At 46.2% G+C, this 141613-nt stretch overlaps 5 protein-coding genes across 13 annotated transcripts; 2 read left to right on the plus strand and 3 right to left on the minus strand.

Moving 5' to 3' along the window:
• Window positions 1–1300: 1300 nt before the first annotated feature.
• Window positions 1301–73455, minus strand: CEP350 (centrosomal protein 350). Of its 8 annotated transcripts, XM_063165380.1 has the most exons (40): window positions 71180–71266; window positions 60550–60635; window positions 58892–58935; window positions 57863–57977; window positions 57124–57256; window positions 55948–56118; window positions 55529–55758; window positions 54935–55045; window positions 52391–52504; window positions 49026–49169; window positions 47591–48246; window positions 47121–47242; window positions 44841–45892; window positions 44076–44229; window positions 42751–42905; window positions 41675–41864; window positions 40085–40305; window positions 39750–39913; window positions 38966–39076; window positions 38591–38722; window positions 37044–37168; window positions 36527–36646; window positions 35916–36082; window positions 35239–35435; window positions 34533–34717; window positions 33515–33602; window positions 33016–33162; window positions 32030–32187; window positions 28404–28526; window positions 24656–24855; window positions 22341–22552; window positions 21011–21155; window positions 18218–18378; window positions 17502–17641; window positions 16582–16664; window positions 13940–15957; window positions 13245–13646; window positions 13011–13157; window positions 11801–11923; window positions 1301–5351 (listed from the first exon to the last, which is right to left on the minus strand). In XM_063165380.1, exons 2-40 carry the CDS (start codon window positions 60620–60622, stop codon window positions 5187–5189), a joined length of 9198 nt encoding a protein of 3065 aa, XP_063021450.1. In that variant the 5' UTR covers window positions 60623–60635; window positions 71180–71266; the 3' UTR covers window positions 1301–5186. The 8 variants fall into 8 exon arrangements, with proteins under 8 accessions (XP_063021450.1, XP_063021445.1, XP_063021446.1 ...); XM_063165375.1 differs by lacking the exon at window positions 71180–71266 and adding an exon at window positions 73336–73455 and having other exon boundaries at window positions 55529–56118; XM_063165376.1 differs by having other exon boundaries at window positions 47591–48243; window positions 55529–56118.
• A 3602-nt stretch (window positions 73456–77057) lies between these two features.
• Window positions 77058–86640, minus strand: LOC134422824 (torsin-1A-interacting protein 1-like). The gene is made up of 6 exons (XM_063165199.1): window positions 86250–86640; window positions 85960–86028; window positions 83007–83108; window positions 82111–82170; window positions 79568–79627; window positions 77058–78319 (listed from the first exon to the last, which is right to left on the minus strand). Exons 1-6 carry the CDS (start codon window positions 86638–86640, stop codon window positions 77526–77528), a joined length of 1476 nt encoding a protein of 491 aa, XP_063021269.1. The 3' UTR covers window positions 77058–77525.
• Window positions 86641–89437: 2797 nt separating this feature from the next.
• LOC134422913 (torsin-1A-interacting protein 2-like) lies at window positions 89438–97204 on the plus strand. Of its 2 annotated transcripts, none has more exons than XM_063165381.1 (6): window positions 89438–89665; window positions 90398–90598; window positions 92204–92503; window positions 92634–92948; window positions 93302–93466; window positions 94236–97204. In XM_063165381.1, the coding sequence occupies exons 2-6, from the start codon at window positions 90565–90567 to the stop codon at window positions 94994–94996; spliced, it is 1575 nt and encodes a 524-aa protein (XP_063021451.1). In that variant the 5' UTR covers window positions 89438–89665; window positions 90398–90564; the 3' UTR covers window positions 94997–97204. The 2 variants fall into 2 exon arrangements, with proteins under 2 accessions (XP_063021451.1, XP_063021453.1); XM_063165383.1 differs by having other exon boundaries at window positions 89451–89665; window positions 93302–93400.
• A 4540-nt stretch (window positions 97205–101744) lies between these two features.
• Window positions 101745–121650, plus strand: LOC134422825 (ADAMTS-like protein 2). The gene is made up of 18 exons (XM_063165200.1): window positions 101745–101823; window positions 107835–108099; window positions 110152–110227; window positions 110739–110841; window positions 111483–111628; window positions 111837–111960; window positions 113215–113295; window positions 113607–113782; window positions 114036–114468; window positions 115128–115536; window positions 116251–116357; window positions 116534–116660; window positions 116978–117191; window positions 117730–117885; window positions 118265–118435; window positions 120017–120193; window positions 120904–121048; window positions 121161–121650. Exons 1-18 carry the CDS (start codon window positions 101745–101747, stop codon window positions 121277–121279), a joined length of 3108 nt encoding a protein of 1035 aa, XP_063021270.1. The 3' UTR covers window positions 121280–121650.
• A 2736-nt stretch (window positions 121651–124386) lies between these two features.
• Window positions 124387–125844, minus strand: LOC134422762 (protein FAM163A-like). The gene is made up of 2 exons (XM_063165151.1): window positions 125637–125844; window positions 124387–124791 (listed from the first exon to the last, which is right to left on the minus strand). Exons 1-2 carry the CDS (start codon window positions 125727–125729, stop codon window positions 124387–124389), a joined length of 498 nt encoding a protein of 165 aa, XP_063021221.1. The 5' UTR covers window positions 125730–125844.
• Between the last annotated feature and the right edge of the window lie 15769 nt (window positions 125845–141613).

Raw genomic sequence — 141613 nt, forward strand, 5'->3', positions numbered from 1 at the left:
TGTGGGGCAAGGAAAGGCACAGCACGAATGCTCTCCTGCTGCTCACTAATGAGGACACAGAGGCTGCAGCACCACTTAGCCTCAGCCCTTTGGACATCCCAGGATCCAGCACTGCATTTGGCTGGTTCAGTCACTGAGCTCAGAGGGCTGTGACGTCCTCCTGTCTGTCTGAGGGCTGTGATGGTGTCTGAGAGCTGTGAAGTTCTCCTGTCTTGAGGGCTGTGGTGATGACTGAGGGCTGTGATGGTGTCCCCAGCACACTCCACTGAGGACCAGCCCTGCAGCTCACTGGCACTGCGAGCCTGCAGCAAAGCTGCTTCCATAATAGAGGCCTGAATGCAGCAAGTCCTCCTCCAGGATGAGGTACCTCTGCTAAAGAAAAGCAAAGAAGAAATAACTGCAACGGTTTAGCTCATACAGGTCTCCTCCATTTAATGCAAACAGCCCCCCCAGGCAGGTGAGGAGTTGATGGTCACGGTGTCCTCCAAGCTGGAAAGACCAATGGTGGGTTTTGTACAGGGTCTGCAGTAAATGGAAAGCAAAGCCTTTTCTGCTGGGCTGTACATTAATAAAAGGCACCAAAACACAGCAGAGGTACCAGAGCAGAGGTGGCCACAGGCACCAAGGAGGCTCAATAAACACCTGTGCTCCCTGGCTCACACCTTCATGCTGCCACTCCATCACCACGTGCCCACACCTGTGGTTTGGCACTGCAAGTGTTTGGCTGTCCTCTTACAGAGCTCCTTCTACACCTTTCAGGCGTTAAAGTAATTTGTTTTTCTCTTGTCCTGGAAAGAAAACAGCAAAGATTTAGAAAAGTTCCACCAACACATAGTTTCCAGGGAGCAATATTTGCCCCTTGGTGAGGAAGGGATTGGTGCTGCTAACAGCAGCTCTACAGAGATGTACCAATTTAGGAATACAAAACAAGACTGAGGTTCTGAATTTAATTTCAAAACTGTTTTTAACATAAAAATGTTTTAAACCATATGTTTCTAAAACATATTTTAAATAAATATGTGCGAGGAGTAGTTTTTCCCCCACTGCGAACTCCTGCAATGATTGTTCAGTGTTATTTTCTGGTGTTATCAACACTCAGCTTTAACAATAAAGAAATTCTAAAGAAGTTATGATTATAATTAGGGCAACTCTAATGGGATTTTGTAGACTGATTGGCATCCCAAGCACAGCATCAGACAGAAAGTGGAACGTACAAGGGACAAATCTCCAGGACACCGTCAGAATTAGCAACTGCTTGGATAATTGGAAAGCTCAATTTTATAAAATCCAGGAAACAAGATTAATTTATAAATCAGTTTATTTACAGAATTTGTTCTCTTAAAGTACATTTCAGTTACCAAAGATATTTACACTGGTGTACACAGGGACTATCCTGGTTATTTTACAGTTCTTAATTACAAAAAAAACTCCCCATCCCCCTCCACATCCTTGGATCTGTCTACTGTGCAAAGCTGCTGTGGATGTGAACATGAGCTGAAACTGGCCCAAACCCCAAGTTACCAGGTTATTTACACATACACAGTAAATGGGTTTCTTTTCAGCATCTCCACAACACAGTACATGGGGAGACCGAGCCTCCCAAAAGGTGGCTTTGCAAATGTGTATCAAAAGGCTCTGCAAAATCAAGGAATAAAACCCCCTAGTAAATGCAGGTTAATTACAGTATTCCTTTTTCATCTGTATATAATTTTGCATTTAACACTTAAATTACAAATAAGTTCAATAGTTTGCTTTTCTCCATTTTAGTTGGTTTGTAAACACTTCAGATGCACTAAATACCTTGTAAGATTCAACTGTTTGTCTGCTGAAAAGTACTTTGTTTTCCTAATATTCTTAAGGTAGCAAAGAGATATGAAAGTTGGAACTGCACACAGTTCCTCGCAGAATAGTCACTTAAAAGGTCTCTGTCACTGTGCTACTTCTGCAGGTACACACTTATTCAAGTATTGCAGAAAGCTAAGGCCACTTTTTCAAGAAAGGAAAAGGAACAAGATGGGATTTTTCAATCCCTCATTCCACCTTGTGAGCAACAAGCCTTCTCTGAAAGGCAGAAGCACTGATATTCCAGGGCTCGGCTCACAGAGCATCCTGCTGTTACAGAGGTACTCACACTCTGTGTTCCCACAAGCCTGGGCTTTCCCACCTGGCTCTGAGACCCTTCCAAAGAAGGAGCAGCATGTCCCCAGTGGTGACAGCTGCTGCTGCCCCAAGCAGCTCAGGAGTCTCAGCAAAGTGTCCAGCCTTGAATCTTCTTATGTGGTTACACCGAGATAACCAGGATGCAGAAATATCATCTTTTTGCTTACAAAGGGAAGGTTGGGGAGAGAAGCAGAGAATTCAGCCTGTTTGTGGGACCCCAGGCTTCCCCATATCTCCTCACTAGCAGCCTGACCCTTGCTTCATTGCAGTAATCATCAGTCCACAAGTACTCAACCCACTTGAGGTTTTGAACATACACTCAACTCAAAGCAACTCAACACACGTGAGGTATTGAGAAGGGAATTCACGTACGTTCAAGTCATTCTGGGGTTGCTCCTAGCAAGGATTGCTACCAAAATAAATCAGTGATGTCTGCAAAGGAACAAAGCCATTACTTAGACACAGCTTGCTTCTGTCCAAACACCTGTTAAAAACAGTTAGTGCTTCTGTGGAGGGTACTACAGCCAAAAGACAGCTGGCATATGATCTCCGATGGGACCCCATGCCCTGACTGCACAACCTCCCCCCTCCTGCTGGACACACCAGAAACACCCCATGAGCCCCTCAGAGGAGCAAAAAGCCCTGGGGATGCAGGACAACCTTCTCAACACTGGCCACAGAATCTACAGAACAGAACCTGACCTGATGCTCCAGGTACAACTGACTCTGCAAGTCTGTGTCCTCTTTCCATAATTGCTACCTATAAAAATAGCAATCCTTGCTATTGAAAGAGATACACCCAGGAAAGGGAATCTGAGGTGGTGACCCAATCAGTGACACCATGCTGGTTAAATCTAGCAGCTTTAGTTTGCTTCTGTCTTAAGCATCCAAGGGTTTCCTGGTTCAGCATCATGACATTTTACATGAACAAATGAATCACTTGAGAAAAAAAGCTGAGCAATGCTCCACCAAGACTATTTGACTTCCAGCCAGCCAAAAGGCCCACTACTGAGGGACAGACATGCATATTCTGTGGAGGTGTCCCTACCCACCATTACCTCTCCTTGTTCTTCCACTCACAGAGCTCCCAGGGATATGGCTCATCACTAACTCATAATGAGGTGCTGGCAACACTACATCTGAGAATCTGTATGGACCTCTGGCAGATCCAACATTTCCCAGTGCTGTCCCTGAAGAATTACCAGCCGTGTGTCATTGTGCAAAATGCAAATATTCCAATGATAGCTTTCAAAAAATCCCAAACAATAAACAACCCAACCAAAAAAAAAAAAAAAAAGGTGGAAAAGAGAAACCAAACTGGGGCATAGCAGAGGTATGCACAGCAGGAAGCCCAAGAACCAAGCAGATGAATGAAGCAGTTGAGATGCCTGTTGTGGGCTGCAGCATCTTTGGGGCACCTCTGAGGGCTTCAAAGTGTCTGTCTGCACTCCAGTGCCTGGAGAATCTGACTTCCCTCTGGGCCTTGTCCCAGGTTAGTAAACAGGGACATCCACTATTAAGGCATCAACGTTTGACCCCAGATTGTCCATGTTCCTCCAAGAAAAACACAACAACAAGAAGAACAGGTCAGGAACCAGCACTCAGCAGAATGACACTGCAGATGAATCCAGCCAAATCAACCAAAATCAACCACATAGTATGGTGCAGAAGTTCTGGGAAAAGAAGGGAATAGAAAGAGCTGGGAATTTTCACACAATTTTTCAGCTCAGCCCCCTCAACTCTCCATTGTCTCTGAACCAGGTGTTTTGGTTTTCCAGCTCCACTCCTAGACCTGTCTTTGCATCCCACCCTTGGTCACTGAGGTTTGGTTGTTCCTACCTTCACCCCCTGCATCTGCCTCATGAAGCTGGAGGTTTTGTGTGAAGAATATGGGGCTCTGGAACTTTCTAAACCAGATGCTCTCTCAAGTTTGTCTGTCTCAAAACACAAGACAGTGTAGCCAACTGCACAGGACACTCTCCTGTAATCCACTTAATAAATTATCTGAAAATAAATAAAAAAACCACAAGCACAAAACATGCAGACAGTCAAGCACCAGACACTGCTTTCTTTGGTGAATACACTCTGTTCTCTAAATTGTTCAAGTAACAGCTTCTCCAATTTCATTAGGTGACAGTAAGGGAGAAAGCTGAGGGATTGAAGGCCAAATTTTTGTGAGGAAATATTTTCCACTCCTGCATGTCTCGTGCCTGAGAAAATCCTGAGTATCCATTATCTGGGAGCAGCTGGTGCTCCAGGAAGAGAAGTGCTACACAGTAGGAGGAAAGTTGTCCATGGGCTCATCTTTCACACTTGACATTAGGCAGGCTTTATCTTGCTCTGCCTCAGAGCAAAGCAGCAAGAATTCTTTACTTGTAGGCAAGAAGAAACATCATCTAATTTCCCTGGACTGGGCTGGCACCATGCTTGGTACCACATCACAGAAGAAAGATGAAAACCAGCTTCACAGAGAAGTGAATTAAATAGACTCTGAAGCAGAAGGAACTGATGCACATTGTTAGGACTGCAGGAGAAGATGTGTTAAGATTATAACACTGCTCAGTATGGTAAGTCTCTGTTTATGACCAAAACCTGACCAAACTGTTGCTTCTCCAAATTACTCACATTTCTAAAGACAAGTTGAGTACTGATGGGTGACCACCATTCCAGCAAAACAGCCAACACCCCAACTTAACCCAACCCTTTCAGGGAACAAGCCAAACATATCAAAGCCCCAGGCCAGGGCCCCGGGCAGCCTCTGACAGTTATGTGACATAACTGCACTGGCACATGAACAGTCTTGAGCACTCCTCAAAGCAGCCTCAAGTGAGGGATCAGCTTGTTCCAAACAATAAATCTGGTGCAAGGTCTTGGCAGCCAGTTCAGGTTCTATTCATCCCATCTGAACTGCCTGGGAACGCCACGCGTGGAAGTCCAGCTGCAGCACGTGCAGGGAGGAGAGCAGGTCAGGAGTCAGGGAGGCCTGTGACTCCATGGTTGGCAGCTCTGAGCTCGCTCCAGCACTGTCAGACAAGCAGCAGCCTCCTCTGTTTCTCGTTTATCTGGTTCAGTACATCAACAGTGTCTCTGATTAAGGCCTCGAAGATCCCATCTGCCAACTGCATCTTGACACACAGCTCATCCTCGTCGTAGTTCACCCACTGCGCTTCTTCCTCGTGCAGTTCCTGCACCTTGGAGGGGAGAAAAGCAATAGAAACATTACAATTCTGTTGCTTTAAAATAATATTGCCTGCAAAGTTCCAGAAAGAGTCCAAAGCAGAGTCTGTCTGTCAACAACATATCTGTCTTTGTGAGAGATTACAGGAAACGCTTGGAATAGCAAAACGAACACAGATCTGTTTGAACCAGGCTATTTCACTCTATGAATGTTTTCTACTTTTCACTCTAGCATCCATTTTAAAGGCTTTCATATTCCTGCACAAGTTTTTCACTTGAAAGGACTCAGCTAATGGGAAAGTCTTGGCCAACAGTAGAAGGTCTATTAATTAATTAGTCCCTAATTATGTTTTTGCAAGAAGCTGATTCCTTGTAGCTTAAAATGGTAAGAAGTAATGGAAAGGCCTTGAACAGGGCAAGGGTGAAAAGAAGAGATTTCACTGCAGTTCAGTTTATAAAGTAATAAGAAAACTTTAGGGAAACAACTAAATTCCAGTGATTCTGCATAGGAAGAATGCTTACATGTGTTATAAGACAGCATTACAACTCATTTGCACAGAACACTCCATGCTTCATTGCATTTGACAGCATTACTACAAATGGAATTTTACACCAGTACATTCAAAGAGTACTTACTTCCTTCTATTACTAAATTGTTGACAAAGAAAATCCCCTTTTACTCCTCACTGACAAATAGGTGGTTTAGTATCAGAATGAAATATATAATTTCATTCAGCAAGTCAAATCTTATTGAGAGTCTCTCCAAACTGAACATCTTCAATTAAACTTATTAAAATTTTGTCTTACTGGCCATTTCAGTATTACAGACAAACCTAAACACACTCCAACATTTTAGAAAAGAAGGACTGAATGCAAACATCCCTTGTATTTAAAGTGACAACAAAAACCTGTTAAAATCTCTGTCTCTGCTCATCTTCAGCAGAAACCTCTTTTGACCATAAATCTTACACTCTGAACTCAAAATACATTTACAGTGTAGAAATGGGGCAGACACCTACACATTGCCAAATTAAGGTTTGTGTTTGTTAAGGTTAAACATACTGAAAAACCCACTAACCCAGGATATGTATGTAGTAGTGCTGTTTTCTGAGACAGAACATGAACTATAGCCCCAAGACACTCTCTTCCTTTTGCCTGAAGCTAAACCTCCCACAAACTGCTCTGTGTTGAAGCTGACAGCTGCTGTGGCACAATGCTGATTCAGTAACCCCAGCAGAGTGTGAAGGCCAAGAAAAGCCTGCTATGGGAAGCCCAGGGGACTGGCACTGCTGCAGGGTTTGCAGCCATTCATGAGGTCCTGGTTAGACACAGGGCTCCAGGCTGACAGCTCCTTTCTCCCTCTTTTAAGAGAGCTTGGGGAGAGGGGCAGGGATCTCATCCTGCAAACAGCTTTGGAAAAGTCACACTGCCTGCTTACAAATCTGTGCTACCACAGCAAGTGTAGCACAGTGTGCCTCTTTCCCACACAGCTGCCAAGGAAGAGGCATTAATGGCTTCATTAGGCTTGTTACTAATAAGGAAGAAGCAACAATCTTTGCAATCAAACTTTGAAGGAGTGCTGTAGGTGAAATATAATTTAAATGGAAGGCTAACAAGTGGTGGATAATTTGGTGTGGGTTTCTGTGGGGGTGAATGTCTGAAAGAGACTCCTGAACTCTCACAGAGAAAAGTGCTGCTTGTAATTTATGTATGTGCTGGTTGAAAATTCTGATAAACAGCAGCATGTCCCAAGTCCTGCTATCAATAAAGAGGCAAAAGACAGAAGCAGCAATTTGCAGACTGATCATGTGTTCTGTGTCTGCTTCATAGATTATTTAGATAAGGAAGAGACAGGGGTCATGAAAAAAGAGGTGATACTGAAAAAGGATTCCCTAAAAGCAGAAGTGATTTGGGAAAAAACAACAGGGGGCTCAAAGGGAGGGGGTGAAAATGGCTGCTGCAGGAAAGATCCTGGAAATGGGGGAAGATTGTGAAGATGAAGGAGGTGGGTGGAGACAAATGCCAGGGGATGCCCAGGGACCCTGACTGATGACATCCAAGGCTGGTAACCTGGAGCAGCTGCATGACAGTGACTGATGGGATTTTTTGCCCAGGCCTCCCAGGCCAGCAGCCACTCCACTGCTGAAAAGTGAAGTCAAGACTTAGTGAAGGTAATGCTGAGGGTGGGCAAAGCCAGTGAGAAAAATAATCAAGCAGGTTAAAAGCTCTGATCTCACTGGCCTTGAACAAACCCCAATGTCCAGATCCACACTAAGGTGCTGTTTATTCTGTCTCCCTGACAACTGTGTGATGAGACAATTTCTTTACTGTGCTCAAGCAGTGAAAAGGGATACATGGAATAAAGAAGTAAAAGTAAACGAGAGAGGAGAAGGTACTTGATCCAGGCAGAGAAAGGCTGGATGTTTAACAGCATCAGAAGGAAAAACAGTATCAATGATTAATTTTCTCTTGCCTGTATCATTCCTCCCTCTCTCAGAGGCAGAGTGCACAATTTCCTTTGGCATTAGCAGGACTTCCTCGAGCATACTTTTGGAAAACTGTGAGAATGTGCAATCTGCAGCTGCAGGCAAGTCCTGTTTATAGTGCATTCAGAACACGTGTGGCAACTGCTGTGCTGCTTTGCAGCCCTGGCTGCAACATCTGAGCCAAGGCAGCTGTGACTCCTTTGTCTGGGAAAGGTTTGATCCATTTGTTGTGTTACCACAAACTGCTCCTAAGTAATTGAGACAGTTTCTTTAATAATTGACAACTATCATGGCTTGCATGGAAATGGACTTTGCCTCTTCTTCAGTACTTTGCACTTTTTTATGACAAAAGTAAAACTTCACATGTTTGATACCAGGAAGCAAGATCTCTATACCAGAAAGAAACTGCATTTGGGTGAAGTCAGGAAAACTACAGTTTTAACTAATTCAATCTTCATGAAAACATAAAGAGCAATGAAATGCAGAAGGCTGTGTGGTATTTTTTTCTCTGTGTCCTTTTTTTTTTTATATGTACACTTTTTATGTTAAAAAAAAAAACATTTAAAGAAAGGGGGCATGCACACAAAAGAAAAACTAGAAGATAACGTGGTCACATGATCCTGCTGGCAATGTCACAGCACCTAAAAAACCCCACATGAAGTAATATAATCAGAAGGAAATGTAAAGAGTGACTTAGCATGTTTTGATTTCTCAAGATTCCTGTTCAAAAGCAAGACTACCTCTAAAATAAACTACATTTAAGGAGTAAGTAGACTATTAGGGAGACTGAAAAGAATAAGCATCAGATATAAAGTAGCATCCTGGCTGAAGGCCAGCAGGAGGAAGGCAGGCAGGTGCATTCTCAGAGCCCTTTGCTCTCAGAGTGCCTGGAAACCTTCAGACACAGCAGACAAACAACCTTTCACTCCCTTCTTACTGTGCACTCCCTTGGGTTTAGATCTGGGGTGCTGCAGCAGTGGCACCTCCAGCTTTCCAATTAAGCCAGCTTGGTAGGAACAGTCCTGCTTTGTTGCAGAGCTTCTGCACAGAGAGAAACATTTTGGCTGTTAAATCAACAGGTCAGAAGATCAAGCACTGTGCAGCACTCTGCTGGCAGGTTCCTCAGGTGTGAAAACCAAACACATAGGTTTGGCAGTATCATGTGAGCTCTGCTTTCTCAAGCTCCACAAAAAAGAGAAAGGGGCTGGCAGGGAAAGCAATGGCAGAGTTTGTTCTAGCCCCATGCAAACAGATCAGCACAGGGAGTTTTGGCTGAACACCCAAGTGGAAAAAAAAGGAGTGGAAACAACCTATTGTCAGCACCTGAACTTAAATAAGGAGATATGAGGGCTCTTGCTGTAGTTTAAAAACAGGTTTTGAAAGATTCTGGCAGCCCTGATGTACCAAAATGTACATTTGACATTCTCCACAAATCACAGACAGCACACATGTGATAAAGGAACAACATGAAGGGACAAAAAGGGAAGAAAGCAAATACTTAGACCTTTAATTTGATTTTAAACAAAGTGGCTTTTCATAAATGTGAACTCCTTTACTTGTTTATTGAAAGCCAACATTTGCTGTAAATGTTAGTAACTGGAGCAAATATCCAGCATATCAGAGGGATCCCTGAAGAATCCCAATATAAATTCTTTTCTGAGGACAGAGATGCCTGATTGAAGACAAAAAGAATGCTGCAAAAAGGAGAAGAGGAAGATGTTCTTTTGTCACTGGCACTAAAACATGACTCACCACATCAGTGTCAATGCTGGGAAAACACAGACCAAAGTGAAAATGCAACTAAAAGTGCAGCAACTGGAGGAAGCTGCAAAGCTCAAGGCAGAGCAAGGAGGAAAAGGATGAATCCATCTTGTTCTCCCTTTTGTTCTCAGGAGTGTGATGGCCAACCTAGAGGTCCCAGTGTCACAGACATCACCAGTGCAGCTTCTCCTGCTGTGTCCCTTCCCACAGGGATGAACCTTCCACTGGGAATTAAGTTTAATATGAAAAACCCAGAACAGAGTATCCAGGCATAATCAGGAGAGAAGAAGTTCAGTCAAACAGCCTGGCATTTGTTTCTGTGTCTGCTGAAGAAATAAAAGTCATGCCCAGCTCCTGGGTCAGACAGAACTGGACAGTCAGGCGTGGTCAGTCTTCTCAGTATCACTAAAATACACAGTTGTCTCAACAGAAAACTGTGAAGGCATGTTTTCATTTTAAGGTTAATTTGACTTAAAATGGAAACAAAGAAACTGGGAAGAAACTGTGCTCTAAGTTTAAATGCAAGTAACAGAAGCATAGGAATATTAATCTCTGCTTTAAAGAGATCATATCTTATTTTAGCAGTCATTGTCTTTACAAGCATCAAAAGAATGTGGGAAATCAATGAGCTCATGTGTGTATTCACACTGCAGTGGTGTATACTGGCTACACCTTCACAAAAACTGGAACTAAGTATTTTGAATTGTGATTTTGTAGATTTAGCACCTAAACCTACAAAAGCAACCTCACTTTCTCTTTCAGGAAATTTCTCTCTTGTACTACTTGAATACAATTTCAACAAAATGTGAAGAATCCTAAACCTGGCCTCTCAGTTTTAGGGCTACCCCATGAGCTGCTGGGAATAGGCAGCAGGTCTTGCACCTGTATTTCCTCTTCTGGCCTTGGATCTGTGTCACCACAGAACTCATGACCTTAAGCTGAGGTTGACTAGGAGACAGAGAAAGCTGTCCAATGCTTTATATGTCACGGAGATTTTAATAAAATAGAGTTCAGTTTCTCTTGCCTTATCTCCTTAGGTTTTCAGTTAAAAGTTCCTCTCATAGTGGCTCACATTGGCTCACATCAAAGTATAAATTTGTAAGAAATGCCCCTGGGACTGCCTTATTCCTAAAGCACGGCATGCTGCAACCTTCACAGTGTTATTCCCAGTGTTCAGCTGAAGTTTTATTACCATATTCTTGTGAGAACAAAATAAAATTAAACACATTATTTATTAGGCCAAACTTGTCAAAGCACCATTAATCTTTGATGCCTGGCTCTGCATGTAAATCACAGACTGGATTGTCTGAACTTCAAACATCACCTGAAGCACTCTGCATGCCTTCAATTAGAAGGAATCTTTCTTTCTAGCTATGCTGCAAAAACATTAGGAAGTTGGTACACATGCACAATAGCTGTAATATTAATTCCCTTGGAGATCTAAACAGAACTTTTTTGTGCATGCTTTAACAACCTCTATATCCCAGAATCAAGAGTATCAGGATGTATTGGGATCTATAAATATATATTCTATTTACATACAATTAAACCCCTGTGTTGGAAACCCTCCAGTGATGGGCAATTAAAGACCACACGACCCACAACTCCCAATTACTCATATGTGCTCGTTGTGTGGAATCAATTCCAGGTGTAATTAAGTGAAGCAGTGTTAATGACGACTCATATTCCCAAGCAGAACCTTCACTATCATTATAGCCAATAAAGATGTTAACCAGGCAATACAAGACAACAAAATAACTTTCAAAAACTGTACACAGCCAGACATGCTCCATCTCAGGCAGCTTTAACACTGAACTGTCTCTGCCCCAGTGGTAGTTGCATTCACTAGTTTAATTACATTCTCTCTATTACTGTCTCAAATTAAATAATATTACTTCAAAATAAAAACATTTTAAGTAAGAGGAAAAACATATTCACATCTCAAAGAAAAAGTTTATTCTCAGTCAAATATTTCATTGTTTCCCTCTGGAAATTCATGCTTTAAACTTTTTGGGAGTGAGTGAATTTATACTGCAGTCAAACGAGTAGGCAGAATTAACTCAAGTCATCTTCCCTCACTGGCACTGGACTTCTGACAGCTCATGTACACTTTGTATTTTTTAAACAGCATGACTGAATACTGAAAATACATTCATGTGCCACACTTCAGTCTGGTGGACAGTACCTGACAAGATTGTTTGTGTTCATCCACTTACCAGTATGTGATCCACCCGGTCTCGTTTCTTCCGCCCAAATTTCATCATCTTCTGCCAGTCTGTTTTGTGGTTAGGCTCTTTCCTCAGGCTGAACAGCTTCAGTACTTCAGCTGCAATGAAGTTCTACAGAACAGTAAAGGTGAGATTTATCACACTTGAGCTATGAAATTAAAGTTATGCACAAAGCAGCTCCCATAAAAAAGTTACATTATAGAATTCACATCAGCTTGCCAGGACAATTATTTAACCCAGAATTAGGGGGGAAAACAAGACACCCACTGCTGCTTCAATCTTGAGAACAGACACTTTCAACACTACACAAACAGAGGATTCTGACAATTTATTTTATGGGAAATATTAAAGAAAAGCAGGGTGGGAATTTGGTGTCCTTGTCCTGTGTCCCTGCTGTCCCCAGCCACATGCTTTGGAGTCTTCTCAACTAACAGAGTCATTTAGATACCATTTCTTTCTTTTCTTTGCTTTCCTAGACAGTTAACATGCTGTATCTTCAGCAGGTTAATCAAAATTTACTCAACTGCCTCAATTTCAGAAGAAACAGTGCAGGTGGAAGCTTTCATTTGTGTCCTGATGAGCCATATGGAAGGTTCTTTGTGGAGGGAGACAGGATTTTTCCCAATGTCAGCCCTGCAAGTTTAACCTAGGTCCAGTCAGATTCTCATTTGTCCCCAAGGCTCAGCGAATTTGACATTCCTTGAGCACTACCACCAACACATAGAGGCCTCCTCTGGCTTGCCAAATATGACAATGCCCTCATCAGTCAAAGTCTGGCTTCCTCTGAGCAACTCCTGCTTTCCTCAGAGAGGTTGGTATAGGTGTGTGTGTTTGAGTGAAAAATCTAACTCATCCCATTTGGCCCAACCCTACCGTTGGATCCATTCCAATTTAGCCATGCAGAAATCTGCTACAGCAGCAGGTTGTCAGGATACCAATTTTATAAGATCAAGGTCATCCTGGCAGTTCTGCACAGAGGACTGAGGTTTAAAAACAACCAGCAGCAGTCATAAGGACAGGGAGGCCAATCTGTTGCGTAGAAAAGGACCATTCTGACAAATTTTCTTTCAAGTTGGTCATTTTCTTTTCTCAACTCATCTCTTGCTGGATACACCTCTTATGATCTTCTAACACTCAGGTAAATGCCAGTTCAGTGCTTTTCATCTTACTTCCCTGCTCAACAAAGACTTTGTCCTACCTTGATTTCATCCAGATCATTTGGATCTTTGACTCGGCGAAAATAAGCAGATGCGATCCTACACGGTTTCATCCAAATGGGCTGATTCAGATTAGGATCCTCAGCGAAGATTTCCCCAAAGATCTCTCTTGTTAAATCAAATACCACCTGAACAAAGGAAAAAGTAAAGGTTATGGCTTTTTTTGTCCATGGTAAAATTTTGGAGGGCAAGACCAAAACACCTGAAGACCGTACCTTTCTATAAACCTGCTTGTTTATGGTGTCTGTGTCCTGCTCTTGAAGGGTACCACTGAGATCTGTTTTAAGGCTGCAGCTTTGAAGATCATGACCCAGCTCTTTCAGTTTCCAGAGCTCCTCAGCTGCTGCATGCACCATCCCTTCCACCTCCACTGCAGTGTGAGGGACCGCCAGGGCCTCCTCGCTCGGCTTGGTCGGCACTTTCTGCGGCTCTGCCTGGGGCAGCACTGCTGGTTCCTCAGCTTGCTTCTGCTGCAGCTTACCAGAACTCAGGCCATAGTCCTCATCAAACCAGTCCTGATCATCTCCCAGCACACTCAGGAACTCCCTGTTGAGCTCCAGCTCTGCCAGTCTCTTGGCAAGCTCCTCCTGGCCACTGGCACCAAACACGGGACTCTCCTGCGAATCAAGAGCCGCAGAGTAAATGTCAAAGTGGTGTCACACCCTTGTGTCCTTCAGCTTACATTTTTAAATGCTTTACTAATGTAGTTGGCAAGAAATGGCTACCAAAACAAGCCATGCACTGGGATACACAAAAACATATGAGACACCTACAGAACATACACGTAATCTCCACATCATCCAACAGAACCTGGGAGAACAACTGGTGCCACACCACATTCCTGATTCAATCATCCCCAGCCAAAGGCACAATCAACTCTTAACACCAGTGCAAGATGTCTGCTACTCACCGGTCTGGGGCACATGTCTGGAGAGGAAAGCTCTTCTCTGTCATCTTCCAAATCAGAACTTAGGAAGAAGTTATTCAGTCCATCTGGAATCTGCTTTTCCACCTGCTGAGGTGGAGTAGTGGCTTCCTCCTTCACATCACAGAGCTCCTGGTTGCTCAGCTGGATTTTCTCATTTTTGATCTTCTTTATTTGCTGTAACTGATTGACTGTGTCTTTCACAAAATCTCTTAGCAGACTGTCTGTCAGCAAACTGACCTTTTCCAGTTGGTCTTTTGACTTTTCTTCCTCTCTAAGAGGCAGGCTGAGCTGCGCTTCTAACTGGTTCTTTTCTTTTGTCAGCAAATCCAGCAGTGGGGTTGCAGGCTTCTCCACAACACCAGGAGAGAGATCATCTAACTTTTCAGCACATTCCTCCCCCAGAGTCTTCTGCCTCTCCAGTTTTTCAGAAAGGAAATCTGATACATCATCCACCTGAGCAGTGGAAATCTCATCCACAACACTAGAAGTGAGAGGAGTGTGGCCAGCCTCCTCTTTTACAGCATCCTTCAGGTAATTCACCACTGACTGTTCTTGGGCAAATGAACCAGTAGCTACAGAAATCTCTTTTATGCTGTTTGCTTTAGATGACAACTCCTCTTCAACCCTTTCCTCAGCTGAGGCTTCTGAAACAGCTGTGTCCACAGGAGCTTTATCCTGGGAATAGTTCTCTGTTGCATTTCTGCTCTGGCTTTCAGCTTCTTTGCCAAGTTTAGAACTTTCTCTATCTTTCTGCTCAGCTTTGTGTTGTTTCTCCAGTCTATCATCAAAGAATGAATCTTCATCATCCTTATTTGTGTCTAAGTGGCTATCAATACTTTCTGTAATGTGAGAGATTTTCTGAGGAGGAGCAAAAATACCATGCTTTTCTCTGCAATCAAAATATTTAATATCATCATAAGTTCCATTGTTGTTCCCTTCAGGTTTATCCAACTCCACACCAGCCCAAAACCCTTTGGCAAATTTAGTGAGCCCTTTGAACCGCAGCGTTCCAGGCTGGACTTTACTCACAAGTACTCTGTCTCCAATGTTGAAATTGGACAAGCTATCTGCTTCTTCTGTGACTGAAGCTGAGGCCCACAGAGGTGAACAAGCAGGAGCCTGTTCTTGCTGCACATCTCTGCGTTCAGCATTTTTCAGAAGCTCTGTTGGGGACTTCAGTTCCAGCAGCCTCTCTGAGTGCGTGCTGCCAGAGACAGACCTGTCACTGAGGCACTCGCTGATCTCGCCATCGCTGCCCAGGCTGGCCTGGGTGTGCTGGGACTGCTCCCTCAGGGACTTCCCATCAGCAGAGAGCAGGGATCCCTCAAAGTCATCTCTGTAGCGGTCCCCAGGCAGTGTTTGTTCAGATGAGGCTTGTTTTCTGGAAGAGGATCCTTCAAAGTCATCGGGGTATGATGGCTCTTTTTGACTCAAGAGCTGCTCAGAAAGCAGATTACCTTTTTCCTCTGCAGATTTGCTGAGTTTGTGAGAAGTCTCCTCTATGCTTGGGCCACTTAAAGCATCTTTATTGGACTGTCTCTGTTTTAAGATTTCTTCTGTGTCACAAAGACCTTCCACAGCTACATCTAACAGTTCCTTCTGAGAGAGTTTGTTTTCAGAGCAGTGATCCAGTGAACTCTCCTGTCCTTCATCTAACGTCAGCAAGATGTCAGAACTGTCCACAGGCTTAACATCAGAACCTCCATTCTCATATTCCTCTGACTTTATGTATTCCAGATCTTCTGTAATCTCAGATTCATGGCTAATGGTAGGACCAACACTGGATGCATTTACCACTTTGTTCACTGACTCAAGACTCCTGCTAATATCTTTCATTTCTTTGAGACGATCTGACGAATCACCAGATCCTGCTCTGGAACTCTTTGGTAACACTGAAGCCAAGGAAGCTGTTTCAGAAGGTTCTCCTGTATGGATAGCTGTCACAGCCACCTTCTTGGTGTGTACAGACACAGATCTCTCAGTTCTTGATGACACAGCATCTTGAAGGAAAATAAAAAGTGAATTTCAGCAGATTGCATAACCCACATTGTTTTATTGTAAGCTGCAATCACAGGGAACTAAATTAATATCAAGGTTTCTGTGTTAAAAGAAGATACAAACTGGTGCCTTGGAAATATATACTTCTGGCTGTTCTAAGAACATGAGCAACTTCCATTCAGTTCCAGGGTTATAAAGCTTGCTTTCTACTTCTGTTCCTTTAACCAGCATCCCAAGGTAAGGACTCAGTTATTTGTTTGCAAGCCACAAATACAATGAAGATTAGAACGGGAGATAATGAGATAATCATCAACTGCAAAATAGTGAAAAGTGTCTGAACTCAAGTGGTAAAGGAACAACAAACAAACTAAAAAGGCTGTCACTTAATTATGGTTTCATATACACCTCAGAAAGAGTAAACTAAATACTGAATACACAAGGTATTCTGCAAAAGCAGAATCCTGCTGCATAAAACTGCAAAAAATACAGCTCCATCACTATCGTTTTATGAAGTCTCCATCCTCTCTTAAAACCTCCTTGTGAATCAAGAAGGAAAAGGTTAAAGAATTTTAGAACAGTCAGTCTTCAAGATCTTAATCTGTAGTATGGATTCTTCCATTACTCACCTGCATGTTCTGAAACGGATTCCAAAGATGCTCTGGATCTCTCTGACTCAGTCAGTGATTTCCAGTTTTTAGCTGTTTCAGGCCTAAATTGGAAAAATCAAATTGCATGAATTACAGTTACACCAGAGGGTGATGTTTGGTTGGTTTTTTCAATAGATAAAAATAGAAATACAGGCATGTATAATTGTAACACCACACCAAAGTGGCATTATAATTATAACATAAGTAGTTTGCTTTGTCAACATACTATGACCTTAGAAAATGGGAATGGGGACAGAGGGGAGGCTGGAGAGTCCTGGAAACTATTTTTTTTTTAAAAAGACTAATCAAACTTTATCTCTTCCCAGAAAAAGAAAAAAAAAGGAGAGAAAAAAGTTGGGTTGTTTCTATTATTTTTTTTCATTTGAATGCACTAAAATTGCACCATCTGCTGGAGAAAATGAACACTTAAAATACAATAGGAAGTGCAAAAGATCAGTTGAATTCTCTACCCTTTAAAACCTAAGATCTAAACCAGATTTAAGTTGCAAAGATGAACAGTTTGCCTCACACACTGCAGTGGACATAATGAGTGGCCAAAATGGAAAAAATAAAGCATTCAGGCAAATGATTCACATACAGTATCTGGCAGAATTCTTGCACAACAGAAAATAATTATTTTTTAAAAAAATGAAAATAGAGCCTGAAAGGCTGGGCAGGAGAACAGTGAGGTGCATAAGATTACAGACATGGTAAATCTTATCTGTTTTGGGTCTGGTGACAGCAGCAAATAGGTCTATTGGATACTGCCAATGTCCAGTGCTTTAAAGCACAGCAGTTAGCAGCTTTTCTTGCATCCATGGTTTTGGCTAAAACAGCAATCAGTTCCAAAATAATCTCAAAAAGAAGAAAAAAAAAAAGGACGGAGAAATCCCAGCTACCTCTGGAGTGGTGGTGCCTTGATCTTAGGTTTTTCAGCAGTAGCTGAGGATGGAGTTTTGATCTGAGGTTTGGCTGTTGGTGATGCCTCCAGATCTTGGCTCAGCTCTGCTTCAGTCTTCTTGATAAACTCATCATAGGACTGCACATGGAAAACAATTCCAGCTGTTAATACACTACACCACAACTACAATTCAACAATCAAAACCTAGTAAGTGAATATAAAATACACTCAGCTTCTCTATAAACCAATCTACTTAACTTTCCCAAAATCTACAGCTGCAATCCTAGAGATTTCAATATTTTACTTCCAAAACCAAATTCCATGAGCACTAATCTTTAATTCCAGCTAGGACAGTAATGTGCATAAGCACACATAACCCCCAGAATGCTGCTAGCAATCCATTACAGATAGACATTTTAAAAGGGAATGGGATTTTTTCCTCAAGGCTCATGATTGGAAATGGTTAAATAGCCAGGTTGGATGGGGTTTTGAACAGCCTGGTCTAGTGGAAGGTGTCCCTGCTCATGGCAGGGAGACTGGAATGAAAGGATTTTCAAGGTCCTTTCCAACCCAAACTGTTCTGTGATTCTGTGTAATAGTCACATTTCTATCACAACAAGGTGTCTTTCACAGCTGTTGATACAATATTTTGCCATCAAGATTTATCTAAGTCTAACAATCTGTTACTTTGCCCTTGTTTCTTCTATTGCTGACCTCCAGTTGTTTGATCAAACTGGCTTCCTGGGCCTTCAGTCTCTCCTTTTGTCTCTTTTTCTGCTCCTTTTTCAGCTGGTAAACCACAGATTTCCTTTTCCGTAGCTCATCCTTCAGGGCCCTGATGCGTCCTTCGATGTCACTTTGATCAGAGGTGGTTTCTGAAAAAGTTATTTTTAGTCTTTACAAACTTGCACCTCACAAAACAATTCTGAGCAAAGCAATAAACAGTCATTCAGTAATTACAAAATACAGTCCAAGAAAAATGTCAAAGAATGTAATGTCAACATATTATTTAACATCTTCAGGTGGGATTTCAGGTTCTAAACACTACTATGTGTGAAAGATACAAAAAGGTGTTGCATGTTGCTTAGTTTAAAACACATAGTTAGGCTGTGATACAATAACTTGTTACCAGGTTTATTCACAACAACCACACATTTATGCTCTTCAACATTAGCTGCTTGTCATGTTGGGTATTGCAGAAATTCATTTTTATATTTAAAAATACAACTTGGAGCTGCACACCAAAAGTTTGAAAACACCAAATATCTGAAACACAGGCTCACAATTATAATACAGAGTTTCAAGTGGCAGAGTGCACTTCATTGATGAGAAGGTCACTTGGGACAGTGTACTTCAAACCAAGTATAAGTTTCTGGGCCATTCAGATTTTCTATCACCTAGACTAAATACATCCATGAATACAGAGCTGACTGGCCAACAGCTGGAAGGGAAGTCAACTTGAACAATGCAGAGATTGTCACTGTCCCCAGATACTCAGATCTAGTCTCTGCATAGTAACCCAATTCTACCAATAACTCTGCTGACTTTCTTATTTCTGCTGTAACAGCTTTCCTTATTTCCTCTTAGTCTCTCAGACTCTATAGACAGACTGCCTCAGCCTCTCATTAGTTGTTCTTTTCCATCCACCTGACCATGTCCACTTGTTTCTTGCTTTAAATGTATACCAACATAGTGCAAAACAAGATCCTTGTCCCAGACTGCTGCTACCACAATTAACTATCAAAAACTCTTCAAAGTATTACCTGACATAGCCTTACTGGAGCTCCTCCCTGAGCTCATGTGCCCCTTCCTCTTTTGTAGCTGCAGCTCCCAAGAGGAGGATTTTGGCTGTTTTGTCTTTCTAATGCTCAGTATCACCTGTCCTGTTTTCTGGATGCTTATAAATGCTGATTACTTTACTTGGTAGTTTAGAAAGTCAGTTACCAATATGCTTTGGTCATCTAGCAGGAACAGCTGACATTTCCCTAATCCATCTCCTTTCTGAACATGAAATGAAGGATTCCATTCTTAATAACAGCCAGTAAATGCAATCAAACTACTGTATTCTTTTTGCATTAACAACTGTTGTTAACTATTTAAAATTTTTTTAAAACCCAAACAAAAAGAATGGAATCTCACTTGCTAATCAGGAGCACTTTGTGATGCCTCTGTAATTAACAGCTCCTCCCTAACAGTAAGTGACCACTATGTAATTACAGCATTTCTTGATCAACTCATAAGGGAAAGATCTGCACATGCTTTCATCTTTGACAGCCTTGTCTACGCGTGCATCAGACTGACAGGGCCATGACTTCACTGTTAGTCAGCAGGCCAGAACATTTGTCTCTTTACAATGGAATGATTTATTGTGAAACCAGCACCATCCCAATCAGCTTCCCACCTCTTATACCTTTCTTTAGAATGTGAAGTCAAAGACTGTCAATATTTTGTTTTATACACGCTTATTTTTGTGATCACTGTTGACTGCTCTACATTTCATAATGGCTTCCTTATATGACTGCTGAGTCAGAGCTTTAAAATAACTTTTATCAAGGTGCTGAAAGCTTCACTGTGTTGGAAACTGCTCTCCAAACAGAATCCCAACACAGATTACTCAGTGCAAATACGTAGGTGTTTCCCACAGTAAGTTACCAACCACCACAAACAACAGACACTACACACAAGAGAACCTGCTAATTCTTTTTCCACAGAAGACTTACTATTAAAAATCCCAAGAAGGAAAATGCTATCTCATTTGCTAAGAAGTATTTTGTGGTGCTCTATCAATTGCACTGTGGAAAACAAGATGTTCTAGAGACTAAAAGTGTGGAAAGAGTCAAAACTGACTTCCCAGGTGAACAGAGTGGATGATGGTGACCCACTGGAGGGAGCTCAGGATCCCCTGCACTCCACATGACTGAGACAGCAGGGAAAGGGCTGCTCTGAACCACTTCACTTCCAGCATTCCTCCCTTCAACATATACTGGCAGGCAGCTTGGGAACTGGATAAAGGGTATATTGAGTCCATGCAGGAGATTTTATAGCTCTAAATGCCTCCTTAGGCTCTATTTTACTGCACACAGACCAAACCCTTCTCCACAAATAAACCCCTATGTCCTGAAGCATCCATTGATTCTGCACATGGCAGACCTAAAGTCTCTCCCATACTGCCATGTAACAGAGCTGTTCTGCTTCTGGAGCTGGGTGTAGAAGGAAGAATTTTTAAATCCTAGGACCACCTTAACTATTGACTCTTATCTTCTTCACATGTGTTTGCAGAACCTGTACTGCTTTCTACAAGAGGATATAAAGTATAAACCTTCTTACATTAAGATCTTATTCATCTGGAGAGATCAAATTACATAATGGGAAAATACACCCACCAACCCCAAGCTTTGGCAACTTCCAGGAATTTGTCTGCCTCCCCACACCTATGTCTGCATTTCAAGTTTGTTAAAAGAGAAACTTTGAAAAAGCAACATAAACCCAAGTGAGTATTACACTTACCTGACTGTGTCATAGATAAAGATTCATCAGACCAGTTGTGAGATGTCTGGTAGGACTTCACAGGTGAATGTAGCTGTCCTCCAGTTCTGTGGCTGCCTTTGCTGGAGTCTTGCTTTGATACAGATATGCTGCTTTTGGGAGGAGACTGAGAGAAGAACAGGATAAATAAGTAATTGCAGTTTGAAAGTAAAAGATCACTGTCATCAGGAGCCACTTAAAAGGAAAGAACAGCAGGACAAGAGGACATGTCAGACAGTGGTACCTATACAAAATCTTAAGAATTCAAGCTTGCTAGAGAATAAAGCAGTAATACCAAGAGCAGCAACAGCTGACTGCTTACTTTGAGCCCTGATTTCAATAAACCTGCTTAGACTACTCCACTACCACCTAAGTGAACTGACATGGCTCTGACTCACATGTGTTCAATACATTTGTGTCATCTGCAACAATAGGAACTCCCAGTAAATAAACTAATAAAATTCACCACTTCATGGAGAGGGTGCAAGACAACATTCTGAATCAGTGAAACAACAGAGCACTATTCTTTCTGAGGCCAGGCAAAAACTCAAGGAGCAAATTTCTCCTAAAATGCTGCTTAATGCTTCAACATTATCCTACAAACCTTGAACACACCTTGGACATAACCTTTGGCACACATTAGACATTTTATTATTATCTCCTCAGCAAATTTGCCAAGAAAGTATTTGTAATAAGTCTAGATAAGCAGTTCTTTTACCCCACAGACACTGAATTTTCTGTCTTATTGAACACAGGGCAAAGTTATCAGGATGAAACTCATTAAAATTATCATCCAACTAGAAATAACAATTGGAATAGAACAATAGGGCAGAATTAAGCAGCAAGCAGACACAATCTGAAACCCAAAGGACTGTGCATGAGGTTACAGGTCTGCTTCTTCATACTATAGCTACACTTTGGGATACATTACTTGCAAATAAGGCAAAGTGGAAAAACAGAGCATAGCTTCCATGGCCTCAAAGAATTTATACAATGGCAACAAGCTAGCCCACAGCTAATTCACACTCTAAACTGGGTCAGTATTCCACCACTTAGCACTGCATACCTACGTGACATACGTAAAATGTTTTGCAAGACTCCCCACAATTTTAAAAATATCTAAACTCTGTGTGGAAACAATATTTCCTCAAGACTTCAAAGAACATGTCTGATCACAATGATTACTCACAGTAATGTGAAATGGTATCATAAACACAGAAAACAGATTTAGTGAATCTCTACAACCGGGATGGCTGTACTTGCCACTTCTCTGATAGTGTGTAGAGTACATAAGGCAGAACAGCTCACTCACCAGTTTGCCAGGTGATGTAGAGGACTTGAAATCTTCAGAATAAACAATTTCTTCATTAATTGTACTCTGATCTGGGCTTTCTGGCTGTCCATGGCCCATAGGCTCTGAAGGGACAGACTCAGCCACCAGACTGCCAAGATCTTCTGGGATAGAGCTTTCACTATTCAGATGAGAGCAAGAAGGCACTGGAGACTCTTCCTCACTAGCTGTTTCTGAGATTCAATGAGAGAAAAAACAAAGCACATCAGAACCATCTTATGCAGAAGCTGAAGGCATATAAGGCTGAAGGCATAAGGCTGAAAGGCAAAATTTCTATGCTGTCTGCAGATGGAGTAGTAACTACTAGCAATACATGTCAAACAAGCATTATTTCCCTCACCTACAACTGCTGGTGGAATATTTAGCAAGAACAAGCCTGTTTACCAGAGAAGTATGATTTAAAGCATGATTTGTGTTCAAGAAACAACTGGATGTGGCACTTAGTGCCCTGGTCTAGTTGACAGGTGGTATTAGTAACAGGTTGGACATTATGATCTCATGAGGCCTTTTCCAATCCAAATGATTCTGTGCATCTGTGAGACCTGCACAACAATCTTAGTGATTGCTGAATATCTAAAATAAAGAGGTTTTCAGGATATTCTAACATTTTCCAGACAACACACCCTGAAAAGATTATTAGGGAAACCTGTCCTTCCAGTTGACCATACAGAAGCAAGAGTCACTATTAGTCTGAAGAAGTCATGGAGGAGCATATAATCTGCAGGCCAGATCTTGAATTTGGAATTGATTGCTTCCTTTACAGTAGTTGCAGAAAACATTTTAATGTTATGATTTCATCATGAGTCTCTCAAATGGCAACAAACAAAATAATAATTTGGGGTTTCAATATTCCTGTTTACTAAATTCTGCAGGAGTCATGGCATTACTGAGGCAGCCATGGAGAACTCTTCAGTGTTTGAGTAAAGGCTGGGGAGAAGGACTTTTCCTTCTGAAGCAGGGCTGTGCTCCAGTGTTTACTGGTAGATACAACTGGTACAAAGCAATTTTCTCACTTTTTGATAAGAATTCAGCATTTGTGCTGAATTTTTGTTCATTGGAACTTACTGATCCATACACATATCATCTTGAAAATGTCTTACAATGCCTAAAATCCACAAGTCTGCTTTCAGTAACAAATGTAATAGGGCATTACTCTAAATTCCCTTTGCACAACCAAAGGATGTGCTGCCTACTTTCAGTAAAGTGGGGAAAAAAAGAAAAATAGATATGTTTTCAGAACAATCCCTGAAATCACTTTCTCTCACTGCAATTCTGTTCCCTGTGGTTCCGCATGATCCACTTAGAACTGTAAAGTTGTATCTTCCAACATCTGGGAATTCAATTTTTCCTCACAATAGCATCATTTATACTAATTACATCTTAGCATACTTTACCACAGCTACACATTTCAAACAAGTGGCATTAACAAAGGAGGGGAGAAAAAAATTCTTTTAATTTTTTGAAAACATAGACAATGGTAAAGCAACCAGGAGTCATCCTCACCAACAGTACTAAAGCTAACAAGCAGAGACACAAGCTCACCACTGGGGAAAATGGTTTTAACAGAGTAAGTTCAGATGACTACTAGCAAAAGATCATGTGTGGGAAATTCAGGACTCCTGGACAACTAACTAATATGATTAAGTAGAATCTGTTTATTGTTTACATTATTCACTTATTTATACATTCTAACTCTACTGCACAGGGTAATCATGTATTTCTGATTGGTGCCTTTGCTTGTTCACGTGTTTTGCATGCACTTCTCAAAATATGTAACTGGTTACAGTCCAGGTGCTTTGCTGCCCCCCATTATCAAGTTCTTGTGGTTTTGGAATTTGGTTTCTGAGCTTCTTCTTTCTTATTTCAGCACAGTTTATGTCTTAGTAACCTTAATGAATTCCAGAGGGCCTTGAGAAAATCCTGGTTAAGAACAGTAACAAGTGAAATGGCTGGTGCACCTTGTAGTCCAAGTTGTTCAGACACATTGCTACAATCATGGCATACTGCAATATTTCTGCTTTGAAAGACAGAAATACAGTTTAAAAATTGTATATAGAAGTGACTGATGGGCTTATGCTGCACTATTCATTTGGGAGGATACATAGCAAAGGAGAAATACACATTTATGTATATGGTGTGAAACAGGCAACAGAGTGCAGAAACTGAGATTCCAAGAGTGTCCAGAAAGCAACCAAAATATCAGAAGAGGAAACAACTGCAAAGCTAAGCAATCCTTCACTCTTATCATATGTGTCACTTCCCCCAGCCCCCACTACCTTTGGGCTCAGCCCTCTGATCCCCCAGCTCTTTCTTGGCCATCTTGGTTTTGAGCAGTTCTTTGTCCCAGGCAGCCAGAGCCTGCTTCTCCATCCTGCGGATCTCGGCCTCCTCGGCATCCAGGCGCCGCTTCCACTCCAGCAGCTCCTCCGCGTGCTGCCGGCGCTGCATCAGCTTCTGCTCCCTCTTGGTCAGGAACCTGCCAGGCACAGCACAGGACAATGCCAAACCAGCCAGCAAATCTGAGCTCCCAACACCCAGATGCTCCACTGCCATCATTCCCACAACTGCAGTTGTTCAGTTCATTTTTTAGGATCATATCCACAATAACAGATCTCCCAGATTTCTGATGTGCTGCTGCAAAAACCCCGCAAGTAGACAAGGGTTCTTTTCTCTGCAGGAAGTAATCTCTACATCATACCATAAAGAGGGTGTTTATATTTTAAAAAATCTTCAAAATCATTAAAATCATATGCACTAAACTAAACAGAAAAAAGCTCCCACTTTCAGGACACGAAATGTACCTGTGGTATTAAACTGGAACCTTCTAGAAAGCTGCAACAATTTGAAAAATGAATTTTTTTTTCTGCCAATCTCAGTGACAGAAAAATTGTAACCTCAGTTGCCCCACGGTTTTTTCCAAATATGTTATTATAAGAGAAGATGATTCTATATGAAGACTCCTCCTGGAGATTTAATCTTTCTTCCTTTAAGCATCACCTCTATGGACTGGTGCACTTGGAAGGTAAATTGTGAGCTGACAGCATCAAGAAAATAACCATGCCAGACTGTTCCTTCCCAGCTTCTAACATATCTAGCTGGTAGATTAAGAAAAAAATAAAAATTAAAGCTCATGCTGAAAATTCATAGATATTTTCTTTCTCACAAAGAGCTCTTAAGTGATCCATGAAACCTTAGAATTGACAAAACTCTCACAGGATTTGGTAGGTATGAATAGGTTTGTGTGCACACCTTTGTTCTCTTTGCCAGCTCCTGTCTCATTTCTGAGCACTGAAGTAACCATAGCACTTCACCTTTCAGACAGTAAATTGGAAGCAAGTTCAGCATCAATTGCACACACTTCCTCTGGCATGCCAAGTCTAGAGGAAAGTGTCTATCAATCTATTAATCTCCTCCACTGAAAGCTTTAAGATGCCACAGAATCACTCTGTAGAAAGTCCATAGTTTGCCATTGGTACAGAAGTTGTGGTGCTATAGAAGGCAGACTTCAAAGACTTGTGATACTTTGTTTTTGCAAATGTCCTCATAATTTTCAAGCCATCCCAAGCACTTAGCATCAAAGTTTTTAAGCTGCAAAGCAGATAATAATCTCATTTGTGCTTTTTAATCTCTCATGTTTCATAAAACCCTTTTATTTACAGAGTCTGGAATGGCCAAGTGACTAATGTGCAGGTCTTGCCTGCTAAGGGACACTTCTCATTTGCTCACTCAGTGTTTGTTCTGTTCCCTGGAAAAGTGAGCTGGCAGTTGATCAGAAAGGTTGAGATTCAGATAAGTCCTCCTCTAAGACAGATTTAGACAAAGGGAGCAAGTTATGACATGAAGAGAAAAGTTTCAGAAGCCAGTTAGAGACGCTCACAATCTTCTTTCTGATGGTCAAAACAAGAGGAGGTGAGAAACAGAAGCACCTCAGAATCTCTGGAACATCTGCCACCTTGAAGCTAACAGATTCCATGGTTTTGTGCATAATTTTATTCTTTCTATAGACAAACATCAAACATCATCTACACTTATGCCAAACTGACAGGCTGGTGTCATTAACAGAGCAAACTACCAACAGCAATTGCATTACAAACATGACAGGACAGTCATGATAATGTTGTGTCTTTCACCAGCACTATCAGATCTATCCACTCTTACTCTCACACACACATCAGTTCCAATTAGTCCAGCAGATCATGCATGTGGAACTTGTTTTAGAGGTCATTATTACAATGACCTCAATGCAAAAAGCAACTTTTTCTTCTTTCTTCGCCTACTGTTTGATTTCATCAGGAACTTTTGCAGTTTATTGGGTCCTGAGAGAGGCACTTCAAGTTGAATTAAAATGCAGAGAAAGGCTGAAATAAATGGATTCAAAAGAGCAAGACTCCTTAAAAGCAGATGTCAAATGAATTAACCCAAAAGACCACAAACAGGAGGAGAATTAATGAAATTGCCATGAAAATAATTACCACAGAAGAACTACTTAATAAGAAAGATAAGTCAACAGAAGTGATGGGAGAGAAAGAAGATTCTAACAAAAACCCACAAGAAGAGGAGGATCAAAGCAGCATGGCCAAAGATGCAGACCCTTTCATAACCCTGGGTTTTAAAGGCCAGAGCCACAAAAGAGCAGATGCATTGCCTTAATATTTACTGCAGTCTAGAGGGTTCCAGTTGCAACACCAAGCATACACATTTATCCTCAAAAGCAGAAAAAAAAAAAATTGCAAAAGCACATCTGGCATCTATGCAGCTGGAAATGTGGGGGAGCAATGAGGAAGCAGCAGCACTCAGATTACAGCAGCATGACTTCAAAGTCTGTTTCTCTGATGCTAATATCACACATTTTATCAGTGCATTTCAAATATTAGTGTTAACCTGCTGTTCTAAACTGTACTTGCACATTTTAAGGGATATTGACTTAAGCCCAAACTATGAGGTTTCAGCAGCTATTCTGAAGTACCAACCAGACAGTGGGAGCAGAGTGAACTGTCTGTTTGCCACTCAGAACATAATAGGAATAAGAGAATTGAATCCTGGAATGGTTTGGGTTGGAAGAAACAATAAAGACCATCTAGTTTCACTCCTCTACCATAGGCAGGGACTCCTTTTGCTAGACCAGGTTGCTCAAAGTTCCTGCTGACCTGAACACTTTCAGGGATGGGACAGATTGTTGTGCCAGTGCTTCACCAACCTCACAGCAAAGAACTTCTTCCTTAGATTTAATCTAGATCTACCTTCTCTCATCCTAAAAACATTACCCTTGCCCTATCACTACAGGCCCTGGTAAGTCTCTCTCAATTTTTCCTATAACCTCACTATATATGCTGAAAAGGCACAGTAAGGTCTCCCTGGAGCCTTCTCTTCCCCAGACTGAACAGCCCAACTTTCTCAGCCTTTCTGCACAGGAAAGGTGTTCCCTCTCTTTCATTATTTTGTGGATTCCTCTGGATCTGAAGGAAAAATTCGTGTCCTTCTCACAGTGCAGACCCAAGACCTGGACACTGCACTGCAGGTTGGGTCTCACCAGAGTGGAGTACAGGGGCAGAACCACCTCCCTTGAGCTGCTGTTTTTCCATGCAGCCCAAAATAGAGTTGTTTTACTGGGCTGCAAGTGCACACTGCAGAGTCAAACCCCATTTTTTGGTCCATCAGCATCTCCAGGTCCTTCTCTGAAGAATTGCTCTCAATTCATTCCCTCCCCAGGCTGAACTGATAGTGGGGATTGTCCTGACCCAGCTGCAGGGCCTTGCACCTTGTGGACCTCCATGAGGGTCACGCTGGCCCACTCCTCAAGCTTGTCCAGGTCCCTCTGGATGGCATCCTTCCCTCCAGCAAATCCCTGCACTGCTCAGCCTGGTGCTGAGGGTGGAGTGATCCCCCTGCCTATGTCAGTGAAAAGATCTGCAAACTGTGAGGCAAGTGCCAACCATGTCCCCTGCTGAAGAACCTCTGGACTTTCTAGGACTGAACAGAGCATGCTCTATCAAAGAGTCTATCACTGGAGAAATATACAGTTACCTGACCAATTGGTTGTAGATATACAGCTGGAATTTGGGGTGGAGGTTGGGAAAACAGACACTGAGAGAGGCCCAGTGGTGAGACGTAAAGACAGAGAAGAAGTAGTGAACAGGAGAGCAGTGTCTACAAAATAAGGAGGAAGAGTTTAAAACTAAGATAGCAATTAAGGCAGAAAGAATGAGAAAAGGATAGCATCTGGCAAAGAACTTGAAAATTAATTGCATTTAACATTGTATAGTTAATACCCAACATCTGCAGTACAAAAACTATACACTGTTATGCAGAAGGTTATAGAACATACACTTGCAACACTTGGTTTTCTGTTAAATGAAAGACAAGCTATTTTCACACTGCTGTATTTTTCTTTAAATTTGGGAGATTTTATTATTTTGATGCAGATTTGCACAGGCACCAGTTAACTTATCTCAGCCTGACCCCTCTCATGCTATTCTCTCAAAAGAGCGTGTTATTGGTATTAAAGAGCATGCTGGTCTTGCAATATCAACAATTTCCTGGTCTGAAACTATAAACACATTTTCTTCACCTGGCGAAACCTCAGTAAAATTATTTCTACAGTGAGGTAAGCACCAGTGAAAGAGCAAAGAAAAAAGAGATTAAATAGTTTACTTTTAAAACACAGACAGTTCCAGATACACCTGCCATTCACATTATAGCTGCTAATTGGGATTTTTTGCAACAAACTTGATCTCAGAATACCCATATATTTCATTTGAAGTATTAACTGCAGAAAGATAATATCTATTGTTTAAAAAAAACCTACATAATTGACAGCTCTGCTTAAAATGGTATTTCATAAAACGATTACCATTTTAAGCTAATTCCTAATGAATTATTAAATTTATAGAAAAATACCATGCTCCATTTAGCTCTATCAACTACAATGCAAGCTAAGAAGCACACTAAGGAAAAGCAAATGAAAATAAGCATTTAATTTGCTATTGCAAAAAATTATCATTAATGCTGCATATGCAAGGAAAGCCAGGGGAAAGTGGTTAATTCTCTTTGACAGAGCATGCTCCTGTTCACATGCAGGCTACACAGACTCATCAGTTAAAGTGAAAACAAAACTATCCATTCATTCCCCTTTTAGCACAAGACAAATATTAAAGCTGCCTCCTAAGTAAGGAAGCCAAAGGATTTCCACCTTGCTGTGGAGTACAGCAAATCCAGCATAGCAGGCTTTCCAAGTTCCTTCCTCAAGTTCCTTTTATTTATCATCCAGCTTCTTCCCTTGAGCCCCATTTCCCACCCTGATTCCCCTCAAATGGCAGCTTGCTACCATTAAACCCCAAGCCAAACATCTTAATGCTATTTTTACGTGCTTTACAAATCAAGACATTAAAAAAGATGCCAAGTCAGCAGTTTTTCAATCAATAAGCACTGCTATCACTACCAAAACACCTGCCAAAGGTGTGCACAAACTGTACAAGAGGGAAATCAAGTTTTAGAGAATCATTTATGCTCACACAAAATACTTCCTCCTTTGAACATATACAACAATCCAAGTCTTAAAACCAAAACCACATGACCATACAGATCACACACAATTTCCACTTGTTCTGCCTAAAAGTAATTGTTCCATCTCAAATCTTGGTATCCAGCTTTTGAAAAGTATTCTCCAGGTGAGAAATATTTCCAACTACATCAAATAATAATCAAATCATGACTAAAATACTTTTAAAGGTAGAACATACTTGATATCTGCTGCTATCCCTCGTAATATATAAGTCTTTATGCAATTTTAAGTGTGGCTTAGGAATGAATGTACTTTGAAAAAATAAGATTTCAAGAACAATATTGACAAAGCCACTAGCTGATAAAAAAGCAAAGGAAGCCTTAAATATACAAGTATATTTGTCATCTCTTTTAGTATATATACTGTATCTCAAAAATCATAACCTACAGATTGTTTTGTATCGCCATTTGAAATTTGTTAAACTTGTTTGTGGGGAAAAAATAGGATAAAGACCCTCTTTTAACAAAAAAATAAGATCAGAAGAAAAACATTTCTTGCTTGAAAACCTAGAAGCCAGCATGGCCTGCAACACACATGCTTTTCAAGTCTCTATCTTAAGTCATTTACCAGTCTCAAAATATACTTTGAGAATTTGCCACTATGATGATGGGGTGGTTTTCATACAATTTGGAATGTCATGAGTTTAGTTTTAGAAATATGACACCTCAAAAACATTTAATCATCATTGATTTCGGCTGTTTAGTTTATCAGATGCCTCCAGAGGAGTCAGAATAAAACAGCAATCAACTCAGGCTAGACACAAAGGCCATGAAACTACAACAGGTTTTGAGTTTTCCCTGCTCACACCAAAGCCTCCCTTAGTGCTGTTGGGTTTTATTTTCATCATACTCAAATACATGCATGGGTGGGAAATGTGCTTCTCAAATGATTGCAAGCAAACTGGCTGCTAAATGTGACAAGGACAGCTGGCCTTTACATGGCACTGCTTGCTCTGGGATGTTTTATCCAGCTGTGTTTGGAATCTCAGAGAAAACACATTCCAAAGAGCACCCACAGGGACTGAAGTGCAGTGACTGCCTTGGTTCGAAGCTCAAAAGAATTGTTTAAGCAAAGACTGTTTCTTGTGGCAACTGGCAGAAGCCAGACTTTCAATGATTAGTCTCAAATAAGAATTTAGGACTCCAAACTAATGAGCACAAGCAGGTATAAAGTGTTTGGGATGTTTCATGCACACAAATAATTCCTACACTGAAAGGATGCAGAAACAATTATCTAAAACAATTTCATAAGCAAAATCAGGAGATTCATTTTAGGTTTTCAAACACAGGAACTGCAAACAAATTTTGTTATTTACTCTGGAGCCTAACAAACATTTTCAACGTTCTTCCAACCTGTAAACCAAATATATTCTCAGTCACATACATATCATCTCCATTAATAAAAAAATATTTAAAGAGTTCATCCTAGTTGATTTTAATGCAACCAGAATTAAAATTCAGCAGCTGGATAATTAGATAGAAATCACATACCTGACAACCTCAGTGTCTTTCTGTGAGCCAGATCTGAAACTCAGTTACTAGTTTTTGCATAAGATAATTGCTGTTATAAATTACATTTCAACTCAAAAATTTGCACTGTAATTCCAGAGTCTCACTCCCTATATTTTTTCACTCTTTAAGGTTAAAGAGGAGATACAAAATACAGGCACCATTTTGACCATTTGACTTCAGGTCTCTCATTTCAAGAGAAACTCTGACAGGATGTGCTGTGAAGCCACAACCTGTCCTTATTTCTTGTACCTACAAACATCAACATCTCTTAACCTGATGTGCTTTTACCAACTCTATCAAGTACAAAGAATATTAAACCAAATCTTCTTCAATAAAATCTTGACCACATGGTCTGCCATAATGTTTGAATCATGCAAGAACTTTAAATTATTATGTTCAAAGATTAATATAGTTTTCTTCATGCTTCCAATCAGTTGTTTTTCAGGCAATTCAGACCAAGGTGTGATATTAACACCACCAATATTTCTGGTGGCTGTCTTTAGTGCAGATTTGGGCCAAACCAACTTGTTCCATTAAAATAGCAGTATTTTTTAAAAGAAAAAAAATTATATAGTTACTTTTCATCCATTCTGCTGCGCATTTTTTTAAGCTTCTGCATAATGCTGCTGGTCTCACTGCTGGAGATGGAGATTGGGGAAGGGCTGCGTGTTTCTGCATCAGTTGGAAGTGGGCTGGAACCATTGCTCTGCTTGATGTCATCCTCACTGGGAAGCTCCTACAATTGAAGGGTTAAAATAAAGAAGAAGTATTACAAGACTATTCCAAAATCCTTAATGAATTGTGTTAGTGTTAATTTAACTTGTAATCTCTAGATTACATGAAATACTGCTTCTGTCCACTTACAGATTCAACTTCATAACCTCGTTTTTATTTGACACACAGCTTTTAGCACCCTCTTTCTCTCCATAATTTAAGTTTTCCCCTAACTCTATCCAGAACAACGACAACAACAACAAAAAACCAAAACAAACAAAAAAACCCCAAAAACAACCCAAGAAAAACAAACAAAAAAACCCACAAAAGATCAAAGAAACACCAAACCCCAAAACAAAAAAAACCCCACCAAAACAAAAAGCCCCCCAAAGTAACAAACCAGAATTCAGCTACTCAAACAGGAAATCAACCTTTTCTACAGTACTACTATTAAACTTGTGTCTTCTCAAAATTTTGTGAGGAGGCAAGTAGAGGCAAGAAACTTAGCATAATTACATTAGCACACAGCAGGAAATGTTTGGGTTAGTGCTTATATACAAAAATCAAAGCCTCAGAGACCTAAACATCAAAAATCTCACATTCCCAAAGTCATTAGTTCAGCTTGAGAAAGAACAAACACATCTACTGTGCATTTAAAACATTTTATAACTTCTCCAAAGGCATTTCCTTAAATGATGTTCTAAAGAAATTAAGCATAAATTGCTGAGATAAACCGGTGAGATCACTTCAGGCAGAGAAAACTTCCAAGTGATAGGTCCAAACTGGTATCCCTCCATTCCTATAAACATGGTGAAGAGGGAAGACTCCAGTTTCTGTGCTCAACACTCACCAGCTTGTTTTCTCCTGCAGACTTCAGTTTTTCCTGCAGCTTCATCGTAGTCTGGCGGATTCGCTCGATTTCCGCCTGCTGTTTCAGGATGAGCTGCCTCTCCTTGCGAGCAGCCTTGTTTGCCTCCTGGAGACGTTTAATTTCTGCCTGTTAGGTGTAAAAATTCAGCATGAGAACACTGACAGACCTCTCTCAAGAACACACTCAAAGATGCCACAGTGCCCTTGCTATGGGTTTGACATGACTGCAGTTACACGAGGAAGGAACCAGGCTGAACTTCAGTAGCAAAGAACTGGAGATCAATTAATCAGAGTCTCAATTATGAGATTAAGGATAGAGGAGGACCCTTGAGAGCAACATGCTGAATATGATTGAAATGCAAATTAAAACTAACAGGTAAGAAATACTGCTGGTTCTCCATTCCTATATTTACAGTGTCTGAAACCTTTAATGGGTACACATGGCTTTCAACAGGACTTTCCTAAAGGGCATCCCTTACCTTTTCCTGCTGTAATCTCAGCAGCAGTCCACGCTGCCTCTTTCGAATAGGAGGCATCTTATCATCCTCTCCCTTGTCTCTCAAATGCCTGCAAACAGATTGAAAGAAAGAAGTATAAATAAAGTAATAAGATTGCTTTATAACAATAAATAATTGCTTTATAATAAATAGAATAAAGCAATATTTTAAAAAAGGACAACAAGCCTTTTACTCTTTAAAGTGAAAAAAAAAAAGTTTACTTTTCTTATTCTGGAGAGAGTATATACCTTAATCCTTGGCATGCTCTATGGTGGAATATTTTGCATCATTTGGTCAGACAGGCACAGTAAAAAAGCCAGTGCAGGTAATAGGAGATCACAAAAGAATGGGCAGAAGCTCTGCAGAGGTAGCACACTCACCATTTCAGAAACACAGAAGGAAGGGCACTTGGCTCACTACCTAATACTCCTTTGTCAAATCCACAATAACACAAAATTGTAAGAAAGTGTCTGCTGAACAATGGTACTGCCATGCAGAGAAAATTATTGATTAAATCTGGCCACTGCTGTTTACTAGTATCAGTGGGTACTTCAAGTGGCCTTCAGGACAAAGCACATCTTAGATTGGAAACAAAGCACTAAGTACAACATGTATCCAGATACACAAAATGTGCCTGAGTCAACTAAAATGACTTCAGATACACATCAAGCAAAGAAAGGTCAAGCTGTTTGACAGTGTTATATCTTCCTGAATTAAGATGTGTAGAGGAATGGTTGGCAACTACCTCCTCCAACTGACAACAAACATCTGCTCTTCTACTGTTTCAGTGAAATTCTTAATCAAACTCCATTCAATGTAAATATCAAAGCACATTTATAAACTGGGTCCCAAGTCCCAGTAACAACTGCACAGAATACTGATGTCAGAAGATTAGTTCAACCATTAATACTTAATAAGGGAGCAGTAAGGTGGAAACAAAGCCTTGGAAAATAGAAGGAAATGGTCAGTCAGCAGTTATGTACATTCAGAGCTGCCTTACTTTTTCTGGTGTTCCAGCCACGCCAGCTCAGCCTTGGTCTTCTCTTTGAGAGCCTTCTCCCGGAGCCGGAGCAGTGAGGACTGATGAGCTGCTCTCATTTCCTCCTCTTTCATGTACTGCCTTACCATCTCCATGGTAAACTTAGAGAAACTGTCTTGCCCCCCTGAGAATGGCATGCTTAGCTCCTAGAAGGAAAGATAAAGTTGGCACAAAACCACAGAAATGCCATGGCTTTTTTACAATTACAAAGTGCATATCTGTGTGTGCATATACACAGATAAACAAAAATAGATGTAGGAAGGGAAGCTGTTTTTAATCTGAGCTTTGTGCAGAGCAGCTATTTTTGCCCTATGTGACAGTTTTGGGAGGTCCTCACTTTGGCCAGAGAGATGAAGCATCCTCTTGTATTTCCTAGCTGTGTGCTAGCATAGTTGGAGGACTTAATCCACTTTTAAAACCTACCTCAAAAAGTCACTCCTCCTAAGCCACAAGGCAGAGGCCTGGATGGATTGTTTCATAAATCATCACACTTGTACAACAGTGACATACAGCATGATTCACACATCTCTCTGTTTTGAGATGCTCAGAGAATCACAGGGAGGAAAAGAACCTTCAACTCAGCAAACACAGCTAAGAACAGCTCACTTGAAGCTTATCAGCTTGACCATGTCAGCTGAGTTAAATTAAATTAACTTAAAACATCTACCTTGATAGATGACAGAGCTGTTTTGTCTGGGGACACTTCCTCATCAGAATCATCACGAGTGCCTCGCTTCTTCTCCAGATTATTTCTGCGATGACTCTCAGAGGGCAGCAAAGACCGAAAAGATTTTTCTTCAATCTCATCCTCTGTCATGGACTCATCAAATTTCAGGGAATACTCTGTTGCAACAGAAGCAGAATCTGAGGGAGAAATCAGGGAAGCTGTTTTCCACTCAGTTTTGCACCACAAATGCAATTTTAGTCTGTCTCATCTCACTGATGTTAGGGGGGTCAGAAAGATAGGGAGACAACTGATGCAGAAAAATGGGTGTTTAGGAAAGAGTGATTTTGAGTTAGAAAACATCTATTACCCAGCTTTGAGAGACCTAACAGATTTGTGTGCACAGGCATAAACACATCTGGAGTTGTTGAAACATTTGGTGTTGTGCCTGCAGGTTCAGCACATGAGCATGTGGCTAAGCCAACACAGCAAAATCTCAAAGGTTCCCATCTCACTGTGCCATTCTGTTACCTCTTCAGAGACTACAATTCACCTGGGGCTCAGCTTTCTTCACACACTTCCCCTCATTTATTTCAGAAATTCATTCTGAAACAGCACCACCCTCTCTCCCTCCACCCTCCCCACCTTCAGAGCCATCACACACCAGCAGCAGAGCCAACCTTTTTCATCTGGCAGGGACAAAACACTGTCACTGGGCAAGGAATCATCTGCAGCAGTGTGAGCCTGCTCTTCAATACTGCTGGCTGTCTTCTCACGACGGGAAAGCTTCTTCTCATTCTCCTTAGAAGATGGAACTGAAGGGCTCTCCTGGCGGCTGCTGGTACTACTGTGTTATCCAGAGAACATGTTTTAAAAAATACTTTGCACATTTTAAAATGCTTATGTTACATTACTGCTGTACACACCACAATTAACATCACAGCAATAAACAACATGCAGAGGGTTTGGTTTTGGTTTTAAAATGCAGTTTGGCTATTTTAAAATTCCAAGTTTCATCAAACTACTGATTGTTGGTTTTATTCTAGCTTAAAATCCATGTGGTCAGACAGTATGCACATCCTTTACCTGGCAGTGAGTAGTGATGATAAACAAATGCAAAGAAATCTTCTTCCAGATTTTAGAAGAATGGTAAGTTAGAAATTCTGTTTTAGAATTTAGGAAAACTACAGAGGACAACATTTTTCCAGTTCAAGATCAGAGAAAGGCTGTGAGAAACTTCAGGACACCTAACTATATCAGGTAAGTGAACAGGACACAAAAAGCTTCTTACCTCTGATCGTGAACCTTTGATCTTGAGGACTCAGAGTAACTATCAAACATTGGTGAGTATGTCTGTTTTGAATCACCAGTCTCCTCTTTACCTTGTGATATGGCAGTAGATTCACATTTCCTGGAAACGAGAAGCATTTGGGGTCAATCTGCATTGTCTTAAATATAGGAATTTTCATGAGTTTTTATCAGTTTACTAGAAGTAGTAGCAGCTAAAATTTCCCAAAGATTTCCTAAAGCGTAAGATTTGCTTAAGATTTCCTAAAGCTTAAACTAGGTTATATCATCCCACAAAACATCAAGATAATCTTTCTTCTACTCTTTTTATGTACAGTTTCACAGAAATAGTTAATGTCACCTTTGGTGTGTGTACGCTATTAAGGGCATAAAGATGGAATCCAAATTCATCTGAAATGCTCACTCATTATGACATCTTAACATTTTCTGCAAAAATAGGTGAAGCAAAACCTAACAAATGCCACTTCTCCACTCCCAAGATGTGGAACATGAAGCCAAACCTGTTTGAATCAGCTCGGGCCCTCAGCTGCTTCATGAACTCCGAGTGGTGCTGCCGCTGGTGGTCAAACAAGGCGGGGCCAGGAGCAGCCGGGGCACTGACAGTGTCCCGTGCTGACTCTGTCACCTGAGCACAGCAAAAACATGGCAACACAGTCAGCTTATCAGCATCAAAATGCTTCTGGAAGAGAGAATGATCATTCTGGCAGGCAATTCAGTGATTTGTAACAACGGTGTAAGCCGTGAGGTTACAATGGTTTGTAACAACACATGTCACTTCTGGTGGTAAAGGTGCATACTGCTCTGTGAATGCATATTCCTCCATACTCCATTCCTTTACACATACTAAATGACAGTGTACATTCAAAAATATTCCCAGCACACTGGTTAAAGATGCTTCCACTGCTGCACTCCAGTTAAAACAAATGGCTGTTCAACTGAGTACCTGGAGTCATTTGTGAACAGAGATGGAAAAGCTACTCTGCTGACCCACCCCTTCAGCCTCTTCAGCACCTCTTAGACTACAAACTCCAGTCAAAACTTGATGAGGTTAAAACCCTACACCAAATAAAAGCTGTCTTTTCTGCTTCTTCTCTGTTGTTTCTTAACTGGTTTCTACCCACTTTAGCTCTGAAAACTACAAATGTTTCCTTGTCTTTATCCAAGACTTCAGTACCTACTCTCAATGACCAATACACTGCATCTATTTGAGGTGTCTGAGCTTTTCTGCTCCTTTAACCTATTCTTGTCTACTCAAATATTATTGAAACTTCACATATTTGACAGAACCCAGAATAACTACATCAGTATTATTCTACAATCCCATTACTCATCATAAAACCAGCCCTGGTGAGCACCAACATGTGCACGAGCTGTGAAGAAACAGTTCTATTCACACTCATCAGCCTTTTGCACTCCATCCCATAATACTGACCCACAGTCACAGTGATTTCTAAACTGTGATGGACTAAGAGCATGTCTTGGTTACTGTGTTCCTTATCCATGTTTGAAGCAGCTGCTACATACTGGAAACAAGAAGTATAAAAACTGATAAACTGATACAAAAACCTGAAAACTAAGAGATTCAAAACGAGGAAACTTCAAACTCTGTACCAAGTCAAGAGCTTTGCTAAAGATTGTCCCTTCTCCTTCTTTTAAATTTTATTTGTTGTTGTTCTACCTTCAGCAGTAAGCAAAACTGCAATTCTCTGCTTTTCTAATTTAATTTGCACACAAAACAGATATAGGATCAAATTCTTGATGGAGAGCAACTCTTACAGACTGAAGATGCTGTGTTCACTGTCATCAATCTGTCCTGAAGAACAAACTTCTTAACAGCTCATTAACTGGAAGATCATAAGAATATGGAATAGGGATTTAAAGCTGCTGATTGACTTCCAAGTAACAATGCCAGAGAAGCTCCTTTGAAGTCCTATCATTTGTCATGCTATGAAAGTGAAGAAGTTGTACCAAGAATGACACCAAACAGAAAATAACTTAAAAGGCAAAAAAGTAATAAAACAGCTTTTCTCTCTCCCTGGGGCCTCACCTCACGGAGCTGGTGAGCTGCATCTGCAGAGAGCAGTGCAGGTTCTGCCTGTTTGGCTGCAGCCTTGCATGGGGGCTCCTGCCCAGCCTCCTGCCGTGACTGCACCAGCTGCTGCAGGGACTCTGCATGGACCTAGGCAGAACACACAGACAGGTCAGCTCTTCAAAATGGTCTGGCCATGGGAACTACAGATGTATTTCTCAAAATCTGGCAGAAAAAAGTTTGAAGTAGGCCCTTGAGAGTTTCTTTTAGTGTATTAAACCCTTTTAGTACTTTCATATGTTCACAGCTTCAGATTAAGAATACCTGTAGGCATGGATTTACTTACAACATTTTGCCTCTTACACACTCCGTATTTTTGAAGGACAGCCTTACCTGGGCTGCCTTCTGCCTTGCCTCTTCCATTTGTCTCTGACTTTCTAGAGCTTCTTGTTCAGCCTTGATTTTCCAAAGAGCCAAGTCCCGTTCATGGCGCTGCTGTTGTGCCTACAGATCAGGAAAACAAGTTTTAACCATACAAGTTAAACACAAAGATGTGACTTGCTTCAGCCACTGGTTGCAGCTACCTTCTTAAAGATCTGGATCTACTCTGCTGGGAGTGTCTCTTCTGCTTGAAATAGAATTTTTAACCCACTGACCCTCCTCCTTTTTGAGGCAATGCACATTCCCCATAGTCTTCCACCACAGTGCAGCAAGGAGTTTAGGAGATCAATTAATTCAACAAACGAGAATAAACAATCTTGTCAACATAAGGAAACATCTGCCAAAAAATATTGCTTTTGTGGAATAAAACAAATCATCCAGCCCAAACAACTACACTGCATGGCACTGGAACTCAACATCAAACCCAGTAAACAATCATGCTTTTATCTGAGGGATATAACCAAAATAAGAAACACAACTAAAACAGTGATTCCAGCAAAGAGTATATTAATGACATGTATTCCAGAGTAGCTACTTCCTTGGTGTCAACTTAAGAAAGATAACAGATGTTCATCCTAAAAAATGGCCACTAGCAGAGATGCCCCATCATGCCCATTATGATTTCTCTGCACTGCTAACAAAAACTTAACTTGCCCTAACTTGATAAATTTTTTTGCAAACAAACAATAAAAGAAAAGAAGAGAAAGGTTAAGACAAAGAAGTATTCCCCCATTACCTTGAGAATCTGAGCCAAGGAAACACTCTCCTGCTGGGCGAGGGAGATGCCCCGCACGCGCTCCAGGTCCGAGAGCTGCCGCACGGACTCCTCGATAGCGCTCAGGTAGTTCAGCTCTGCCGACAGCCGGTGCTGCAGCCCCGCGGGGGAGAAGCGCATGCACCCTGCAGGGCGACAAACACTGCTCACCCTCACACACCCCAGGCTCCCACCACCCTGCAGGGCAACAAACACTGCTCACCCTCACACACCCCAGGCTCCCACGCCAAACATTCAAGGAAAAATGCTCCAGCTGCTCTGGCATCATCACGGTGCAGTATTTTACAAACACTCACCGCTCGCTGAGGCTGCTCCTGCTGCAGACCTGCTGGTTCCCAGGCCACCGTCAGGGAAGGCCACGTTCGGCTTCAGCCCTGGGGCTGAACCTCCAGAAAAGCCAGCAGGTGACTTGACTCTTTCTGCTGTATTGCCTGCAGAATCCAACTGCAACATTTTCTGGGAGCCAGAAGATGGGGAAGAAGTTGGTGTCTTCTGGGGTCTTCCCTTGTCTGAGAAACTGACAGTGAAACAAAAACCAAAAGGAGTTAATAATTCTCCTAATGCAGCCATTTGATAAAATAAAGGAATAACCTTGTTCTTTCATTCCTACACACAAACAGACCCATGCAAAGGGCACAGTCTGTTCAGTTTGCACAGGTCCAGCCCATTTTCAGGAAATGCCTCATGAGAGGGGTTTTGTCCCTAAATCCCAGTTCAGAGTTATGTTTCTAGAGCACCCTATTTTTCCCCAATTATTAAGCCTAGTTAGCACATACAAAAACATTAAATTTTTTTTTAAAAATTAACATAGCACCTTCATGTTCTACATGACCAGACAAGCAGTTTCAGTGCTTCATGTCAGGAATCTGGCATGAGAAAGTCAGGACACAATCATCTGCACCTGCAGTTTAAAAAGTGAACAGTTTACTATCAGCAACTGTTTGTTGCTGATAGTAAACTGCTGCAGAACAGTTTACATGGATGCAACTGATTGTGACAAGCCACTGCCCTGAGTCTTAATCTCTCTCCTAAAATGCAATAGAGACCAAAACTTAACTTGAACAATTCTTAAGATACTATGGTAACACTTTTTGAGAAACGACATTTCTTTTTTAAACAGAGAAAATGATACAGATTCTTCTTAAATTTACTATTTCAATTTTATTAGCCTGAAGAGGGTTAACAGTGGCTGTTTAAATCCTTTGGGAAGACATTCTGCTTTACTTGGCTCATCTCAGGAGGCCAAAGGACCTTTCAAACCCAATCCTGGATGCCAGTAACAGTCACCATAGAAGCCAATATCTCAGAACTGCTCTAAACCAACACAGAATGAGAGATCACTGATCTTGTTTGATGCTTTTTAGAAAAAAAAGTGTAGTGAAAACCAAGTGTTTCATAACCATCTTCACTGAACAGTTAGCAGAAAAACTGCATTTTCAGCTAGACAAAAAGAGGTTGCAACAGAAAACGCTTCCTTCTTTTTTTAATACATTCTTTTCCAAAGATGGGTTAATATCTGAAAAGGCATCGACTTACAGAGCTGGATAGGCTTTGTGAGCATTAGCTGAACACAAGTACAGCCAAAACTGTCTGTGTATCTACTGAAAAAATAAAGGTGACTGCACAGGTTAAATAAACCTTGACACATTCCTGACTGACCTTTTCTGGAAGAGGGAAACAAAAACTCTATTTCAATGCTTAAGGTACTGAACATGACAGGACATCAGGTTTCATATTTAAAATACAGGGAAGAAATGTTTTCTGCATGCACATCCTACTAACATTTGGCCATTTCTGTTACTTCCCTTTTGCATATCCAAAGACTCAGCCAGTAACATTACCAAGCATGATTATATTTGCATAAAGTCTCATAACAATTCTGTTACCTCATCAGGGAGTGTCCAGACAAGTTTTCCAGTGTGCTGTCTGTATCTGGGTTCTGCTCATGCTCTTTATTAGAAATTCTGCTGCTCAGTAAGGATTTCTTAGCTTGTTGGGATCCCCTCTCTAATTCAGACAGTATTTTATCTTCTTCCACAGAAAAGTGGTGAGAGCTTCCATTGAAAGCATCCAACCCTACGAAGCAACAACAGTGTCAAAAGTTTGTTTGGTTCTACATGTGAATACCTTACCATCACAAGCCCCAAAACAATGAATTTGGAAGTTTTTCCCCAACTAAAGAAGCCTTTGAGATACAAGTCTATATATCCAACAAGCAAGAAATGTAGAATTGGCAATTAATTCTCTTCTGTATATTGTGTTCACTGCCAAAACTCTCACTCAGCTTTCATTTCAGCACGCTATCAGTTTAAATAAGGAAAACACATATTTGATCCTTTACTACTAATAATCAGAATACAGCCTAGTTTTTGGGAGGAAAGGCAAAGAATTTTGAAAAAATAGGAAGACAGTTAATTTAGAATGCCTAATTCTATTTTGTCATGTTTCTATTGGCTTAAAATCTAGCTTTTTACCCATTGCTTATATACTACAGGTTCACCAAGCCTCAAGTTTCTTCATGCTTTTGTAATGTACAGGTTAGCACAGAAACCAATGTATTTACTAATTTGTGCACTGGTGAAAACTAAGGCATTCAGGCAAATTTGTTGTCACCTTCACAAACACAGCCATAACTCAGAAGCCTATATGCATTTTCTCAGCACAGAATCTAAGGATAGTTCCCACACAATATTAAAATTAACTTATTTATTAAAAGGCTGGTTTAGGAAAGGAAGCTTTTCAATGCTGTTAACAATCTCTTGCTTATTCAACTTTAAATTACTGTATTTTAAGGTCAGAGAATAACCAGAGTAAAAAAGAACCTAAGAAGGAATCACTGGAGGAATTAATAAATCATTCTATCAGTATTAGATTACAATTTCCAGATATGTAGTACTGCAATTTTCCTAACAAGAAAAGCCTTAATAAAAAAGGATCCTCCACAGCCAAGTGTTGCACTTACTTTCCTTTTTCCCCCTCTTTCTGGAGGAAGCAGAGGAGCGAGAGGACGCTGCAGACCGGGGTCCAGATGAGTGCTGAGAGCCAAGGGGAGGCTCAAGGGGAGACTTCCTGCTGGGAATTTCTTCCTGAATGCTTGAATTACTGCTGCCACCAACACTAGAAAGAAGCATATTGATGGTGATTAAGGACTCAGAGCTCCCATGTTACACAAGGAAACTACCACACTTTGAATTAGAGACAGGTGACTAAACTGCACTACTCAGCCCATCTAGAAAAGCCTTGGTTTTGAGATTAAAAGCTATGACAGCTAAGGCATTGGGAAGTTTGATATGATATTTGACATACTGAAACATGCTTCCAATAATATGAAACACTAGAAGATGGATAACAAGTGTCCTGTCCAATTTTAACTCTTAAGAGCTATTTGACTGCAAACCTGAACAACATAAGAATGACTCAAAATGTGACTCCATGTCAGATTATCTCTGGGCATACAGATATCAGCTGCCAGAAATAAGAGGAAGTTTCAATAAAGGATTAAAAAAGACTTGCAAAAAAGAGATGCCAATGCATCATACACAAATAATACCAGCAGAAGAAAGAAGATTTAATCAGAAAGAATCATTTTCAATGTGCAAAGTGCCTTTTAACTTCTTTTCTTCTGAAGTATCACTGGCACAAACACACTTGTAGCCTCCTCCAAGGTGCCCAAAAGATATAAATATAGCTCATTACAAAAAGGAGGCTCTTGGAAAATTCAGGAAGCCATGTAGTAGACATGGAGAGTCTAGGATCTACAGTCTTCAAATTTTAATCTTAACAAAAGCTTTTCAAAATTCTTACAGACAGTTTATATATCCATTACTAAGTAACCACTGACAAATGCTTACTGAAAGCAATTACAGATTTTCCACAAAGTTTTGAAGAACTGAAGGCATTTTCAGACTTAAAATAGCTTTTCTATTTTTTCTGAATTACAAGACTACCCAACTGAGCATTGTTGCAGCCACACAAGTCAGAGAACTAATTTTCACCAGACTACAAAGGAAAATAATCTTGTCTAAAGCTATCTGTCTAGGCTAAAGAACAGCAAAAATTAGACAGGGAACAGGAATACCAGACTCTGGAACAGGAATACTGGACTCCATCTTAACTATGTTGGCTGCTCTATTAACTGCAAGGTCCTAAGAAAGACCTTTAACACTTCAACTAGTACAGTACAGCACAGCAGAAAAGATACCCAGCACATTATGAACCAAATCTTGTGTTAACTATTTTCTCTTGAATTCTGCATTTTAATTTTTCTAGGAAGTCTAACACAGTTACCTGAGGTCACGTGAAATCTTTTTGTCTGTTAAAGTGCTGCTGCCCTGAGAGGAGGCAAAGTCATCCTCGTAAGAAGCCACGCTCTCGGGAGGGCTCATGGCAGGGAGCAGAGGGCGCAGGAGGGCAGAGCCCCTGTTCAGCCTTTCTTCAAACACTGAGGTGTGCAGAGACAGGGGAGGGGACAAGGATTACAACAAATACAAACATACATCAAGCAGGTAATAGGAATTTAAATGCTCTCAACTGTGAGTTACAATGTTTTCCTTTCTCATCAGGAGAACAGCAGTTCAGCTGTTGTAACACAAAGGCTGTTTTAACACAACATAACAAGCACAGTCTTCCTCTTTTTGTAAATTATCAAATTCTTTACTTCATTCACCTACTCCAACCAAAACATTCTTGAAGAGCACTGCTTTAGAGTAGAGCCATCTGCAGAAAAATTTCATGCAATCATCTTTAAAGAAAATAATATGAAGGTAAAAAAGAATTGAGAAAAACCACAGGAAAAAATCAACTTCTTAGGAAACATTCCTCCTCAGAATGAGGAGTTCCAGGGTAGAGACAAAGTACTCAAAAAGAGGAAAAAAACTGTACAAAAAATGAAAATAAAAGAGCATGCTACATGAGACAGTTGTAAATCATGTCCTACACAGATTCATGTTTGAGACCTCTGAATGCATATTCCTTAACTGTAAAGTATCAAGTGCATGGAGCAGTAGGACTGGGAAAATTCACAAGAGCTTTGAGAAATGCTTCCATTTTTACCTTTTCCATGAAGTTGGTAATTCTTTGCAAAGATGTTGATGACACTGTGAGGACTTCCCTTTGCCAGTTCCTCCCAGGGCCCCTTGCTGTGTGTGTCACTTGTCTGAGTGAAAAGTGGGGAGTATCTCTCAGCTGCTTTCTGAAACTCCTTGATGGGCTCAAAAGCATTTCTCTCCCGAATGCAAAAATCCTTCTCTTTTAATGTCTCCAGCATCTTCAGTGGCAACTGCTTTTGCTGGCCTCCTTCCTCTTCTGAGAGGTTTTCATCACTCAGGAGAGGCCCTTCACTGATGGAGTCAATGCTGGACTCGTGAGGAGTAACAGCTTTGCCCAGAGGATATGCCTGGCTCTCACGCCCTGGGGAATCCATCTGCCTCTTGGATAAATGTCCCAGGATCCCTTCATGCCTGTTAGCAGCAGGAGACCTCAATCCAAGGCTGATTACATCAGTAAGAGGTCTGATGGTCTCAGGCAGCTTTTTGAACTCACTAAGGTTGCCTACCCCAGGAAGGCTGTCATCAAAGGCTGTATGAGACACGCAGGCACCCAACATCCTTTGAATTCTGGCTGAAAAAGTATTTTCATTTTCCTCCCTCACAGGAGGACTCACAGCCTTTGCCCACCGCCCCTCATCCTGGTTTTCTTGCATAAATTCTGAGTTCCACGTGGTACCATAGTTGATACCAGCACCAGCCAACTTTTTGGCTTCAGTTTCAATCCTGCTAGAAAGGGAAGCAGCTGTAGCTTTCAAAGCTTCGAGGCGATCTAATTTGCTCTTATACTGGCTGGCAGAAGGTTTTACCAAGAGGTTTTCCTGTGCAGCAGATGAATTCATGTACAACTGAGGCACCAGGGTCCCCACAGGGGCAGAATGGCTCCTCCTGCCTGCCAACATTGCATCACACTCCTTTGACAGAAGGTCCATCTGCTCCAGACTCCAGTGCTGGGAACAAGGGCCTCCACTTGAGCCCAAGAGAGTTTGTGGGTGGGGGAGCTGCACTCTTGGGCTCAACCTGTCTGGCTGTACCCATGGAGGCTCCATCAGATCACTCCTGAAATGAAAAGTCAACATTTAGTTGATGATTTACAAGAGTATTGATGTCTTAGATTAAAGCATCATTGCCACAGATTTAATTTCAGGACAAAATACTTTTTGATGGAATCAGAGAAGGGGGGAATGGGACAGTAAACACAATGCTATTTAGTAAAAAAACCAACAAACCAAACAACACAGCACCTCCCAAATCTGAAATGCCATGGATGGTGTACTCTTTGTTTCAGGGTTTTAACAAGCTGGGGTTTTTCACTGTCAGCAGTCTTTTTCAAAAACTTCCTGGCTCCAAAAGGAAGGATTTTTTTTTCCGTATCACCTGCCCATGTCCAGAACACATAATAAGTCCCCCAAAAAAACTTCTTCTCTGATGACTATGAGGGTCTCTGAATACCTTAAGCAGTCCTGTGAGCCTCATCTCTCCTCTACTACTAGTAATTATATCTTTTCTTTATGATGTTACACTAACAGTATTTACCATATTGTTTATTTTATTCTACACATGGTAGTACATGGCATTCCTTGAACTGTTCCAGAAGGGAAACAGGTGCCATTGCACTTATTAAGTCAGAGTACAGATTCTGAAGCAAGTATACATTTAAGAAGCAGACATGATGTAGTTAAAAATGAAGACACTTGCACAACAGGGATATTAAGGATAACCAAGAAACTTCGGGATTTTTAGTTCCTTACATCTAAGTGGTTGGTAAGGCACCTTGACTTGCAGTAAGAAAATTTTGATAATACACTGAACAATTCCAAATGGGGAAAGCTGCATGAAAAGAAGTAGGGAAAGGCTACTTTCAAGGAGCAGAGGTGTTTGGTACTTCATAGAGAATAACTAATGGCTGAATCCGAGACAATAGATCAAACAGCAACACTGAGCAAATCAAGTAAGAAAAACCAACAAATACATTCATATGATCTTGCACAATGGCAGAGGAAATAAGAGTGTCCCAATATGAAATACATATTCCACTGATGTCAACAAAACATTATCAGCAACCCACTATTCACTTTATCTATTTACACACTGGCAAATCAGCCATAGCCAAAATTTTCATATGGTTTCCTGCATCAGCTTCCTCTTTACTGCCAGGAAAATGGTGTAGTTGATACAAAGACAATTACTCTCACTGGAACAGGAACTCAGAGCCAAGGCTATTTTCCCCTCCCAGAGATGAAAGCAGGAGCACTTTGCTCTCTCCCCCAAGGCCCCATTTGCTCACCTCAGAAGTGGCAGCTGTGGTTCTGAAAGGGACATGTCACTGCTGGAAGATGCACTTGGAGGACGCTCCTGAGCCTTGTTTTCTTTGTCAGATTCCCCAGATGGCTGATAACCAGGTCTGGGCTAGAGATGAAGACAATCAGAAAAATGCATTTTCAAAAGTGTGTCAGAGTTTAGGAGTTCTTGCCTCATTACAATTGAAAAGGCTAATATCCAGAATTCAGCTTCTCTTTAAAATAGAAAGATGATTTCCAGTCAACTTTCTAGTAGGCCTTGCTGGGCCAAAAAAGAGCCACTAGCAAAGAGGCTGTACATTGAAATCACTCTGTTTAAGCAAAGCTACACATTTTGATTTGCTCTTTTTTCTTAACTGATAACCACCAGAACAGCACAAGTCCCAGCCTCCCTAAACATCCGAGCTCCTATTCCTGCAAACAACTGCAAGACCTTAAGTCAGTGAATCAGCTGTACCTGTGTCTCCTGCACTGTAGGCTGCTGAGGTGGCTCTTCTAAAAGTGTTCGTTCCAGCAGGAGTTTGGAATAGGTTTCCTGTAACCGTTTGGCTGCTGAAGGCTCAGGAGGAGGCACATTCTTCACTTTAGTGACAGCCTCCTTCTGCTTTCTGTAGAGCTCTTGGAGCCTTTTGTTCTTTTGTTCTGTTGCCTCCTTTTGTGCTTTCTTCTCTTCATTCTGCTTCTTCTTCCTCTCCTCCTGCTGCCTGATGATGTACTGCCGAACCTCATCGCTGTCGTAGTGGCGTTTCTTGGAGATCACCTGAGGCTCCTCACTGGCTGCTACCTTGTCTGGTTTCCTTTTGGTTGGACTGTGGCTCCTCAGAGTTTGAGTGGGCAAAACAGGTTTTTGATTCTGCTTTTCCACATCTGTCTCTTGCTTTGTACCCATGGAATCCAACTGCAGGTCATCAAGAATCCCACGTATCTCCACGGGCAGGAAGTCCTTGTTTACAGAGGCATGATCTTCTTGGTTATCACCTGGAAGAGCAGCTTCCAGTTTTCTCAGATTGGTCTCAGACCGCACTTTACTTCTTGACCTTTCAGAACTTCTTGAAGAGCTTTTACGGGTAACATCCAATCTAGAATCAGAACCTGTCCTTCCAATGCAGCCTGCTAAAGAATGAGATGTCAAATATGTCAGGTAGCAATCAAATCTGGGAAATAGCTGCAAAAAGAAGAATGAGGGAGGAGTGCAGATCTCACTGTAAACAGGTCTTTGCTTCATCTGGTGTCCCAGTCTGAATGTGGCAGACTGAGCCCACACCCTTTCTACTCTCACCAGCCTCACCACCTCACAGGCATAAGAAGCACAGCAGTTCCCAACATGCCTTATTTGTCCTGCCTGAGATTCTGGATAAACTCTGAAAAAGGCTGGTGGAGGAATTAATGAATATTTATGATGCACATGGATGACATTATACTGCATCTGGAAGAACCACAATCCCTGTTAAACTGGGATGCTCAACCACAGCTTTTGGATTATGCACAGCACACTTTCAAAATTCATCTGGCCATCTACCCATTCCTTTCCCTACTGGTTTCAAGAACCAAAGACAGATTGCAGGTGGTCCATGTTTTTAGTTGCAGCTTATATCTCATCTTCTCCAGATACCCCAAGCACCCCTGCAGCACATATCACCCCTCAAGTCCCATGTGCAGGGACCATAACACCAAAAAAGTCCATAATGCACACAGGAACAGAGTTTATGCATGGTTGTGAGCAAAATTTTCCCCCCACCTCCCTCAAATTCCAGGTTAAAAATAGGAGCAATTTTGATAAGAAACTCCTATCTCAGAACATTCTATCTCAGAAGTCTGCTCTAGTCTGCAGACGCGCAGTGTTATATAATAAAGAAACATGAAGTAAGTCCAGTGATAAAAGAACAACTCACCAGACTTGGCAGCTCTCTCTCGGCCTGTTCTGTCACTGGATACAGCTCTTCTGTCCTGTTCTATTCTGGGAGCTGGACCCAGGATCTTTTTTACCAGCTTTTGTCCCTCCCGCCAGGAGGATGCACTTATCACGTAGTTTCCACCTTCAAAACAAAGAATAAATAAAAGCCAAGCTCTAGAGGATTTGCCATGGTATCAGAAAGAAGCATCATTGCAGCCATTCATCATTTCTGTACCATTTAATTCTGCATTAGTGGTACAGCTGCAGTTACACAAACAGCCAGAACACTGATGCCCCAGTGTAACACCCAAAACACACTGCAGCACATTAAAGCCCTACAAAAACTGATTTAAAAAAGAAGAATGGGTTATGCAGGTCTAAAATCTACAAACAAGCCTTATAAGGACAGGGGGAATATTTCTAGAGCTGTTCACCACCACTGAAATATGGAAAATAAGAAATAAAAATATAAAAGCAACTAAATTGTTGTAATGAGTGGAACAAAAATAGAGGTGAGTTATAAAAACCCCTTAAGCTTCCTATCAAAATAATATTAGCTAAAACTCTAGGGAAAAAAACCTCAAAAGTACTTTAAAGGCTTTTACAGGTAATTAATTGGTGAGATACAGGTCTTGTGAGGAGGTTAAAAAATATCAAGCAGCAGATATTTTATACCAATGCTAACTCACTGTCCCTTAGCTGGGACTTCTGTTCCAGCACTGAAAACAGTTAAGAATAAACCCTATTGGTTGATACTTAATTCAAGGACAAAATACCTTGCAGGTGACAGAAACCCAATCAAAATGTTCTAGGATTATTTTATCATCCTACGTATAATTAAATGATAACAACTGGTTATGGTGGCATCTTTACCTCATATTGGGTAGATTAAATGATAGATTTTTCAACACACTAACTTCCAATACTAATTTTTTTTTTAATTTTTAATAATGACCTGAAAATGGCTTTGGAGAAAAACACAGTATAAAAAAGAAAATGTAATTAGGTAATTCACATAATTAATGATCTGTAAATTAATCAGACCTTTCAGGGGTATTAATTGCCAGAAAAGCACCTAACTTGAATATATAATTTGCAGTTGATTTTTAACAATTCCATTTCAGGCTCTACCTCCAAGCGCTCTGCCTAAAGAAACCCAGCCACTGCAGCATGAGATCACCACAGCCAAACAAAAAAGGCACTGTACTGGACCCAAGAGCACTTTGAGACACCATACCAACAATGTCAAGTGAAATCCAGCACAGCAGAATAATTGTTTTGGCAATCCCAGTCCTCAGTTTCCAACTCCTTTTCTTGTTGTTATTTTAACCTAGAAGTCTGCAGCCCACTACTCAACCCTCTGGTAGCAGAACTCCTTGCCTGCATTGTAAATTATCCAAGTATTTTATAAAAGAGCTGTCACTTGAAACATGTCACTACAAGCCTCTCTGAAACAGAGGCATCAGCCAAAGGGGTTCTCTGCAGAATTCACTGTTCTCACTTAGTTCTGCGTGTGTTTAAAGGGCCAGTGTGCAGTGTCACCTTCCATCTCCAGTCAGCTGTTTAAGTCAAACATGCCAAGGGGGCAGAACATGAGCCATGGCTATTCATAGCCCAGGCCATGGTAAGCACTTTCCTACTGCAGTGACTGGAGGAGGATGGACCAGCACGGACATGACACTTGGAGCTGGCTCTTGTCTTCCAGGGATTTCAGGCCATCATCTTCCATGGATTTAATCCATGATAACAGGGGGTGGCTTTGCATATAATGGAGGGGCTGGAGGTTACAGCTGTTGCCTCCCTTGAAGGCAGAGAGGATTTCCTCACAAGGGAAAGCAGAGGGGTGGGCACTGATCTCCTCTCCATGGAAACCAGTGACAGGACCTGAGGGAATGGCCTGAAGTTGGGTCAGGAGAGGGTTAGGTTGGATATTAGGAAAGGATTCTTCATTCAGAGGGGGTTTGGGCACTGAACAGGCTCCCCAGGGAACTGGTCACAGCACCAAGACTGATGGAGCTCAAGAAAGGTCTGGACAACACTCTCAGGCACAGGGTGGCATTGTTGGGGTTGCCCTGTGCTCCTTCCTCACTTGGAACTATCATAAAGATATAAGACAGCTGAGTGTGATTCCTTAGGCAGGGATTGATCAGCATAGGAGGGAGTAAATCCATGCTTGTCCCTTGAAGTATTAGTATTCCTTATCACAAAATATTCACAAGCAGGATTTACAGCATGAAGCACATATTCACACTCTAAAAATCCTTTGTAATAATTTTTAAAGCTGCTTTTTATTTCTACAAAATGTTTACAGATTATGGGTCACTGTACATAAGGAAAAACAGAATACCTTAAGAGGGGTTCAAAAGGTGCCTAAACTTGAATATATTTAAAGAGAAGAAATTGCTCTGTGTGTGATTGCAACCATAGCTACTCACTTTGTATGAAAACTAAAACCAAATACAAAGCACATCTGGAAGTCTTCCTAATTATTTTGCTGCCAATATCAAAGATCCACACTACTGGGAAACTAAGAAGCACTGTCAGAATTCCACATGTGTTTAATTTTATTTTCTTCTATAAGGCACTGCTCTAGAGAAACCTGCTTGCATCATCTTCTCTAAATAAATTTAAATTGTATTTAACAATCAGTGGAATTGTCAGACAACAGTGGGGAAAAAAGTTATCAGTTGGGAAAAGAAATAAACATTTATTTTAAAATACCAAGATTTGGAAGACTACTGAGGGAATGTGTGTTTATATTCTTTTTCTATATGAAAAAGCCAGGAGTGGGTTAAGCCAGAACTGAAGGTGCAGAATAGCAACAACTTGAAACATGGAAGAACAATAACCAGAGAAAAACCAGGAGCATCCTGTTCTCTGCTTCCCCACTGAGAAATCATCCCAGAGAACACCTTTGACAGCAGCCCCTCCTCACCTGACAGGAAAGCAACTCAGCAAGTCCCACTGGCACTGATTTTAGCCATGAGCCATGGGTCAGGCTTTAACCAGCTTCATCACAGCCCAAACAGAGACAGGATCCAGAGCAGAGCTACTGCTTCTTTTTGTCTACATAACCCTGACAGATACCTGAGGATACCTCTCCCCATAAGAACTCACACTCTGCAGCAGTTTCCTCAAGGTGCACACAGCAAGTGGAAAGGCAAAAAATTAAAATAAACCACAAAAAAAGTGCCAACAACAAACCCACACACAACCCCCAATGCAGCACAGTGTACAAAATCACTACAACAGCACTGTTGCACATCTAAGAAGGCTTTTATAGGAATACACTTTTTTTTCTTGAGACAAAACTTATCTCTGAAGGACATGTAACAATCCTCCCTCAGCAGCAGAAATAGTCACCTTGTTTGGACTCTGGACTTGACAATCGTGTCAGTTTTTGCACTTTCCGCACTGGTCTTGTAGATTTCTTCTCTTTGTTTCGCTCACTAGATTTTCCTTTCACTGTTGCATCCTCTAAAAACAAACAAAAGCTGTTAAGTGATATCCCACAGGGGAGAACATAGAATAACAAGCTTGCTTCAGCATTTGAAAAACCAGAACTCAGAGAAACACAAAAGAATTCACTGACTTTCCCAGATTATACACCCAGATTGATGACTTCCAGTCCAGCACTTTAAAATCCTCACAGAATTTTGAATCAAGGTCTGTTTACCTATGCCCTGGAAGGCAGTGAAGCCACAGCAAGGCCATAGAGATATTTACAAAGTTAGTTTTCAGTTCTAAAAGAAATGTTGTCAGTTTACATTAAACAGTTGTTGGTTCTCTTCTGCTACAGATACCACATTTTACTGCTCTAATATTCCACAAGGACATGTGTAGTTCCTGAACTCAAGGGCTGCTGCTCCCACATTAATGCATGACAGCACATTCAGCACATCAGGAACTCTGGGGCCACTGTTCCCACTGTTTTTGGTTCCTCCTCATTAAAAATGGGATCAGATAACCTAAAAAAATCAGGATGCAACTCCTTCTGTGGACAGATGATAAGCTTTATTTAGATGCCAATGTAAACATTTACAGCCCCTAATTTCATGTGAATCCACTCTCTGATGGATGTCCATAGGAAGCATCAGAGGCAGAACAGGAGGTCATATTTCAAAGATGTAAGAATGGAATTTTCAGTGTCTTTCTCACTCTTAACACCCACCCTTTCCTCACAAATTTTCTAGCTGCCTTTAAGGCTGATAACAAGAGCAGGTAAGACAATCAATGCACTGAGTACCACAAGCCTCAGTGATTGCATTTGCAGAAAGTTAACATCCTCCTCACCTCTTTTAGCAACAAACAGCCCTTTCCTGACTCCAGGAAAGCACAGGCTGCTTCCCATCCTGCTCCTATTACAGCAATTTTGTTCTACTATGGCAAATCCTGAACATCTTTAAGACAAAATTACTGGAAACTTGGGGTCCATACAATATCCTTTAGCCTAACTGCTATAAAAGATGAAGACATCCTGTATGGTCTATGCTTATACATAAAAATCTTTTTGTTGGAAAGAACAGTGCTGCTGTAGATATTAGAGATATAACAGATTATTTCAGCACTAGAGAGCAAAGAACAGTTCTGATACAACTGACTGTACACACCCAAAACACCACATGGTGTAAATTTAATACAGAAGTAACACATGGATAGATAATCTGACAACCTAAAAATACATTTACAGTACATATTATGTGTAGCACCAGCATTTGTTTACTAGCAATCAGATATTCAGTATAATCTTTTCAGCTCAGAAAGGAGACACGTTCCACAACAGCTGTTCTACACATGGCATCAGGACAGAAGTGTGGATCAACACACACACAGCTCCTTTCTTTTGTAGGCACTGGACACATGATCCAAATGCCTTTTAATTGGATCTCTTCAACAAAGCTTTAAAAAAACCCCTTGAATTTCTACAAACAGCTTGCTATGCTTGCCAAAATTAAAATAAAAATGCTAGTGTAGATTAAAAGTCTGTGGAAATTTGGCATTAATTTCACAGACTGATATGAACAGTGCAAAAAATACTTGCAAAATAATTTTACTGGAAAGGAGCATCTCTTCTTTCTGAACTATTTTTTATGAGTGATTCCATAAAAAGTCCTTGGTAACTTACTGAGTTGTACAAGGAAAAAAGACAAATTGGTTTATTACTACACAGATACCTACTGATTTAAATCCCAACACATTTTCCTTCAGTCTTAAATGTTTTGAGCAAAGAGAAAAGTTATTCTTAATAAGTAAGCTCTTACTCCAAAACCAGAGGTTCTCTGGGGTTTTTATTTTCCATTCCCACCCATTTTATTCATCTGATCTCTTCCCCCTCTCCCAGCTCAATCAGTCAGAGGCAATTCAAGCTTACAGCACTTCACTATAACCAGCCTAGCAAATTAAAAAAGCACACTTGGGCAGCCTACTCCAGCTCAGCAAAGAAAAGAGCTGCCAATGGTACTGCAGTTTTTCAGAGTGGAAGATGAATAAAGATTGTGTCTTGGAGCAGTACATTTGAGAACAGAAACCAAAAGTGGGTTTTGTCCTTTTAACCAGGAAATTGTACTCACTCGTACAAACATGTATAAAAAAGGCAACAAAATTAAACAAAAGTTATTCTAATGGAGAGTCTTCTTTTTTCCTGTTTCAAAGAAATGCCATTACTTGGCATTCTTTCTGGTACTGTTCTTTTATTAGAAGTATTTGAATGAGAGAACTGGGAGAAGGACTAATTTCGTTGTTGTTTTAGTGTTCAGTAAATTATTCCTCTCGTGGAGAGAATTACAATATATTCAACACCCATTCCTTCAATTTTTTGTTCCCATGACTTTGTAGACTTGTACAAAATCTATTTCTCTGCCTCTTAGAGAAAGTTTTGTGGCTTAATCAATTCTGCTTGTGGCTCACCTTTTAACTGGAGTGCAATATCTCTGTAAAGCTCCCGACCAATACGAAACTCGTCTGCATGCCAGATCTTTCCATCTGGAGTGCGAATCCTTGTTTCAGCAGGATTGAAACCTAAAGCAAAAGATTCAAGAGTTGAAAATAACTCCATAAAATGTAAATACAGCTTTGTTAGAGTGGAAAGGATGGGAAACTGCCAAGTAAAAAAGTAACTGTGTGAATATCTAAAGTTAAATTAGAAGAAAGCAATATACCAGTCTGCTACTTGCTCACAGTTGAAGAACAGCAGAATTGGTGAGGAAAAGATTATTAAAATTGTGAAAGGTTTTTTCAATAAGCTCTGAGAAAATAAAAAAAATATTGCAATTAACCCAAACACCAATACTTTTTACAGTAATTCTAATAAGAGACAGGAAAATTTCAAAATTTCAAATTACACTTCTGTAATTTAGCAAGAATTTCTTTTTACTTGTGATCAAACCATGCACCCCCAGATTGCCCAAAGAGAGGGTCCATGATTTGAAGCACTGCTCAGTGGACTGAGCTCTGCTCTCTCACCCTGTACACCCAGCAGGGAGGGGACCTGCACCTCCATACCTCGATAAGATGGAGCAGCAGGCACAGCTGTCACCTTCCTGACCTTGGGAGTCACCGTGCTCTCCACGTTAGTGACCATGACAGGCTGCTCAGCATAGCCCAAGTGCTGCCCTCTGCCACTGAGCTCCTCAGAATGCTCCCACTGCCTTCGGATCCTCTCCTTGAGCTTCTCCAGCTTGGCATCGTGCTGCCGCTGCTTGAGGATTTCCAGCCTGTGAGCGCTGCAGATACTCGAGGCAGAAGGGGAAGACACTTTCAGTTCACTGTCCTGGGATGTGGTACTCTGAGAAGCTCTAGTGCTACTCTCATCTCCCCTGGAGCCACTGGTTTTTTCTTCTTCCAGTCTTGACAGTGCTGCCAGCCTGGGAAAAGGCTCATTACTCTGCAAGGCATTGACTGTGGGTCGGTCATTGAGGTACCTCACGATGGTCTCCTCGTCTGCAGCATAAGGGATGCGGCTGTCAAAGGCTCTGCTGTGCCAATCCTGCTGCTCCTGCTCGTGTGCCACACAAGCTGGGAGTTCACTCTTCCCTTCTGCTTCACTCAGCTCCAAACACGACAGCAGCTGCTTGGCCTCAAGCTGGCTAGAACTGTGGTAAGACAGAGAACTATATAAATCCCTGATGTAACAGAAGGGGGGAAAATTCACCATCAGAAACACAAATGTAGGACCCTCAAACTCAGCAATCAGCACATTCATCAACTAAATGAATGATTTCCTCTGCCCTGGCTCCACTTAAAGGCAAGTTCTTTTAAAGTCTGACCTCCTTATATTTAATAGTGGGAGTCTGATCAAACAGAGAGAGACTTCTGTTCAAAATTTCATTTGTTGCACTCTCGGTCTGAAAAGAACTATATATAACGTTGAAGGAAATCAGCAAGCAGTAATGTCACCCTTCAATTCAAAAGAGAAAAGCCTTAAATAACAAGTATAGACTTAAGCATAATTAGTACATGAGCTATTCAATTAACAAAATTTACTCAAATCAGGGGTCAATTAACCCCTGTCACATGCAACAAGGAGGACCACCTCACAGCTGACTCAAGTAATGGAAAAAAAGACCAAAACTTAGATGTCAGGATAATAATCATGTCCTATGGCCCCTTCTGTGTTCTGTACCACTTTTGTTCCATGAGAAGCTGTTCTTATAGGAGTTTCTCACATTCACAAAAATGTGACTTTAGTACTAGCTCTAGTACTACTACTACTACTCTTACTCCACACTGTCTTGGTAACACATTTGGGAACATATGCTGAAGAACTAATGAAACAAAGCTGGAAAAGCATAAGGAAACAGTCTTTTTGGTTCTTATTACTGAAACTAAATACCTATCAAACCCATCAGGTACTAATGCCACAGCCATACCACTTGATGATCCAGCCCCATTTCAAAACAGTTGACTTTAAACTCATATTCACTAAATAAAAAATAAATTTGTAATATTTACTAAAAAGTTCAACAACACATGCTGTCATGTGGGTAGGTGATGGGAGGAAGCAAACCAATTTTTGAGGAGGTGGCAGAAACACCACTGCTAGCTTAAATCTAATCTCAGCATGTTTTTCTTCAATAGTCAGCTGTCCCAGCACTGACCTGTAGGAAGCCAATGGCTCACGGAATTCCACACGACTGCATTTTTTCACATTGCTCTCCAGAGTGGTTGCTCGAAGAGGGCTGCGTGAGGACTTCTCCTTGCTTGATTTATTTTGGCTGGAGGACCTGGAACCTGAAGCAGAAAACAAAGACTGCTCTATGTATCCACCTCTCCAGAAACAGAAGGCTCCTGGGGCTGAATCACTGACATCGTCATTCTTGGATTTGAACAGCTCTCTCTTCCAACGAGCTGATTTCAACAACCAGGAGCAAGGCTTGAAAAAATGACCATACTTAAAGAGAGATAATAATGCTTAAAGATTAATTATGAGTAATTAAATCTGTGAAGTTGGCTGTGTTGCCACTAGAGGTCGATCTGTCTGTTCTTCAGTAGCACACTACCAGAATGCTCTTAGGATATAAAATGAGGGCTTATTTCCTATAAGCAAATGCTCTCCTTCAGTCAGATAACAGAAGCATCAGATTTAGCAAATTTCCTGTCAGAGTGGGATAAGCACTGCGTGGGGCAAGTCCTGTCACCCCCTCTAACCAAAAGACTGGGATAGAACACTCACCTTCCTAAGCTCAGGGAAGGAAACACCAGTTTCCTCTGGGCAATTAGAGTTTCAGGAATAAAGACCACAGGCAGGAGAGAGGCTGGGGGCAGGGAGAAGCCAAGCTTTCCCAGAATGCAGTGGCTTTATGCTGCCTTACACGTTCTCTCCTCAATAATACATACCCTTCCTGCTGCTCTTCCTGCTGGCACTAGCAGAGGGCTTCTTGGCATCCATGACTGAATCAAACACAGCCGTGCTGGTGGGAGCTATTTCCAATTTGTTCTCTATATGACGTAGCTAGAATTGGAAGATAATGCAAATTAAAATACTGTTTTTTATTTTTAAGCTATATTTTTATTTCCCCCTGAACATGACAAGTTTTTCCTTTTTCACAACGAGTCAAATTGCAGGCAAGAGCAACTTCACAAGGCTGACATTGCAAAACTGTATGGTCTTATGGCCAGAAACTACTATTAAGTTTTGTTTAATAAGATTATCTAAATTAGGTTTTGTTGCATAGTTTTGCTCCCTTAAATGGGCTGTTTTGAAAAAATTAATGACATGCCATTCAGAGACTTAATGCTTGGCCTGAATAAAATATTAATTCCACTTGGAAAAAATTCTGTAATACTCCCTTATAAATGGAGCATGATAAAAATTCCACATGTAAAACCCCAAACTGATGTTCAGCTACTGAGAAAAAAGAGGGACATGGCTAGGGGAAAGAGCTGAATTCCCTGCAAACCCAAACTGCTTGGCCTCACTGAAGCCAGGTTTTAGACACTACTACATCATCTTATTCACCTAAGTTAATTCCCACAGAAATACAGCAACTGCAATGCTCAGAATGGAAAATTATTAAATATACTGGTGTTGCCCCAGTTTCTGACTGGTTTGAGTAAGCAGAGGAGAGGTATTTTCCCAAGTTTTCAGAAAAAAGTGACATCCCCACTTAGTTAAACAAAAAGGTATTAAGCTTGCTGTGGCAAAAGCTTCTCCTTGTGTGCAGAAAACTTTCCAAGATAAAGCAATGTTCAACATTTACATACTCCAATGGCTTTGTGCTATTCACAGCTTGTTGAAGAGACAATCACTGAGGAAAATATTTTGGTAAAAGCTTTTGGAGCCACTAACTGATTTGGAAATGAGTAAAAAAAAACCAAACTAAACAATCCCAAAGGAACAAAAAAGAAAGTAAAAAAAGTACTTACAGCAGCCTTAGTCTGAGAAATAGAAGCCCATGCTGCAGTTAGATCTTCCAGGGCAGAAACAAAGAAATTAATTTCTCATTAGTAAATGAAAAACAATGAAATAAAATGTTGCCTCAAAACAATTTTAATTCTCTTGCTAATCAAGTTATTTTCACAACACAGTTCCCACCTGTAAATCTCCTCCATGAAACACTGTTATCAGTCAAGGCTCATCTTAGCAAAGCTATAAAGCATTTAATGTAATATATTATGAGTTTACTAAGGTTGAGTGCTATTCAACCCCTGAAATCAAATCCACCACATATAATAGAGGATGTTTAGAAGATAAAATGAAGCTGGTTATCTACCCCAACATAAATACTTTATATTTTTCTATTATACTACAGTTTAACTACCTTTTTTTTTCCCCTTTCCATTTTCTTCTTCAGTAAACTAAGCATGAATACATGGTCACTGAAAGACTCTACTCAAAACCCAAGCTCCGAAGGGCAGAATTATGAACAGAAATCTTTCTGAACTGTACATCCTACAAACAAAACAGAAATAATGTTTGTGAACAAGCAGGGGGTACTAACCCAAGCCTTGTAATCTAAACAGACAGCACCTACTCCATAAGCAATTGAGCTCAGGAGGATGGAGTAGTGTTTTCCTCTATAAATATTTACTTCCTCAGTTCCCCTCTTTTGTGTCCTAATGGTTCTTACAATCCAATGGTTTATAAAACACAACATCCTCATGTCAGAACCATGGAGAGTAGTAGTAACAGCTGAAAGAAATAATCTTTTTCTCATAGTAAAAAACCTGCCAATTTCATTTCAGGCAAAACACAACAACACAAAGGATGAGGGTTAGGGAAGCAGCACAGAAACAACTTGGCTTTGACTTCTAGAGATGGTGCTTCTTGTCCACAGAACAGTACAGCTTCAAAAAGCAGGCAATTTTAACAGAAACTGGATATACCACAGGAAATAATCAGCAATAATGTTCTCTTACAGATAAAATAATAATCTTTCTCTGCTTTCAAAACAACTTCTGGAGTCCAGTTTTGCCACACTGGAGATCATATGATTGATTTCAAACCACAAGCTTAGCACGTGACTCAGCTGCTCTACAGACAAGACCCTTCTTCCTTTCTGGGAAGATTTGTCAGGGAAGTATTGTCATGTTAAAATGTTTCTGCCCTCTCCCTTCCTAAATTAGAGTAATCATAACAGTAAAAAGCTAAACAATTTCTCCAACTAAGGGAGACAAAAGTGCTGTAAAAGTCATCCAAGCAGAGATGCACTGCTGCTTTTCAAGTGTGTTCACCACTCTGGAACTGAGCAACTGTCAGAGGCTCTCCCTCACTTCCTTCAAGAGCCAAGAGTTCCCAATTTCTGCTCCTGCACTGCTCCTCCTCTCCAGCACTTAAAAAAAAAATCTGTCTCTGCACCATCTTGGCAACCATATCCCAGGCTGGCAAGTGCTAATGCAGATCAGCAAATACTCCAGAGATCAGAGTACAAAACTGCTATCTGCAAAAAGGAAGCCACAGAACACACGCTCTTACTCCCAAACTGAGGCAGGAGAATGCTTTCTGGAGCAATTCCCCAAAGTTTTAAACAACTCATGACAAAATATCTCCCAAAACAAGGCAGCAAAACAGAGAAAACCCTCACCTCTGGTAGAATCTTTGCTTTGGTTATGCCTTGGATTTTGTAGAGGCACCTCATTAGACTTGCTGCTCCACATTGTGTCAATTTACCTAAAAAAAGAAAGAGTCCTGTAAGAATCAAAGAGATAAAAAGTAAAAACAAATCTGTCTTGGTCTAAAGAGAACATAACCTTGATCATTATGATGAATGTCTACCTCATCTGATGACTTCAAACCTTCATCTTGAACAAGGTCAGATAATCAGCATGAAATCACAGATGTGGTCACAGCTTCCTGCAGAAACCACCTAATTCCATGGATAAAGAAGGGTTTCATTTTGTTCTCTGTCATCAAGCAACATTAACTTGATAAAAGGAGGCCCAGAGGTCGATGCAATTTAGATCAGAGTAACAAGTATTGCAGCAAGTCTGAAGAATTCCACACTGGAACAGTGCACACACATGCCTAACAGAGACAGCACCACATGGCTTGAACCTAGAAATGCTTGGGGAAAATCCCCAGCTCCACCAGTGACAGAATGAATGTGTCACCAACCTCTGGAAAAGGAAAAGGGACAGAAAACTGCATGGCAGGACACCACAGCCAGGAAAAAAGACAAGGCTGGTGCCAACCATTGCTTTCCTGTGAACTTTGAAGTTAAGACTCACAGTGAATCTAAAGTTAGTGTGAACTCCCAGCCACTATCACCAAAGCAGTTTTTATAAAGGAAAAAAGGAAAAAAAACCCAAACAACAAAAAAAGAACCTAGACATGCTTACTGAGCTGTCTTCATAACACACTGACAACGCTTCTGTTATGGAAAGAAACAATCAGGTGACCACAGAATTCCACAGGAAGTTCTAGACCTCTGAAGGAGTCATAAAAGCACATTTTCCTCTCCATTCACAAACCCCCAGATGTAATTTTCCTTATTTTTTAATTACTGAAAATTTCTTTTGCTCTTACTTCCCTACACTGTGTGCCACACAAAAAAAGGCAATCAAATATAAAAATCAATCTGCTGGTAAAAGCAGACCAAAATTAACACTATCTACTACTTCCTGAAACAGATTTTTGTCCATATATTTTGTGACAAGGACTTTTATCAAATATGGTTTTAAGGATACTCACAGTGACCAGCAGTAAAGTTTGGTCTCACATTTAGTCATAAATCCTGTATTTATAGCAGTAAGTTATCTCAAAAAATTCCTCTTATGCCCCAGGAAAAACTATCAATAATACGAACACAGGTCTTCAAAAGAACTTTAGTTGTGACTTTCTTTGATGAGTTCAAGTAAGTGTTTGAAAGAGTAAGGAAAAGGCATGTAAGCTTATATATGCAGGTACAGAAACACAAGTCCACAATAATTCAGAAATTCTAGAAAGAAGGTGGGTGTGTTAGTTTTTAAGTATCCAATAGTTATAGGACAGGTGCTGAAGAGCTCATTCATGCAGAACAGCACTTTGTGCCTCACATCATTCCTGCTGTAAATCACAGCACTGCCCTGCCCTGGAAATCATCCAGCTGATCCTATCCATCACTGAGGAAAAGAGCTGTTGGGCTAGAAATGTAGAAAATAAATATTAATAAAAATGAGGGAATTTTCCATAGAGAACTGCTGAAAATACTGTATCATAGCAGTATCAGTTTCTTGGCCAAACACTCATGTAACAAAACCTACTCCATATGTAAATTTAATTGGATAACTTCTGGACAAGCAAACATCTATTAAAGGATTGAGTATCCATCTTCATGTAATTGCTTGGGATTTATTCTTATCATTAGAATTATTAGTATAGATAAGAAAACTTAATCAGGGACTATAATTGTTCTTTTTATTTTACATGCACAAATATATACAGTTTATTTTAGGAAGCCATGCAAATGTAGAATTGCATACACTCTATGTATCTATATGAAAAGTACCAGATTGAACAATCTAAAATTGCTTGTTAACAGCTTTCATCCTGACACTAAAAACTGCAGATATAGAATTGTAACACACTCTGTGTATCTATATGAAAAGTATCAGATTAAAAAATCTGAAATTGCTTGTTAATAGCTTTCATCCTGACACTAAAAATTGCAGATATAGAACTGTAACAAACTCTGTGTATCTATATGAAAAGTACCAGATTAAAAAATCTGAAATTGCTTGTTAATAGCTTTCATCCTGACACTAAAAACTGCAGATATAGAATTGTAACACACTCTATGCATCTATATGAAGAGTACCAGATTAAACAATCTGAAATTGCTTAATAGCTTTTATCTTGACACTCTAAGCTGCCAGTGCTTTACCTGAGCTGAACAGAACTCATTCAGACAGTGAAACACTTTAGAGAACACCTCATACAGTGCACTCCACACACAGTGTGAGAGACACTGAGTTATTCCCACAGGGTGTGCTGAGGATCACCAGTGGTCAATAATTCCATCTCAAACCTTCAAAAGTCTCCAGTGCCCCTCAGGAAAAGACCATTCAAGCTCTCCTCCGAGCTGGGGAGAAATCAGAAAGCATCTTTTTGTACTCATCCTGAGGCACAGCTGCAGTACCAGCTCCAGGTGTGAAGTTTGAGCCTCTCTGGCTTCAGAGCAGCCCCTGAGATTCACTGAGCAGCTCTGCTCAGCCCAGGCTGCTGCTGAGTCAAACAGGAGCCACGTCAGAGCCCAGCACTCTGGAGCTGTCTACAGTTTCAGGAAGGCAACACTGCAGAATTTTTCACTCCTGATGTAATCATAACTCTGAGGGTTTGGGGTTTAGGTATCCCTCTCCCAAGCCTTTGGAAGGGAGGGAGAAATTTATGAGCTTTTCAAAACCTACATACAAATAAATTATGTTGATTCCCATAAACTTTGAATTCCTTCTAAAATACTTTCTCTCTACTGCTACAGCTGACATGAATAAGCAGCACTCTATTAAAAAAAAAAAAAAAAAAAAAAAAAACAACAAACCAAATACTTTTACAATGAAATACCCTCCCTGTGCATAAAGTTCAACCAGACAGAGAAGATTCTTTAATGTTACCAAGAGTACAAAAAGGGATGGGGAATAAAAAACAAATAAATCCAAACAGTTACCATGTTTGTTTATAGGACTTGCATGCAGGGTAAGAGACCAGTCAAACACTAAAATACATTGAAATGAATATTGATCAGAGAATAATACTAAGCGAAAAAATGATATATTTTCCATCAATACAGAAGTTGTCTTGAAGTCCCATGAATAACTTTTAGAAAAAATGCATAAAAACTAAAATAATTCTGAAATGACTGCTTCAAAGAGATCTTGTTCTGCTAAAGTAAATCACCATCTCTATTTAATGCTGACCTTAAACAAAGAGACTGAGCTCAAAAGATGAAATACCAAAGAACTTCTGAGAAGACAGCACTGATGGCACAAGGTTATCTGCAGGCTGCATAAGGCTTTGAGAATCTTGAGATTGTTGGAAAAAAGGTGGAAGACTGCAGAACCAATAAAACTAATCTGATGGTTATGGGGTTGCTCCCTGGGAGACACAGACATCCCACACAGGTCCAGTCAGGGCTGCCTTGCCAAGCCCCTCCTCGGGTGAGGGATTAAGATACAAACACCCTTGTGTTCTGATGTTTCAACCCCACATCAAGTGCCCATCTCATTCTTTATTCACATGCCCAAAAAATAAATAAAAGTACACAAGAGAAGGCACAGCAGAACTGCTACAGATGAGGCCCTAAGAGGAAACACAACAGGAAACAATATACTCCAAACTCCTGGAAGAAACTGCATGGGGGGATGGATACACGACCTGACAACCACTCTCTCCTCTACAAACACTGCTCCTACAAGAGGACACTGAAGAGAACTGACAGATCACAAAATGCATGAGAAAGCACCAGGAAGGAGGAAATGAAAACAAAGAGAAAAGCACTGCCATGTAAGAAAGGAACATGAGAAACCCACACATTCAATACTAAACATACCAAGGATGGCACTGAAAGGTACAACAGACAGCAAATCAAGGGGGCAACATAGTTAACAGCACAACATTTAAAAAAGAGTGGGAAATATGAAAGCATAATATGCTTAGCAAAGATACACAAAAATGTGAAGAGTTTAAAAACGAGACTGGAAAAAGAGAAAGAAAACTGTGAGAGAAGCAGGATATAAAATGGAAGAGAATGAGAAAGCTAGGAAGGTGAGAGAAATGCAATGAGCTTTTAAAGAACTGGCACAGAGAGCAGCAAAAAGGAAGAAAAGCAGCTTGTGTATTGGTCCAATTGTGAAGTTTCCAAAGATCCTTGGTAAGGTTTTTATTTCCTTAGTAGCACAGACTTGGTAAGAAAAGGAAAGAGGAAACTCAGAAGTCATGGCACTGAATCAAGGGAACAGGAGAGGAAACAGGAGAGGAAACTGAATTGTGCAGATTCAGAGAAGGAAGACAATGTGAGCAAGAGATCACCCACTGCTGTTTTCACTAACATTTTGTGGTTATGGGGGGAAAAAAAACCAAGTATGCAGGGAACAGTATTCCTCAATATAAAAACACAAGGGATACTAAATGAAAGGGATACCACAAAAGGATATAAGAAAGTTTGCTATGAGTATGGAATGAAACAAGTTATTAACATTGACTTCTATGGGATATTCTCAAATGTTTTATCCACATAGTGACAGATTTTGCTACAAACTGGGTACACAGTGCACAAGGACAACATTTTATGCAGTTTAAGCAAAAATAATGCACCAATGCCAATAAAAGAAGCAATCTTTTCCTTTCTTTATGCCTGGGTGTCTCTTTGCCTGATTCAGGCAGAAAGTCAATGGGCTTATGTGGTAAAGCAAAGTGAACAGGGAGCCTGGTAGAGGCTGAAAGAATTCTGCCTGGTTTTTTGTTTTATAAAAAACATATATCATGTCATACTGTAAACAACACCCTCCATGCAGGAACGAGAAGGGATGGAAGCACTGGTGAGCAGTGGGATCAGTCTCAGTCCTGGCTGCTGCTCCCCAGGAGCAATGTGTGAGGCTGCTCTTGCCTTTGCCTCGAGGAGAACAGTGGGCCTGGGCAAAGCAAGAACCATTCATTCTCTCATTATTCCCAGGGGACACAGCACTGGAGCTCAAGGACCAGGGTGTCCCAGGGCCCCCACACCTCACTCAGGGCACACTTGTCTGCGCAGGAAACGGGCACAGACACAAATCGTTATTTTCTCCTCTTTGCAAAAGCATTTTAAGTTTCCATGAATAAATACAAAGGTGACTTTTGAATCTTAAAGGACCCTCTGGAAGTCCTGTCTGTGCAGCTGAAGCTCTGCACTGCTGGCAGGAACAGACAAAGGTGGACAGGCACAGGCAGACCCAGCTGAGCAAATTGTTTTGCTGAGCCAGTCCACTGAAAGTGATGGAAATTATATTTAAAGATGCCAGGAACACTTTCTGTGTCTTCTCAAATACCACAAAATACAATTTATTATTATATGCTTGAGTCTGGAATAAAAATAACGTTAACCTACTCGTTTTTCCTGAATCCAAGCCCTTACCAAACTGCATTATCTCACTTAAATGAGAGCTAAAAATATCCATAACACATTGTTCTAAGACTTGTTTTGGTGATGTATATGGGCTTTAAAAATGTTTTTTGGTACAAGAGTGACATATTCTTCCTTTGGCCAGAGCATATTTTGAGCAAACTTTGCCTTTCAACACTATCAGATGCAGGCAATGTACTGACCTTCCTCAGGACTGAGGACAAATTCCAGCACAACAAACAAACCCATGACATGTTTGTCCAAAAAGCTCCACATCTCCAGAATCTACAGCTGACACTGCAGAATGAGGCAGGTCTTCCCTCCACCTTCTCCCAATGCTCATTTATACAATAAGCTTTCTAATGCAATGCCCAAGGAGCTGCTCTGGGTGATCTAATTTTAGATAATATTCAATATTTTGTCTTGTAATACAAGCAGTATATATACCAGAAGAACTCACATTCCAAATATCATTACTTTGGAAAATAATTAAAACAAAACAAAAGCTTCGTAAGTAAAATAAATGAAATAAAATTTGATCTGTCTTAAGCTAGATAACAAGAAAACTTTAAGGATACTAAGGCAGTACAAAAAAAGAGCAGTCAAGATACACCACACACTTGCAGAGAGAAGAGCACTTAAAAATTGCAAAGCATGTGTCACTACCTCTAGCTTTTAACCAGGAAGATAAATGATATAAACACACATCCATCAAATGTCAAAAAAACCCTGTAGAAAATACAAATATGCTTCCTGAGTTCTATGATTAAATCATTGGCACTAGTCAGCTACTAAATTTGCATGCAAACTACAGTGAAGATTTCTCTATAAATGAAACATTTCTGGATCTGATTCTTTCCAACTGTATGCTGAGAATGGACATTTACCACATTCTTTTGCTATGAAAAGACATGGCAACTTGCAAAAGTGATGAAGAAGTGATAAAAAAATAAAGCTGGCCCTAAAAAGGGACCAGTGGTTCTACTGAAATGGAATGTCTTCCTCTGCTGCACCACGTGCCAGGAGGTACTCTGAGGAAATCTATTGAAATGACTGTTGTGACAGCTAGTGTAACTTGATTCATTGTTCATGAAGAAATCAGAGTACAAAGGCACAAAGAATGCATCCATTTATTAAGGAGGTGCACACAAGGCTTTGCCTATCCATTCACAAGTTCTGTATTTTCTTTGACTTCAAAGATCTTCGCATTTATGACAGAGAAGAAAATACCTCAGTTCCTAGAACCAGTAAAGTACTCCTGCATTTTCCTTCCTCAGCCTTTAAAACCAGACTTTGTTCACTCGTTCCACCTCCAGTTAGCAGAAACTGCACATTAGAAGATTTCAATTCTTGCAGCCCATAATAAATGCATTCTGCAGAATATGCTCAAATTCTTCAAGCTCTGTCTCATCTCACAAGGAACACTCCACTGTGAAGGAGGGAATGCCCTCAGCCAGGTACAAGAACCAGACAAATTCTGAGGACAGCAGCTTTCAATGCCTCAACACAACCATAAGCACAGAAGCAACTTCACCTGCAGCTGTGTCAACTGCAGCATGATTGCTATTTCCTTTCAAAGCAGAGTAAAGTGCATGAAAACTTCAGGGAAAATGTTCCAAATGCCACTTTCTCACCTTTGATGCCTCTGCTCAGAACTGCACTCAGAAGGAGCGTCTAAGAAGCGCCTCAATAACAAAACAAGGAGTCAGAACAGCCCAAACACAAAAACCTCCCAACAAGCTGAACAGTGACCACCAGTTCTGTTTCTGACCTGGCATTACAAAGGCAGATACCAGGACTCTGCTAAAGGACTTTTTCTTGATCTAGCTAAATGTAGCAATAAGATATTTTCTCATCTTTAAATAACATCATCCCTTTCAAAGTTTTTCTGTTTCAGTTTGAGAACTCCACCTGGTGCCTTGCCATGGATGTGACTTAGTGAGAAATCCTGCCATCACTGAGAAGTGCTCTTTGGAAGCTAAACCAGCCAGAATTTCTGTTAGCATTCACTAAGTTTCAATTGACCTGGTATAATTGATTAGTTCATTTATTTGCTCTATTCTTTCTCTAGCATATTGACAAAGGTTTCACACTTAGGCATACAAGTAATTTTATTCTCAATGGAGCAGTCCATTAAAGCCTACTATATCATTAGCACAATGATACACATCTATCTTCCAGGCACTTACATCTGTGGATGAATTTTACACTTCTGGTGTAATCCAGCCACATGCCTAATATATTGACTGCACTGGGAAAGTTTTCTTTCTGCACTCAACCACCAAAGTCCTTCTGTTTTCATTACTGTATCACTACACCCGATCTTCTATTAACACTCACATTGATTTGAATAGCATGAATTAGTTTCAGTACACCAACAGCAGAGTTAAACATTTCTGCTGCACTGATAAAAAGGTGGCTCTCTGATGTCAGTTTTCAAGGTGGAGTTGAGCAGATTTAGCAGCTCCACAGTGATGAAGGAATCCAAATGTTCCTTGCTACCTTCTCTAGCAATCATGTCACTCTGTCATAGATGCAATGGTCACCTGACTGCATCACAGTTCAACTCACTAAACTGGCAGTAAAATAATAACTTTTCTTTTATAGTGACTTTTCTTTCAGTTTATCAGGTTGCTGCCAGGACAAAGTGAGAGGAAAGAAGAGGCAGCAGCACATGACACCACTCATGTTATGTTGTGCAGCTTCACTCACCTCCCAGAGAGGTAATACAGAATAGATCCAGTGCTGTGTGCAGACACTCCTGATTTCAAACCTAACTGGAATCACATTAACAGCACTGCAGCCTTGTCTGAGCACTTTAAAGTCAATGGGACTAAACCCATTAATGACTTTATCCACAAGTCTGCTTGATACAAGGAAACCTTTTTAGCAGAAAGCAGCTGTATGTCTGGTAGAGGGGTGAAAGGAGACACCAAGTTCATCACATCCAAGTGAACAAAACCTTCAGTTCAGATGTAGCAACTCCAAGATTAGATCCTTATCCATTTAAGGGATGCTTATGCTGTGGTGACAGAAATTGCCAACAAAGTTATTCCAAGACAGAAAAGACATGATCCACATTGGGACTGGTTTATCAGGACAGTGTTCAAACCTGAGCTATGCACCAAAGCTTAGTAAAACAAACCCACGCAAACGAGATGCTCATAATTTTAAAATCACTTTCTCTCAGTCACCACCACACCCAGCCTGGGCAGCCTGCAAGGTGATCCATGCCAATCAGCAACACAGAATCCTACAATGGTTTGGGTTGGAACGGACTTTGAAGATCATTTAGCTCCAACTCCTGCCCATGGACACGTTCTGCTATCCCAGGTTGCTCTGAGCCCCATCCAATCCAGCCTGGAACACTTCCAGAGAAGGGGCAGCCACAGCTCTGTCAGCTCTGTGCCCCCTCACCACCCTCACAGGGAAGAATTTCTTCCCAGTGCCTAAGCTAAACCCAGTCTCAGTTTGAAGCCATTCCCTCTTGTCCTACCTCCATAGTTCCCAACAAAGAGTCCCTCTCTGGTTTCATTGTAGGTCCCTGGAGACACTGAGCATGCTGTGAGGTCTCCGTGCAATCTTCTCAGCCTGTCTTCACAGGAGAGGTGCTCCAGTTCTCTTACCAACTTTGTGGCCTCCCCTGGACCTGCTCCAGCAGCTCCATGTCCTGAGCTGTACACAGCACCCCAGGTGAGGTTTCATGAGAGAGGCCAGAGGGGCACAATCACCTCTCTCCAAATGCTGCCCACACTCCTTTGGATGCAGGTGATTTCCACAGTGCCCTGACCCCTTGCAGAAATGTTCCATTACTCCATAAATTAAGTTGCTCCGCTCAGCGGGAGCAGGATACCTTCTGTTTAAATAGCGTCACTCACAGAAACCGAAGCCTTGGACAGTTTACAGTGTTCACGTGGCCACACCCTCAGTTGTATCTAATTATCTCAAGCATTACCTAATGAAACTGTTGCAGCAACCAGAACTATAGCGAAGAGACAGCAAAACTTAGCCCGTCGGTGCAGACAGCCCGACAGAACACTGAGAACTTGCATGCAAAGCTGTGAATCACTTACAGCTCCACACGTCTGATCCATAAACACTTTTGGTCACTGTACTTTGAGTTTTCAAATCAGGAGAACAGTTGAAGCAGCTTAAGATGACAAACCCCCCCCCCTCCCCTCCAGAACCGATCAGTCAAGTGTTATATTTTCAATTTCAAGACAGTGGATTGCTCATCTACACAATGAATTTGACAGATAAACCTCTACCTGCAAACTTACACAACGTGCCAGGAGATGCTCAGCTGCTGAGCTACAGCTTACACCCAGAGACACAAACAATCAGAGAATCAGAAAATCGTCAAGGTTGGAAGACACCTTTAAGATCACCTCTGAGGATGGTAACTCCACCACCTCCGTGGGCAACCTATTCCAGTGCCTGACCGCCCTAACGATTCCACAAAACCTACACCGACAGCAGGCAATACACCACCCAAAACTGCATCCACAGGGGGAAAAAACCCCAAAACCAACAAACCAAGACAGTCATACCCGTCTGGAAGCCTTCATGCCTCCGAGAGGCACAGAGAATGGCAGCGATGGAGTCCGAGAGCGCTGGGGGCAGATGCTGCCGGGGATGTCAGCAGGACTTTGAGCGGGCACGCACCGAGCGATGCCGCAATGCCGGGGCAGGACGCCCTGGCACGGCACACGCATTTAGCAAAGCGCACATTTAAACTTTAAAAGCGCCCTCCCGGTGCTCGGGGCGGCTCCGAGGGCAGCGGGGCCACCCCGGGCTGTGGTTCTGTTTGTCCGCGGAAACACCCGGGATCGCCGGTTTCCCCCACAACGCGAAAAGACAACAGCGAAACGGAGCACCCCAATCTTCGCCGTTCACCCACCATCCCCCGGTACGCCAAGCAGCGGAAAACAAATTAAAACTAGAAAAAGAAAGAGACTTAACGGGTGAAGCGGATGCCGCGGAGACGCCGGAGCCGGGCGGAGCGGCCGAGCCAAGTGACAGCCGGCAGCTCCTCGGGCCGGGCCCGCCCCGGCCCCACCTCGCCCGACGCCCCGGCGGGGCGGCACCGCCGGCCGAGCGCGGCCTGGGGCGGCGGCGCGGGCCGCTCCCGCCGCCTCCTCACCTGGTGGACGCCCGCTGCCTCGGCGGCAGGTCGCGGCACATCCCGCGGAGGGCGGGCGGAGGGAGGGCGGCCCGAGCCCGGTGCGCGGCCCGTCAGCGGCGGCTCAGCGCCGCCATTACCGGCCCGCAACTGACACGGAGCGGCGGCGGCGGCGGCGCATCGGGAACTCTCGCGAGAACCGGCCCGCCGGCCGCCGACCTTCCCAGCATGGCGCCGGCCCGCCGGCCCCCTCAGCGCCCGCCGCCATGTTGGGTGCGGCGCGGCCGCCCTGCCCTGCCCTGCCCTGGGACTTTCTCCGGGATTTCCCTCGGAGCTCGTCTTGTTCCCCTCACAGCTGTACAGGCCTGACCTGCCGGGGCAGTCCCCTCGCGCTCCTTATGCAGGGCCCTGGGTGTTGGTGCAAGGCCAGGACTTGGCAGTGCTAATTAAACCCGGCGCTGATGTTGGCATTCCTGAAGCGGCTCCAGCCGAAACTAGGGCACCGCTTTTTAGTCATTTGTGTTCATAGCCTTCATCTTTAGAAAATTTTTTTTTTTTTTTTGGAAATGAAAGAGTCTTCAATTACACTCTCCCAAATTTAAATTTAAATAAACATTTGCAGAACTTCAGAGACATGAATGAGTTCCACGGGCTTCATTTCACTTTTATCACTCATTATAAACATGAATTAAGAATTTGTTAGTATACTGACTTCTAATGCATAGATTCCACCCTGAAGATGCATTAAAACCACCCACGCTTCAAAAATAGGTCTAAGATATTATCCAGCTCTAGCAAATTATTTACACTGAAGAAAGAAAGTTATTAGAATAGGAAAAAAGAATTTCTTCCTCCAGTTATTTTGGGAATGCTCCCTTCAGGGCCTGTCTACAACTTCCCCAGTCTGGTTTTCAGTCATTAGTGAGATTGCTTGGTGCCAAATTTCTTGGGGGAGCACGGGGGTGGAGAGTTATCAACCCCAAACACTAAAGGATCATGGTAACTACCATGATAACTACTTTTTTTTTCTTTATTTTTTTCTTCCTTTTTTTTTTTTTTTTACTTCACTAGAAAGGATTAATCTATTTGTATATAGCCTCTCCTCTAGAAAATGGCCATCACTTTGCATGTAAGTTATTCCAGTATGAGAACATCATAGGAAAACACCCTAAATACTGAGAGATTTCAGCTATAAAGTTTAGGCAATGCAGAATTTAATCACATTTCAATTACAGGATTCTCATTTAGCCTTAATTTGGGTCTTTTGCATATACAAGCTAATTACAGAGTACATTTTCCTGCATAAGCATACCTCCTTTGAAAGAAGAGGTAAACTCGAGATGTCAGTGGTTAAACCTTTGGAAATTATTTTTATTTCCAGCACTGTGCAAATTGGACTGGAAATGGTCAAAGTGCTCCTTGGGCACTTTTAAAATTTATTTTATAATTATTTTGATTTTGCCAGCTGAGGGGAAAAAAATGCCTGAACATGGAAAGACAAGCACAGGTCCGGTGGGAAAGAGTGGCAAGTAGTGCCAAATTCCCTCCTGAGTTCTCAAAGAGCAAACTCGCTGCTCCCAAAAGCAGGAGACTGAAAGTAATAATAATAACAATAATAATAATAATAATAATGGCAATTTCAGTCAATGAAAACAATATTTATGCAATGTATGGGAGCCCTGATTGCAGACTAGGGCAAATGAAATTATTATATTCCCCGTCATCACATAGTGTTTGCTTAAATTTACTGCTTAATATTGCTGGACTGGCAGCCTATTTAAATTATTCAGCACTTTCGTAATGTACTGCCTCTTTAATTATGCTTTTAAACAGAGTTTCTCTTTTCTGCTTGGAAGCAGTTAGTCTAGTTTCATGCTCCTCCTTCTTTCTCATCTCCAGGCAAACTAGGACTTTCTCAAACGTGGAAATCATTTGGTTTAAATGGAATTAAAAGGCGGTGTTTGTATTCTGGTTTTGCTCCTGTTTGCTCTCTGTACCTACCAGTGGGACCTAAGTGGTTTGAGAGTGAATCTTTGTCACTTTCAAAGATTCCCTTGCAGTGAAGTGAAAAGCTCTGATGGCCAAACACCCAACACGAGGAGAGAAAGAAAGAAAAAGACATTCTCGTGGAAAACGCAGTCCCCTTGTGGAATTCAGAAATAAAAAAAAGCTTTTACCTGCACACAGCCCCAGGTGGGAGGACAGGGATGGAACCCTCTGCAGCTGGACGAGCTCCCTACAGGCAGAGCACGGTGGGGAACAGCAGCCCTGGTGCTGGACGGAGACAGTGAGGGAAAAGCAAAGAGCCACATTCTCATCTTTCACTCACTCGCTCATTGCAGCTTTAAGAAAGAGGTTTGGAAAGTTTTCCACTCCACACTGTTCTTGCACACCCCTTCTAAAATTAGAAAGGGGCAGCTGGTTCCTGCAGCCCGGAGCCCCCAGACTCCCTCCCCCCTTTCCCTGACTGACGTGGCTCCCAAGAGCCATGGAGGAATTTGGGGAAGGGTGCTTCCACCTGTTGGACGTGGAATGAGATTTTCCAGGCACACAATTATAAATCCAACTGTCAGGAGCTGACAATAAAACAGGACACAGGACAGCTGTGAGGACTACAGGACAACCCCCCTCCCTGCTCTGTACTCCTACAACTTTGCAGTCCAGCTGACAGCAGAAACAATGCATGAAAAATTGTTCTCTTATGAATTAAAGGCATCATTTCAGATTTCTTCCCACAGTTTTCCAACTGTACCACAGGGTCCTAACACAGAATCTGGCAAGTTGTTCATGTTTCATTACACCCCTCCAAAATCAGATTCTTTTTCCCAAATACAGCATGCTGGCCTTTGCACTGCAGGTGGTGCATATAGCTGTGTCCTGTACAGCAAATAATTTTATACCTACCTTAACATGGAGCACTCACCTTACCCTTTGCATTCAGTTTGATCTGGACTTTTTGTTCAAAACAAATATAATTTTCAAAAACAAGCATATGAAAGCCACAACTTATTTTTTAATTTAATTTGCAGACAGAGTATGATTTTGTTGATGTGGGGAAAAAAAAAGGGGGGGGGGGAAATGAATTATTTTTTCCAAACCTGCTTAGCATGCCGCACACTCAGCACAGCATGACTCAGAGCAGGGTGTGAGAGGCAAGGCAGCACCAGCAGGGCAGTGCTTTGTTCTGGGTCCCTGCCACAACAGCCCCTGCTGAAGGCAGCAAGGTGTTTCCATCCTTCAGGTGACAGCAGGAGAGGGGCCACGCTCCCCCTTCCACCTGCAGCTCCATCTGCTCACAGCCCAAGGAGCACTTTGACCATTCCCAGTCCAATTTGCAGAGTGCTGGGAATCTTGTCTGCAGCTTGGTGTGTAGCTGGTTCAGCCCTCCCCCAAAATATCATGTTCTACTCACAAGTTTTTTTGCTAAAGGCCACAGAAGAATGAAAATCCCCTTCTTGGTCTCAAGGCCAGATCTGGTGTCTTAGCTCTGTAAAACCACATTTTTTCTGTCACAAACTAATTTCCTGATCTGCTGACAGTCAGGGTCACTTCAACTTCACAAGTGAGATTTCTCTAGAAGGAGCCAAACTATTTTGCAGTTTGGAAAACATCAAATGGCTCCGTTTGCCCCAGGCAATGAAATAATTATACAAGGAGGATAGCAATCAGCTGCCTGGGAGGAACACAGACAGACATTACTCTTCACCTCTGGCTGAGTAGGAGTTGCTTGATGAGATCTGCATTAATTACCTGTGGATATTTAATGAGAGCCTTTTAAGGACAAAGCCACAATCAGCTACAAAAGGCCCTGCTGCTTCAAGAGCAGGGAGAGTCTTCTAATCCTGAGCCTTTTCCTCTCCTATGGAAGGACTATATAATCTTGTTTTTCATTTTTTTCAGACTAAGTAGCACAACATATTTAGAACAGCTTTGTAGGCTTTCCCCACAGTTCACAACAACAAAAAGATTTTCCTTTGGCTACAATAACATTAAGTCTTCAGTTTCCAGACACCTTCCTATTTTCTCTTGAACCAGGAATACAGCTCTTTAATACCTACAAGGAAGAGGAGTTTTAGAAACAGAAAATTACCTGTGTTAAATATGTTTTAATTGTGTATGTGTGCAATCTTCAACTTCTTTTTTGATGTGGCCAGTCCCGATAATTCTTTTTAAAGTTACTTCTCAGCAAGACTGTCCCTCCAATCAGTTCACAGTGCCCTGGTTTGTTCACCAAAAGTACAGAACATGCAGCAGGGAGTGGAACAAGGATGAAGTCATCCCTTTTGTCAGCTACTGACTCTTGTATGGGGCTAATGAAACAAGTGAACCATATCTTATCATTCGTTCCAGCTGAAATCAGAGCTGGGGAATCAGTACAAGAACACCAAGTAAAGACAATTCACAGCCCTTTCCTGACATGTTCCCAGTCAAACAAAAGCCCTGATATTATGAAATACATGCATCTGCATCCCAGTATCTACCACTCCACTCGTTTCTTAAAAGTTCTGAATTTTGCAAAAGGTTGTATTTTAGGCATCTGTAGTTGGTCAAAGGTGAATGAGCAATTTAAACATGGGGGGGAAAAAAGTCTGACCACTTAAAATTCAGTGGGCAAGTCTTAAAACAGCTTTATAAAACAAACAAGTATGTTTATTTTGAATCATTACTAAAATAGTTTACATAATATACAAACAAATATGCTATGAGGACAAATTTGAAAATAAGTCACAGTTGGTTTTTTTTTTTTTAATAAAAAGCATTTGTCCAGTGAAATGTTCAAAATGTAAATGCCATCTTTTCCTTCCTGAGCTATTAAACATCCAGAACAACAGCACTTCCATGTCTTCTGACTGTTTTTAGTTCTACCCATTAAAATAGGAAGCATTATCCATTGCTGGCTCTCAATAGTTAGAACAAATCCAGCTCTGCTTTAAGTGACCACAGCTCTGTGTCTCCCAAACTCTGCTCTTTTATTTGCTTCAGGTGATTTTGGTAAATTTCTTTTAACACCTCCAACCTTGCCTAGCAGAAAGAAGCCAGAAGCTCCAGCTCCTCAACAGGTTTTCCTGTTGAAAATGTTTTTATTTTTTTTGCAACAGGACAGTTCAAAGGGCTTGTGAATGAAGGATGGGCCAAATCTCTCAGCTGCTGCAAGAAAACATCTTATTAATTTGAGAGCATCTTCACACATTCCTTCATACTCAATAAAACCAAATGGACATGGACCAGTAGCTCAGAGCATGAAGAAACAGCAATGAAATGGAAGTGCTGCTATTCTCTTTATTTTTTTACCCAAAGTATTTAACAATAGAAACAGGTACTTGTTGTTAGGAACTCCTGACATGAGAGACTAAAAACATTTTAAAAGCATGCTCTGCAAATCTGTTCTTTGCTAGAAATTTATACAGCAAGCAGGCAGCAATACACAGATACAAGAAGTTATTTTTTTTAGGATATCAAGTACCACAAATAAATAGATTCTCTCAATGCAAAAATAATGATCTTAGTAAAAGGAGAAATAAACTATGTCTTCCTAAAGTTTTGTTTGGAAAGGAGATAGTATGTACACAGGGATGACATTTTATCATTTCCATCCAAATTTTATGACTTGCAAAACTTTGAAAGAGTAGAGAACTCCTGCAGGCAGCCAGGCAAAGAGGTACTGAGGAATTATTTAACTGACCTTACTATTGAATTTAAGCAACCTTTGCACCTCATCTTTTCTCTTTCCCCAGAACTGTTTGGAGCAGGCTCATTTAAGGAAGCAATGCTTGCTGGAAGGTTCTCTACAGGTCACAGATCTTTGAAGCAATTTTGCTATTTCTGCAAGTGGCCAGAGATAGCTGACACCTATGTTGTGATCCAGTGGATCAGGAAGAAGCTTGTGCTTAGACTCACATCACTTATTCATCATTTTCAGTTTATTTCTTATGTTAGAAGTGAAGTAAGCAATTGTGGGAGATGAAGGTGATGGCTTTACATTGTTACCTTGTCAAATGTGACACCAGCTTTATGCACCACCAGAGGAGGATCCTCACAGCAAAGCCAACAGTGCTTCAACACAGGTTCAGAGGCAGATGAGTGACTCTGAACTGAGGCACAGCAATGTTCAGCTCCAGGATACCAAGGCTGAATGCATCACTGAATACAATTTACCAACAAGTTCCTTGCTTACACTCTGCAGTTTACTTAGAGAAGTCCCAGTTGCTTTGGCAGAAACAACTCTGCCAGCTGGTGGAAAGGCTCAGCACAGAAAGGACTGGTCTGTGGTTGCCTGAGCTCAGCAGCCACGCTCAGTTCTTCCCTGCTCTGCCTTGCAACACACATTTTGTGTCTTCCTCCTTTCCCAAGTGCTCTCCAGCAACTTTTATGTGCACCCCTCTAGAGGGAGGCCCTTTTCAGGCCAAACAGGCAACACAAGATGAGATATCCGGCTCCACAGTCCACTCAGCTTATCTGTGTCCATGCCATTGTAAGAGCTGGGAACATCTGAGCTGGTGAACTTTGCCCAGAGGAAATCCCGGACTTTCTCCTCCACCTCTTGGAAGGTGAGGCTCTTTCTCAGTGACTGCTCATCCAGGAGAACTGTCAGCACGAGGGCCACGTCCTTAAACGCTGCGTTTTCATGGTCACAGTACTTGTAAAAGATCAGGGTGGAGCCTGCAGGCAGCGACTCAAATCTATGCACCACTGCCACCTTCTTGCCCTCCCTGAAGCCAGAGCTGAGCTCTGTGTCCACCTCCAGCTTGACAACGTCACTGTCCAGCACAGCCTTGTCCACGCCGTCGATGCTGATTGTGGTGGCGTTCTGGGACGAGGCAAAAGCGTTGGCAATCTCATTGCTCAGGCACCTCAGGGCCTTCTCAGCTTCCTGGCCAGCTGTGAGCAGCAGGATAGCAGGCTCCAGGTGCTCATGGGAAGAGTTGAGACGTTTCTCAAGGGACACACGGGCTTTTCTCCACAGTCTGGGGTCCTGGCTTTGGTAAGTGTTTTTTAGTTTCTCCATCCGGGCCCGAAACTCTTGCAGAATTTCAGCATCTCTCCTTGAGGAGGTTCCACCTTGAATCCCACTCCACAGGATGTAAAGCAGTGGGACACAAATTAACAGAACCAGTAACAAAGTCCATATCTTGTGAAATCCATTCTGTGATTCACTGTCATCTATAGAGAGATGGAGCAAACAAGAAGAAAATGTTTTAAAAGGCATCAGAAGTCAACAAGTGAAAGGAAAACAAGAGGAAACAGTGAAATGATCCCATTCTCAATACAGGTACAGTAGTTGAAGAGCATAGAAAAGATCTAGTTAAGAAAGGAAAGGAAAGTGAAAGGAAAATAAGAGGAAACAGTAAAGTGATCCCATTCTCAATACAGGTACAGTAGTTGAAGAGCATAGAAAAGATCTAGTTAAGAAAGGAAAGGAAAGTGAAAGGAAAATAAGAGGAAACAGTAAAGTGATCCCATTCTCAATACAGGTACAGTAGTTGAAGAGCACAGAAAAGATTATCTAGTTAAAAAAAAACCAAACCACAAAACAGAGAACACAGTTTTGAACTCAAGCCACTTTGTGAAGTGACAACATTAAAAAAAAGAGCATTTTTACATATTCCCACATTGACTGAGACTAAATTAGACCTTCTTCTGAAAAAGGAGCTCTTAAAGTTCATCAATATTCCATTCACTTTAATAAAATCCAAACTAAGAGCTTAAAATGGTTCTGAGAAAGGTCAAAGCTTCTCCTACATTTATGGCCTGCAGAAAAGATCCTACAGAAAACCTGGCTGCACCAGAATGGTTCCTGTGTTATTTTTCTTGCCTATTCCCTTAGGATAAAAATAGTTCCTGCAGCAATTTTTGCATCTCAAACACTGGTGGTCAACACTATCAGAGAATGTTGTGGCCTTTGGATCAGTGAGCTTCACAAAGTACACACAGCAAACCATGTCCATCAAAGATCAAATATGAAACCAAATCAAAATATCTGAACAGGTAAATTAACACTTGTTTCATGCACTGCAAGCAAAAGGATTCTGTTCCCAGTAAAATGAGTGACAAAATGCAGCAATCTTCCTGGAAACAGGAAGAACTGCATTCCTTTTGTTCCCCTTTTACACCCCAACTTTTATCAGGACAGCAACAAAACAATAGTTAAATAACACCACCACTAGCCCTGCCTCAGTCTTAATCTTGTAAACATTACAGATAAAAGACCTGAAATTCAGGTGAAAATGTTATCCATTACACAACACCCTTCCTTCCTTCATGCTGATGCCACATCCCAGCAAGCAAATCATCTGTTCTAGCAAGGACCTTCAGCTTAACACCAACTCCAGGAACTGAAATACTTGGAAAGGCATAAAAAGGGTTAAATGTCACACAAGCATGAAACAGAAGTGAAAGCAGAAGTCTTACTTCTGGCCAAAGGCTGTGACTGCTTCTCTGTACTGGACTGATACCGAGATTTACTTCTGCCTGTTAAGAAATAAGAAAGGAACATGAGAAGAACACTAAGACAACAATTATGCCCAATCTTCCAGCAGGGAGTTGAAATCACCAAACTGCATTATTTTCAGCAAAAACTTTTACATGCAAAATTCCACAAAGCTTACAGGAAGGGCAACAAAGCACCCTGCTGAACCAAACCCAGTTCTGCTAAGCTGGAGCAAAGGTGAGGCTGTCACCTCATCCCAGGTGGGGCAGGGTCAAGCTCAGGGGTTTCAGTCCCTTTCCACATCATTCTCCCCCTTGTGCTCAACAGAATCATCCTGAACAAGGAAAATGACCCCTTCACCACTGTCACCAGCCTGAGAAGTCTCACTCAAGTGTCAGAGCAAATCTCAATCTCTGCTCTTTGCCAAATGCCAGCTCCCAAGCCATCCTCACAACCTTGCCTAGAAAGCACAAGTCCCCAGCCTACCACAAATCACCCCCAAAGATTTCCAACTCTTGAAGAATTATGCAAATAAAACTCCATTTCAAGTACAAGGTGATAAAATGGAAGAGATTTAACAAGCTGTTATTTTCTGCACAAGGATCCCATGTCCCAATTAAGTTTCCTGATTTTGCTCAAGAATTTGAGAGGCATAAAAATGGAAACTTAATTAATGGACACACTAGAAAAACAACATAATGCAAGACCTAAATAGCAAAAAACAAAGCAAAATGTTAAATGCACAGTTTTCTTTTCCCTCTTCTTGCAGCTTGGGTTGGAGGCCTGCTTCATCAGCAAACAGTTTCTTGGGATGAATTATGCCTTTTAAAGCAAAGTGCAAGATTTCAGCTTCAAAATATACTTTTGGTCTATTTAAATGGGCTCAGACAGCAAAGTACAAGAGGCATTATCCATAAAGTGTTATGAACAACTTTCCCAAGAGACCAGCATGAATATATACTGTGCAATTTTTGGTCAGCATGTTTTCTACATTTAGCCAGGTAATTAAAAAGACAGGAGAATTTATGGCTCCTTGTTGAACACCAACTGGTTCAAAGCTGAAGGCTCTTTAATATATAACCAAATCAGAACTGTCAATGGCACTATTGAGAATAAATTGAACAAACATACCCTGCAGTAGTTATTTAAAGACACTGAAATAAACTCCATAACCTTGTTTCTGTATGAATGTAACTGCAGAAGGTGCTAAAAGCAGCTCTGCTTTAAGCTGGGGCTTAACTGGCTTAATGAACTGCCCTATTCTGTAATTTCAACCCCCTACCCCAAAAGGGCACAGCCATGGAGCTTGTCCTGGCTAAGCTTATCTCAATCTTCTAAGAGTTAACAGCTCAAAATCACCTCAATTCTGTAACACAGCACAGTGCAGCTCTGTTTGCACAGAGCAGGTTTCATATTTAGGTGACAGCTGTAACTCGTGCACTAAAGGAAAAAATAATTCAATTAACAGATCTTAATCTGCCTAAGAATTGTGCATTATTTACAGCACAATTTGCACAAAAGACCCAGTAAATTTTGTCTTGCTTAATTCAGAAAATCTAACTTCTGCAGACACCTTAAAGATTTCAGAGTTTTAAGTGATCTTCCAAAGTTATTCACCCTACACACAACTAACCACTCCTGCAGCACCTGGAAGGGCACAGAAAAGTAAAACTACCAGACAAGATAGAACTCTGCATCAATTCATTTTTCAAGGGCATTTCACAGATGTGCAGCTACCACAGGATGAACTTCTCTTCCTGATAGCACCATGGTTTAAAAAAAAGCCAAAACAAACAACAAAACCAAAAAGAAACAAAAACCCAAGCAACCCCTGCAGGTTGTTCAGACTGAAATCTGATTTACAAAACGTTGTTTATCTGTATCTAAACCTGTTGAGGATAGAAACAAGGACCAAGATTTTACAAAGAATTCAGAACATTTTCTTTCAAGCACTCTTCCAACAGGAAGGGAAAAAAAAAAAAAAAGGCAAACCCAAAAAAAACTCCAAAAGTCTGAAACACTGGGAGTCATCAGATGAGCAGACTGGATTTTGCCTGCAAAGAAAAATGCTGCTCCTTTTCAAGAGTATTAGGACAATTAATTCAATCACAGCACAGCAAGCCATCACTTCTCAGGGAAAGGATAAAAGGGAAGGTTTGTGCACAAACTAACATTCACTGCCACCAAAAGGTAAATAAAGGTTTTGTTCCCCTCCTCAGCTTACCCCACAAAGCCCCTACTCCATGCTCTGCATTTACTGTCCCATGAGTCAACTCCAAAAAGAAAAATGAAAGAGAAAGTGGAGCATTTTCTGTGGTCAGCAAGCTGAATAACCTCACAGAGAGGCTCTGACTGGAATATGCTGCCTTCTCCAGTTTCTGTTTGAATCTGCCTCCTGAGTGCATGCCCATCTTCCCAGACAGTGTCCCAGGGCACAAGGAAAACCAGAAGCAGAGGAAAGGAAAATAACTCTGTCCTTTTCATCTAATGACAGGGAAAGACTAAGTTCTCTTGTTTTACTTACTCTGTGGTGCAGTAGTTGAGTAGCACTCTTGATTTCTCTCAAGGAAGTCAGCCTTTATTTCTGAAAGCAAAGCACAAATGGAAGAACTCAGTCCCCACATCAGAGATCAGAACAGGACAGCCAGACATGCTTCTGGCTCTTTCTATGAATTCCTCAAGGCTAATCAGGAGGAGGAGGATATGCTGTGATGTCAAACCAGCACAGCCTCTTGGACCTCTCTGAGCTGCAGAAAGTTACTTTTATCTATTACAAAGGGCTTAATTTGGCTCTTCACCCCAAGGCTTTTGCCAGCATGACAAATCATTCTTCTTATGGCTTCTTTTAAAAAGACATGTAACTTCCTTCTGTGGCTAAAAATAATCCCATTTTTTTTCTCACTTTATCTCCCCATTGCTTCTCCAATACACATGGAGAAAAATCTCTGAGCAATGAGCAAAGTGCTCCCTCACCTTGAAATTACTTGGTGTAGTCACTCCCCCTGCTGAAGTCAAAGATAATTCAGCTCTTTAGAACATGAAGAGTTTTACTTTTCCTTGCCTGAGGCAATTAAAGATCCACCCTCATATGTTTTTTGAAGCAGGGAAAAAAACCTCTTTCTGTTTTGCTTTTCAAAAACCACACAGCTGGATATTTATCAAAGTTGAAATCTGCCTTTTCTTGAACTTTAAGGTTTTTCACCCAAGCAGATTATCATCCTATTATAACCAGTTTTACTTTGGCTCAGGCAGGAGTACACACTGAAGCTTTATTTTTTTTTAAAAGAAACCCTTTTTCATCCATTCAGATTTCAACTCAAAAACTTCCCCCTTTTCTAAAAGAACTGAATGATTGTCATTTTAATACATTTAAGCAATTATTTCTTACACCATGGAAGAAGTGCTGATAAAAGCTGTTACCTTTTAATGGTGCAGAAATGGTTGGTTTCTCAGTTCTGTTACTATCATGAGCCTTTGCATTTTCCTTTACTGTATTCTCTTCAAAGTAAACTGTAGTCCCACCTGCCAGCAGCAAAAAAAGAATAAAAAGAGGATTGGCAAGATCATAAATCTGAAGGACCAAGTTGTAGTTTTGGAACATCCATGACCTAAATCAGTGATTTTCCAAGTTGTGAACTCCCAAAAGTTACTCTCTTAAAATGCAACAAAAAGCAACTAAAACTTGAAATGCTTATGGTAAATTTGAGTTCACTAGAAATACAGCTGTCTACACCACCACATGCTTCTTAAAAATAAAAATTAGGAGTTCTTGGCTTAAAAACATGAATATTAGGAGCCAAGAAATTCGTTATACTAAGGGATTCAGTGTAAACACCATGGGAGTATAGAGAGTTTTTCCCACAGCTTTGGGCACTCCCCTTAAAAACAATAATTGTGCTGTCTTTCTTATGCAGCATTGGGCAGAGGGGAAAAGAGGCAGAAGCAAATACAGAAAATAAGTTCCCTTTTAGTGGAGTCCAAGCCATCCTTTAGTTAGGTCTCATTCTCTCCTAATCCATAACAGCAACCTAATTTCACCCCTCAGGTAGGTGAGAAGAATATAAATCAACATTTTTCAGCTGTTTGCCAAATCACAGACTCACTGAGCTGTGAAACCCAGCTCAATTAATGTCACTAACTAGAAAGAGTAAACCCTGTAGGATATCAGAGGTCACAGAGCAAAGGTCAGGGCCGGGAAACCAAATGCAGGAAAGGATAAAATGCAAACCCAGAACCAAGGGGCTGACAAGAAAAAGCTCAGGTATGGAATAAAAAACTGTAGAACAGTTGGGGAACAGAGATTGTGGCAGAGCTATCAAACATCAGCAGAGCAAACAGCAAAGGGAAGAATACAATGTGTAATTTTTTTCTGACATTCACTCTGGGCCCTTTTACTCTTTAACCAGCTGGGGTTCAGTGGGTTTCTGTAGCTCTTTCACCACATGCCAAGGGCAATGCATAGCTTGCCACCTAGTGTTTGGTAATTTTATTTCAACTAAGAAAACAGCCTTTTTCTAACGTGCTCTGCCAGTTTCACACACCAGTGCATGTCAAACATACTAAGGAGAAAAACAAAACCACCAGACCCATCCAAACCACAAAAAATGGGAAAAAGCTGTAAGTTTTAAACTATAGCAAGTCACAGGTGCAACAGTTAAGTATTTGCACATGCTTAATGGGGCCCTATATTTTAAACCCATCTTAAAAAGCTGTTAAGTGACTGATTTACCACAAAGCTCCTCACTAAATTATTTTCAGGAATGCCAAACTACATACCCATAATATTTCACTATGTACCCAGGTTTTACAAGGAAAATCTCCCCAGTAATTGTGACCAGAAGACCAAAAATATCTATCAACCTAAAGAGGGCTACTCAGGCAGTCCCTACTCTTAATTCCTCTCCCCTTCCTGGCATCAATCACTATTCTTTGTGCTACAGAGACTTCTTAGAAGTTGTAGAAAAGCAAGGTCAATGTAAGACTACTTCCATGAAGACTGCTAGCACACATCTTCAGCTCATTGATCTAGAAGCTGCCCTGATTCTAGGCAGGGGGTTTTAGGCTCTTAAAACTCTGCAAGCTCTTCTTAAAGCTCTTAAAGCCTTCCAGCTCCCCAGGCAAGTCGCCTAACCTGTATTTAAAACCCCTTAGTAGAGGCCAGGAACCAGTTTCTCAGGGTGTGGTTTTGCTTCCATTCTGTTCTCAGGGAAGCAGGACAATTTTGCTCCCCTAACAACCCAGCCTGCTTATTGCCCTGCCTCACAGACCATCCCCTAAACTCTGCAGGAAAAGCAAAATACTGCACATCCACAGAGGGGGGAAAACTAATCCTCTGCTGCTATATAAACAATTAGTGTCTGTTATCATACTTTTACACCTGTTGTGCCTATAATCCACCACAGCTGCAAAGAGCTGGGGAGGATGGGAGGGAGAGCAGCCTCATTTTTAGAGCCATCTAATTAAAAAGCCAACCCTCAGCTGCACCCCCTGAAGCAGCACAGCCACGTTTAAAACACTGAGTCTATTATACCCTGTTAGCCACCATGTGGGAGCAAGAGCTTTTTTTCACAGACAAACCTCTCTACTTGCCTAAAGAAATACTCATAACCTTCCTCAAAACAAGATATTTTTTTTCCCTATGCCTCCTGGAAATTCTGCTTCTGGAGCAGAATACAGGCAGGCAATTCCTGGTGACAAAAACACAGATGGGAATGGAGAACAGTCTCAAGCTAGCCCAATGCATCCCTGAGCACTGCCGCACTCCACAGCAGAGAAAAGAGGGAGGAAATACAATTTATTCACAGTTTCCTGGTGGAATGACGGGCTAAAGCCACATGACTATGTTACACTGAGTTAGCATGTTTCTATAGCTTGGAGAAAGACACGAGTTTCATCAACTAAAGCAACAGGTGGCTGCCACACAGTGATAACACAGCAGCCTGTCCAGCCCAGTATCCAAGAGCAGGTCCCAGAGCATCCTTGTGTTTCAAAAGAAGGAAAACCCCAGTTTTGCATTTCCTCATAAACAATGCTGCTCCCAGTAAGGAGCACAGCCACTGAGGGATCGATTCCTGCAGCTCAGCATACCTTATTTAAATCCTGCCTTTCAACACCAAGCAGTGTTAGTAGAATTTAAATGCTGTGGTACTGTTCCAAGTGATGTACTAATAAAACAGCCACCTGAGGGTTCCAGCGTGCCCTGCTGAAAAGGATCGCTCCTCCTCCCATCCCGGGTCTGTGGGGTAAGAGCCACAGTGGGATTTCCTCACCTGTGTGCCACGGTAACACCTGCCGAGGAGTTAAACCCCACAATCCCCATTTCCCTGAGCGAGGGCCATCCCAGCCCCTCCGCAGCCCTGGGATCGGAGCCTACCTGGCGATCTGTACGCTTTTATAGGGGGCCGCGTCAGGGAGTCTGGGGTCCCGAAGTGATGCTCGTCCCCTGAAACGAGACACGGGTGAGGGGCACGGCCGGACAATCAGCTCAATCCCACCGGCCTGAGAGCCTTCCAGAAGCACCGGGCTCACCGGGAGCCCGCGATCCCGTACCAACACGCCCGGAGGGGAACCACAAGGCGCCCGCCCGCCCCGCTTCGCGCCGCCCTACCGCACCCTCAACCGCATGATCCACCGCGGGCCGCTGCGCCCGCCCGCGCCGCTCACCCTGCAGGGCCGCGCTGTCCACCTCGTCCCCGAGCTCCTCCGGCCGCGCCGCCGCCGCCGCCAGCCGGGGGCTCTTCCGCCGCCGCTTCAGCCCGGGACCGTCCGGAGGAGCCAACCCGGGGCCGTCCGCCGGAGGCCCCTCCTCGTCGCCGCTGCCCACCATGCCGCCCGCCGCCGCGCCGCGCCGCTTGCCCCGGCCTCGTCCCCTGCCCCGGCCTCTGCCCCGTCCGCCCGCCGCCGCCTGCTCGGGCCTAGAGCTGCCGCCTTCCCGCGGCGGCGGGGGCGGCTCCGCGGGCCTCACTTCCCGCGGGGCGGGACCCGCGTCCGTCGCTTCCGCCCGCCCGCGGAGCGGCCGCCGCGGCGTCACGTGGTAGCGCGGCCGGTCTGCCATGGCCCCGGCACCGCCCGCGGGGCCCGCACCGGAGACCGGACCGGGATCGGGCCCGGGCCCGGCGGGAGCGGCCCCTGCAACGCCCGCCCGGCGGCCCCGCGGCTGCTGCCCCCCAGTGAAAAGAATGCGGGACGGGCGCGGCCCCTGAGGGCAGCCCGGGCCCCGCGCCTCCGCTGCCCTCCGCGGTATTTTCTGTGTGCGAACCGGTCGCGACAAAGCCGGGTTTGCATTTCTCGGAGGCTGAAAAGTCTGTAAAATAAGCACAAATAGCTGAGTAGCAGAGAGGGGAAACTTGGAGGTGCTTCGAGGGACATGAGGTCCTGTGGCGCTGATAACGCTGCACCACTCTGTTCCTTAGTGTGGGAATTGTTTTGGCTAATCAGATCTGGAATATCTCACTAGGCATTTCACTTTTCTTACCTGTTTGTTCCGATTAATTACTGGTAAACTGGACTTTTAAAATGTGTTTGATTGCATTCTTGGTAAAGCATTTTTACCCAGGCATGTGATAAATCTGTCATAAAAATGTGATGTGGCTGGAAGTTTTCAAGATGCCGTTTGATGGGACTACAAGGTCTCCTCTAGACTCCCTCCCTAGCAGCTCAAGACCAGCTTGGAAATGAGTTGCTAAACGATTAGAGACCCTTTTACAAATTCACAGAATCACAGAATTGTTCCGGTTGGAAGGGACCTCTGGAGATCACCCAGTCCAACCCCCCAGCCAAGGCAGGGTCACCTGGAGCAGGTGACAGGAACACATCCAGGCGGGTCTGGAATGTCTCCAGAGAGAGAGAGAGAGACCCCATGCCCTCCCTGGGTAGCCTTTCCCAGTGAAGAAATTCTTCCTCCCGTTGAGGTGGAACTTCTTGTGTTTTAGTTTATGGCCACTGCTCCTTGTCCTGTCCCTGAGGAGAGTCTGGCACTTTGTGCAATTCAGCAGGAAGGCTGGGTGAGGGAAGTTCATTCAGCCTCCACTCCTGTACTGTCTCCTCTGTACTAAGATTTCAAAACAAAAAATGCCCTAATTCTTTACTAACACACCATAAATGTTGCAGTTTCACCCAAAAGCAAGTGAATCTTTTTGAGCTAAGTTATATATACCTCCTACTGTACCAGCAGTAAATATTGTCATTTTTTTCAGTCCTAAAAGCAGAACACACACATTGAGCATTGTTTTCTAAAGCAAAAATGAAAGAGGATGTAACAATTACCACATCAGGGAAAGAAAATCAACATAACAATAGCAAGATCCTTTTTTGTAACTGTTTTGTGATGACTTCAAGCCCTAGGCCAGCCAGCTAATTTTCCTGCCAAATGACTTTTTGGGAACCAGGTTCTCAACCTGGAGAGGCTGAAATGACCCCCTGATTTTGTCACACACTTGACACCAGTTTTGTGACACTCGTGCTTCCATGGAGAGGGCAGCCCCTCAGCCCCAAACACTGTGTTGAAGGGACTGGATGGCTTCAGGGACAGAGGGATAGAAAATGCCTGGATTTCCATGAAGCCACTTGCAGCTCCTCTCTGCTGTTCCTTACTGAGGGAGATCAAGTCATGGTGTGAGACTGATGGCAGCCAGGAGCAGGGCCCTCAAGGTGACCTTGTGAATCAGCCACGCTGACTTTTTCCTTCCTGCTTTTCCATTCTGGTTTTACAGCCTCTGCTGCACCTGGTGAGAGGTTGGTTGTGACAAGGGAATGTGCTGAGTCTGCCATGGCCACTGTTCCCTCCCAGGCTCTGTAGGTGACAGAGGAAGCCACTGTCAGAAATGAGGTGTAGTGGCCAGCACACCTCTCCTTCTCACCACCTTCCTGACATGTTGATGCCTGTGCACATGCTGACACCCCGGGGGTAACATGGCACACACATTTTATTGACTCCTCTGACACTGCCTCTGTGCTGCCTGGGCCAGCAAGTGTTCCTCCATACAGCATAAAGTATTTTTCCTTACCATTTGAACCCAGCCTCTTACCTGTTTTACAAGTGCCTCCAGTACTAGTGTGGCAGGGAAATTCAGTCAAATTGAAGTTTTTTTAACAAATCAAACACATTAGTCCCATCCACCCTGTCAGCCCTCTGCTCCCCAGACTGATGAGTCCCAGCCACTCAGTGCCCCCTCCTTTCCAGCACTGCCTCATTTGCCTTTCCCTGTGTTTTCTCTCAGCCATTTGCTGCTGGGTTCCTCTGGGGATGCTGGTGAAAAGGCAGCAAGCTGAGTTCCAGAGGCTCACTCTGTTCTGCTGCTCCCTGTGCTGCTGCCTTTCCCCTGGAGTGCTCCATGCTGCTGCTTTCCATGAAACATGTCCTGGGCAGGAATAGGGAAGGGGTTGGAACATTCCCATGCCCATACATGCCCCCTTGCAGGCACCACGAGTTAGAACAGGATTTTTTTGGGAAAAGCATTGCCTAAATGAAGCCAAGGGCTGACTCACACATTCTCAGACCTTTTCCTGCTTTACAGCCTCTCCCCACTTCTGGGGACGCTGGGTGGGCTCCGCATCCCTTTCCCCCAGGCTGATGCTGAAGACCTTCCATGTCACATCCTCCCCAGCCTCCGTGCACTGGCAACGTGACATTGCCAGAGTCCGGGCTTTGCTGCCTCCCTGTTTGGGTGACTTTTCCTGCAGTACTTTTCCTAAATCAACTCCCAAACCAGTTCCCTCCTTTCGCTATCGTTTTCTTGCTTCAATCAGCAACACTGTTACTGAACGCAGGAACCCGCCAGTCATGCAGAGCGCCTGAAAAAAAGCGCACAGCCACAAAGTCGCGGAAACACGGCTAAAAAAAGGAAGTCAATGTTTCCTGAAGGCTCCCGAGAAGGACTGCGGGAAGGAAAACTACAGCTCCCAGCAGGCAGCCGGGAGCCAGGGAAGGGCAGGGTTCACCGTCACGTTTCCAGCGGAGCATTCAGGGTGTGCGCTGGTGCCCTGCCACCAAAGGGCCTCTGGGACGGAGGGCGAGGGGAAAGGCCAACGCTGGCCTCTTCCTGCTGATCGCCGCCCTGACCGGCTCCGAAGCTGCCTGGGTAAGCGGCCCCACTTTGTTCTGCTGATTCCCTTCTCCTGCCGGAGCGTCAGCATCGGGAACAGGGAGGGGAGGGACGGGCGGCGGGGCAGCGGCTGCACCCCCCAGCCCCAAACCGTGTGTGGGGACACTGCTGGGGCCGAGGGATCCCCCGGTGCCGAAAAGCTCCTGCTTTCGGAGGCTGGGCTGGAGATTCCTGTGCGGAAAACCGCACGGACCGCTCTCCAGCGGGGAAAGTTTCTTGGGAGTTTTCCAAGAAAGCCTGGCTGACACCGGCGAGCCCGGCTCCGTCTGTGCCCTGTCCCAAAGGGCTTTAGCCGGGGGAATCATGGCTGGAGGCGTGCGGGGCTCACTCAGGCTGCGGCTCCGGGTCCGCGGGGGGGTTCTGCGGGATCGCCTCCCGATCCCACACGCTGGAAGCAGGCAGGGGGAACAACAGCAGGAGCAGGGGCATCGCTCCGTGCCGGCCTGGCTGCGAGCTACCAGCCCCAAAAGCTCCCGGGGCAGCCTGCCGAGCCCCACGCTCCGGCCTGGCGTCCGTGCGATGAGCCAGCAGTGCCTCACCCCCCTGGCATGTCCCACGATAAATGCGGTGTGCATTAACCCCTGCTCGGACGGGAAGCAAAATAGCTGACAGCCCGCGGGCTGAAGGTTCGTATCGTCCCATTTTCACCTTGGGAATCACGGAGGAGGAGCCTCGCCCACCGTGATTCACGGTGTTTCTGCTTATCAGGTTTGTGGGCGTGTAGCTGGAGTTGGCCGGAGCAGGACGGGATGGTGGCTGTGAGGAGGGCAGGACTCGGTCAGCCTCCGGAACAGCAGGGACACACAGCTCCCTATGAACGTCCCAGAAAGTGAAACCAAACCGAGCAGAAGGCAGAGCTCCAGGGGAAAAGGAAAATGGAAGAGAATCCGAGAGTGGATCTGCTTGGAGGTAAGTGAATCCTTTGCTTGCTCCATCTAGGAAAATCCCTTTGCTGCCAGTGACATGAGAAACCTGTGCAGAAGAAAAATAAACCAGTAAAGAATCCCATCTTTTCCAGGCCAAGGAAAGCAAGTTGCTGTCATTTTTTAAAGGGTGAAAGATGAACAAGTTACTTTCAGTTTTAGATTCTGATCTGCGACAGGTTTAGACTCTGTGTCCCAAGATGGCAGCACAAGGAATGCTGAAGAGAGAGATCCACACTGGAAGAGCTTTGTTCCCTACAACCTGGTGCTTCCCATCTACAAATGCTTAAATAATAAACCAGTTTTCCACCACCTCTGGTTGGAGAAACTGTGGAAGAGGCAGGGCAGGGAGTAGTTTGTGCCCAGCTTGAACAGCAGGATATCTCCAAGTTCCTCATGTTTCAGTTTCTACCGTGTACTTACATTCTGTGGGAGCCTTGTTATGACTAGTACCTATGAGTGTGTCAGTGATAAAGCGATGCCATCCCCAGCTCAGGTCTGTCCTAGATAGTCAGAAGTGTCACTGTAATAATCAGCAACAAAGAATGTAAAAATCATGTTCTGACAAGTGACAAGTGCAGCTTTTTCTCTGTTTTCAAATTAGAAGGGAGTTCCTCGCCCTTTTAATCAGTGTTTATGCTAATTATAGCATAATCATTTATGTAGTGCTTGATCATTCATAAGCAATTTTTCACAAATAGTGCCTGAAATTTGAGCTGCACTTTGGTTCTGTGAGAGTCAGAATATGTCACAGATGCTGTTCAGTTGCAGGATCTCTCTATTGAATTATGCTCCAGTGTTTGTTTCCAATTAAATGTTGCCATAGCTCTTTGGGAGAGCAGCTCCAGCACAGAAAAACAGAGACAGAGCATGAGTAGAATTATCATTTACATTCAGACAGATGCTTGAAGTGCATTGGCATAACTGTACTCAACAACAGCCTTAGGAATTCTTCAAATCCATCACTATCTGTGAAAATCCACTGTCTGTGGAAGATGTGGTAACATATCCTACCACTGAAGGAAGGAATTGCCTGCCCATCCCATCTAGGACATAAGCTGGGATTGAGTTAGCTTTGGCATGGCAGCTGTAAGGTCTGTGGCTTGGATTTGTGGGTTTAGAGAAAAAAATGTTGAAAACAGAGCAGTGTTTTGGCTTTTGCTGAACACAGCATCAAGGCTTTCTGTCCTTGCCCAGCAAATACCCTGGGGTGTGCAGAAGGCTGGGCAGGGACCCAAGGTGGGAAAAGGGTGGTTGAACACAATATAGCATCATGCTCAGCACCAAAAAAATGGGGCAAAGACAGAAAGGGAGAAAGGGGGTGGCTTCCAAGGTGGCCATTGCTGGGAGACTGGCCTGGCATCAGTCTGCTTGCAGGAGGTGGTGAGTGATGCCTTTGCATCCTGATTCCCTCCTTCCCTTCACTCAACCCAAGAGTTTTCTCACCTCTGGTCACTCTGTTCTCTCCCATCTCACTGGGGGTAAATGTTTCTGCAGAGCCAGAACTGGGAGTTGTGTGGGTGGTGGTAAAGCACTGGGCATTCTTCACTCCTTCGTGGCTCACTGGGCTTGTGAACTCTGATCCCAACAGCTGGACCAGCCCAGGCTGAGGTGGGGAGCACAGCAGAGCATCCTGAGCACCAAAAGCCCACCGAGGAAACACCTGGGCACCAGGGGACAAGCAGATGGCCTGAGACATCCTGCAAACCAGAGGAGGAGTCTGCAGTGTGTGAATCAGCTGCTGGTGGGGCAGAGACAACACTCTTGGGTTCAGCTGGTCCCACACTAGAGGAGAAACCTACCCAACAAATTGAAGTATTGTCAGAGGAGTCTGACAAGACAAGAGAAGGTGTCTCAGAAAGACCCCTGGAAAAACAGGACTTGGATGAAGGTGAGTCTCTCCCCACCCTTGGGCCTGATAACCTGGGCCTTGCCTTAGAGGAGGCAGAGCAGGAGAAAGGGTTCCTGCTTCTTGGGCTAAAAGAGACGAAGTGTAGGTCTGTGCATTTTATTCCCCACAGCTGGGCTGGGCCATGAGAGTGTGGAAAGCAAAGGAGACAGCCCTGTCCACCAGGAACCACAGGAGCACCAGGAGAAAACTGGGCAGTGTGAAAGTCTCTGCAAAGCAGAGGAAGATGTCTCATCAACAAGCAAGGCACGGAGCTCTGGCAGTGAAGTGACACATTTGGATGTGACTGGTGTGGAGGATGTCCCCAGGGGCCACTTGGCAGAGAAGAGCAGCAGTGCCACTGTCCCAGACTGGGAGCCAGAGCCACCCAGAGGGCAAGAAACACAGGAGAGCGAGTTCCAAGGCACGTTAAGGAAAAGACCAAAAGGTGAGCTGGGGGCTGCACACTGCTGCACTTCCACTTCCTGCATTTCCCACTGGCACTAGAGCAATGGGGTGAGATCCCTCATAGCCATTGTCACTTCCCTGGAGCTGAAAGCGATAAGAAATTAATTGGCTTCTCTCTTTCTTTGGTTCCTGTTATGCTGTGAAAGGCATGAAGCCACACTGCACTCTGCATTGTCTTTCTCCTTGCCCAGCCCTAGAGGAGAAAGCCAAGACTCAGGGCAGTATTAACCCAAAGCAGTGTTTCCTCAGCTGGGAGCTCCAGCTTTGCTTACTACAGCTCCATTTACCTGTCCCCTCAGCACTGAGCGACACATTTCTTTTCTCCTGTTGCAGGGGACACAGCCCCAAAACCAGAGACTCTGTCTTCCCTGCAGAACATCACCAACCAAAACACAGAGCAGGAGAAGGCCAAAAAGTCCCTCCTGTGGAAAGGTGAGGAAAAGAAGCTTCCCTTGCATGTTACTCATCGACCAGAAGGCACTGATCCTCCAGGAGCAAGTAATAAAGCACATTTAATTACTCTTCTCTCTCGAGACCTTTCACAGCCTCTTCTGAGAGTTTGAAAGAAAAAAACATCCCCTTAAATACAGGCTCAGTTCAAGCCTATAGTGGCAGCTTCCCCTGCAGCTCTTCAGCCTCAAAAGCTGGCATATTGTGGTCATCATGCTGTGAGTGCCCTGGGATGTCCTGGGAGCTCTGGGGGCTGCTGTGCTGAGGGTCTCCCTCCCCAGCCCTGCTCTGTCCTGTTCTCTAAGCAGGAACACTGATGCTGATCTGCATCAACACATTTCTCCTGTTAGAAGGAGACTCTGCTTTGCCTGGAGAGGGACACAAGGCATTGTGTCTGCACCTTCTGTTTTCTGAGCAGAAGCACAGTGGCCTTTGTATACTTATAGCATGGAGGAGGGCAGTGAAAGCAGCACTTTACCTGGGTCAGACACCTCCATATGTGGTGCTCTGAACAGCCACAAACCTAAAAAAAACAGAGAAAGGGGAAAAGAGGAAAGCTTGTGGGCAGCTGCAATTTCCTCAGGAAGGTTTTCACAATCCTTGCCCTCTTTCCTGGAGCTGCAGCCTCCTCACCTGGCATATTGGAGTGGGACCTGCAGCCCTTTCACCTTTCTTGACCAACTTGCTCCACTTTCCTAGTGCAGGGGGAAGCTGTGAGAGGGGAGAAATAGCCATTGTAGCCACTTTCCAGCACGTCACTGCGGGTCACTTGGGACTGACTGCTGTTCCCCGTGTTGTGTCTCTCCCTGCTGCACAGGGCTTTTCATCCTGGGCCTCACAGTGCTGGGCTTCTGCATATTCTGCTTCGGCAGCCCCACCTCCAGCTCCCAGCAGCCCCGCAGGAACCCCACGCTGGAGGCCTTCCAGTCGCAGTTCGACCTGCTGCAGCTCAGCTTCCCGGGCCAGAGCCCCGAGCTGTGGCTGCGCGGGCGCAAGTTCCTGCGCAAGCACCTGAACGCGTCGCAGCCCTCGCAGCCGGCCATCATCATCCTCACGGCCCCGCGCCGCGCCGAGCGCACCCTGCGCTGCCTCAGCGCCCGCCTGGCCGACTGCTACGCGGCCGCCGTGCACGGCAGCACGGTGCACGTCGAGGGCAGCGACAAGGCCGCGCTCCACAGCGACCTGGCCAAGCTGCAGGTGGACTGGGAGCTGAGCCAGGCGTTCCAGGCGGGCGGCCGGGCCGCCGTGGTTCACCGCTTCGAGCTGCTGCCCGCCGGCGCCACCCTCATCTTCTACAAGTACTGCGACCACGAGAGCGCCGCCTTCAAGGACGTGGCCCTGCTGCTGACGGTGCTGCTGGAGGAGGACGTGCTGGAGAGCCACATCAGCCTCCAGCAGGTGGAGGAGAGGGTCCGTGACTTCCTCTGGGCCAAGTTCACCGGCGCCAGGAGCCCCGGCTCCTACGACAGCATGGACTCGGACAAGCTGAGCGGGCTGTGGAGCCGCATCTCCCACCTGGTCCTGCCCATTCACCCCGTGCCGACCATCGAGGAGTGGGGCTGCTCTGCCAAAGCCTAGGGACAAAAGAGGCCAGAGCCCCGAGGAGGGTTGGAAAGATGCTCCTGGCTGGCTCTGGTACAGGCAGAGGCACCACCGGTGTTACATCTCTTCAGTTTGTTTCTTGTAGGTTCCTGGGAAGAGTTTGACAGGAACAAGTTGATCCAGGATATTTGGGCAGCTGAGTCCTGGAGGTGATACACACACTTCTTTCTGGGAGATGGGAACAGGGGGTGTTTTAGAGTTCCACAGGAGAACACTAATGTGTGAGGAGGCAGGAGGGAAAACAGGACCTGGCAGGAACATCAATGTATGGGGATGCAGGAGGGAAAACAGGACCTGGCAGGTAGTGTTTCTGTCAAGAAATAGACAAATAATGTTCACAATTAGTGTGACAGAAAGATGTGGCATTCAGCAGCTCTTTCATCTCTCCCTGCCCCTCAGCTTGCTAAAGTTGTGCACATCAGTCCCGCAATATATTTTATCCAGGGAGCTGCTGGAACACAGAAAGGTCAAATTTCTCAAGGCTCAATATTTTAAAGGCATGCTTGAAAAAGAAAAGCAGTTTGCTAGTCAGGGGTGTTACCTGTCAGCCCCAGTAGTGTCCCACTGGCACAGCCCGACTGACACCAGGCAAAGCCCAGATCCTCAAACAAACCTGCAATTCAGAGATCCCCTGAACATCAATTACCAGAAATTCCAGCTGTCAGCACTTGAACACTACCCTAATGGCAGGGATCCCAGGAGGGGATCCCATATGACAGGGAACAAGCTCTAGGACCAGAGAGCAATGAAACAGTTGCTGCCACTGTGATAGTGTGAAGCCTCAAGGGATTGCACAGGTGAATAATATGAATAATACAATGTAATTTAATGCTTGTCTCTCTAAAACAAGTCCCCTCAATCCCTTTGCCACACAGAGGCTGTGACTCTCTCCTCAGGCTGATGCTTTGGTCCCACACAACAGATTGTTCTTCACCTGGATCTCTGGTCTGTGTGCAGGGCTGGCAGCCTGTCCCAGCCTCTCCCCAGGTGTCTTCTGTTGATGAATGTCGATGTTAACATTGGTATTTCAAACATGTAGGGTAGCACACCAGGTCCTTGCCCTCCAAGGGTACATTTGCATCCCTGCCAGGCAGATGGAGCTCTGGCACCTCCCAAAGCAAGTAGGAGCAGAGCTGGGTTAGCTGGTAAAGACCAAATCTCTGCCATTAACACTAAAATTCCTTGACAAATTTTCTGTGCCTCCTCTTCTGCATCCTAGGAAGAGAAATCCAAGTCCTGGAAGCACTGTGGTTTCCCCACACTGTGTTTTTGCAGTGCTGTGGGGCAGGGCAGCCAGCTCAGGCACACCTGGAGGGGCAGGTGCAGGTCACAGCATTTTTGATAACCCAAGGGCAGCCCCAGGGGCCAGTGCAGAAGGAGCAGCTGCAGCAGATGTGGCCTTGCAGAGCCAGGCTCTGTGTCTGTGTGCAAACTAGAACAAATCCACAGCACCACGGTGTTCTTCAGCAGCTGCACATCAGGGTGCTCCTCACAGCAGCTGGGCCCTGGTGTGGGATGGGTCTCCTGCCAACAGTGCCTTGCACATCTGCCCCACCAAGGGCTCAAGGAGGTGCAGCCCTGCACCCCAAAAACCACAGCCTGTCTCTTCTTTCCCCCTGCCGTGTGCCTTGACCTGCCCCAGCACCTTAGTGGCCCTTAACTTGGAGGAGGGGACAAAATGAAGGAAGAGGGAGGGTTATTTGTTCAAAGAACAGACTTTTTGGTTGGTTTGAGACATGAAGACAAGATACCACAGGGGTTTTAACTGTGATAAACACTGGGCTAAATGTGAGAACCACCTGCTGGAGCCCATGGTTTGATACAAGATGCAGATTGCTTCCTCCTCTCCCTCTTTTCTATTGCTGTACACTACTTTGGTGAGAGAAATCACTGTGTCCTGCTCTGCAGGGTGTTGATGTAAGGACCAGCAGAGCATTAATCATGCTATGCCAGTATTTTGGTGGAAATCTGTATTTTAATGTTCTCTCTCTCCATTTTGCATACTGTGTTTGCAATAAATAGCCCAGGTATGCAAGTCCCCATTGCTGAAAGTGTCACCCACCTGAGTTCTTCCAATACAGAGATATTTTTATGGCCTTCTAAAGACAAATATCTGCTTGCTTCTGGAACAGGATTTCTATTTAAAAATAAATGGTGAGATTGTGAAAGAAGCCAGCAAAGTGAGACTGGAGTCTAACTGTATTCCATTCTTTTTTTCTCAGCTATTTTCATTAAGCTAAAGAGATCATCATATTAGGCAAAGTTTTCTTTAGGTCAGGGCTGTAGCTGTGCAAACACAGTGAATATTTGCTTTTCCTGGAAAAACTCTAAACAACGTTTTTCTCAGTTGTTTGGGGCAAATATTTGCAGCTTTTTCAACTGAGGCAAAATTAAAAACAAACCCCCAAAGAGCTGCTGGATTCAACCCTGGCTGAAGTACACTGGGGTTTGCATAATATTTAATGATAATAAATGAAGCTGAAATCCACTGACAACTGAAATGTTTCAGAAATATGAAAAGCAAATATTTCTCATTTCAACAGATTGGTTCCACTTCATATTCCACCACTTCAGCACACTCAAACTTTTACTTTTGTGATGAATCATTTTGCCCAGCTCTAGCCTAAACAGAGAGAGCTCTGGAAAAGAAAGGATTTACCCTGTTAGTTTGGATTTTCTTCAGTCTCCTGACAACAACATCCATAACAATGGCACCTGCCTTCACATGGATGTCCATGTGATTGATTGCCAGAAGTAAACATCACCCATCTCCTGTTTGGTGATAGAGAAGAAGATTTGGTTTTACACCACAGATTTACATGAAAATCCAGTGTCCCCAGGTACAGCAATGCTGGTTTTTGATGCAAAAAACAGGCTGCTTTTTTAAGTCTTGCAAATGAATCCAAAAGTGAGTCCAAAGAGAGCAGCTGAACAAACTCAGAGGCAGAAAGGTGCACTGGTGGGGGTTTTTTGAGTCCCAATCTCTGCAGGAAAGGATGTTCAACAATCCTAAAAATCACCTTGAAAATTACACAGGAGCACAACTGAGAGGCAAAACCAGCCCTGGAAGGCCAGCCTGGTCTGCTCCACCACCAGATCAGTGCTGATTATCCCTGTGAACGTGCTGCTGTCCTGGAGCTGATGCAGCTTTGTCACCCTCAGTGTTTAAAGCCAAGTGGTCCAAGTGGTCAGGGACAGGGACATTCTGCCACATCCCTCCTCACCTTTCTGCACCAGCACGGGCTGGAGCTGGAAGGAGGCAGGGCACAAAGAGGAGGAGGAGTGAACCCAGTTCAGCCACATCTCTCCTGTGAGCTCGTCTGCAGCTCAACCCTCCCCAGGGCTGCTCCCTCGGGGGCCACTTTCTGGTCCACAAAACCTCCATTGTAATTGAGATTTGCAGATATTGGGAGCTGGAAGCTGTTTTTATTTCCCACCTCAGCCTCCGCAGGGGAAGCAGCTGGACAATGAACCACACAAAGGAGCTTGGCCTCAGCCTGTGGGACGTGGATCCATGAAAAGGCTCAAAGAACGCAGCTTAAAAGTGTGTTCCCCACAGAGGGAGGGGGCTAAGCCATGGCAGGCATCCCCCTGGCCTCTCCCTGCTGCAGCTGGACTGTGCAGTGGTGCTGAGGCTGAGGAGAGGCTCTGCATGTCCCTCCTGAGGGCACTCAAGAGCTGAGGATCCTCTGGGAGCCAGTGCAGAGGCACCGGGACAGCAGAGCACAAGGGATGGAAACAGCTCACACAGCTCACAGTCCTCTGAGGTCTGCTCCAACCCCTGCCCAGCAGTCCAGGGACCACTCAGACCCCTCTGTGCAACAAAAACCAGGACATGGCAATGTCCACAGGGGAGCAGGCCTGGCCAGACAATGACAGCTTGAGCTGAAGGAAGCCCCTGATCTCTGTGTTAACAGAGCTGAATCCTTAGGGCTGCCCAGAGCAGCAGAAACAAGGATCAGCAACAGTCCTGGGCACAGCTTGTGTCTGCAGAGTGCCTGGATCACACAGGTTCCTCCTCACAGGGAGAGAAAAGTCCAATTGCTCCTGCTCTGGGGCAAGCAGCAGGCTCCCTGCAGCAGGCTGGGCAGCAGCAGGAGCACACACAGGGAAATAAAGAGGTGCCTGAAGGCCTCTCCACACCAGTCCCACATACACCTTAACTCCCAGCCTCTATAATTATGATCCCAAGACCTTCCCCATGAGAAGGCAGCTGCTGCCTGTGACAGGTGAGTTGGGAGCAGAATGCATCAGGACCTGATGCAACAGCAGCCACAAGCACAGCTCCTCCATTCCAGGGGCCTGTGGTTCCCCTCCTGACTGTGTTTAGGAGATTTTTTGGGAAAAAAATCTATTGGCTGATGGAACCAAATCCAATGAAACAAGAGGTTGAAATAATCCCAGGAGACTTCCAGAGGGCAGGGATGAATGTGAATCAGTCCCAAACAGGACTGGCATCCTATAATGGAAAACACTGGCTATGGAGAGACAGAGATGGGATGAAACCATGGGCGCTACCACAGGGGAGATCCTCAAACTCCTGAATCTTTAAACACTGCCTGGTGGCAATACAGACCTGCTCTCTGCTAGCAGGACATGTGAAACTGGAAAGCAACAAGGGGAAAGCCCCTTGTGATGGCAGAGCTGAATGCAAGGCCACAGAGGGCTGCTGCACAGGGCAGGCTCAGCCTGCTCACACACAACTTATCCCACAGCAGAACCAGCTGGCCCATGGGCAAAGTGGCAGCTTTACTTTATGGTCTGAATAAAGACAGCAGGAAAAAAAATAATTGAGATAATTGGATTGGAAATTAGTAGGAGGGTGAGAGTAAGTTGTGGTGGCTTTGTTAACAAGATTTAAGATGAATTTAATTAGTTGAGTTACTAAACCTTCCCAGACACAGATTAATGTTGGGGGTGTCTCAAGACTACTTTATCTCCCATATCCTTGCTCCCACAATGACTGAGAGAACTCAAAATCTCCTCTGCACCTCGAGGAAACAACCACACTGCCTGAACCCAGGATGTGAAATGGCAAGAGAGGCATTTTAAACACCGTCCTTCTGCCTTCCACACTGCACTTGTATCAGCCCTGTGAGCACAGGAGGCTCGGGAGTGATGACAGGGGATGAAAGCAGGACTAGCAAGGAGGGTCAGGAGAGAGGGGCACGGAGAGGCCCTGGAGGGGAGAGCACTGGAGGCCACCTGGATTTGCCCCGTCAGGTTCCTGCAGAGCCTCACAGGCAGATCCTCCTCCTTAAATCATCCTTGCTGCTGAGCCTCCTCCTGCCTGCCAGGGCTCCTCTCGGACATTGCTTTGCACAGGGGCTGGAGAAGATCAAACGCTGAAACTGAGCTGAAACTGCTGAAACTCGCTCAGCTGGAGGCAGCCATCCCCTTTTCGTGCTTAGGCACAGCCTCTCCCCCACCTCTGCGCCCCTCCACAATTTTTCTTATCTGGGGGGCAGGAGCTGGCTCCGGAGGAACATTACTGCAGCAGGGCAGGACCGCCAGGAGCCCACTGAAGCTTCTGTCCCCTCCCTGCTTTTGTAGGCACAACCGTGTTCTTTGTCAGTGCTCCTGACCCTCATTTCCCCGGGCTGGGTCAGAAGCAGATCGCGCCCTTCTCCCCTCCGTGCCGGCAGACAGCTTTGATCAGGAGCGCCCCTGCTGACATCCCTGTCCTTGCCTCTGCTCCCTCCCTCCACCGGGAGGCTGAAACCCTCGCTGAGGGAGCGCTGAGGGCCCGATCGCCTCCCCGCACTCATTACAGCACATCTGGCAGGCAGCAGCCGGGCCGGGGACACCTGATGCCATTTCTGCACAGCCACGGATCGCGGCAGGCAGCTCCGGTGTGGCCGAGCTGTGCCACACGGCCACCGCCAGCACCCTGCCAAGAGCTGCCCTCTGAGCACCAGCAAGCACGGCAACCCAGAAAGGAGAGACCAGACAGCCTCTTCCAGTGCCTAAAGGGGCTTCAGGAGAGCTGGAGAGGGAGGTTTTGTTCAGGGCAGGACAAAGGGGAATGGGGTGAAACTGTCAGAGGGCAGGGTGAGATGGGATATTGGGAAGAAATTCTTCCCTGTGGGGGTGAGGAGGCCGTAGCCCAGGCTGCCCAGGGAAGCTGTGGCTGCCCCATCCCTGGAAGTGCCAAGGCCAGGTTGGATGGGGCTTGGAGCAGCCTGGGATATTGGAAGGTGTGGAAGGTGGAGGAACAAGATGGTCTTTAAAGTCCCTTCCAACCCAAACCATTGTAGGGATTCAAGCGCCACCCAGCAAGAGCAGCTCCCCGTGTCCTGGGGATGCTGTGCTCTGTCCCGGCAGAGGGATGCCCTGGCAGGCAGAGCTTGCCTCCAGAGGGCAGGAAGGAGGAATCGGGCAGCAAAGGAGTTTTGTGCGGGAGGGAACGAGCGGAGCGCTCCGCCCGAGAGCGAGGGGCAGCCCGGGTGGCTCCGCAGGGAGCTCCAGGTGCCGGGGCGGCCGCGGGGGCTCGGGAAGGATCGCACGGAGCGAGCTCCGAGCAGGGAGCGGCAGGGCGGCGCGAGGGGCAGGCGGGGCGCGGCGGGGCGCGGCGGGGCCCGAGGAGCGCCCGGCCCCCATCCCATCCCATCCCCATCCCAGCCCCATCCCAACCCCATCCCTCCATCCCTCCCCCGCCGAGCGGCCGCGCCGCGGGTCGCCGCCCGCCACCCGGCAGGTTGTAAAGTCATTAACTCCCCCAGCCATGCCGGGCCGCGCTCCGCGGGCCCCGCCGCGCCCGCAGCCGCCGCTGGTGGGGCCGCCGAGCCGCCTCCTCCTCCGCGGCAGCGGCAGCAGCAGCGCGGCATGGCCGCCGCTCCCCGCCGCCTCCTCCTCCCGCTCCTGCTCCTCCTGCTCCGCGCCGCCGCCCCCCTGGGCGATAAGGTAAGCGCCGAGCCTCCCTCCTGCCTGCCTTCCTTCCCTCCCGTCCTCCCTCCCCTCGGCGAGCGCGGCGGGGCAGGCACGGACGGAGCGGGGTCCCGCCCGCGGCCCCTCGCCCTTCCTTCCCCGCAGGTTTCAGGTTCCTGGGATCCCCGCGCTTCCCTCCCTTGCACAGGCAAGAGGGTTCCGTCGCCTGTCCCCCAGGGTGACCCCGAGGAACAGGCTTTGCCCGCTGGCCGTGCCCGGCGCTAACAAAAGGCTGATGGGGGTGTGAGGATGCACCAAGAGGGTGCCAGCATCACCAGAGGGACCACGGGGGCGCGGCGCCTTTCCCTGCCCGGGGGCTCGCCCGGAGCTGCCCACCACGTCCATCCCTCCCTAGCAGGAGGCTGGCTCAAATTTAGGGCTGGAAACAAACAGATTTCCCTCTTCCCTGTCCCCCCTGCCACCCCCAGCACGGCTTCAGGCAGCTGCTTTAACCACGGGGAGCCTGTCCAGGCATCAGCGCCCCGCGCTGCCCTCATCTCTCCTCTGCTCCACAAAGGAGCCCTGACCCGGCCCTCCTCCCGGGGCACTTGTTTCACCGAGACCCTGTGCCTGTCCCGTCTCCTTCCCGAGCCCAGCCGGGGTGAGCAGCCCCGTTCCCGTGAAATCCGTGTTCCCGGCACAAACGCCGGCTTCGCGGGGCGCCGGCACTGCCCCTGCCTGCACGGGTCACTGCCTGCATTGTGCCTCGGCGCTCCCGCTTCCTCGAGGGGAACCCGGCCGCATTTCTTTGCTGCCTAAGGAATTCTGCTCTGCTAAAGGAAGAGGGTTTTGGGTTGTGTTTCCCACCCCCAGACTCACGGCTGGGATAAAGCAATCCCACATGAGCCGTTTTAGACACAGGGAAGACCAGACAGTGCAGATTTACTGGGGATAACTCAGGTCTGAGGAGCAGCAGTGTCTCCTGTTCTGGGGTTTGTCTTCATTTCGACGCTCAAATGTCTCATTCCCACTTTGTTTTTACCTCCCTGCCCATCTGCTGCCTGTTCTGTTTACCCTGAGCTGCAGGGCTAAGTCAGAAGCTTCAGGCAGAGCGAGCCAGGTCAGGCTAAACAGATGTGAAATTCGGGACCGACCGGGATGGATTCCTCCATCAACACGTGTGCCCTCCTGCCCCAGCAGCTGTGTTTGCACAAGGGCATCCCCAGGTGGGAGGAGGGCTCCCCGGGATAAAGACACACCAGCTCTGCCCTGAAGATTCCCTTGCTCCCCACGGAGCGCTCAGATCACAGATGATGTGCTGTGAATTGTCCCGGTGGCTGGTACTGATTGTTGTCGGTCTCTGCTACGAGGCAGCACACAAAATGCTCACTGGGTAACTAACCTGTGGTTCCCCCTGCCCTCCCGTTGTCCATAAAAAACATTTTACAAAGAGTGTCAGAAAACATCAATCCACAGTTTGGGCAAGCAGCTTCCGAACTAACTTCCTTCCTAACTGCATTCAATGCCTCTGCAAAACCTAGTGATAGATGTGTCTCATGTTTTCCATCCTTTCTAGCAGCTTGCCCCAGGATAAGAGTTGTCCTGCTTGCAGGGAATGACCTGACTTGGACCCAGTGTTCTGCAATGACGTGCAGCACTTGCCTGTGAACCTTCTGTCATGGCAGGATTATGAACAGAACTTGGTAGTTCTCCACTGGCTTCTGTTCACTGGTTTTCTAATTTGCTTTTCATCTGTGCCTCATTACACGGCCACATTTGTGTTACTTATCTGCTGCAATTCCACATCCTTAACAAGCTTCCATGTTCCCACAGATTACTGTTCTTCCTGATCCCTTAAAAATTATTCTGCATTGCTTGTTTTACCTCAGATACCTGCTCCAACGAAAAACTCCTCAGATACCTTGTTTCAGCTTTTCTAGGGAAAATTTGGGTTTGTGTCTGCTTCCAGTATTGAATCTCTCACACAGACTATTTAGTCTACACAAATAGTGTAAAACAATGACAGGATGAGAAATAGCTTTATACAAACCCCAACATAATTGCAACTGCTATTGTTTTTTCTCAGGGCTCTGGTGGAGTGTATCACCACAGCTTTAGCCAGAGAATGAGATGGGGAACCCAAACCAGGGGCGTTGAACACGGTCATTCATTCTCAGATAATAATCTGCCACTCATTCCAGGCATTCAGACATCTGAAGCTACTTAGTATTTCACTAAGTGGTGTGGTTTGCTGTGGAGAGAAGCCCTTCAGTAAAGGGATTGTGGAAATTTTTGGTAGAGGACATAGAGTTAACAGCCCCAGAAAAGGTCTGGGAAGAATTTATTTCATTTTCAGCTGCTGTTTCGAGTTGTCCTACACGCTCAGACAGGGCTGAGCAGAACATTTTACGACAGCTACTGTGCCCTTCAGTGGTGGCCCAGCCCTCAAGGCTGCAGAGAGAGCTTTTCCCCCAGCTCCTCTATTAAGGAGGCATGTTTGTGGTCTCTCTTCCCAGACAGCTTTTTTTCCAGGCTCTAATGAATCTCAAGATTAGGCACAACAATAAGCAACACGGGGGACTGGTAATTGCAGCCATTCCCAGGTCTCTGGGAAAGCCAGAGCAGCTCTGAGCTCATCCAGGGCATGACAGAGAGGCAGTGGAGAATTTATTTTATCCCTTTAAACTTCAGAAAGGCCGCCTGGAAATCCGATAGGATGTCAGGCCAGGCCCACCCTTGTGTGCAGGGCTGGAGCATTTGTTGCTTGTGGCAGCCTTTGTTTGGCAGGGGGGAGAGGGGAAGCAGCTGTTGGGCCTTGGCTTGGGCAGAAAGAGCTTTCAGTAGCTTGGAGAGTGGTGTTCCTGACACTGGCAAGAATGGAGAGAGGCATTTTATCCTGGAAAATTCCCTGCAGGTTCCCACGGCAGCCCTGCCATGGCCTCCAGCTCAGGTGTGCAGCACAGGAATGCCTTGGTCAGCCCCAGAGAGGAAAAGCTGCAGCTCTGCAACCACCAGGTTGCAAACCACCAAAGCACAGGAACCTCGGGGGAATTCTTGTGGGGAGCACCTGGCTGAGCTGGAATATGGTCTGTCTGTTCTAGGGATGGAAATTCCCATCACCTAAGGAATCATGTCTCCTTCAGGCAGAGCCCTGTGCATGTCCTGTGCTCTGGTGTTTCCAGCCTGCTCCTTTTCCATGATTCTGCAGCACAGTGCAAATTAGAGCAGCTCCAGCACCTCTCATAACCAGGACAGTGCAAAAAAGTTCAAAATTCAGCCCCTTTTATTTCACCCTCTGTGAGGAGTAGGTGGGTAGGGGGATTCATTTGTCCAGAATTCACTCTTGGGATGAGTGAATTCTGTACAAATGAGAGGCTTGAGAAACTGAAGCTAGGAGTTAATCTAATCTGGAGTCTGTCCCACAGCCCTTAATTTATTATCTAGACTTTTGGAAAATGTATGTATCTTCAATTAAAAACAAGAACAATTTGGGTGTTGTAGTCAATGCAGACTTATTTCTGACAATACAATAAATTCAGCACAGATTGGAACCAGCTGCCCCAGCTCCAAGTACCTGAAATCCCCACTCCTAGTCCAGGCCTAGGACTCTGATGCAGTCAAGCCATAAGGGACATGGCCAAGGGGACAGCTCAGCATTGTCCTTGCTTACACAAGAAAATAAATGCTCCCAGGGAAGCTCTGGCAAGGGAGCTTGGTCATGGAAAACCTGAGAGCCAAATCAATCTACTTAAAAAGTGATTGATTCCTCCAGCAGGGAGAGGAAGCAGGAGCAGGGATTATGGATATGGGAGAACACTTTCTATTAAAAGAACAAATCTCCCTGACCAGCATCTTCCAATAAATCTTCATCCTGTCACTGAGGTGCAGTGCAGAGATGTGTCCTATCCTATTTCTCACAGAAAGCAGCTCACAAAGGCAGGGAAGCTGATCTTTCCCGATCCTCAGCTGTGCCCCCACATCCCTGATCTCCTTGCACCCAGGCACAGCACCCCAAGAGCAGGAACCCTGGAAAGGAGCCTGCAGCTTCTCACCATTCCACACACACAAACCCTGCCTTGTATCTGGGGCAGATCAGCAGAGCAGATTATTTCACTACACCTGTTCTGCTTCTGCCCCTTCTCACCTGTTGGGATCACAAGATCCTCAGGGCAGGACTGCCTTGTAGGTTACAGCTACTCATGGTTTTACCTTCAGGCAGCCCATGTGCCTTATTGAAGGGGCAAGACACCAGCTTTGGGTTTTCCTCCAGCTATGGGAGAATCAATTTTGTGCTGAGCTCTCCACTCAGCCACCAGATAAATCACTGGAATTCTCCTTCCTGACAGCTGTGAAGAGCTCTTCCACCCCAGTCTTGAAATATGTGTCACAAAGCAGCATGGGAGTGGTCAGGGGAAGATTTTAGCTGAAAATCCCTTACAATGAGAGAATTTTGGTTTATTTCCTTTGTAAGTGTGGAAGCTACATAGTCAGAATTTCCATTTACAGTCTGATAATACACAGCGAGACAAAAATTCTCATAGGGAATTGGTTAAGATGATGGTTTGGGAGAACAGAAAAAGGTATTTTTGAAAACATGTCTGTTTCTCTTAATTTCACTTTCCTAATGAGCAGCTCAGCTGTTGGCCACAGCATTTGGTCCCTGTCAGCTCCAGCCAGAACACTGAAGTACAACAAAGAGTTTTATTATCTTGTTTTTGAAATCAGCTATTACAGTTACTGGAGGGCAAAGCTTCAGGTAACAGGGTGCTTTTCTGCAGCAGAGTTGGCTATCAGAAAGAAGCAACTGTGCACATTTCAACCATTTAAGTTACAACTCAAAACCATTTGCATGAAGCAGCTGCATCTCCTCTGCCCAGAGGCTGCTCTGCTGGCAGGCTCTGAGCAAACACAAGTTCTCAGGCAGGAATTACACCACAAAAAGAAGAGCACTTTGGCTTTATCACACCCTGAAAGAGCATAAAAGCCAAGAGACAGCCCAAGCAGTGAGCAGAGCACATCTGGAGATGAGCAAACCCTGCAGAGTTTTCTCTCCCATCCATCAGTTCTGCTTTGCAGAGGGTTCTTTACAGCAGGACCAACTAAACCCAGCATGTTTTGCTAACAGTAGCACTGATACAACTTCCCTGGGCCCTTGCTTTAAGAAAGCACACTTCACACACACTGAGTATTAATTTTTGTCCATTAATATTTAAACACTTGGCATTTTAGCTGGATAAATCCCTTCTAGTCACTGTCCTGTGTTAAACTCAGGGCTGCACTCAACACTACTCACAGCTGTGTTTCACCAAGCAGCAGATTAGTTCTTGCACAGGCAAGTTTGCCAAAGTCCCTGGGAGCTTTTAGACCATCAGACACTAAACAGGAAAACACTGCCAGGGAAAAAACCCAACTAAACCACGGAATTGCTTACCTGCTGGGAATTGTGGAGGCACAGCCAACAGCAGCTCACTGCAAGGACCCTGCTGGGGCCAGAGGAGCTCAGGTCTGCCAAATTTAAAGGGTGAGACCCAGCAAGGTGTGCTGGGAGAGGGAGCATTCCTCCTCTGAACATAGTGGGGTTTGTGGGGAGAGCCTCTGCTCCTGAAGCTCTCTTGAAAATTATTAGAGAATAGGAGCCTGGATCTGAGATGCTTTAGTCAAAAAGGGAAGGGTTTTCATGGAAATGCAGCTCTGAGGACTGACACCTGTGTTCTCCCAGCTTCCCTGCACGGCCAAGAGCTGCAGCTCTTCCTCTTCTCTCCTGAGCCAGGAGTGAGCAGTGGTGGGAGCAATGCTGTGGGGCCAGGCTGCAGCTGCTGTTTCTGCCACACATGTCCAGCCCTACAGCCCTTCTCCATCCCATGAGATCCCAAGGGATCCTGTTTCCCATGCAGGACTCAGTCCTGGAGGGAAGTTTTAATTTTGAGATCCTGGTGTGGCCCCACAGGGCTCAGCCCCTGCGTCCGTCCCACTGCTGGGTCTTTAGGGGGCACCCAGGTGACAGCACAGCTGCCTTTGGTGGTGAGGGGCTGCCAGGTGCTCCAGCTAACAATGCTCTGTTTCTGTCAGGACAGCAGTGAGGCAGCAGATGGAGCTGGCAGCTGGGATGAAGAGGTCACCAAGTGGTGGGGAGAGTGGAGCTCCTGGTCCACCTGCTCGCGCTCCTGCGGAGGGGGAGTGGCGTCCCGCGAGAGGCACTGCCTCACACAGAGGTGAGCTGGGGCCGTGGCCAGGGCTGTGCTGCGGGGCTGAACCCCTGGGCTTGCAGGGCCAGCCATTCCCTCCTCTGTGGCCCCTGGGAAAGGAAGGCAGCTGCTGTGTGTGGGGAGGGGAAAGGAGGAGCGCGCTGCAGTGGGCAGGTGACAGGCTCCCCATGGCACCCGCTCAGCCTGGCTTATCTGATGGGGAGCAAGGGGCTGCTCCTCTCTTGGAGTCCTGAAAATGACAGAGTTATGGGCTGGCTCTGTTCCTCTTCTCCTTTCCCTCACAAACCTTCACTGCCATGGCTGCTGTGGCCACTTCTGTGCTCAGGATGTGGGCACAAACTGCCAGACACCTTATGGGGACCTGATTTACTGCTGGCAGCAGCCAGCTCAGCCACATCTCAGCAATTTCCCCTCTTTATTCCCTGCAGAGCTGGCAAGTTTTGTCCCCTCTGTCATTTATCTGGCAGCATCTGCATTTGTCCCCTGCAGCTGTAACAGTGCTGGGGTCAGTGGGAGTGGGGAGAGCAGGGGAACTGCAGCTGCCTGAACCTCTGCTCTCCTCTCTGGGCTACCTTGCCACCATTCCCCCTCCTCCTGCTGGTCCTGCAGCAGCTCTGTGCCCTGCTGCCCAGGCTGTGGCTGTTAATGAGAGCAGGCACCCTGCAGCACAGCCAGCTTTCCCTTCTGCGTGAATGCACTCCTGAGCAGAGCACCTCAGAGCAGGGCCCCAGCCTGCCCTGCTCCCTGCAGCAGAAAACTCCTTTTTGGTGAGCTGGCTGGCAGCACGGTGAAGGTGCAGATGTGCTGTGGGACCTTCCCTCTGCATGTCTCTGCTGCTGCTGCTCCTCTCCAGCACCCTGGGAAAGCAGTGGGGAACAGCACAGGGAGGGAGCCTGGGGCTGTCCTGCACCCCTACAGCCAGAGCAGCCCTTCTGCCCTTTGCCTGCCTCCAGAACAGAGATTTTTCTCTCCATGTGATGCCAGCTCTATCCTTGACTTCACAGCTGGGGAGGGAAGGGCTTGCTGTGGTGTTTTAGTCCAGGGATCAAATTTAATTAAAAAAAAAAAAAAAAGAGAAATCCCAGCCCAAAGGTTTTTGCAGCTTTAAGGTGAATGGCTTAAGTGTGAGCCAGGTATGGCCACGAAATAATTTCTGCCTGAATCTGCAGGAAGCCTCTGCTTCTGAAAGGCATAGCACTTTTGAAGTCTCCTGCAAATTCAGGCTCTACCTGTGTCATGTAAAGCACTGCTCTGGAGGGACAGCTGCAGTACCTGCAGCCAGGCCAGCCTGAATCTGCTTTTGGTGTTCTTGTATCCTCAGTTCCCAGTGCTGTTTACACACTGTCTGCTGCAGGTCTTTACACACTGCCTAAATTATTTCGCAGATCATTACAGCATTGCCTTAACCTGTGCTCTCAGCCACTCTCCATATATCTGCACAGCTTTCAAGAATTATTTCTGTCTTTGCATCAGTATCTCCTTTTTGTCTTTGCATCTCCAGTATCTCCTGGAGAGCTCACAATGGCCAGAATGAAAGATTCCAGTGCTGACAAATTCCTATGGTTTTGGCTCATCACCTGCACCAGGCCTGCTCTGATCATCTGCTGGGGTGGCCAGTCCCCCTGACTATTGCACAGTGGATTAGTGGATTCTGTGCACAGACTCTCTGCCTATTGCACACTGGATTCTGGAATCACCTCCCCCAGTCACTGCAAGCCCTGGGCACATCCATAGGAGGGATGGACCATCAGGTTCTGTTGTCTTTTGGTCACATCAGCCCTTCTGGAGCTCAGAGCTGAAGGGCACAGGGGTGCCAATACTGCAGTTGCTCCCTGTCTGCTCAACCTACCCCAAAACAAGCCCAGCCCAAAGTCACAGCCCCCCTTAAAGCACTGAAGATGTGTTTCAGAGGAGATGTTGGCCAGTCTAGACCCAGAAAGCTCTGATGAAACACCTGCCTTGTTTCTCCCACTTAAGTCAGGCCTGACTCCTGTGTCATCCTCAGTACCTGGGTATTCACAGAGCTCCAGCTCATGTCAGGAAACTTCTGCTTTTCAGGCTCCAGATGCCCCAGGGAACAAACAGCACCATGTGTGTTGGTCAAGCCAAGCACTACCAACTGTGCCAGCAGCAGGTGGGAACCACTTCCAGTCCTGCCTGGTCCTTACTGGGGGTGTGGGACACAGGGGGTCCTACTTGGGGCTGCAAAATCACCAGCACTGGGGGTGGGATTTGTCCCTCAGGATGGAGAGAAGGGGTATGATCCTCTCCTGGGGGGGTGTGCCTTTGAGGATGTGGGAGATGGGCTCTGTTCTTTGGGACTGGGAGATGGGACAAAAGGATGTAAAAGCATATTTGTTGTGGGGTGGGGGGGGGGGGATGAAGTTTTTCCAGTGTGCTTTTCTTGTTGCTGCTTTTCCCATTGCTGGGAGAAATTTTTGCAGGGCTGTTAAAGGCAGCTGTTTTGAGAGGCCTTTGGCAATGAGGGCCTGGCCTTTCTGCCTCCCTTAGGGGACCTCCAAGCCCATCACCAATTCCTTCCAGGGTGGACAGGGCATTTTCATCCTGCAAGGATGGAGCAGCTGTCACAAGAATGGCTGTGAGATCGATAGGGAACTTTCTGATTGCATTTATTCCCTCCATAGCCCTGCCCAGCCAACACAGCAAGCTTCAAGCAGCAGCAGTGCTCCAGCTTCAATGCCAAAGCCTTTGGGAAGCACTATTACCACTGGATGCCCCTCTATCCAGGTGGGTTTTCACAACTTCACACCAGGGGTGAGGGTCAGAAAACACTCACAGGATCTTCTTGGGCACAGAAAAGTCCTAGGGGACAAGGGATGGATGCTCCTGGCTGCTCTGGGTTGCTCTGAACAGGTTGCTCATCCATTTCCCACACAGTGACTTCACATGGGTGTCCAGGTGTCCCTTGAGGCCCAGACTGAGTTCACCTGAGATACTACCCTGTTTCTGGACTCACCTGTTTTTCCATTAGCTGCCAAGGGGACATGGAACATCTGCAGCTGCTCAGGTGAATGGGGCAGAGCTGGCCACCAGTCCACACAGTCAGTGCCCCTCTTACAGCCCTGTCTTTATTCTTTTATGTGCATTTATGTGTGGCCTGGGATCTGCTGGTGCACATTCCCATGCTGGGCACAGTGATGGCACTACAAGGGCATGGCAGAAAGAGGGTTTGCCAGCAGGAAATATTTCTGCTTGGCACAGTCCCCAGTGCAGCCTCACACTGTGACCCCTTCACTGCTGTAAAATCCATGGCCTTGGGGTCTCATTGCAAGTGGCAGGAACATCCAGGGTGGCATCAAACCATCAGCAGGGACAAGAGGAAGGTCCCCCTTGAGCTGCCTGGTGACCCTGTGCCTCTGTCCCTGCAGATGACTACACCAGCATCTCCAACAAGCCCTGTGACCTGCAGTGCACCACCCGCAGCGGAGAGAGGCAGCTGATGGCCCGAGCACAGGATGGAACCTCCTGCAAGGACAGGACCTACCAAGGGGTCTGCATCAATGGGAAGTGTGAGGTGAGGCCCTGGCAGGAAGCAGTAGAGAAATTGGGATTTCACTTGCATGGCTGCACCTCCTGGTCAGCACAAAGCCGAGGGGAATTGAAGCAGAGGCCTCACATTGGATTCATTCATTACAACCCCCCAGAAGAGCACACAGGGGAAGACCCTGCCCCTGTGGAGATAAGCTGGCCCAGGAAACCCTCTCTTGTTTTGTGCTTTGCAGCCAGTTGGGTGCGATGGGAGCCTGTACTCGCCCCGGACCATGGACAGATGCAGGGTGTGTGGAGGGGACGGCAGCACTTGCCACCGTGTCTCGGGCACCTTCCGAAAGGCAATCTCACAGATAGGTACTCCCTGCTACCAGTCTGGAGACTTCACCTGCTGCTTCTCACCACCAGCTGGCATGGAGGGGGACTGGCTTGAACATGGGTAGGAGCTTTCCCAGCTGTTGGTGGAAAGAGTTGAGGAGTGCCACCAGCCCTGCTTAAACGCCTTCTGTGTTTTGTCCTTCTCACTTAATCATCAGAGGAGAGTGGTTTGATGTGCTCTATATTAGGCTGGTAAGGTTTCCCTTCACCTGTTTAGAATAGGAAGCAGCTGGGGATCTATTTGTTCCTATTGATTTTGGCATCTCGCCCACCTCAGATAATGTGAAGAGATCAATGAATCTTCTTTTATTTGTGCTACGTGTTCATCTGAAACCTAAGCTATGATGAGGGTCACAGCATTTTTTTCAACCTGCATTTAATCTCCTGCTTTCCCCAGCCCTGTGGCTGGCACAGCTGAGGGACAGACCCCTTTGAAATAGGGCTGAGGTTCCCTGCAGCCTGGTGGCCCTGTCCTCCAACCACAGCAGGAATGGACTGTGGTATGCTCGTTAGTAATTAACCAACTGTGGTTTGAGGATGTTTTGGAACAACATTTCACACTGATGTTGTTTCACTAGTTTGCCTCACTCCCTGCAAACAGCAGCCTAGAAAAGCACTCAGGCCCCTTTCCAGGGCAGGGGTAATGGTCTTACCCTTTGTAGCAGTAGGGGAACAGTTTTGGGCTCCCATTCCAGCCCTCAAAATATCTTACAGAACAGACAGGACCTGCGTTTCCAGTGGGAAAGACAAACTGCCAAACCATGTAGCTTTAAAAGGCTCTTATTTCCTCTCCCTTTAAAGGTCAATTTTTATGTTACTCCTGAGACAAATTCCATGGAGTCAGGAGCTGAGGGGACCTATGCTCTTTTTCCACCCTCTGTTCAGCATCAGCCCTGATCACTACTAGCTCTTTTTTCTGTGTTCTTGCCAGAAAGAGTGTGAAAGCATCCACACCCCCAAAGCCAGACTGTTTCCTTGTGCAGTTCCTTCCCGACTCCAAACCCAGCAGTGCTCAGACTGACATCCCTAATGGTGATCTGTTAATGGGATTGCAGAGGAGATCTGGGATGAGAGCTCACGGACTGGTGCAATGTGCATTTAGGTCCTTGGCACCCTGCTCCTGAAGGGCAGTGCTGCCTCCCTATAACCACACTTGTCCCATGAGCTGCTTTTCCCACCCAGACCTTTTTATTCTGCCCTGGGGGTCTCCTCATGCTCTGTTCTGTTCCTCAGGTTATGTGTTCATCACCAACATCCCTGCTGGTGCCACAGACATCCTCATCATCGAGCGCAGGAAAACAGAAAACATCCTGGGTGAGCAGAGGAGCTGATGGGTGTGGAGACCCCAGTTCAGCTGCCTGGGAGCTGGGAGGAGGCTCTCTGCACTGCCACCTATGCTGTGAGAGAGCATTTCCTCCAGGGCAGCTACATGGGTGCTTCATCTCTCCAAAAACCAAGGCCACCACATCTCCAGTGCTTGGAGAGACATTTGGAACCCAAGCTGGCTATGGGCAGGGCCTGGGCTTCTCTTTCTGCTGGGCTTTCCTCATCCGTGGGCTCTTTGCTCTCCTCAGTGCCAGAGCTCTGCAGAATGTCCCATTTGTCTGTCTTCTCTCTCTTTGAAGCGCTTGCTGATGAATCTGGACATTTCTTCTTCAACGGCAACTCTGCCATTGACAACCCTCAGAACTTCAGGGTGGCCGGCACCGTCTTCAAGTACCGGCGGCCCTCGAGCCTGAACTCGGATGGGCTGGAGTACATCATAGCTCATGGGCCCACCAACCAGTCTCTGAATGCCATGGTATGTGAGGAACCAGCCTTAGGGTTTCCTGCCTCCCTCAGATAACAGGAGTACAATCTTGTTCCCAAGCCAAACCTGGCTGTAGGGGGGTTGAGGAAGCCAGGCAGGTGGGTGGGGGCTTTCCTTTTGGATTTATGAGGATGCTGTCTTCTCTTAACAACCATCACCAAACAGATGTGGCTAGAAAAGGCTTTTGGGAAATTCATACCCTTAAAATAAAAACAGTTTTGTTTTCTTTCCCCGTTTCCTCCAGTACTATAACTTTAATGGGAAAATGCCTCACATAACTTACGACTACACTGTGCCACGGACACCGCCCCTCCGAACTGCAGCCCCTGCTCTTGCCAGGCCTCTCTACCACCACCTACCAGGGACCAGCCAGAGCCATCCCATTCCAGCCAATTCCAGAGCTGCCCAGACAGACTTCAATGCCACGTGGCTCTCCCTGTCACCAGAAGACACCAGTGAACAGCTTCCTCTAAGGGAAGGGCAAGAAGATTTAGACTTTGGTCCCCCACACTTCTTCCAGACCAACTCCACCAGTCAGACCCAGGACTGGGGCTGGGAACAAAGTGAAGAGAAGGAGAAGTACGACTTTCAGATCAGACAGGTCTACCATGCAAACACAGCAGGAGAGGAAGAGGAGGAGGAGGAAGCAGCAGCAGTTGGTGAAGAAACAGAGTTGGGTTGGTTGCTTTGTTTTTCCTTCCCCCGTTGTATTGAGTGGAAGCAGACATTCTGCAGTGGTCTTCTTGAAATCTGAGGTGGCTTTAGCATCAGGGTGAACAGGAGGGAAGGATGGTAAATAGAGGGGTGGAGACAGGGAGCAGCCTGGGCCAGTAACTGAGGGAAGGAGAGGCTGAGAGAGGAAGGCCACAGGGAGGAGGTGTTAGGTCATAGGTTGGACTTGATGATCTCAAAGGTCTTTTCCAATCTGGTTCATTCTGTGGTTCTGTGATCCTGTAATATGGATTAGGCAGAGCACTCACTTGGGGCCTGAGCTTGGCAGATAGGGCAGTGACAGCAACAGGGCCTGGCAACAGTCCAGTGATCATCAGGGCACAGCAAGGGGACAAGTCATATCTGAGGTTGATCTGGGAGAGCCATACAACAATTCAGGAATAAGAACACAGGCAGCACTGTGCAGCCCAAGACTGAAGGCCCAGACTGGAGCTTAAATGGGGCTCCAGAGTAGTGGGTGGACAGAGTAAGGGCTTGGCTGAGGTAATTAAAGCCTGCTGATGCTCCCTGGTAGAAATCTTTTGATTTTTAGGCTGAACACTGAATGTTTTTTGCCTGAAGTACAAGCCACCCCATATAGTTAAAGCTTGTATCTTCATTCCAGCTCTCAGGTTCAACCAAATCTCCATCAGCACAGCCGTGCCCTACAGCATGAGGAGGCCCGAGCTGTCGGAGAAGAGCCGTGGGACGTCCTCCAGGCTCCGTCTCCTCAGGCGCCTGTGTCACCGAGACCCCCACAACGCCGCCTTCTGCAGGGAGCTGCAGCCCCTGGCAGCCAGGCTGGCCCCCAGGAACTCCACTGCCAGGCTCTGGCCCCACTGGCCCCACGGCCTCCACAGAGCCCTGGCTCGCAAGAACTCGCTGGAGGAGCTGAAGGTGGAGGTGTTGGCTGGGAGCCAGGGGGAAGCAGCCAACTCCAGCACGATGGCATCTGCGCAGAGCCCTCTGCTCGGGGCCAGCCCCACGGCCAACAGCAGCCAGGCAGAGCCCCTGCGAGCCCCTGGCACTGAAAGGTGGCACCTGATTTCCTGGGCATGGTTGGCTGGGGAGGGAGGGCAAGCCAGTCCCCTGCTGTCCGTGATGTCCCCACTCACCAGCGTCTATCCATGGAAGCTGCTATAGGTGCTTCCTCCAGACTGATTGTTACAACTGGCCCGACACAGAGCTCCTGGAATATATTTCAGGGTCAGTGGACCCTGAAATGGTGTTGAAGGGCCTGGTGTGGTTGTAAATAAGGCCAAGAATCCACAGCATGCCATATATCCATCATGTCCCTTCCTGTCCCATTTTTCTGGGCACATAAGCTTCTGTAAACATCTGTCAGGAGACTGAGGAGCAACTTCTAAATATTTCTGGCAAGCCACATATGAAATCTCCCCACCACATTATATCATATGAGAGGCACCTTGCTTGAGCTTCTCTTTCCAACTCAAATCATGCCTCAAGGCAAGGTACAAGCTGAGGGCATCCCCATGGCTGGCAAACCCTGATATACACAAGACTCACTATGAACGATGCTTCCTCCTTACTAGTTCAGTTTGGGAGGTGGATCAAGGCTTTGCACTCTCTGTTCATCAGTGGTCTGCCTTGCCCAAGGTGGGGGAAATTGAAAGCAGAAATACTGGCTTTCTTTCCACCTTCAAAGACAGTAAGGAGGAATTTCCCTATATTTCATGTTTGCAGCAATTTTTTTCATTTTTAGCTCACACCACCTCCTTTTTCCACAGCAATGAGTTTGATGTGAGCCCCGTGGGCCATGATGACATCAGCTTGGCTGACATGTATCGCTGGAAAGTCTCAGCTTATGCCCCCTGCAGCTCCACCTGCACTTCAGGTAGGTTTGGCTTCATCAAGTGAGGTGCTTTTGGGCTGCTGAGGGAGAGAATCCTGGTATTTCTTTATATGACAGGAAGAGTTTCAGATGCAGTGAGCACTCCAGCTGTTCAGTGCTGCTGGGAGGAGGCTCTTGGCTCTGATGGAGCACAGCTGAGGGTGTTGCTGGCCCAGCAGGTATCAGCACCTCCTATGCCATGTGTGTGCGCTACGATGGAGTGGAAGTGGATGAATCCTACTGTGACGCCCTGACCCGACCAGAACCCACCCATGAATTTTGCACAGGGAGAGACTGCCAGCCTAGGTGAGTGGGAGTGACATCAGCTGTCCACAGGGAGATACTTTTCTAAGGATCACTTTCTGCTCAAGGCATACAGCCATTTTTGGGCTGAAAGGTATGCTTAAACTAACAAGACCTCATATCCCCCTGTAAGCAAAAAGAGGGGAAGAATTTGGGACCCTGCTAAAGGCCAGAACCACATTTACTCAGACGTGATGAGCAGAGCCACAGCAGCAGCTGCTGGGTGAGGAAGCTCTGGGTGTGCAGCCTGTGTTTCTGCCACCCCATGCCCCTGGTCCCCCTTACCTGGGTGTTCCTTTGTGCTTTCTCTGCTCGTGGAGGTGGGAGACCAGCCGGTGGAGCGAGTGCTCGCGGACCTGCGGCGAGGGCTCCCAGTACCGCACCGTGCGCTGCTGGAAGATGCTGGCACCGGGCTTCGACAGCTCCGTGTACGACGATCTGTGCGAGGCAGCGGGGCTGGCCAGGCCCATGGAGAGGAAAGCCTGCAAGAACAAGGCCTGTGGGCCCCAGTGGGAGCTCTCTGAGTGGTCTGAGGTAGGCTTCGCTCCCAGAGCTGGGTACCAGCGTTGGGAGATGGCCTGGAGGAAGGTGGCTGGAAGGTGTTGGGTGCTGAGGAAGCCCCTGGCCAACTGCACCCTGGTTCTCCACATGGAGTGCCTTTATCTGTAGCTGGACTTTGCAGACAAAGTCCATTGCAAAACATTTTTTCTAAGGTCACTTCTAAAGCAGGACAGTGACCAAGTGAAAGGGACAATTGGGAAACTACCATGGAGATACAAAAAAAACTAGAAGTCCATTGCAGCCCCTTTGACTGACTGCTCTGGTTGTGGCCCAGTGACTTTACACAGCAGTTTAGGCATCAACCCATTGATGCGTTGAAGCTCTAGGTCCCAAAATAAATGAGCAGCAAAGGTAGAGGTGGACACAGAGGCAGACACAACTTTTTTTGTCCCTGCTGGGGCCCTTCCCCTCCCTCCTAGAGCAGCAGGAGGGAAACAGGAGGCGGCACAGCCGCTTCCCCACCTTGCTCCGTGCTCCGAGTGCCGGGGCTGACTCGCTGTGTCCCTTGCAGTGCTCGGCGCGGTGCGGCGCGGCGGGGACCATGAAACGCGAGGTGCGCTGCTCCGTGGAAGCTCCGCTGTGCGATGAGTCCCGCAGGCCCAGCAGCGAGAGGGAGTGCACGGGCCCGCCCTGCGACCGCCGCTGGACCGCCTCCGACTGGGGCCCGGTGAGAGCGGCCGGGCTGCGGCCTGGCACCCAGCGCTGGGCTGCAGGCTGGGAGCGCCCGGGCAGACCTGCTGCACATCTCTGTCGGCTCTCCTCGGGCAGGGCCAAGCTACAGAAACTAAAATAACCTCTGGTTTTGGCTCTCGTTGTGTATATTTTGGTTAACTGTGTGAGCTGAGCTCTAGTCAATAATCTGGGAAGCTCAGGGCACCTGGAGAATGGAAGAGCCTTACTAAATGAACATCTAAAGCCCCTTGGGATGCAGTGCAACAGTCCCAGTGTTAGGGCTGGACTCTGGACTTAACTCTGCAGGCACCCCCAACCCTGCCCTGTCCAATCCCCTGCTTTCTGATGTGTCTAAATGCCTTTTGCTCTCCAAGTGCTCAGGTTCGTGTGGCGAGGGGCGCATGAGCCGCTTCATCGCGTGTCGCAACCTGGAGGGCAAGGTGATCTCCAGCTCGCAGTGTGACCCGGCCACCAAGCCCCTGGCTGTCCACCCGTGTGGAGACAAGAACTGCCCTGCACACTGGCTGGAGCAGGAGTGGGAGCAGGTAAAGCCAAGCTCTGTGTCCTCAGAGCTCCTTTCCACCCAATATCCCACAGGATGTGTTAGGAACTTGGCTCCCTTGGCAGAGCACAGCTGTCCCTCCAGACATGGATCTGTATCCTTGCCCCAGCTCCTTTGAGAAAGAGGGAAGGAGTATCCCAGCTTGTCCCTGCCATACCCTACAAAAACCCCAAAGTTTGTGGCATTTGCTGCCTTCCCAAGGAGCTCCACGGGAGGGCAGCAATACCTTGAGGAAAATGCTCTCCCACCTGGCTCCTCAGCAGAGCCGTGTTCACTCATCCCCTCAGAGGACGTGAGTTTCCCACCAGTAAAGAGAAAGTCTGACCAAAACCAGCTTCATCTCTGATAAGTAACAGCTGGAGGTAAACCTGAACCACAGCGCAGATCCCTGTGCTGGAAGTCACATCCAGACCATAACAGGGTACTTTCTTCAGGGATTACAGTCCAGTGAACGTGGTCCAGGTGCTCTGTTCCCCCCAACACTCAGTCTCTGCACTTTTTTTACTCTCTTTCTGTTGCTCAAGGCCAAAAGACTTCATGCTTTGCCATACATGCTGATCCAAATCCCAGAGTATCCAAAGAAACACATCGAGTCAGTTGTGAGGCTTGGGCTTTTTCTTTGAAGTCTCAAGCAAAACAGGGATCCACATAGCACTAAGGAAGAAGGTTTCTAGGAAATAAGGGAAGCAGCCAAGCTCTCCTCCCTCCAATCATGGCTAAGCCTCTCTTCTCACTTTGCTCCCTTTATAGCTGCTGACTGCATTCAGTTGAGGCTCCTCCAGCACCAGTAACAAGCACAGGCTGGTTAAACCTGGCGGTTCTGTAGCCCTCCATGTGGGTCACACACAGTCCTCAAGTGCCATTTTCAGCTGTGACACGGCTGTAAAACTCATCAGAGCTCAGAAAGACCAGCTGAGCTCTCCACCTTTGCCTATGCCAGCTTCTTTGCTGTGTTTCTTCACTGATGAGCTCTGAGCTTTCAGGATGACTAAGGGCGGATGCAAGCCAGTTGTGCTGGCCCTGCTGTGGTGAAAAAGAACTCAAAGCAGTGAAATCTCAAATTGGCAACTGCCTGCATGGGCATCAGGGAGCAGATCCTGCCTCCTGCTGCTTTTCCTGGTGGTGTCCTGAGGGAGAGAGCCCTCCCAGCTCAGCCTGCACAGCTCTGGGTTCAGCAGTGCTTGTCTGTGCACATCACCTGCACTGCACCACTTGGGTCCCCTTGGGTCCACAGAAAGCTTGGCAGCACTCCAAGATGTAGGTTGCTACATGCATTTGCTATCTGGATTTTCAGAGCAGAGCTACACATAAAATAAGACAGGAACAGGCTCTTGCAGTCTTAGCTCTGCTCCAGGCGCCCTGTGGTAGCTGCTCTCGAGGCCAGCCAAGGTGAGCTCAGCTGAACACTAATTACCAGCATCTGTCCCTGCCCCTGTGGCCTGGGCAGCACTTCCCTCTGTCAGACTGGTGTTAGCACAGGCATTAAGCCTCCCTTCTGGGCAGAATGGCCTCTTGCCTGAAGCTGGAGCACCATTTGTCACCAGGCTGCTCTGTTCCCTCGCAGTGTGACGCCAGCTGTGGGCGAGGGGTGAAGACCCGGCTGGTGCTGTGCGTGGGCCTGGAGAACGGGCTGTACAGGGAGTACCCTGAGAAACGCTGTGAGACCTCTCCAAAGCCTGAGGAACAAGCTGTCTGCTTCAGGAGGCCATGCTCAACGTGGTTCACCACCTCCTGGTCCCAGGTAGGGCTGGGGGTGGCGGGGAAGGGGAGGCCTCAGAGACCTGGTTGGTGGAGCAGATGTGTACTGAGGCTCTCTGGCAGCCTGCTCTGCCAAGGATCTGTCAAGTCTGGATGGGACCCCAAGTTCTGCTCTGCCATGGATCTCTCAAGTCTGGATGGGACCCCAAGTTATGCTCCTCTGCAGCAGGATGATACTGTCACATGCAGGCTGGAGAAAATTATGCAGCATGGGGGTTATTGCCTCAAGAAGAGCATGCACCACACTCCAAGCATACAGGATAATAATGTCTCCTCTACTCCCAGAAATCAAAGTTTTGTCTTTCCCTCTTTCCCTTAGTAACTAGTGAACATTTAGGGTATGGGAAGACTGGGGAGCTGTGTCTGGCTTATAGCAGCCTTTTCCTCCATTTTCTATCACAGCATCAATGCTCCAAACAAAAATGGAGCTGCATTCAATTCTGAGCTGCAGCAAAGAGATAAAAAGCAAACTCTCCCTTGTTCTGCCCCAATCTCAACTCAGGGATGCTTTCCTCCAGCAAAAAGAAAAATGGAGAGTAAGTTTGAGATCAGCGTGGCATTTGACCCAAACCTCCTCAAGACCAGGGATCCAAAGCAGGGATTGGGAGACCTCAGTAGAGCAAAGAACTTGGGAGCTGCAGAAAACCAGGAAATGGCTCTCATGCTCTCTCTGCTGTTTCTTGACCCCGGCAGTGCAGCAAGACGTGCGGTGCTGGCGTGCGCCTGCGGGAGGTGAAGTGCTACCAGGGGGAGGCGCTGGCTCAGGGCTGTGACCCCGCGGCCAAGCCAGAGGCCAGGCAGGTGTGCCAACTCCAGCCCTGCCCCACGGAGGCACCAGGTACATCTGGGAGGGCAGGGAGGTGGAGGAGCCCTTGGCTTTGTCCCTGATGTCCGTGCTGGGGAAGCACACCTCCTTTGTAACCCCTTCTGTGTGTGCTTCTGCTCCCCAGAAGATGCCTGTGAAGACAAAGCGACGGCCAACTGCGTGCTGGTGCTGAAGGTGAAGCTGTGCTCACACTGGTACTACAGGAAGGCCTGCTGCTGGTCCTGTCGCCTCAAGTCATCCTGAGCACTGCCAGGCCCTACTTCCCTTCCAAGTTCAGGGGCAGCAGCCCCCTCAAGCCAGACTTTCCACTTGAAGCCACCCCACTTGGCCTGCTGTGGAGCCAGTCCCTGTAGAGCAGCCTGCTCAGCGAGGAAGGATTTTATGACTCAGTCATCACTGTTCCCTCTCCACCGAGAGGGTTTTACACAAGACAAACCATCAGTGCCTAGAAAGCTACTGAAGAGTGAGTTAGGAGAGCCTGTCCCTGCTGTCATCGTGTCCAAGGGCACCAAGGCCAGCCTGCAGCAGGGCAGGGACAGCAGCATCCCTCTGCTCTGCCCTGCAGGCTTCCTACTACAAGGGCAACTGCCAAAACACACCAAAAAATTGTCACAATAAAGAGATAAACTATAAAACTGTGCATTTGGGATGCATGTGCCTAGGCCAGAGCCAAGGAAGGAGCAGGGGACACAAGAGCAGCAGGAGCAGGAAGGGTGGGGAGGAAAAACCCTTGCACCAGTAGAGCTTCCAGGCAGCACTGGATAAAGCCCTTTTGGTGCTGCCTGCCAAAAGAACAGAAACCACTCCTGGTTTGTATTTCAAAGTCCTCATTTATTTCTGACATTGAATTTGGACCCATAGCTGAGCAACAAAGACAGAGAATAGTAACAGGAGGAATCTGAAGTGGAAAAAAACCTGGGATCCCTGCCCCTACCCCATCCTGTTTTTCCACCAGCTCCCAACCCTCTAATTCTCAGCTGCATCCCCTGTGTTTTCAGCCCTTCCAGACTCACCCATTTCCCTGTAGCCATGCCAGACCCAGGGTGTGTGTTGGCTGCAAGGCCAACCCTCATCTTGGCCATCTGGCTGCTCTGGAACTGCCTCCCCAGCTTTGGCGCCTCGTTAGCCCGCAACAGGTCACGCTTAATTTGCTTGTGACAAAGATGACAGTGGAGTGGCCTTCCTTCTACCACGAGGGTGACCCCCAGCAGTGTGTTACTCCCACCCTCTGGAGGTCATGGCACTGCCATGGTGGTGGAAAGCCTTTCTGTGTGCCAAGAGGTAGAGTTGGATGGCGGGAGCTGCCGTGGCCATGTGCTCTGTGCCTGCCAAGGGGATGGCATCCAGAGACCACGGGGCTGTCTGGCAGGGACCATGCTGGGACACATTAACTTCTCCTGGCTCCCAGCACGATGAGACCTAGCTGAGCAGATGCTCTAGTGGCAAAGAATGGAATTTATCAAGTTAGCCAAGATATTCTTCCAGTTACAGACCATGTTTCCAGGGAGGAGCACGGGCTAGACGGGAGGCAGGAGGAGCTGCAGACTATTGACCAGTGGGATCCAGAGAGCTTTGCTGCTGGTAACTTTCATCTTCCCTCCTGCCTGCCCTTAATGTCAGAGGACATTAAAACCTGCTATCACTATTTGGAGAATGGACAGAGACTCTAAAAAGGCTGTAGCCAGCCTGAGTCTCCAGGTAATGGAAATGCAATGTCTTTTTGGGCTGGAGGTGGGGGAGATGGTGCATAACATTTGCTCAGAAGTGTATGTAAAACACAGGCTGGGGCAGTGTGTTTGGTTACAAGGACCATCACCATGTTTTGTGATGCTTTGGCTCCGTTCTTCAGAGAATTGCCAAGGCATGGGCAGGTCCAATGTGTACATCAGCCTGGTAAAGTGGATATTTGAGGCTGGTGCACTGTGTGCCTCTGTGCTGAGACCTACTTTTTCTGTGTGTGAGCGGGGAGGTCAACTCCAAATCCTTCTGTGAGCAGCGGGATGATTTCTGAATTGCAGTGGTGAAAATAAAATCCCACCATTCACGTTTCTGAGCAGTCCTACCCTATATTGCGAAGGCATGGCAAGGGTTTCCTGCCATTGCCTCCAACAGCATCTGCAGGGATCACTGCTGTCCCCATCCCTCCTCCCTGCCGTGAATGGGAAGTGCTCAGCAGAGCAGTCCTGCACTGGTTGCTATGGAAGTGCCTGGGAATGATGGAGATGTCCCTTTAGTAATTTTTCACCTAATTTGATTTATGGAGGAAGAAGAAACTTTCCCACATTCATTTTTGCAGAAAGGCAGAGTCACTGGCTGTCATTGCCGGCTGCAGTGCCTGTGAACCCACGTTCACATGTTCAAGACACATTTGGGTCTTGCACCCTCTTCTTCCAGACACAAAAGCAGAGGGACCCCAACCACCTGAACATCATTCTCCAGTGGGAGTGCCCTGCAAAGAAGACATGAGCCAGTGGGCTCTGCTGTCAAAAAGCAAAATCCATCCTAAAGCCAACCTTCCTCTGGCTGTCGGAGCTCTTAGGGTGGGGCTTTGAAAGCTGAAGGTGACCAAAACTGGTTATTTAGGAATTCAATTCTTCCCATAAGTAAAATCTTGCCATATTCATGGGTCCAAGTTAAAATTGTTCCTAAGAAAGCTTGTGAACAGTAGAAGAGGTGGGGGCTTTGGCCGCAGAAGGACTGGCCTGTGCCTGTTGGCGTGGGTGAGCTCTTTTGCGAGGAACTTTGCCTCCCTCGGCAGTGACCTAAATTCATGTCCTGAACTTCTTCAGCACGTGCAAAGACCGAAGCAGGTGGGAGACGGTGCCCTATCTTACACTTGAACAGAAAAGCAAACTGCTAGCGGCAGCTGACACAGCACGAGGGGAGCAGGATGACCTGGATCTTCCCTTCTTCACTTCCCCACGGCTGAGGAGCACTGCCATGCCCTGCTGGGCACTGGGATTCATGGGGATGGCAGCTGGCCCTGGATGATCAGCCCATTGCTCCGCGTGCCATCAACTCGGCTGGCTGCGTGGGGACACCGAAGGCCTCACTGGGCTCAGGGAGCCGGGGGGAATTAGATTAGGTTGTACTGTACATAGCCCTCGTTAGACAAGTCCCTTTGGGAGAGAGAGTAGAGAATAATGACACTTATTATGGGTTCAGAGATGGCCGGTTCAGCACTGCCCTTTGAGGTCTCACTCGCCTTCTGGCCTGGCCGTGCTGGGCGCCTCAGCAGGGCCGCGCTGGCCTCGGGCTGGGCTGCGGGCTCCTCTCCTCAAAACCAAGCGAAAAGCCCCTTCCCTGGAGCGGTGCCAGCCGGGGACACCCTGTGCTAGCGGCAATGGTGACTACACCTCCGTGCTGATGGCCCGCGGGTTCGGGAAGCTGTCGCGGAGGAGGCCGTGGCGGCTCACCGTGTAGCTTTGCAGGGAGGCCATGTTGAGGGGCGGCCCCATCTCCTTGTAGCACGCGGGGGCGTAGGCGACCCTCTCGCCGCCGTTGCGCACCATGTCGGCAGTCCGGATGTAAAAGGGGGAGCCGTAGGGGGAGCACGTCGGGCAGTAGGTGTGAGCCCCGTGCTGGTTGAGCTCGCCGGGCGGCGGCGCGGGGCTGCCCTGCCCGTCCACCATGCGGGAGCTGCAGGCGTTGCACATGACGAGGTGCGAGTGCGCGGGCAGGTCGGGCTCTTCCTCCTCCTCCTCCTCTTCCTCCTCCTCTTCCTCATCGGAGTCATTTTTCTTGCAGCAGTAATACTGCAGGAGAGGGAAGGGGCTGTGTGAGGGGAAGGCGAGCAGCCGGTGGGGCGGCCCTGCCGCATCCCCGCTGCCCTCATCCCCCTCTGCCTGAGGAACCCTCCGGGGCCTCTCGCTGACCTGCTCCATCATTCCTGCGTCCTGGGAAGCGGCAGAAGCCAGACAAAACCTGGATCTGAGCGTGCTGCAGGAGGCACCTGCTGGGGAACTCACCCTCATCATCCCCCTGTGAGGTTTGCAAAGGGAAGGTATTTCATCCTGCCGGCTGCAAACTGCTCCAAGTAAGCGCTGTGCTTTTCATCACACGGGCATTGCTGCATGGCACAGACTTCACATTAACTTTTAAAGAGCAGGAGGTTGTAGCTAGCCGTTGTTGAAAGCCTCCTCGGTTAATTTACAAGGGGAAAAAAAATTATATAAAAATCTCCATCTGGTATTGCAAACCCAGCCAAGCCTGCACCTCAATTAGCAAGTGCTGCAGAGCCTCAAAAGCCTCAGGGCAGTACCCCCCACATCCAGGGGAGGGAAGGACATCACTGCAGCATCCCTCGGGGGATAGGAGGTTTCAACTCCCTGCCATCATAGGCAAAAAAAAACCCCAAAAAACATCCAGACCCTTTCTGCAGCAGCACCTTGGCTCGGGGAGCACATAATCCTAAAATATCCTGAGCTGGAAGGACAGAGTCCAACTCCTGGCCCTGCACAGGACAGCCCAAAAATCACACCATGTGCCTCAGAGCATTGTCCAAGTACTTCTTAAGCCCTGGGAGGCTTGGGGCTGTGACCAGTGCCCTGGGGAGCCCGTTCCAGTGCAAGGTGGGGGTGGCAAGGCAGAGGACACTCACCTGTAGCCTACAGTAGCAGAGCACAGCAATGATGCACAGTAGGATCACCGTCGCTAGGATTCCCCCGGTGATAACAACAGTTCCCGCTGTCATCCGACCGATTCTCCATCAAACTCTGCAAGGCAGGGACACAAAACTCACCTTCCCTGGTTTTGTCATCACATGATGGACGTGATGCCCGCAAGCCATCCCAAAATATTGCATCCTCATTCCCCAGGTGGAAAAGCATCGTCGAATATTATCATCCTCCTCCTCTTAATGAGAGGACACTGAGATGCAGCATCACATCCCCTCACTGTTATTGCTGCTCTGGCTTGGGGTCTTTGTCAAACACCCCTCAGCCCACTGGCAAAACCTCACCCTTACTGAGCCAAAAGGGATGATTTCCATCCTCCTGGCAGAAAATCCAGTTTCTGCTTCAAAATGCAGGAGCAAACCTGGACTTTTTGCCAGGCAAAGCCAAAGGGGAGCCTCTGAACTCCACAACAGTCTGAGCCCCAAAATGGCACGCTGGCTGCCTGGCAGGCACTTAGCAAGCAGCCCCCACCCCATTCCCATGCCATGGCACCCAGGGGATACTCACATTCAGTGACGGAGGCGTTGGACCTGCAAGAAGTGGAGGGAGAGCTTAGACATGGCCTGACAGCTCCCCTTGCACCTGCCTGCCTTTCCCCATTTCCCAAGAATTTGCCTTGATTTGGGATGTGCAGGAGGCCCTGCTTCACCCCCGTGCCATTTTCTCTAATTTGAAGCAGGGAAAGGAGGCATTTCCCAAGCCCTACAGGAACAGGGCACAGGCCTGGCTTAGTCAGCACTTGGCCTTTTCCACTTTAAAATTTATTACAAGGGAGGCGGATGCCTCATTGCACTGATGCTTTAGGTGCCGCTGGGAAACGAAATCTCTCCTCCATCCCCTCCAGGAGCCCCAGCATCCCCCTCCACCCCACCCCAGGGACACTTACCCAGAAAAGGACAGGCAGGATGTCACAGTCACACCGGCCCAGGGCCGGATGGTGGGGTCAGGGAGCACCACATGGCCACAGGGACACTCAACAGCCCTGGGAGGGAGAACAAGGAGAAAAACTCCACTGTCAGCTCATCCTCCTTCCCAAAGGGGCTGCCCAGTGTCTCCCTCCCCACCAATGCCACCTCTGTCACCGCATTGGGGCTAAACAAATTGAGGTTTTTTTTAAGGAGGCTGTCAGGAAAGGTGGGTGCTGCAAAGATGGGTAAAGCAAATTGCCAGGAAAGGATGATGCCATGCCCCAAATCTGCCATTTCATCAAAAACTGGGGACTTGTAGCAAGAAGTGCATGAAATACGCCAGTCACTTGTTTTTAACATTTTAAAAGCCTAATAGTAATAAAATTGTTATATAAATAGTAATATAATTGGAGTAATAAAAATTTGGACAATTAGGATTAGGACAATACAAGACAATAAAAACAAAGCATTCCAGACAGTCCGGGTACCTTTTCTGGGCAAAATAAGCTCGAAAAAGGACCCACATTAACAGAGGATTAACCCTTAAAAGCAACAGCCTGCTGCATATTCATACACCTCATCCATGATGCATAAATTGCATTCAAACACAGGATTCTGTCTGGGCAGTGTCAGCTTCTTCCTCTGAATCCTGACTGCATCTTCAGGGCTGAGTGAGGTGGGAAGAACTCAACAAGAGAGCAATAAATTCTTTTTCTCTGAGAGATTTAAGTGTCCTGTGGCTGCTATCTCAGTGTGAGTCCTCTCTTAAAAAAACTATCTTACATAGCATAGTTTCTATTTCAACATTATGTTATAACCTAAAACTATATTTTACACACTACTTGAGAGAATTAATACAGCATCACTTTCCAACACAACACATATAATATTCATTTTAATATTTGCACAAAACCAATCATAAAACACACATTTTTCACAAGTGGGTGCAGCCACGGCCCCATCACCCCCGCTGATAGCAGCACAGCCACATTTCATTACTGGCCCCCGTGTCCCTCTGTGCCTCGTGCAGAGCAGGGATAATTGATAGGGCCCAAGTGCCAGCCCTTTGCAGCTGAGGAGATCTAATTACCCGCTCACCACGCGGCCCTAATTGACAGAGAGAGGTGGCAGCTTCCAGGAGACACCTTCCCAACTCTGCCCCGGCCCCTCTCCGCTGCACGTCCCAGCAGGCACAGTGTGGAACCCTGCTCCCCCAAAATCACCCACCCTCCTCACTCTGCTGTGGGGGTTGGCACATCCTGCCTGCCACAAATTGATTTTCAGCTCGTGGGAAGTTCCTGTAGGAAGCCAAAAGGGGGGCATGCATTGGATTTCCTCCTTGAGCTGCTCTCACACATGAAACAAAGGAAAAAAAAAAAAAAAACCAAAGAAATCAATATGTCCATAACCCAGCTAACATCACCATCCATCAGGAGACCCAGCACAGAGCTAATAATAGAGACCAACACACTCAGCTCCTGCTCCCTGTTACCAAACTGTACCCTGAACCACTGCCAGGAGTGTGAGGGGACACACACAGGGAGCCTTTGGTGCAGTTGTCACCTCCCCAGGTGCCTTCCTTAACAGGGCAAGGTGACAGTGGTGACTGAAAATGGCAAACACTGACCTTTGATGACCCCGAGACGGACACGCTGCAAGCTGGGCGGTGATGGATGATGCAGGCAGCTGTTCACATCCAGAAAACTTCATTTCATGGGAGCTGTGATTTGATTTAGAGCTCAGAGAGCAGCATCCAATTAGCCCGAGGATTGGAGTGAGCAGGCAGGGCTGGAGAATGACCCTGGGTAAGGAGGGACCAGCCTTGGGGTAATTTTGGTCACCTCTGAGACACTCAGGTCTCAGAGGGTGGCTGGGCTTCCTCATGCCCCCTCTCTGGTGTTCCCATTTCTGGGAATGCTGGGGTCGGCATTTCACTACCCCCTCTCAGGAACTGAGCTCTTCCTTATTAAAATAGTGAATGTTAAACAAAGGCAAAAATGAAAATGAAGCACAAGAGAAGTGCTGCCTTTCCTCTTCTTTTTGGAGGTTTTTTTTTTAAGAGAAGGAAGTTCCTGCCCTTCTCCCCTTCCCCAAACCCAGCCCACCAGCAGCCCAGAATTCATTTCCTACCACGTTTGTGCCTACAAAATAGCTTTCTGTAGCCCACAGCTCTCTCCTGCATGGATGAAGAAGGGAATGCAAAACCTCCCAGGGAACGAGCAAGAGCCATAGCCTCAGGAGTAAGTGGGGTTTTGGGAATTACAGGTTAAGTATGTCCAGAAAGGGGCAGGACAGCTACAGCAGCCTTTTCACATCTCTGCCACCAGGAACCAGCCCATCCTCCTTTTCCATCCACCTTTCCCAAGCACATCCCAACCTGCCGGGAAAGGAGCATTTTGGGCTCCACTGGCTCAGCTCCACACAGCCCCACCGCTCCATCCCAACAGAAGGATCCTGTAAATCCTAGGCTGCACTGTGAGCTGAGCTGTCCTGGAGCGGGATAGGACACTGAGGCATCCCAGGGGGACACACAAATCCAATTCCCCGAGGCACAGTCCCATTTCTCCTTCTGGCTTAAAAAGGGAGCCGAGAATTGTTTAAATATTTCAATATCCCGGGTCGAGCAGATGCCTTGGCACTCGCCGCTCACCCGCTCCCAGGTGCCTCGGGATGGCCACGGGGACCCTGTGGCACACAAATAATCCGAATAAACCAGGATTTATAGGAGCAGGGCTGCCTTGCCGCACTCCCTGCCTCTCGGGGAGGGATCGGAGCGGTGTCACTGTTCCCGGCTCGGGATGGGCTGAGGGCGGGTCCGTGGTTCTGGGCAGAGCTGGCTGTACAGATACATTTGCTTTAATTGACGTCGCCTCACGGCTCAAAGTTAGCGCCTGAAAAGTGACTCCGGCAACGAGAGGCATCTCAGGCTTCTGTATTTATTCTCCTTCAATGCCTCTTTCATAGCAGGTTTACACGGTTTGCAAGTCCATGGCGAGGTTTTCGCCAGCCAGCAGCACTCCCAGCCCAGCTGTGACACCCTGCCATCCTCACTCACCCCGGCTGTCCCCACAGCCTCTGTCATCCCTGCCTCTCACAGGGGTCAAGCTCTCCCACCAGAGCTCAGGAGCAAGTTCAGGATGGGGCAGGACTTGGTTATACATGAACAACATCATGCCAAACCTTGCCACAAGTCCTGCCCCAACCCAAGCTCTGCTCTCCTGGTTTTGCTCTGCAGCTCACGGGATAATTCAATGAAATGTCTGCCTGGTAAATTAGCCCGGCCGCTGCCTCACCAGAGTCATCTCCCAGGGCCTAATTGGAAAAAACCAGCATCAGGGGCTGCCTTTTCAAAACAGATTATGGCAGCAGGCAACAGGGCAGCTCCCAGGCAGCTGCGACCTGCCCCACACAGACCCAGCCCAGCGAGATTCAGGGGGATCAACCCTGTGCTGCAAACCCCAGCCTTGGGGCAGCATGGGTGCTCAGGCACGGCTGGGGTCCCCCCCAAACTCCCTGCATGTCAGGTGCTCTGTACTGCAAAACATGAGGGACAAACCAATCCAATCCTTGGGGGGCAGAACCAAGGAGACCCCACCACACAAACGAGCTGAGCCAAAGGAAACCTTACCCAGAGCAATGGCAATGTGGTGGGATGCAGCTGGCAGCCCCCCAGGAGCTTCCCTTGGTCCCAGTGCTCACCCCAGGCTCCCTGCATCAGCTCCAAACCCCTGGGTCACTGTGGAGCCGAATCAGCTGAACCTGCTACTGGTTCTGCTGGAGTTACACTGGAGTGTGGACCAGTCTGCAGACAGAAATCACAGCAGCAGTGGGGAAAACTTTTATTTGTGCCTGCTGCAGAGAACTCCAGATAAGGTTTTTGCCAGCAGAAAGGGTGTTTCATGTGGCCCATTTCCTGCCTGAGGCTTTTTCCTGCTGTGATGCCTTTGGTGCCTTGGGCCACGTGGGGTTTTCCCAGCAGTTTTGCTGCAGCCAACACCCTGCTACCACAAGGGCAGCCGGGTTGCAGAGGTGACACTGTCCCCCAGCTGAGGCTCCAGTGAGTCACAGTCAGTCATCAAAACCAAAAATTCTGTGCCCTGCTGCAAGTCTGCCCTTGCTTTCCCTCCACCACTTGGACCAGCTCCCCAAGGCTCCTCACTGCCTCTTCCCAGCTCAGGGATGGGAAAGACAAAATGCCAAGGATGTGAAACCAGCTCTTTTCTTGCAAAAGCTTGGTGGAAAAGGCAAGATATTAATCTCAATTTTTAAAAAATCAAACACCTTCAATGGTGGAAGCTGCCAGGCAGACCTCAGCTCCCAGGTGGGCAGAAGGGCTGCACTCCTGCTGCAACACTGTGCTTCTGATCCTCTCAGCCTGGGAGATCCCTTCTTCTGGCCATCAAACTCGACCAAAACTCACCTTCCTGCCCACCCAGGTTCACTGCCTCCCACACCCTGCCTCACCCTGCCCTGTGGGAGCCCAGGAGAGCTTCCAAACCAACAGCAATTTGTCTCTACAGCCACAAAGGACCAAGCATGCCCCTCTGATCTCTGACCAGGCGTGTGAAGCCCTGGCACAGGGCTGGCACCAGCCATGGTCCCATCCTGGGACCAGCTGGCACATCCGCATTCCTCTCCCTGGGAGACCTCCCAGCACTCCTCAGACTCCTGGAGGAAGGGCAGCTTCGCAGGCTGGGATGTCTCAGGCACCAGGATTATCCTGGTATCTCGTTACTTGGGCATCTCATCTGCCCTTTATCTCCTTAAGCGACTATTCAGATCCCGTCTCGCCTGCCTGAGTGGATTAACTGCAGCCGTGGGTACGATGGAGGGGCACAGAAGGGACTGTCACCCCAGCCTGTCCCCAAAAACACACACAGACACCAACCCCGTGGGCTACACCTGCATCAAGGCAAGTCTATATAATTACAGCCCCATTTGCAGCTCCTCCTCATTGCAGGGCGGCTTAGAACCCAGGGCTGGAGGATGGCAGCTCCCTCCTCACCGCCACACGTCTCCTGCCCGCTGTGTTTGCTCAGCCCGGAGCCAGCCAGGGTGGATGCAGTCCCGGGAAGGGTGGGGAGCATCCCCGGACACAGGGGAGGTGTCAGGCTGGGCAGCCCAGGGCGGGATGCAGGATGGGAATATCCACAGGGCTCATCTGGCAAGAGCCCCGTGTGGCCGAGGCCAGCAACGCGTGCTCCCAAAATAACCAGGGACAAAGCCGGTGACATGAGGCCAGGGCACACAGAGAAAGGCTTTTGAGATTATCCTGCACGTCAGATCCCCACGGGCAGCACCTGGGCAGCGTCCCTGCTGCAGGCACCGTCCCTCCCAGCACCCCCACGTCCCCGTGGGTGAGGAGCTGCAGCAGCCGGCAGGGGAGCCAGCCGGGACGCTGGGTGTGGCCCAGGTGAGACTGACCCGCGCCAAAAAGCTGCAGAATTTTCCTACACATGTGTGCTAAAGGCTTGGGACTTTGCCTACGCCATGGCCTGAGGAGAGCCAGAGCCCGGGCTGGATCCTGCTGCACTGTGGATCCCTGGAGGACACAGACCTGGAGAGCAAGGACTTGGATCTTACTTGCACCCCATGTTTCCTCTTACAACATCCAGCAAAAGACATGGATCCTTGTGAGACTGAAAAGAAGCAGGAAGGGTTATTTGCTTCCACCCTGATTCCAGCACCTCGCACTGCTGTGGGCATCCCATGACTGATTTAAGCCTGTGGAAGGCACCAACACAGCACAGGTATTCCCCAGCATCAGCCAGCACTCCCAGCGCTCTCCCCAGCAGTGTGATGGAGCCAGCCTCCCACCAAGGATGCTCCCTGCTCATTCCCAGCCCTGGGCACGTCTCTCCAGCACTCTCATTGCTTCAAGATGAAACCTTCAACCTCACACACCAGTGGGATCTTCCCATCAGGGCAAGGACATGAAGACCTCGGCCAAATCCCTCCATTCCCTGGGGGCTGCAAACACACTCTGTGGATCTTCTCCCTGGTTTGATTGTCTTGCTTGTCCTCCACAGGAAGGTGCATGCTCTGCTCTCCGGTGGGGGTGATTCCACCAGGACTCAGGGACACCGAACACATCTTCATCCCAGGCACAGTGGAAGAGGAGCATCAATCCCAGGAGCTTTGTTCAGAGAAACCCCACAGAGCATCCCCAACAGGATCCAGCCAAGCAGGGCAGTGAGTTTCCCTCCAAATATATTTTTTTCATTAAGCCAGTTTCTCAGCAGCTTTCTCTGAAACAACGTCTAGGATTCTTGTCCAAGGCTCTACTTCATTGACACCTTTCTTGCTCTAGACATCAATGCCATCTCACCCTTCCCACCATTCCCATGACAACTCTTTCCCCAGTTTCCCAGTTCCCACATGGATTTGTCCTTGCTGCCCTATCCCAGTTCCTCCCAGCCCGCCACATGAAACACAACTTGTGCAAAACCTTTCCACGGAGCAGCAGCAAGCTCTGCTCCCGAAAGCAAAGCCCAGGGGAGAAGCTCTGGATGAGGCTGGAGCCTCTGTAATCCCATCAGCTCCAGCCCCCTGGCACGGCTCACCCGGGGCGGATCCCTTGTGCCGCGGCGGGCGTCACCCAATTTACGTCTTTTGCCAAGATAAAACACAAAATAAATTCTCTGTCTCGCCCCCTGGGTTTAACCCCTGCCCTCCCACAGCCTGGGGAGTTGTGGTTGAAACAGTGACAGGTTTAAAGGGTGCTGCTCCCCTGGGGCATGCACGGGATGTCCCTCTGTGTCCTGTCAGCATCTGCCCTCCTGCCTGCGAGTGTGCCAGCTAGACAGCCCTGTGGAGGGATTCAATTAGCATGGACATCATTAGGGGTAATTGCACTGTTTACTAGTTAAGAGGAACGACAGGAGATGAGCCTTGTGTTTGCCCATAAGGTGAGGAGCCACCACCACCCCTCTTGGCTCAGGAGGTCTGTAAATCCCACTTATATTACAGTTAGGAAAACTATATGGATGCCTATGGGTGAATCACTGCCCTTTCCCTTTCACAATTTGCTGCTTGCCTCACAATCATCTCCATCCAGCCATGGGCCAGCTGAGATATCTCCCAGCTGCCTGCCAGATCCAGGTAAGGGTTAAACAGGACCTGGCCATCAACATGTCTAACAAACCAGGTACATCTCTGCCCACCTCCAGCTGGCCAGGTGCCCTTTGGCACCGGGGAACAGACAACCCCCCAGATCACAGCTCCTCCAACAAAAAACCCAACCCTAGGGCTGGTTATGGTCTAATCCTGCTCTCACAGGAGCTGCTAATCTGCATGGTGCTTGGGAAATGTCTTTTTTTCCAAGGGAAAGGGAGATGGAGGGTGCCAGCCCAGGGGAGGAAGGCACGGGGAAGGGCAGCCTCTTCCTCCGCATGATGCAAGACCTGCTGCTCCGACTGTCAGCATCCCCCCAGCATGTTTGCTTGGAGTAGAAACAGAGATTTATTTTAATGACTCATTAAAGCCTAATTGCATTCAGGCAGCAATACAGAGAGAGGAGCCTCCCACGTGCACCAGTACTACAGGCAGGAGGGCTCTCGGAGCCTCCCCGAAAGCACAAGGCAGACAGGCTGTCTCTTTTTGGGGCCAGACATCAGGGCCAGCTGCTGGCTCTGGAAGTGAGGCTTTGTGATCAGGATCCAAAAAACAACCCAGAAAACTCTCTGATCTTCTCTTCATTTGCCTCTGTCTGCCCAATGTGGCAGCTGCTACCAGCTGCTCATGCCTGAGCTCCAGGGAGGAGACGTGACTTGCCCAGAGCCTGGATGCCCAGAGCCTGGATGCCCAGAGCCTGGATGCCCAGAGCTTGGATGCCCATCTCCAGGGCCTCTGGGTGACCATTTTCTAGCCTTGTAACTTGCCCTGGGCTTCCAAGGAAGCAGAGCAGGAGCAGGGTGGGATTTGCTCGGGAGCCACTGCAGGTCACCCCAGCAGAGAGAGGGACATGGCACAGGGATGAGCTGCTCCTCCCATCCTGGGGGCACCACAAAGTGGCTGTGCTGAAAACCAGCCAGCCTGGAGGGGAGCCAGCCCAAACCCCACCACTGGCAATCCAGGGAATTTGATACCAGCCCCAAGGAGCCCATGTACCCCATCCTTCCCAGTGGGATTGCAGACCCAGGGACAGCCACACCACCCGTGGGAACAGGAGCTTGCAGCCACTCTGACCTCCAGAGATCCCCATCCTCAGGACACATGCTGGGAAGCCCCTCCTGCCCTTCTCACCAGAGTGAATCCACTGACAGCAACCTGAGGGTCTCTCCTCCTGGAAAGTTGCCCCATGCAGGGATGGGAAAGCCATGGATTCCCTTTCCTGCTCTGCAGTTCAGACACCCCAGTGCCCACAATGATGCTGACAGTGTGCTGTGGGAGCACAGCCCATCTGGAAACAGCCCTGTGGGATGGACAGGGTCACCCAGGCACAGCTCTGCTTCCCAAGCCACCAGGAATCCATCTCTCAGAGATGGCCCATCCACCGGGATCCTGGAGCACAGCCCCATGGCTGCACACACCAGGGCAAGCTCTGGGGTCAAACACAGGGCACAGCACCCGACTCAAACCCCATTGTTTGTGGTAAATCCAAGTGGAGTCATTCCAGGATCAGTTCCAGGACTGACTTTTCCATAAAGCTTTGGGAAAAGCTCACCTGCAGTTGCTGCTCATACTCCTCTCACTCTCTGCACCCAGGCAGAGCAAGGAGCCACAGTGCAGCCAGGCACGGGCCAGCCAGCCCTGCAGAGAACTCTTTGCTGGATTTCAGACCTTTTTTTTTTTTTTCCTTGTTGATTTATCACCCAGCAGGGCTACAGACCCATCCATCACTCAGGATGCTCCACCTCAGCAGCCCCATCGGGCAGGAGTGGGGCTGGCCGGGGTGGTCACGCACACACAGCCACACACACCCAGCCAGGAGGAAAACCCAACGTGGAGCCTCTAAATGTCTCCTGCAAATGAAGTGTGAAACTCGTTTTCAAGAAAACAAGGCTAACAGAGCCACGATAAATATTTCATCCTGGTGGGAAAGCAGCGACAGGGAAGGTTAGGAGGGCAGAGATGCCAGGAGGGATAGGGGGCAGCAGGGATGGAGGATGGAGGGGGAGAGGTTGGAGGCAGCCGGGGCAGGGAACAAAGGGAACACCACAGCCTGACCTTATTTCTGTTTGCCACTTGCCCTGGGGGCTGTCAGATTTGAGGCATGACCACAAAGCAGCTCCCAGAAATAGGAGCATATCTCCAATTGTGCCCATGGCTAAGCTGGGTGATCCTGCACCAGCTGGGAGCAGCTCAATGCTCCATCCTGACTCTTCCCAGCAGACACACACAGCTCCCAGCTCTCCTGTCAGTCCACGGACACCCAAAATGCCCCATGCAAAATGGCTGGAGGATGCTCTGCATTTCTCCACAGAGGAGGGTTTGCCAAGTGGAAAATCCTTCACAGCTGATTTCCACCCTGCAAAGGGTCTTTTGGGCTGGAACAGTGCAGGGCTGGGCTGTCCCTCCTGAGCAGGTCTCTGGAGCTGGCTGCCCTCAGGCCTGTGGCCAGGCTGAAATCCAGCACTTTGGAAAGAGATGGACGAGGATTTCACATCCCAGCAGAGATGGTGCTGGAACAGGATCAGACTCTGATATTCACCATCACATCCAGAATGGCAGCCTATTGATGCTCTCCCCTCTTGGACTTTCAACAGGTGAAAAAGTCCTTGCCAGGAAAAGCCTTTTCTCCTAACCCCTGGCAAAGCCCGGGTTAGAACCTTTTGATCCTGCAGGAACAAAGCTGAATGCCAACCAGCAGCCCCAATACACACAGCACCCTTCAAACAGCATCACAGGGAATTCTGAGGCTTAGGGAAGCAAGGGGCAAAGCTGGGGAAGGGGGAAAAACCAGCCCCAGAAACACAAGCCTCCGTCAGGGTGGAATATTCCACCACCCCTTAGAAAATCTCTCTGCTGGAGAGACAATCAATAGTACACAAATGAAATACAGCTGAAAACACTAAATGTTTCCACATGCCCTTTTGGAGGGAATAAAATCCTCCAGGATAACCTTAAGAGAAAACAAAAGCCAGGCAAATAGCTCAAGCACAGGTCTCCTTTAATTACTGCAGCCCAATGAGAGATAAAACAGAGATCCTTCAGAATAAACAAAAGGATTTGATTTCCTCCACTTCAGCAAAGGCAGCCACCATTTCTCTGGAGAGGTTTGGTGGTGAGCTTGGGGATTTGATGGGCTGACATGTCCTTGATGAATGGCAAAGCCTTGGGCCCCAGGAGAGGGAGCAGGAGGCTAAGCCCCTGGCTTGGGACTTCCAAAACTTCCAGCGGCTGCAAAGAAGTAGGTTTAGAGATGGGAAAACTCTGTCCTACCCACCCGAACTGCCATCAGAGTTCACGGGCACTGAACAAGCCCAGCACAGCGCTAAGTTGGACCACACAACCCTGACAAAACGAGGATCTCGCAGGGCACCACATCCCCCGAGCTTTGCCCAGACGAAGCCGGGGCGCAGGGAGCCGGAGCAGCCCCGGGATGCGGGGAGCAGGATGATGCCGGCAGCATCCCACCCGAGCATCCCAGCCCGTTGTGCTCGGCGCCCCGCACCCCTCGGGCTTCCCCCTTCCCATCGCAGCCCCCGTCCCTGGCAGAGCCCTTCCCTGGCCCCGATGCCCCCGGAGAGCCGCGGGGTGTCCGAGCCCTACCTGGGCAGCAGCGGCGGCGGCGGGTCCGGAGCGCGGCGGCGGCTGGGGCGGGGACGGGCCGGGACGGCGGGGGAGGGCCGGGGGAAGAGGAGGAGGGCAAGAGCAATAACAGCGGGAATAATAAATAATAGGAGGAAGAATAATCACCGGAGCGGCGGAGCGGGAGCGCCCAGGCGGGTCCGGCCGCGGGGGAGGAGTTTGTCGGGGCCGGAGCTGCCGCCCCCAGCGCCGCCCCGGCCCCGCGGCACGGGAAAGAGGGGGGACACCCGCTCAGCACACACAGAGCCTGCTCCTCTCCCGGGGGAGCACACGCTGGCAGCACCCTCGAACTCCTGGGCACCTTCAGGCTACCCCCAAAGCCAAGCCCTGCAGCACCCGGTCGCCGTCAAACCTGCAACATCCCCGTGCCCACATCCTGCAGCACCCCAGGCACCCCAAAGCCACTCTTGCACTCCCCTGAGCACCCCCATCCCTAACAGTGTCTCCTGATGTCACCGCTGCCTCGGCCCCATGCTGGGTGTCCAGAGGCTCTGGCTTGATCCCTTCACCATGTCCCAGCTAATATTCTGCCTCTGCAAACAGCCAGGACAAAAACACATCACACACCAGAGAGATGAGCCAGGCCCACGGGTGGGGATGCCAAGCCTGTCCACCATTTTCCAGACAGAGCAACCTCCCCTCCCTGTGAGTCCCTGTAAAACACATCTCTCTCAGCAGACAGACACTCCAGTGTGAGGCCAGCACTGCTGCTGTCTTTGCTGCAAGCTCAGCCCATTGCTGGTGCCCCAAGCCCATGCTGGCACTGGGAAGCCGCACACACATAAACAGTATTGTCCCCAGCAAGAGTTTCCAGCTGCTGAGAAGCTTTGAAGCTCCAAAGCAAGAGTTTAAGCTGGAGAAGGTTCAGCTTGCAGTTGGCATTGCCTTTGGAAGCAGAGAGCTGCTCACTGCTGTGAGCTACGATAAAGATAATTGAATCTCATGCTTGCACCACAAGCTGACCGCTGCGAGTGTGAGGATTGCCGTGCCAGGAGAACATGTGTTTGCCTGTTTCTCTCTCATTCTGGTCTCAACAAGGCACAAAAGCCATGGCAAGGCAGTGCAGCTTGGTGGGATCAGTGCAGAACCTCTGCTAGAGCGAGGCAAACTCTCCTGTGCTTCAGTTCCTAAGGACAAGACACCACTGATACTTTTCCTCCCTGCAGAGCAAGCTATAAAGCCGGGCAGAAAACACCACTCACCTTCTCCTCTGTCACCTTGCCGTCCATCAGGGCATCCTGCTGGGCACGGATTGCTCCCTCTGTTCTTGCAGCCCAGCCCTTGCAGCTGCTGGTGGTGGTGCCAGGAGCCCGAGCCGCTGATTGCTGCCCGGGATGCAGCAGCAGAGCTGAGGCAGGAGGAAATGAATGCTCGTTTGGATGTAGAGGGCTCTGTGCCTCCAGCAAAAGGGCAGGATGAATTATGAAATGCAAAGGCCAGATAAGTGGATCCTGCCACAGCACTCACCCTCTGTGCCTGCTGGCTGTGGGGTGCAGGGCTGTGTGGCACACACAAACACCTGCACTCAGCCCAGCCAGGGACAGCCTCCCTACTCCCCTGCTGGTGGGGGAATCCACATCATGCACTCCAGCCCATCAGAGGGCTGGCAAACACAGAGGAGCACGGTGAGTGTTCCTGTGCAGGGTAGGAGAGATGCATTTTCCCGTTAGCTGGAGGGGTGGGAATTAGAGACATCCAGGCGAGCACGGAGGAGGAGGAGGCCAGGAAAAGTGACAAAGTCATTTCCTGGGCTGCCTGGGCAGGATGCAAGGAGGTGATGACAGCCCAGACTGCAGGGAGAGCCACTTCTCCCCTCAGCAAGCGCTGCCAGGGCCACGGGAGGCATTATTACAGCTAATTCAGGAACCGACATTTCACCATTTCCATGGCTGGACATGGAAAAGAGTTTCTTTGGGCTTAAGGACCCACTTGGCTTACACAGAGCTGAGACTGCCCAGATCCAGATGATGCTCCCCCATCAGCCCCGTGGCTCTGGCCCAAAGCTGGCAGGCACTGCAGGAGATCACAGCAAAGCCAGTGGGAAGCAGCATCGCTCCAGCGAGCAGGTTATCAGCTCGCCTGATTCCTATGCTGGTCTCATTTTTTCCCCCCTCAAGCTGTCTTTCCTATTGTTGTTACATTATTTTTTAAAGCAATGCATGGGTGACCAAACAGAACAGAGAAGGTGGGATTCCCACTTTGTGGTGGCTGGGAAAAGCTCAGAAACAGGAGCGCCAGATGCTCCGCAACGGGGAAGAAAATTAAAGCTGTAGTTTTTGTTTTCAGTCGATGTGGTTTTAAATAAAACACATGGTTTGGGAGGCTCAGCTGGCATGTTCAGAGTGTTTGAGGTTAGCCCTACTGGCAAATCAAGCAGCAGTTTGGTACAAAATACTTGTCAAGTTTTAATTTCAGTTTGTTTTGGGGCAATAGCAACACAGAGCACCTGCAAAGCATCCTGCCTTGTTGGCATCTGGGGATCAGCTGCTGCCAGGCCCCAGGTACACAGGTACCGTGGCAATAGAGGGATCATGAGCCTGCCAGACCCTCACCCTCTGCTACCCTCAGATGTTGCAGTACCCACACGCACAATTGACTTTAAACCTTGTAAGTGTTGCTGCTAATCCTGATTCAGCACGGGAAGTACTTGTGGGTTTTATGAAACTCCATCTTTCCCATGCTGGAAAGGATTTCACTGATTAGTTTTAAAACAAAACCATAAAATACTTTTGGTTCCTTCTGGGTTTTTCTCTGTTGTAAAAAAATCTAAGCCCCCAGACTTCTCTTTCCATACCCTTATTCATGAGGATGAACATTCAGGTAAACAACTCAGTGAATCCTTAATTTAGGTGCTTCTTCCACAGCATCTGCACATGCAAACCCCACGAGATGCCCAGGTGTGTGCACAGAGTCCCAGCCCTGCTGCAGAGCCCTGCTCCTGGTGCCCTTGCCTTGGTACACCTCACCCCCTGCACTCCAGCACATCAATCATGTCCTTCCTGTTCAGGCCAGCATTTCCAGCAGCCCAAAATGCTGATGCTGGAGGATGCTCAGGAGCTGAACCTGCAGCTGCTGGCAGGAGAATTTATTTCGTTCTGTGCTAGATCTTGCTTTTATTTTCATTTTAGCAGAAGCCAAGGCTGCTGTATCAATCAGAAAAAGCCTGACAGTGCCAAATTCTGTCCTCACCTGCATCTAGCCTGCTCCTCACGGGTTTCAAACTCTCTAGTTGCCTTGTGCTCTCAACATCAGGGCTGAAAATGGGGGATTAACACATGGAAAGGTCCTCAGGAATCAGCCAGAGAGTGTTTCTGTGTTTCTGGTTGGGGGTTAGTGTATGCAATAGGTTACAGTGTCTTATTGTGATCCTGTGCTATCCTCACCCCTCACTGGACCTTCATCCCTCTCATCTCCACCCAGGAGCATTTGGCCACAGGCTCCCAAGCCTGCCTGCTCACTGGGGAGAGCTCAGGGGAGCTAATAATGCCCAGCTTCCCCCTGCACAGCACATTTCCCATGCCAGATGTGCATTCATTAGCCATCCTGCACCTCGGTGGGTTCGCTTTGGCCTGCACAAAGACTGAAAAACGAGCTCAGCCACACAAGGAACACTCAGCACCTCCCTTATCTGAGGGATGTGCCCATCCTGCAACCCAGGGATCACACACAGCCAGGCACCAGGGTCACAGGGGGGTCTCTGTGTGGCTGCACTCCCCCCAGGGCTGATGTGTTTGGGGGATGCAGAGATCCCCTAATGCCAGTGGGTGGGGGAGAGATGTGCTGTGGCTGCTGAATGGGCAGGTGGTTGTTTTCCCCCAGGAGCTGGTGAAGGGAGGCTGCATTGCCCAGAAGAGAATCTTTTTCCATCACTGTAGCAGACATCTTTTTTGAAAAATCCTTTCCTTAGGATTTTTCCTCCTGAGAGGCTGAGAGGCCTCAGGAACAAAATGTAAACATTGATTATCTGCTGCTGTGGAATGCAACAGGTGCATCTGTGATTGGTCTCATGTGGTTGTTTGTAATTAATGGCCAATCACAGTCAGCTGGCTTGGACACAGAGCCTGAGCCACAAACCTTTGTTATCATTCTTTCCTATTCTATTCTTAGCTAGCCTTCTGATGAAATAATTTCTTCTATTCTTTTACTATAGTTTTAATGTAATACATATCTTAAAATAATAAATCAGCCTTCTGAAACATGGAGTCAGATCCTCATCTCTTCCCTCATCCAAGAAGCCCTGT

Source organism: Melospiza melodia, chromosome 11, assembly GCF_035770615.1.
Source record: "Melospiza melodia melodia isolate bMelMel2 chromosome 11, bMelMel2.pri, whole genome shotgun sequence".
NCBI lineage: Eukaryota > Metazoa > Chordata > Aves > Passeriformes > Passerellidae > Melospiza > Melospiza melodia.

Coding starts and splice junctions, on each gene's coding strand:
- CEP350 (XM_063165375.1), bottom strand. CDS start 60,622: ATGTGGAGCAGCAAGTCTAATGAGGTGCCTCTACAAAATCCAAGGCAT. Junction 45,893..47,120: donor CCACAGCTGCCACTTCTGAG/GTGAGCAAATGG, acceptor TTTTCATTTCAG/GAGTGATCTGATGGAGCCTC. Junction 24,856..28,403: donor ATCTACAACCAATTGGTCAG/GTAACTGTATAT, acceptor TGTGCCTGGCAG/GTTCCTGACCAAGAGGGAGC.
- LOC134422824 (XM_063165199.1), bottom strand. CDS start 86,640: ATGGCAGACCGGCCGCGCTACCACGTGACGCCGCGGCGGCCGCTCCGC. Junction 86,029..86,249: donor GGACAGCGCGGCCCTGCAGG/GTGAGCGGCGCG, acceptor GTCTCGTTTCAG/GGGACGAGCATCACTTCGGG. Junction 79,628..82,110: donor CTCAACTACTGCACCACAGA/GTAAGTAAAACA, acceptor ATTTCTTAACAG/GCAGAAGTAAATCTCGGTAT.
- LOC134422913 (XM_063165381.1), top strand. CDS start 90,565: ATGGAAGAGAATCCGAGAGTGGATCTGCTTGGAG. Junction 92,504..92,633: donor AAAACAGGACTTGGATGAAG/GTGAGTCTCTCC, acceptor TATTCCCCACAG/CTGGGCTGGGCCATGAGAGT. Junction 92,949..93,301: donor GTTAAGGAAAAGACCAAAAG/GTGAGCTGGGGG, acceptor CTCCTGTTGCAG/GGGACACAGCCCCAAAACCA.
- LOC134422825 (XM_063165200.1), top strand. CDS start 101,745: ATGCCGGGCCGCGCTCCGCGGGCCCCGCCGCGCCCGCAGCCGCCGCTG. Junction 113,296..113,606: donor GAAAACAGAAAACATCCTGG/GTGAGCAGAGGA, acceptor CTCTCTTTGAAG/CGCTTGCTGATGAATCTGGA. Junction 117,886..118,264: donor CCGCCTCCGACTGGGGCCCG/GTGAGAGCGGCC, acceptor TTGCTCTCCAAG/TGCTCAGGTTCGTGTGGCGA.
- LOC134422762 (XM_063165151.1), bottom strand. CDS start 125,729: ATGACAGCGGGAACTGTTGTTATCACCGGGGGAATCCTAGCGACGGTG. Junction 124,792..125,636: donor TCTGCTACTGTAGGCTACAG/GTGAGTGTCCTC, acceptor CCTCTCCTGCAG/TATTACTGCTGCAAGAAAAA.